Below are 144,179 nucleotides of genomic sequence, written 5' to 3'. Positions count from 1 at the left end.
ATCTACTGGAGGATTGAAGACTGGAAGAAAGGACTCCTTTTCCAGGCCAATGGAGGAATCTATGCAAAGGAAATATTTCGACATCTGGTGGCTGAACACCGTATCAATGGATGGAGGGGGCTCTTGAATTGCAGAGGTAGCCATTACAAGGTTGCCCTTCCGGAGAATTTGTCCGACAGTCTAGAGTTTTCACAGCATGAAGATTTTCAAGCATCACCAGCCATGAGTGAAAATTTGAACAAATATTAATAAGATGCTGAACTAGGATTCATAGATTCCAAGGCCCGAAGGAAGCACCGTGATCATCTAGTTTGACCACCTGTATTGCACAGGCCAGCAAACTTCCCAAAAATAATTCCTACAGGAGATCTTTCAGAAAAAGAACTAATCTTAATTTTAAAATGGTCAGTGATGGAGAATGCATCACAACACTTGGCAAACTGTTCCAATGGTTAATTATGCTCACCGTTAAAAAATTATACCTTATTTCCAGTCTGAATTTGTCTAGCTGCAACTTTCAGCCATTGGATTGTATTATATCTTTCTCTGTCAGACTGAATAGCCCATTATTAAATATTTGTTCCTCATGTAGATAGACTGTACAGACTCTAATGGATGGTAATCAATCACCGTTTAACCTTCTCTTTATGAAGCTAACTAGATTGCGCTCCGTGAGTCCATCACTATAAGGCAGGTTTTCTAATCCTTTAATCATCCTCATAGCTCTTTTTGAACCCTCTCCAGTTTATCAACATCCTTCTTGAATTGTGGGCACCAGGGTGCAGAGGACTGGTATCTGTGGAACCAACCACCCAGGACGGCATGGACATCCCAGATAGCATGATGTGACCAGACAGGGGCACAGGAAACCAAATGTAGACATCCCCAAATAGCTTTTTTGCTTACCACAGCTACTGGGATTTATAATCCAGACAGCCCTGGACACTGCAACGTTGCAACTCAAAACAGCCTTCCTTCATGACACAGTTAAAAATACAGCAATACTTGAAAACATTCATTACAGATTTAGCCTCATTTATAGCTAGCAAATCATCCAAGAACTCATCTTCATTTCCTTCAAACTTATTAAGTTCTCACAGAGTTGTTTCCCCAGCTCGGCCCCTCATGGCTGGGCTTGGCAGCTCTGCTTTGGTTTCCCCAAAACAATCTTCAGCCAACTCTGGCTGTCAAGGTGACTCGGCCCTTCAGCCATGCCACTTTAAAGACTTCAACCTGTGCAAGGGCAACAGAGTCCCTTAGACCAAATCCAATAGACGTACTGAACAAAAGAATCTTCAATCCATCTGCGTTCAGCATTGAGCCCCATTCGTCACAGGCAGGCTCCCAGCTACAACAGCCCGTCTTCCCCCTTAGCAACCAGCTCCATGGCTTTCCTCTAATCTATCACACAGGTGAGGCCTACTCTCCAGCAGGCCACAGTCCTTCTATAACCCCTGGATGGAGCCCCTCACAGGAGCAATTTATCTACTCTCCTTTACCAACAGGCCTCAACTGCTGGGCTTTCTTCTTCTTAAATCCAACACCCAGCACAGGTGTAATAGGTTGGGGCTAACTGAGCAAATGCCTACTCTTTAATCCCTGCCTGTCTGCTGTGGGATTTGTCTCCTCTACATAAGTACTCATAAGTGTTCACCAGATACAGTACTGTCAGCCTCAAGCATTCAACAATCATAAACCAGGTCCCCAAGCGCCCTCAAATTATGTAATTGTCATAAAAAAATACACGAGAGGTTAACAAGAATAAATCTAGGCTCTTTTTATTTACCTTCCGGTGCAGGAAGCTTTAGGGAACATGTTTCTGAGCTTTTCTTTGCAATCTTGAGGGCTAGGGTGTTTTTTTAAAATGAAAGCTGAGATTCTAATGTAGTCACCTGCCTGCAGGAGCTGGGGTTTTGTAAAAGCACCAAATATCACAAGGCTTGGGGGGGAAAAAAAATCACAAGAGTTGGATGGACAATTTTCAAACCACATGTTTCCAGACTTTTTGCTTTGGCTAGTCTGTATGTGGTTGGTCAAATATATCACATGGTATTATTTCGGCTTCCAGGGCTGGCCTTACCATGAGGCAAACTGAGGCGATCGCCTCAGGTGCCAGACTGTGGGGGGGTGCAACTAGGACCCACAGTGTCAAAAATTGTGTCTGCTGCTGGTGCATCTGTATTCTCTCTGCTCTAGATGCACAGAGGTGGTGGAGCGCTGTGCTGGAGGAAGGAGGGCACAAGAGACATAACAGGCAGGCAGGAGAAAAGGTGAGGGGGAATAACAGAAAGCAGCTGGAGCTGCCGGGAGAGAGAGGAGGAGGAGCCTCTTATGTACGTCTCCAGCAACCCCAGGAGCCTGGACTGATTAACCCCAGCTTCTCAGGGAGCTTCCTGTTTCCTGCTGCTTCCCTGAACCCATTGGAGCAGAACAGGCAGTCAGCTGAAGTAGTAGGAACCAGTTAGGCCCTTAAGACGCAGATACCTTCCCTCACTCAGGCCCTGCTACCAGCCTGCTTATTTGTCCCCTTCAACTGAGTGTTGAGAGCCACTATAGCTGGCACAGAACAGCAGTCATGAGTGAAAGAAGAAAACGCCCCTCTGGGGCAGCATTTAGAAAAAGCAAGCAACCAAAGGAAGCTTTTCTATCTAAGCAGGAAGGAGCTCTCCTGAGATACAGAGACACAAATGTTCCAGCCCCAGTGAGGATGTGAGTGGTGAGAAGATGCCTGATTTTCCGGTTAGTCAGAGTGCAGGTGACCTGGCAGCTACTGCAGCGGCCGTATCTCCATCTCAAATGGATGTAACCATGCATATTCCTGAAGAAAAGTGTAGATCAGAGAAGAGTGTGGTGGAGTCGCAAGAAACAGCTGCTGCTGAGCTTAGTTCCTTAAGTCTAGATGATCCAGGACTGTGGACCCACTTGAGCAGTAGTAGCCTGATGGGCTTCCTTGTACTGCATGGGCCACAGCAAGTGAAAAACTTCACGTTCCCCAAAGACAATGAAAATAGAAGTTTCCATCCAACCCATTACTGGTATGAAATCCCCAATGGTGGCAAAGTGGAGAGGCCATGGCTTACGTACTCAAAAACCCAGAACGCTGCATATTGTTTTTGTTGCAAACTCTTCCAGTCTAATGTTCCAAACACATTGGGTTCTACAGGAACAAAGGACTGGAAAAATGTGGCTAGAAATCTGGCATGCCATGAGAAGGCAGCAAATCACCAGAGAGCATTCCATAGGTGGAAAGAGTGTGAGATGAGGCTAAGGTTAAAGGCCACTATAGATGATCAGCATCAAGAGAAGATTGCATCAGTCTCTCTTTACTAGCAAAATGTTCTGAAAAGGCTCATTGCCATTGTAAGAATGCTTGCTACCCAAAACCTAGCACTGCATGGCACTTCAGATCAGCTGTATGTGCCAAAAAAAGGAAACTTCCTTAAAATTGTGGAGCTGATGGCGGAGTTTGGTGCTGTACTCCAGGAGCATCTAAGAAGAGTCACCACCCAAGAAATGTACACACACCATTACCTTGGAAAAAACAATTCAAAATGAGATTGTACAGTTACTGGCAACAAAAGTCAAACAGAAGACTGTGGCAGATCTGAAGTCAGCAAGATATTATTCTGTTATTCTGGACTGCACTTCTGACATCAGCCATACGGAACAAATGACTTTAATGGTGCGTTTTGTAAAAACAACAGAACCTAGTGAAAATGTCCCTGCAGTGGTGACTGTCAGGGAGCATTTTCTAGAATGTATTGATATTGATGATACTACAGGAGCTGGTATAACAAATGTGCTTTTTAAAAAGCTGGAAGATATGGGAATTGCGATAGCTGACATGAGAGGTCAGCGCTACGATAAAGGTGCCAACATGAGAGGAAAGAACAGAGGAGTGCAGACTAAGATCCGAGAGTTAAACCCTCGAGCGTTTTTTGTCCCATCCAGTTCTCATTCATTGAACTTGGTGGTCAGTGATGCAGCATCAGCTTCTAGTGAGGCTGCTGAATTTTTTAATGTAATTCAAAGCATCGATGTATTTTTCTCTGCATCTACTCATTGATGGCAAATTTTGAAGCAACATTTGGGAATATCCTCTCTGACACTGAAACCACTGAGTGCCACATGATGGGAAAGTCGAGTGGAGGCAATAAAGCCTATCAAACACCAAATTGGGAAGATAGATGATGCCATAGTTGCCATTAAGGAGGGTAATGCTATGACAGGAACTGTTTGTGGGAGAATAGTGGCAGAGGGAAATGGAATCACCAGAAACATACATAACTTCAAATTTCTGTGTGGCTTAGTGTTTTGGCATGACATACTATTTGAAATAAATGTTGTAAGCAAGAGACTCCAAGGTGTTGACCTTGATATATCTGGAGCAATGGAACAAGTGGACAAAGCAAAGTCATACCTACAGTCTTACCGGTCAGATGAGGGATTTCAAAATGTTCTGAAAAGTGCACAGAAGTTGGCAGAGGAACTTCATACTGAAGCTATTTTCCCACCCATTCAAGAAGACAAGAGTCACTGAAGAAGACAGCTGGCTTGTTGTAGGCTGCCTGACTGATGGGAAGAGTCAGCAGACCAGCTGTTAACCCCAGGAGCAGCAGCTTTCAACAGCTGCTCAGAGCATCTGCGCATGACTGCAATAGTTTCTGTGTCCGCTTGTTCACAGCCTTGCTCCTGCCTTTGACCCGGCCCTGCCTTGTCTCACTGTGGGTAACCCATCCCAGTCCACACCCTCAGCTCCGATTCCTGACTTTGGCTCTGATCCCTGGCCTCTGACCCTGGGCTCTGAGTCCTGACCACTAACTCCTACTCTAGCCACTAGGCAGTACTGCCCACATCCCAGTCACTGACAGTAAGTGGGTGTATAGCAGAGCTGGGAGAAAATTTCTGGTCCAGGATGTTTTTTCCAGTGAAAAATGCAGATTCGGCAACTTCAAAACATTTTGCAAATTCGTACGGATTTCACCAATTTGTTTCTTTACAAAGACAAATGCAAAACCCCCAAAGTTCTGATAAAATAAAAATGCTTCATTTCAACGTTTGGGGGGGAGGACGTTTTGATCCTTCGGCTTGAGATGACTTTTCATTTCAAAATGTCTTTGAATTTTATTTGTAAAACATTCAGGAACATTTTAAAATGGGCCAAATCAGAATGAAATGTTTTGCTTTTGTTGAAATAAAATGTTTTTCTTTGACCCAAAACAAAATGCTTCACAACTTTTCATTTTCGGTCTGACGCAAAACAATTTGGGTTTTTTTTTAAATTGCCAATGAAATGAAAAATCCATTGGTCTCTCAGCTACAGTGCATAACCCTGATTTGTGATCCGTGCCTGGACCCTGGGACATAGCAATGTAAGGGAAACTCTGACTTCTTTGCAAATCTATCCCTATGAATGGAAAGTGCTATGAGAAGCTGTTTCGGGCAGGCAACATCCTTTACTCTGTGTTTGTACAACACTTCATACAATAAGGCCCTGACCCACTGGCCTTTAGGAGCTACCACCATAGAAATGTTAAATAAAAATAACAACAACTGTGAAATTTGGCAGAAATTCTCCATTTTGACCAGATGCTGTCCCTATGCTCCCTGGCAAACACGGACCTAAATCCCTCCTGACCTGTGTGGTTTTGTGTGAATCCAGCAAAATAAGGCAGAACGCACCAGACGACCTTTCAAAGGCAGTGAGTCTTTGCCACTCTAACTTGCTAGCAACCCTGCTTTTCTTTTGCTTTTTCAAACTCCTGCCAAGTCATATAAAAGTGGATGAGCACGATTCTTTCCCCTTCCTAGCAACCTAATGCCAGCACAATTGAGTTTATTATTGTAACTTAACCCTCTCTTGCAAAGTGTATTTAAGGGCCTGGCTTTGAATGAACCAGAATTGACCCTACTTTGCTACAAATTTTGCTGCTCTTTATTTAACTGGCGTTGCTTGTTACACAGCGGCAGCCATTGGATGTTAAGAGTTCTCTGACAGGAAAAACCTGGGAGCAAAGGGTGGCTAAAGATAAAAGCCTCAGTAGTGCCAGAATAGCAGGCATTATCCTGAAGTTTTAAAATTTCATCTGTTTGCAGCAGATCAGGGGGATTTTTTTCTTTACAGGAGCTCCGTGTCATTCAATGAAATTAATTTCACAGGACATGGTGGCCAATGGGTTAAGGCTCTTTGAGTGTTTTGGCTGGAGTTTCTATCCTGCAGCCACTTTTACTGGTTGATGGAGAAACAAAATTGTTTCCTTGGCCACACCCCTAATATCCCAGGAATGCCTTTTGATTGGCTCTTCTTTGGTCTTCTTGACTAAAACAGGAAAAAGCCACACCAGATAAAAAACAGTTCATAGCCTAGCCCAAGGGAAACTTACTGGGGAGTCCTTTCTAAAGTCATTGCAAACCCATGGACCTGACAAGGCGGTGTCAGGAGTTCAAATTCAATTAAGTCTGACAAGGCCCATGCCCAACTGGTCATTATTATTATTATTTGTATAAACAATAACACCTAAGAGCCCTACTCATGGACCAAGGAGCTAGGTGCTGTACAAATATGAAACAAAAAAGACATCTTGTCTAGTAAACAGCCACAAAGTCTGAACTGTGTCTGGTGATGAGCCCATAATTCATACTAATCAAAAATTTCCAGACAAAACTTTTTTTTCCCCATTACGGAATGTCATTTTTGTCAAAATCAAAAATTTTCTGCAAGACAAATGCCAGTTTTGATGAAGTTTTTCAGTTTATCAAAGCGGCCATTCACAATTGAAACGTTTCATTTTGCTGCAGCCAAAATATTCCATTTCGAATGGACATTTCAACTTAAAATGACATTTTAACTCAAAAGAAAATATTTAGTTTCAAATCCACATTTGCAAACAACATGTCTAAGTTGATCACCAGAGTACCTGAGCGCTTTAATAATTAAAGAAGGTTTTCTGATCTTTTCTGATATTCGCCATACATGAGACATCCCAAACTCTCATATACAATAGATTATCTAGTACCGTTTATGGCAAAAAAATTTGGGGGGGATGAAGGGGAGGGTAGCAACATAGCACTAGTGCAATAGGAGACAAACTGTCTCACACATGTGATGATTTGGCAGCAAGCCTAATACACTAAAATCAGTCCCTTTAGCAATCCAGCACAGTTCTGCTTGGTTAGTGAAAATCTCTCGGGGAGGGGAAAAAACAAACAAATGCCATTTCCATTCAGATTAGAAACAACTGTAAATAGTTATCACTCTGGTTATACCACTTCAATCTGGAAGCCAGGACAAACTGATCAACTTTCTAACTGTCTTAATCTTTGTCCAGCCCCAAAACTTTCCACTTGCGTCTGTTCCATGATTTGTGCCCTTTAGCGGGTATGCCAAATTTTTCTTTTACTCCATCACTCTGTACCTTAGATATAAACCTCAAGTGCGGAATGCTTTCCAGTTCTTGCGGAAGATTTATCAGGAAACCATATGGCAACCCCTCTGTCTTCTTCGGCTGGTGGTGACAGCCTCCAGGTTCTCAGCATGCTACTGAGAGTTGGCATTCATTTCCCACAGCCATCTTTACCATCCTCACACCAGTCGAGCTATGTTTCAGGAGTGGATTTCCCTCCCTCCCCGCCCCCCTTCAGCTGTTGCAAAGCTGGCTTAATCATCATTCCAGGTCCACAGAACAAACAAATGCCCTATTGCATCCCCCACTTGTTCTGTGACTTTATTTGCATTTTGTATGCTCCTCTTCTTTACAGCCCTAAGGTGTCTGGGCTCTGGAGTGGTGGTAGCAAACTGAAACTCTGAGCTGGGCTTGCTCATTTGGCTTTGCAGCTAGAACTCTGCAAGCATTTCCCTGTCTTTTCAGTTCCCAACCAAGCCGAGGGTTGGCCACTGCATAGCTTCATTGCTCTGCCATTGCCTTGGTTTTCAAAAGTGACCAGCAATTAGGAAAAAGAAAAGGAGGACTTGTGGCACCTTAGAGACTAACAAATTTATTTGAGCATAAGCTTTCGTGAACTACAGCTCACTTCATTGGATGCATTCAATTAGAGTGCTTCTGTTTTTAGGAACTCAATTTGAGCCACCATACAGGGGCCTGAGTTTCAGAGGCTAGGTGCTCAATCTTTGAGGGAAAATGGATCCCCTTTAAAGTGTGCCAAATTTGGGTCCCCCAAATCACTAGCCACTCTTTAAAAGTTAGGCCATATAGCTGAGATATAGTGTGTGGTGTGTTGAGTTCATTGACCAGTATTGTCTCCTTGTCTGTATGTTATCATTTGTCTGCTACTTAGATGGTAAGCTCTTTGAGGCAGAGATTGTCTTTATTTTTCTGTGTCTGTACAGCACCTACCACAATGGCCTATGCCTAGCACAATGGTCCATGCTCTTTGGCGCTATGGTAATACAATGAATAATAAATAATAGTAATAAAATAATAATAAACAGAAGGATATACAGAAATATACATAGCCAAACTCAGATGACAGATTCATAATTCAACCTTAGCAAAAGTACTCCAGTGATAGACTCTTTGGTCACTGATTGCAAGAGTGGTGCACATCAAGTCAGGGAAAAGAAATGATACCACTCGGCCACTCAAAACAGCTCCAGTTTAGACTGTCCAACACTCATAACCAGTGGCTCTCAAATAAGCCACTGGCGGAGACATTTACAGAAATGTATTCATGGAATACTCACTGTGCCAGTGAATTCACTCAAGAAAATCATAGTCTGAGAAGAAAACACACTGTGAAATTCATCAAATAAACTATTCACCACAAGTTGTGTCCCCAGATCTAATCTCAGCCCTGAAAAGAGAGGTGAGCGAATGGGATTTCAGAACTAACATCTCAATCATCATGTCCGTTTAATCCTGAATTTTTCCAGTGAGACTGATAACAAGGGTGGCAATCATGCCAAACGCGGCAGTGTATTTTTTAATATAGACACACTTCCACTAGGGGTGGGGTTCACAAAAAGCATTTGCTGAATTCAATGGGAGTTAGGTGCTAAATGCCTTTGCGAAAGCCACCCCAGGAATAAATGCACCAAACTCTACTTCACATTGACCGTCAAACAGCCATGAGACGGGAGCAACTTTCTTTCAGTGCCAAAAGAGGTCCCTGATCCAATAAAGACGTACATAAGTAGTCCCATTAACTTCACTACTCACATGGTTAGAATTTAGCACATGACTAAGGGATTGCAGGAAGGTGAAAGGCTCCATACATCACTATTACTCAACTGGGGACTGGACAGCTCAGTCAAGACTATTAATGTTGCCCTGATGATTTTCCCTCTGTCTGCTTCCTGTCGCTCAGCCTCAAGAGCATCAACCTTTTAATTCACCACTTGCCCATGAAAAGAGCTGCAAAACCATTTGTGCTAGATAAAATGCTTTGGATTGTTTGATACGATATCGCTGTGGTTCCAATTATGTTTCCTTGCTTTTATCTTCTTTGTATAATCTACTCAACCCTCCCACTAATTAGATCCTTATTTGCCCTTTGCCCCCCTAAAAAACTGTTTATCCTTTGCATTGTTCCTTACAGCTCTGCTAAGCTAGATTGGCTTCTGTTATCTTTACTTTTTAAATATATGTTTGGAGTTTATTGGCCCAGACGCTCATTAAAGCTCTCCAACTATTCATTACAGACCTGCAATTTTCCATAGTAAATTTTCGAGACAATCAACTCCGATCAGCATTATCTTTATCATTCCACATTCTTTCAAAGGGGTCTTTTAAAAAAAGGCCCAATTATTCAGATTATTACCTTTCCTACATAACATCTCCTTAGAATCAGCTCATATCTGATGATATTCTGATGGCTAGACCTCCAGATGTTTTACTTTATTTATCATACTTGGCTCGCTTTCTAGGACTAAGTCCAGAACGGCCTCTGATCTAAATGATTGCTTAACAAATTCTGTAAGGGAGGGGGATTTGATATTAACTCAAGGGGGAAAAAGTGTATCTATGATGATTTCTGTAACTGCTATTGTATTCTTTATCTATGGAACCAAAGCTTACCTGGACCAATAATCAGCCTTTAAAACACAATAAGGATTTTAATAAAAGAGTTTTGAAAGAGATACAAACCTTCGTGCTTCAGGGCATAAGCCGTCCTCTAACTAACAAGGGTTAGGAAGAGAATTTCCATAATTGTCAGCTACAGGATTTCTTACCCTTCTTCTGAAGCAGCCGGTTCTGGCCACTGTCAGAGATATTGGATTGGATAGAGGACAAGTCTTGCTCCAGGATGGCAATTCCTATATTCCTTTTAAAAAAAATGTCCAATGAATTTGTAATGAGCCATGGCAATCTGCCAACAGATTCTCTAAGGTGCCACGGGTACTCCTTTTCTTTTTGCGAATACAGACTAACACGGCTACTACTCTGAAACAGATTCTATGTTTGTCAGGTTGGAGAATAGAATTTAGGTCTTTGGTACTAAAAGGACAAGCTTCTACCACTTGAGCTAAAGAAGAACTTTTAGAGGAAAAGGAAACAGAGGTTCAATGAAGTGAAAGCCAACAGTAGGCAGGAAAAATTGACCCATGAGGGTTGTGACACTCCCCAGGGATACCCAGGACTGGGAGGCCCCTCACTACCAGTTGTTTTTAGAGAGAGGAACCCTGAGCATCCAGCTCCTGTTCTACTGAATGTTCAGATTCGCTGCTTCCAAAGAAGCAGTTGCCTCAGCTTACCCGTTCCACCTCTGCTCACCACTCTGCATAACACCCAGCACTGGTGTCTAATGAAATCAAGTATTCATTTATTTAACAAAGCACAGAGATTCAAGTGATAGCATGGAGAAGTGCTGGAAACAAATGGTTACAGATCAAACAAAATCATAACACGCATTCTAGAGCTTGGACTGAATTAAGGAGATACTCTCGTGGCTTGTAGAATATTCTTCACCCAAAAACTTTACAGCCAGACTGGCTGTGAGCCTCTTTTCATGAAACAAACATGCTGTCAGCTTTTTTCCCAGGTGAAGGAGCCCACGTGTCTCTTTACTCCTCTAAATATACCAGTCTCATCCTTCATCTTCATTCATGAACCAGACACTCCCTGCTGATTGGTTTTTCCTGTAGATTTCTCTCTTGTACATTTCATAATCTTTCAGCTGGTATCTGGCTCAGGGTGCAACTCATTGTGAGCCATACAATGCACAATACTCACATGGCCAGACATAGAGATAAGCATCTGCTACCTCCTACTTGATGGAAGCATATCCAGAGTATAGATTCATAGATACTAAGGTCAGAAGGGACCATTCTGATCATCTAGTCCGACCTCCTGCACAGCGCAGGCCACAGAATCTCACCCACCCACTCCTATGAAAAACCTCACCCATGTCTGAGCTATCGAAGTCCTTAAATCATAGTTTAAAAACTTCAAGGAGCAGAGAAGCCTCCCTCAAGTCACCCATGCCCCATGCTACAGAGGAAGGCGAAAAACCTCCAGGACCTCTCCAATCTGCCCTGGAGGAAAATTCCTTCCCGACCCCAAATATGGCGATCAGCTAAACCCTGAGCATATGGGCAAGATTCACCAGCCACATACTGCAGAAAATTCTTTCCTGGGTAACTCAGATCCCATCCATCTAATATACCATCTCAGGGGATTTGACCTATTTACCCTGAATATTTAAAGATCAATTACTTACCAAAATCCCATTATCCCATCATACCATCTCCTCCATAAACTTATCAAGTAGAATCTTAAAACCAGATAGATCTTTTGCCCCCACTGCTTCCCTTGGAAGGCTATTCCAAAACTTCACTCCTCTGATGGTTAAAAACCTTCGTCTGATTTCAAGTCTAAACTTCCTGGTGGCCAGTTTATACCCATTTGTTCTTGTGTCCACATTGGTGCTGAGCTGAAATAATTCCTCTCCCTCTCCTGTATTTATCCCTCTGATATATTTATAGAGAGCAATCATATCTCCCCTCAACCTTCTTTTAGTTAGGCTAAACAAGCCAAGCTCCTTAAGTCTCCTTTCATAAGGCAAGTTTTCCATTCCTCGGATCATCCTAGTAGCCCTTCTCTGCACCTGCTCCAGCTTGAATTCATCCTTTTTAAACATTTTTAAAGTATGTCACCTCCTGGTGTGTCTCCTGCCTTAACTTCCAGACCTTAAGAACATAACTGTCCCTATAGATACATAACTCCTTAAATATTGTCTGTATTTACATTTTGTGGTGATTATGACAACCAGTGGGCTACTGCCTCATGGTAGAGAACTCACATGCCACCTTTTGGTGAATATTATGCTCATATCTGACCCAGGGGATCCTGGTAAAACCCTACGCACTCCATGTGCCCTCTGCCAGTTAATACCAAAAGGTCTCTGGGTCACAAGGATGTATTCGGTCAATTTATAATAATAGAATCATAGAATTGTAGGACTGAAAGGTTCCTCATGAGGTCATCTTGTCCAGTCCCCTGCATTCAAGGCAGGACTAAGTATTATCTAGACCATCCCTGACAGGTGTTTGCCCAACCTGCTCTTAAGAACCTCCAATGATGGAGATTCCACAGTCTCCCTAGGCAATTTATTCCAGTGCTTAACCACCCTGACAGTTGGGAAGTTTGTCCTCATGTCCAACCTAAACAACCCTTGCTGCAATTCAAGCCCATTGGTTCTTGTCCTATTCTCAGAGGTTAACAAGAACAATTTACCTCGCTTCTCCTTGTAACAACCTTGGGCCATCTTGATTATCACTACAAAAGTTTTTTTCTCTTGCTGATAATAGCTCATCTTAATTAATTAGCCTCTTACTCCACCTTTTCATGTTCTCTGTATGTATGCGTATATATATATATTCTTACTATATGTTCCATTCTATGCATTCGATGAAGTGGGCTGTAGCCCACAAAAGCTTATGCTCAAATAAATTTGTTAGTCTCTAAGGTGCCACAAGTACTCCTGTTCTTTTTATGTACTTAAAAACTGTTATGTCCCCTCTCAGTCTTCTCTTTTCCAGATCAAACAAATCCATTTTTTTTTCAAATCTTCCCTCATAGGACATGTTCTCTAGACTTCAGTCATTTTCAACCAAAGATCATAATGTATTTTGTTCCCTTAGGGAACACTCACAGTATAAAATCAGCTGTCTTAATGGCTATCCGGCTTTCTCCTTGTCTATTTTCCCACCTTCAATTCCTGCCTGATTGACATAGCCAGCGGACTCATGATCTGTAGAGCTGATATAATCTGCAAGCTGGGACTCCAAAACAGGCCAGGGGAGCTGTAATTAGGCAAGGATTCATCTGAAAGACAGCACAGTGCACCCCTCACACCATACTGGATTTGGAGAAAAGAATATAACATACAGAACCACCCACATCAGAGAAATCCCAGAGGCTGCAGGGACTGAAGGTCTCTCCCTGAAAAATACTGAGCAGGGCTGGCTATACTTTGGCCCCAATCCAGCAAAGCACTTGACCCCATGCTTCACTTTAAGCAGATGGACAGTCCCATTGACTTCCACACCTGCGGAGCCTGAACTCCGGAGACCAGCAGCACTGCTCGGAGGGTTGACCCTTGCCCCCGGAACGCTGATCAGCTGGGAAACGGGCAGAAAGGAGGGAGGCAGAGAAAGGACCGTGCAGGCCGCCTGAGAGGACACATACCACCGCAGGGACCCAGCACCAGGCCCCTGATCAGCAACCGAGGAGCTGGTGTGGAGCGGGGCACTGGGACTTCTCATTCACAGATAAAGCAGTTGAAGTGATCTGTGGTGAATTCCTGCCTCCTCGAGACTCTCCACCCCCAGGGAAACTAACTACCAGCCAGGGGACCCCCCTGCCACACATGCTTTGCTGGACCGGGGCCTTAGTTTGTGATGCCTGCTGAGACTGGCAACATGGGGTAGCGTGGCTCAGAAGAGGGTCACCCATGGGGTTGAAGAGTCTGGTGTGTTCAGATGGGGTTGAGCAATTGTCTCTCGGCTGTGCTCTCTTGCAGCCAATGAGTTTAATTCAGGAAGGGCTGCTGCTATTTTACTGGACATCTGTTTGTGAGGGTGCAGGGGGGTATCCATTTCACTGCACCGTGAGCCCTCTACTAAGATGGTGCTCTCATGCTAGCCCTACATGACTTAAGCAAATGGAAAGTTTTACAACGTCATGCATTGAACATCGGATCCTGTCCCACCCTCATCCCCGACAGTCAGGGCACTGTTTGCCGAAAGTAGCGTTCATTTTCAGACCAGGATCTTTGGAAAAGGTTCTACGGGGGAAAGCAAAGTGCACTGATATGCTAATCCACTATCCTGCTTCTGGCAGTAGCCAATACCTGATGCTTCAGTGGAAAGCAGAAAGGCAGCATTATACAGCTAACCAACTGTGTAATCACCCACATGATTGCTTGTGCGTGTGTGTGTGTGTGTGTGTGTGTGTGTGTGTGTGTGAGAGAGAGAGAGAGCTATCCCTTCCTGATGCTTGCAGGTAAGCCCTGAAGCCTGATGCCTGTTTACACTAAACACAGCTCCTGAAGTTAGCCAGCCCTTTTAAAAAACCTCTCTCTCCACTATTTGACTCCATGACCTCCTTCAGCAGGGAGTTCCACAGATCGACAATACACTCGCAGAAGGGGAGTGGGGTGGGGAGATGCACAGAGTAGAACTGATCTGAATTTTTCAAATGTCCAAGACATTTCAAAATTCAAAATTTATATATTCAAAATAAAAATTGGGGGAAATTTTGATGACTACCCCCCCTCCCATTTTTCAACTGGCTACTCCCTTTCCCAACCTTATCACCATTGTTCACTAATATGATTCTTTATTATATTGTTATTGCTAAGAGTTGTACACGTATAACGTGTACAACTCTATCGCACTGTCCTGCTTAATTCTTTGCCAAAGCACAGGCTTGAGGTTTGTCTTTTCAGGCCTTTTCAGAAAGGATTACAGCGAGTTAAACCTCAGGGCTGTTATATGTACAACCCTGCTAAATAGGGGTCAATAATTCCAAATCAGCTGTAAAGAGAGAGTACCAGACAGTTTCTTAGGCCACGTCTACGGTACAAAATTAAGTCAACCAAACTTACATCAGCATACAGCTGCCGCAGTACTTATATCACATGTCTACTCTTTGTGTCAGTGGTGCGTGTCATCACCAGGCTCACTTGTATCATCGAATTATAGAATCGTAGGACTGGAAGGGACTTTGAGAGGTCATCTTGTCCAGTCCCCTGCACTCATGACTAAGTATTATTTAGACCGTCAGTTCTCAAACTGTGGGTTGGAACCCCAAGATAGGTTGCAATCCTGTTTTAATGATCTCGACATGGCTGGCTTAGACTTGCTGGGGCCAGGGGCTGAGGCAAGAGCCCAAGCCCCACTGTCTAGGGCCGAAGCCTGAGGACTTCAGCCTTGGGCAGTGGGGCTGAGATTACAGGCCCCCTGCCTGCGGCTGAAGCCCTTTGGTTTTGCCCCCCCCCACCTGAGCTGGCAAGGATCGGGTGGGATCAGGCTTCTTCCCCCCACCACCCTCCTGGGGTCGTGTAGTAATTTTTGTTGTCACAAGGGGGTAATGGTGCAATGAAGTTTGAGAACCCCTGATCTAGACCATCCCTGACAGGTGTTTGTCTATCCTGCTCTTAAAAATCTCCAATGATGGCAATTCCACAACCTCCCTGGACAATTCATCGATTGTACGATCCATGTGGGGCATTGTGGGACGGCCCCTGAAAGCCGGTAACAGTCAACATCAGCGACACCGTGTCTACACTGACGCTGCATTGACCTAACTACATCGATGTTGACGCTACACCGCTCTACGCCCTCAGAGATGATTTCTCAGTTCTCCAAGTGTGGCCTTAATATGGATTGTGTGTCACCTGGACTCCTCTGACCTTGAGACGAATGGCAGCATCTCAGTATCCCTCCAAAACCCTGTCAGCAAACAGTCATTGGAGGGCAGGGGTCTCCCCAGCTAGGAGCATTCCAGCCCCGGCGTTAATAGCTGACTGATCCTCTGGTGCTGTATCCAAGGAGCGACAAGTATCGGGACTCCTTAAATCCTCCGAGACAGCTTCAGCAACAGCTAGTGAGCATGTCCAGTAACTGCCGTACCCTAGATCTAGAGATCTGTGGGCCCTTCTAGCTGAATTGTCCTGCCCTGCCCCCTGCACATGGGCAGAGACAGAGTACCTAACTAAAATCCATCCATCCTCCCCACTGCTTCTCTCCCGTTCTTTGGAAGAAAGAAGAAAAAAAGAATCAAATGCTGCAGAATAACGCATGTGGGTTACATCAGACTGGTCAAAAGCTCTCTTGCGTATTAGCCTTTTCCTGCTGGAATGAGATTTTTATGGTCTGACGTACAGTGCCAGCGATGGAAGGTGCCAAATCTGCTGGAGCTGAGGAGTTATTCTCAGGAAGAGGAAAAACCCAAACTAGCTATTTGAGCCCTGGCCCTATAAAAAAAAAATACAAACCCATCTGGCTGCTTCCCCACTGCCACCTTTATAAGGGGGACCCTGAGAAAGGGTATTGGAATCCAGGGGATTTAATCAATCTTGAGAATAAGGAGCAGATATGTCAGCATCATTGATCAGGAGCATCTGGTGGGAAATTAGGGAGCATTCCATAAGGAACAGCTGGCTGCCCTTAGCCTCCAAAACGACTAAGGTTGGCACGGTGACTACACCACAGCCGTGCCATTTTCACAGCTCTCGGACACTAGTGCCACATGCTGTTGCTCTCACATCACTTCCCCATTTGGTTCACACACGGCTGGTATCCACCTGTCAGTTAAACATTTTCCATATGGCAGTCACACACCCACGAGGATCTGTGGGGCTGGGAACGCGTGACTAAGACCATTTCCAAATACAGCAGCAACTTGCTGTACATGATCTGGGATCCGTAAGGGGAGGACTTTACAAACGAACACTGTAATGCCAACTCTATATCGGGATCCGTTGCCCCTGGAATGCAGCCTACTCTGGGGTGAAGCCCAGCAGGTGTTTATCAGCACAAAGGATCACTCCCCAATAACACTTACACCATATACTTGTCAGTTATGCTGTTCTCATATCAGTCGTCCCATCTCTATGCGCATCACAGCACAGTAGCAAAGGGCCCCGATGGCAGTGCAGAAACCCATCTCTTCCCAGCCTAGTTTTGGCAGCCAGATCTGATCCACAATATCCCCGCTCCCCTGATCACAGATGGCTCACCTCTTAAAGAATACTAATTCCACGGTCATGCCCAGGGGGAGGCTGAGTCTGTGACCTCCAAACCAAGAGCCTCCTGTGTTTGCAGCTAAGCCCCGGGGCTGATCAAAGTTCTAAGGATTTCCCTAATTAAAACTAGCAACGAACTCCTCAAAATAGATATGATTCTACATTGGACATGGTCCCAGTTTTGATATTGACCTTCCGGTCACGCCGTCTCTTTTCCTTTGAGTGGTAATCACTGGCTAGCAACCTTTGGCATGCAAAGCAGCAGGCTTATAATAAAGCTGCTAATGAGCAGACCAATAATTTCTGAAACTGGAAATGCTTGGACAGGAGTCACTTCAACGGATGGCATTTCAGTGCCATTGCCTGACTGGCTAGATCTGTTCTCGCCATGAAAGTCACTGGGTTGCATGAGGCGCTACATTGTTGGTCACATCCTGCCAGCTGCTAAGAAGAATAATGTGGAGCCCTTTCTGTCCAGGGATCTCATTACAAAAAGGGGTTGAATGTTAGCACCAGCATTTTTTCCAGTTCGAGAAAATGAGTCACGGAAATGTGGATGACTTATCCAGGCTCACGCAGTGTGTCCATTGCAGTGCTGGACTTAGAATCTAGACCCTCTAACCCACAAATGCACGGTCCTAGCTACCAAAGCATAGAATCCTTCAATCTTCTTTATAAATAAGAGGGGAGAGAGCTGGGGCAGAAGGGAATATCACTGATATTTCCTTCCTTTAATTGCACCAACCAAACAGCATCTGGAGACACTTGAAATGGGGGAAAAGATGCTCCCAACTCCTGTAGTCAAAAGGCCTCAGATTGAGGCTTATGGGAAATTCTAAGATGAATGGCATGCAGAGAGGTGATTCAAGCCATGTGGCTGTCTAACAGAGAAGGCATGAATCCCCTAGGAATGCCTTGTACATAACAGCTATACCAGTTGTCCCTGCATCACCCACCAAAAGAACCAGAGCCCAGATCTAATCTCAGCTATACTGGGTATAAATCCAATGTGACTCTGCTGACAACAACAGAATTATCCCGGTGAGATTGAGATCAGAATTTGGCCCAGAGGCCTACAGTTTCCACCCTCACTCCTGCTCCATTTTGAATGTATACTTAGCAATACCTTGCCTTATTGCACCTTGACCCATCAGCTCTGCCTAGCTGGTCAGGAATTTCCTAGGACATACCCTTTGCTCCCATAATTATTGCCTAAAATTGCAACAATGTAATTTATGTTTCCAGGAAAATAATTGGCCCAGTGTATGTGTGTTTGAAAATGAGGGTATAATTGTTTGTTTTCAGTATAGTAGGGCCTAGATGCCACAACAGATTGGGTGCAGCCCCAAAGAGCTTAAAAACGAACCAAAGAATGGGTGTGAAGCAGAACAGAACAGCCAAGTGGCTGGGTCAGTGGCAGAGCTAGGACTGGAATCCAGATCTCCTGAGTTCCAGCATGACACCACTAGCCCACACAGCTTCCCCACTAATGTCTGATTTCTGGTTCTCTGCTTTCTGATGGCAGCCAGGGGTTCTCCTGCTCCCCTCCCCCCCACCCCGCCCACCCCGTTTCAATCCTGGTTTTAATACTTCATACATTGCTAGCATAATACCAAGTAAAAATCAACCGGCCACCATCTGAATACCACATTGTAAAAGAAATTGGCGAGCATGAAACCTGAACACCTTTTGGTCCACATTTTGTCTTCAGGTTCACACATGCCGCTCTCACTTGATTTTCCCAAAGATGCACTTCCCCGCAAGGTCCAAATTCAGCCCCTGGACTTCCTGAGCAGGTCACGGCACATGACCAAGGACCGATGCTGGCTTCTGATTTGTTCAGGCCTTGCGTGACTTTTGTCTGACTTTTTGTCTGTGTCTACACTGCTGTTGGAAGAAGCCATCTACACCTGAGCCTAGCTGGACCAAAGCTACCATGAGTAACAAAAGCAGTGAAGACCCAGTGGCATCAGGGATTAGCTGTCCCCTCATGCTGCATTCACACCTCCCACTGATTGAGTAGATGTACCCGGTGTGTAACCAAGTTAATGATCAAAGTTGTGGCAAAACCTCCAGGTACCTGGGTTGGCTCTATTAATAGGAAGACAAAGGGAAGAAAAAAAGATACGTCAGCACAGATGATCTAGCTGTAGGTATAAAATAGATAGAGTGAGAGAAAACAAAAAGAAAACCCACTCTCCGTTCTTCCTTTGGTCTTTAATATTACAGCTTGCAGGATCCTTGTAAGGCAAATGCCAAAATAATTGTTCTTAATGGGGACCATAGGTGACAGCAAAGACTCCTCTCATCTTCAAGCTTTCACAGGGCTTGACCCAAGGTTGTCCATTGATTTTTAGTGAGTTTCCGATCAGAGCATGGAGCTCACATGGACTTTAATGGCTGACCCATATGTACAACACACACAGGGATGGGCAGTATTCTCATCAGGACTTAACCTACTGTCCCTATTCCTGCTGGCATAGGAGGGCACTTGCTACAGTGAAGAGTTGTGATTACTCTGTCCAACGTCCTTTCATTGTTTTGGTCTCTTCTGAGAGATTTTTGATTTATTTCTGCAAGCCCTGGGATGCCCTCTTTTAATTCCCCTTTCATTTCATTGCATTGTGTAGCTTCTCAGTTGACAGAGCTGGAGTTTGCTTTCTCCACAGAACAAGTCCAATGGGGTGACAGAATCTTCTCCCACCCCTCTCGACCAGCATGCCTGCATCTTGACCTGGAGAGACCATTAACTATTTTCCTACAGAGAGAGAGCAGTTCATTTTGCTACTGATCATTCTATCCTTGGCCTCTCTGCTGACAAAGGGGATCAATTAGTGCCAGTGGATTTTGATGACATGGCGACCTGTCTAGTACTAACTGCTTTGAGACCACCATTTCACGTCACGTAGGTCAGGCCCTGATAAATTGGATACATCCAAAACTTCTAACCAGCCCATCAACCTGTGTTCCAGAAACGGGACGTGATTATGTCTTTCTGGCTATAGGCATATATGCATAAATTGTGTGAAGCATAGGGAAAGGGCAGGAGGCCAAATAAGAAATAAGGGTCAGATTAGAGTTAGTCACAGCCAGTTCTTGAGGGCTGGTCCTTAAATCCCATTTTTACAGGGCACATGGGACCAAATGGGATGAACGCAGAGATTTTGCATCACTCTTTCCATTAGATATGATGACACTGCTAGGCCCGTGGTCTGTTCCATGTAAAGTGATCGGAGAACGCTGTAAATTATTGACTTGCATTTCTTCGGCTTGTACTTTGCACACTGCTGTGCTGGGCTGCATTTGGGAATTGCAGTAATAGGAAAGATATGTGGGGTTTGGAGCTGGGCTTGAGAACGTCATAGCAGAGGTGATGTGCACTGAGCCCATCCCATTTGCTCTCTCAAATGCTTCTATTTCTCCTTCCAGCTCTCTCCAATCAAAAGCTCTCCATGCCCTGTTTCAGCACGCACAGACATTGCACTCTCCAGCAGCCCCAGTTTGAAATGCACACCTCATCTTCCGGACCTGCTGCGCAAAGCCATCCTGCTTCAACTCTCCCACTACTCACAACTTCATGACATTCAGAGCACACCCTGTTCCTCCTTGGCTTTGTAGGTTTTTCAGGAATCAATTCCAGATTCATAAAGAGTTCATGAAAAAATGCATAGAAGTAATGTTTGAAAAGATCAGTCGGGTCATCACGAAATCTGGTGAAAAGAAAAGAAACTACTCCATTTCCTCCGTCTTTCACCCTGTTGGTTTGGTCTGCGTCATTTCATCTCCATGCCAAATGCAGTGTCAGGTGTTGGAAAGGTTGCCCCTTGCAGCAATAGACCATTGGTAGATAGATGGTTCAAAGAATTGGTACTTGCCTACAAAGCCTTTCATCTCTACATCAGTGGTTTGAGTCCAGCTCAGATCCATCGGTGTCAAAAATCTTCAAACACATGATGGCCCCTTTGTGGCCTTCATAGAATGAGCTAGGGCGTCCTAGTCCCAGTGGATAAGTAGCCACATCACATGGCATATCTTCACTACATACTAAGCCTGGAGTCTGACTCAGATTTGAGTCCAAGCCCCATTTCTGTCCACACACAAATCAGTCTGACTCAGGATCTAGGACCATGCTAGTTGGTTGGTCAGAGCCTGATTCAGATCCTCACCAACATAATTTGGTCCAATAAAAGACATTGCCTCACGCACTTTGTTTCTGTATGATCCAAACCCTGTCATTTTGCAGTGTGGATGCAGTTCTAGCTGTGGATCCAAGCCAGAAGGTCTGCATAGTGCAGCATGAGCATGTTGGCATGGCTGTGAGAGCTGGGTCCAGGCATTGTAAAGCCAGGTTTATAATGCAGTGTGGACAGTCTAACATGGGTTTGGAAACACCGAGTCCACAAGTGTGGATCCCACAGACTTGGGTTTACAATGTAGTGTAGACATACTGACAGAAACCAATAGGATCTAAGTGCCCCCCTTATTGGGATCCCAGACAAACAAACCCATGGCAGAGGGAACCCAGCAGAATACACTTTTCCCTCAGCCCCAGAGGTCGTCCTGCCACATCAGGGCAAACTGCAGAAGACCTCTCCTTGATGATATTTATGCCACATCCAAGTGTTTAAAGACTCAGTCTAGCATTGTAGAACAGGTCACAAAGCTCCCAAACATCCCACAGGCACTATAGGGGGTTACAGACAGGGAAGCAAGAACACAGAGTGTTGCTGTCACTCGAGGTCCTGGAGTGCCATTGCCTCAGGCTTAGATTAACGCATGATCATTTCGCTTCTTTGTGATCTAGTCCGGGAGCCTCTTGTTGCTCAGGCTGGAGACGAACCAGAGGCTGACATGGAAAAAAGACGCCTTCCCTGTGAGCTGTCGGCTGGAACGTCCAAGGGTTTGCTGGACCTGCAAAGAGTGGAGCAATTCAAGGGACGTCGCCCCCATGCGCACAATCAATCGGGGGAACGCATTTCAAATGCCTCCTCCTTCTAATGTTCCTTGCCATTGTTGGGCAAAAGTGGCAATGAAGACCCAACTCTGATGACCTAACAGCTCAATTTAACTCATTCAAGTCCACAGGCTGGATACTGTTCATTGCAATGCCCTGAGGACATCACCTGCAGATTCCTGACCAGAGCTGTGGGAAAAACAAAGGCAAGGATGCCCTCAATAATTCATGCCAAATTTTACACTGAGCCCAGTGCCTGCTGGGGTGGGACTTAGGAAGTTCAATGTGAATAAATACCCCAGCAGCGCTGCTAGGATCCCCGATAACATAGCACTCGGTATGTTGCTTTCCAGTGTCAGTGCACTGGTCCTGGGACATATGGTTGACATCTAAGACACCGCTCAAAAGCACAAAAGTTCTGCTCTCACTTACACACTGCTGTAAATCATGGACAACTCCACTGACACCAGTGGCGTTATGCCAGTGTAAACTGGTGTTGATGGGAACGGAATCAGGCATGGAGGCGGAAAGGAAGGTCTACTCTTCCTCAGGACACCCCAATGTATGGCTCACCCAGCCTTCACCTTTCTTACATACACTCCTAAAGAAATGCTGGTATATCTTTTCTGGAAGGTGATAGGAACTGAAATCACCTGATAAATGGGCCATTTAGTCCAGGGGCCAGTCTCTTGCTAAGGGATAAAAATGGATATTTCAGTGCAGTGCAGTGCTTCCGAATGCAGCCAACCATGCAATAAGCAGGCCGGATCATGTCTTGTTATTATTATTATTTATTACAGCTGGTCAGACATTTTCTGAGGGAAGGCTTTGCGGTCAGAAAACGCTGATTTGATGGAATTGAAACTATCAACGGAAACCAGGCATGCAGGCAGGGTGGCTGGCTGCCAGCCCACCTGGCTTCCCGAGCTGCTAGCCTCCCCTGTGGCCCCCCGGTGAGCTACCAAGCTCTCCAGCTGCCCAGCTCCCTGCCTGGCTGACTGGCCAGCCTTCACACTGGCCAGGAAGCCGCTTCCATGCTTCCCAAACAAAATATTTTGGAATTTCTGTCCCGTGAAAAATGTTGAGATTTTTTTTGTTTAATGTTTTGTCCCGATTCCGGATGAGGGATTTTGTTTGTTTAAAACTCTTCATTTTGTGGAGGGTGGAAATTCCATTTGCCAGCCAGCTGTATATTATTGATATTCCTTAGCAGCTAGAGGACCCATCCAAGATCAGGGCCCTCTGTGGAAAGCGCTACATGGCCATCTAGAAAGATGCAGCCATGTGTCCAGGAGCTTACACTCCTAAGAGACACATTATTCTTCCCATTTTACAGATGGGGAATTAAGGCACAGAGAGATTAAGGGACGTGTCCAATATCACTCTGGGCATCCATGGCAGAGCTAGCCACTGAACCCAGGTCAGCCGAGTGCTGGTCCAGAGCCTTAAACTCCCGAGCCAAGCTTTTTCTTTTACGTTTGCTGCTCCACGGCTACACAGCAGACAGAACAGCTATAAAGTCTCTTCCAAAGGGCCATGCACAATCGCAGCTCCTGCTCTCGAGGGAGAGTGACGCTTGCTCCTTCCTGCACGACCAGGACTACACACCACCCCAAAAGTGGTAGGGAAAGCCCCACCACTACACACACACACACACACACACACACACACACAGCTCAGAAAAACGCACTGATCTAAAGAACACAACAGCCCATGCATGCCCACCTGTGCACTGGGAAGGGGCCGAGCCATTTCGTTACTATATAGGATGGCGCGCTGATAAAGGAAACATGAACCCTGTCAGTCTAGACACACTTCCGCCTCCTAAGCAACGCGCTGAGTCAGAGCCCTCCAGCAGGGCCTCCCTGCCAACCAAGGTGGCTTCAACAGCTTGGCGTCTCGCACTTTCCCACCCTCCTTCCCCCCCCCCCCCGCCACGACCCGATTCCCCTTTCTCCCCTGCCTCCCACTTAAGCCTGGCTTGAACCACAGCCAACGCTGTGTTTGATGGGTGAAATGTCAGAGGATTAACTTCTCCCTGACTCGGCGGGGCCGACAAGCAAACAGGAATTCTCACAAGACGGCAGCAGCTTCTCTTCTTATCCTTCCCAGACTCTCAGGAACGAGGCCTAGCAACGTCCGCCTCCGGAGCCTGCAGCCTGGGGAGCTCTGGGCTTAGTGAGGCTATTCGGCTGCCTTCATGGAAACAAGTGGGGTATTTTCCTATCCCTTCCCTTAATTCAGTCAGCAAACATTCCCCACACAAAAACCCCAGGCTGGGAAGAATGGCCGTATGCACCATCCTGCATTTGCCAAATGGATTAGTTACTAAATTGCTGACTCCCTCAAATGCTGAAGGGCTTCTGGGTCTTATGTCTTGGGAGGGATGTTTTTTAATTTTCATTTTCCCCCCTTGTGAGCCCTCAGATCCTGTTCCTAAATCCGTCTTGCCTTTTTTTCATTAGCAAAGTAATGGGCCGAAAAATGACTTTGGGAACCAAGATCTTAACCTTTAAGGATCCTAATGCCGCATTACAACGCATAATCCTGCATTCCACAGCATGTTAAAAACATAAAAGGCTAGCTCGAAGAGCAAAGATCACCCGTTGTGCAGAATTTACACTCGCCGAAGGAAACAGAGATCATTTGAAGGGTGGGAGGGTGAGGACAAAACAGAGCTGGGTCGGGCCATCTAAGTATGGGACATTTCTAAAGAGCGGAGCGTTGGGTCCAGAGTGGCATACTGAAATTATCACTCCCGTACACGTACATACCCAAACTACTTCCTCCCCAAACCACTTTGCCACCAGGCATATACAGCCTGTGTGGGGTCAGTGCTACCAATCCCATCACCACGAGCAGGGTTCTTTGGCACAGAGCCACTGTAGCCTGTTGGCATCACAGAGGACTGAAGATGCATTGCAATAAGTAGAACCATCCCTTTGTTCATGTTACCTAGCTGGCGAGCCCCCAGGGCCATCTCAAACAGTATCAGGATCTATTGCAGCTGTAGGACACATTGACTCTGCCTTGTAATCTCACCACTTGAATATTTCTTTCCCTGCATATTGGTGAGGACATCAGAGTCTCCGATTTCATGCAAGTGTGATACACGTATTTGAGCAATAAAGTCATCAGAATGATACAAGGCTTACTTAAAGATATTGCTATGCATCCAGCACACAATGGAAGGGTGGGAGCTGCGAAGGAAGGGGAGTTTGGCAAGGGAAAAGCTAAGTAGTAAATAAAGCTTTTGTCACAAAGAGGAGAAGAAAAAAAATCCAGGTTTGAAAGCAACCTTATCTGAACATTGATTCTGCAAAATCACAGGGCACCAGAATCAATGTTCAGATAAGGTTGCTTTCAAACCCTCTACAATGCAAGACAGTGGAGAATCAGGCCAAAGAGTGTCCAGGATCTAGATTCCTAGAGAGCTGGTTGGAAATTTTCAGATGGAACATTTTATCAAAGCTTCTGGTGGAAACATGCCAATTTTGATGACAATTCATTTCAGAAAAGAAAGGGGCGGGGGGGAGGAAAAGTCACAACATTGTGTTTTGACATTACCAAACTGGAATGTTTTGATTTTTCATTATGAAACCCCTTGCTGTTTTGCAATTGCTTTGCAAATTTTTAAAAAATGTCAATATTGATTTTGATTTTTTTATCCAAATGAAATAGTTCAGTTCAGTCAATTTATTTTTTCCAGAAATGTCACTTCACGGGAAATTTTGAAATTCTTTATTTTCATTCTGATTCAGATCGAAGCAAATTTCAAAATTGCAGAATTTCCCATAAAATGGAAATTCCAGTTCCCATGCAGCTCTAGATGCCTGTCTATCGACGCACCTTCCTACCATAAATATATAGTCCCCATTCCAGTAGCATCTGAGTGCCTGTTGCCTGCATTGATTCAAATCAGATATATTATGAGCTTTACCCATTGCTATCAAATGCCTCTGTATTCATATTTCTGTGTCTCTTTCACTTAACTGCTTTCAGTGGACAGCAACCTCCCTTTGTTTGAATGAAAGGGGCCAGATTGTTTATGTACACCTGTTTTAAAGCAGCATAACTCCAGACACCTAACTGGAGTTAGTCCTAATTTACACCAGTGTAAGTGAGAAGGGAACAAGGTCTAGCTAGGACAAAACCGAAGCTATCTCCCTAATGCACTGACCAGGGTTTTGATTTTGCAAAGCCAAAACCAGAAGGCAGTTCAGATCCAGGTTCCCTTCTAAACTAAACATTCCAGTCCAGGTGCTGGGTTCTGTTCCAAAGCAAACACTGAATTCACCAAAGTTCAAATACAAGATTTTAGTTTTGTTGAACTCAGTTCCACCTCAGATACCAAATCCTCAGCTGGTGTAAATCGCTGATTTACACTGGCTGGGGATCTTGCACCATTACCTTCATTGGAGTTACTTTGATTTATGCCAGCTGGGAATTTGGTCCTACATGTGCCTCCTGCAATAGATATGCAGCATGGGAAAGTGTGTTAGCGATGCCTTAAAGTGCTTTTCAAAATATCCACAATAGCAAGGAGCGGGTACCATGTGGGAGAAGATCATTGCTTTGCTAATGAATGGCGTGCAACAAGCACTGCGGGCAAGCTTTCTGAATGGAACCTGACCCTAGCCCTGGAGGGAGTCAAACCACAATGGTTTGTGGGGGAATGGGAAGGGGTGCCACACGTGAAGACCGGGGGTGTATTTAGAAAGAAAAGTGTGGGGAGTGGGTTTGAGATTCCTCCCTTGGAAAATGGTGCAATACCAAGAGCAAATATCCTGCATTTTAGAAGATTTTAAAAACATTGCAGATAAAGGTTTATGCCCAAAATGAAAGCAACTACCTCAATGGTCTTTATTCCAAACTCTCTTCACTAGGAAAACTTGCCAGTGTAGTAGGACTGGGTAATTTTAAATGGCCAATACAGTCATAGAGTTTAAAGCCAGAAGGGACCACAGGATCATCTTGGGTGACCTCCTCTATATCACAGGTCACCAGCACCATCCAACCACCCCTACATCAACAGCCAGAATTAGACCCAGCACACACCAAGCCCAGCCACACCACAAGGATTATTTGATTGTACTTGGCAACAGCTAGGAACCCCCAGACAAGGATCTCCATGCGTGCTAGATGCTGTATGGCCAAGTAACAAAGACTGTCAGTGCCCTGGAGAGCTCTCAATCGACATGTCAGACAGGACACAACACATGAGTGACAGATGTGGGGGAGGAGGAGGTAACAATAACATGAACAGAAATTGGCTAAAAAACCACAACCCACGTGTAGCTGATCAGACACCTCTAGAAGCAGGGGACCAAATGTGTTCAGATGCTAAGATGTAAAAACCTAGAGAGAGAGATTGCCATGGCGCTGCATAGGTAGGATTAAGTTGAAGCAGATTCTGAACTGCAGCGTACAATCTCTTTCAAGACGGTGTATATGTCTCTATGTACACATCATATACATATCGATAAATATCAATAGAGATATATACACACACACACACACACACACACAAAATGCAAAACCGAAGCAGGATTCTCCCTTCCCATGCACACAGAGACAGGTCTCCCTTGCTAACTTCCTATTCATAACCTTGGCTGCCCATTTAAATCTCCACACTGCAATTCCCCCTTGTCCTGCACAATCTCTTCCACTAGTGTATATATAAAAATCAAACATGCTACATACATAAAGGCCAGACCCATCCCATATGCTACAGTCCCAAGCCCATAAAATTCTCTCTGTCCCACATGGGATGTGCTGCTACAGCTGGTCAGGAAATGGTTTTCCCGTCCTATGAAAAAAATGGAGATTTCCAGAAAATTCCCATTTTGTATCAAGACAAAACTGAGACCTTTTAACATTTTTTGCCAAAAGTGCGAAAGCCCCACCCCAGACTAGCCAATAGCTGGGTGCTATGGGACTCACCTAGCATGTAGGAGACCCAGGTTCAAGTCCCTATTGCAAGAAGAAAGATTTGAATCAGGGTCTTCTGCAATCCCCTCCCCACATGAGCATCCTAATGAGAAGACTATTCTGGGGTCTCCCTGGGAAGAAATTTCATCCTGGACATGAGGGACCATCCCAACATTTGTTTGACCATCCCAAGATTTGTTGAAATGAACTCTTCTGCAAAAGGTTTCAACAAATTGGCATTTTCCGATCCAAAAAAAAAAATCTCATAAAAAATTCCCCACTAGCTCCGTTCCCAACCCTGCAGGGTAAATTCCTCGGCCTGCCATTGAGTTCTTGCTTCAAACACACTCCCTTTCTCCAGGAAAGGTGCAATGTTAAAGTTGTATAGACTTGTATGGGGCATGCAGGTCATACCATCTGCAGAGACTATTGTCAGGGTGTCTTCTACCCCTTAATAGGTACGAGCACAACTGAGAATAGCACAACCCGCACGAGCAGTTACCTTTGTGATCCACAGGTGCACTCTAGTCTGGAAGACATGCGTTTATTTACACATCATTTACTACTCTGCCACCTACAGTCTGCCTCACCCTTCCCGGTCTGTGGTCTAGTCACCTGGATATTGTATTTTGCTTAGTTTCCCCATTCAAAAGAGATTGATATGACCCTAGACCTAACATTTTCCCTCCTTCCTAAGTAGGCAGCCCATCTCGCTAAATGGCTTTCACAACATGGTGGAGCATGAACCATTCTAGGAGCAGGAATGGACCAGAATTCTACTCTTTGTGCATTGGCTTGGTTCTATGGAACTGAACCAAAATAAGATGGCTGAGAGAAAACCCTGCCTGGATTTGTTGATTTATTGATTGTGTCGCTATTTTATTTTTGTTACATGGGAGGGATGAGAAAATAAACAAGTGGGACTGTGCTGGGAATTAAAGGCACTACACGATCATTGAAAGGGTAAAATTAGATCTTCCTCCATAGCCCATTGGTTTCCTGCCCTGTGCTTTGCCCCCACTACATGGAGGGGGAAAGCCGGGCTCCAATGAAGTTAATCGGAGTTTTGATTTGACTTTAGTGCAGCCAGAATTTGACCCTCAATACATTTCCCTAGTCAGCCCATCAAGACACTGTGCTGTCTTCAAGGGGTGTGAGAGATTGCTGGACCCAGACTAGAAGGAAACTAGTCTGTAAAAGGAAGCTTACTGGAACTCCTCTGAGGGTGAGGTTTTATCTGTATTCAGTTTTCTTACTGTATTAGACATAGACTTGCGTGTTCTATTTTATTTTGCTTGGTAATTCACTTTGTTCTGTCCGTTACTACAGTACAGACCCATTTACACGTGAATCCGCTTAACGCGCAGTAGCTCCAGACTCCCAGTGCTACCTATTTAACACGCGAGACTCATTAACACGTGGTACAGGAACTTGCTATGTAGCGATACAGATTTGCTCACTAACTCGCTGACATAGAAATGAACAGGAAGTGCAGAGCAGAAATGTGTTGTACATCTTTACCGATATTGGTAAAGACTTATCATGCACGCTTAGTCATTGTCACGCTAGAGAGAGAGATAATATATAGTAGTTATATCATAATATATATACACTACATGAGAATATTTTAACCATAGTCCTAATATAATGGCAGAGGGCAATTGTCAACTTTTCTACACTGTAGAAAATAAGCTAGCTGCAATAGATGTAGTAAATAGTGGAGAAACCCAGGCCAAAGTTTCAAAAGGTATTGGGATTGCCAAATCTACTCCCTGCGGATGGCTAAAAACCGAATCTAAAATGAACAGCTTTGTTCAAAATATTGATTCTGCCACAGGGTGTAAGCGAAAACATGTGCGCTATTCAGGAAAACCCACAATAGACAAAGCCATGGACACGGGGTTTGCTCAGGAAAGGCTGAAAGGAATGCCGCTCAGTGGGCCAATGTTTCAAGCCCAAGCAACAAAATTTGGAAATGTAATGGGGGATGAATCATTCCAAGCCTGCAAGGGGTTTATGAGTTGTTTTTAAAAGCATCATGGCATAGAGCAGGTATCGATTTCTGGAGAAAGCCGATCAGCTGATGAATCTGCCGCGAACGCGTTTCCCGCTGAGTTAAAATCTATTTTACAAAATGAAGACTATCACAAAGAACAACTTTATAATGGTGATGAAACAACTTCATTTGCAAAACTGCTACCTGCTAAGACTTTAGCTTTTAATTACGAGACACAGATAACAGATGGATTTAAAAAGATAAAAGATCTTGTGACTGTTCTTTTTTGTAGTAATAAGATGGGCAGCCATAAGCTTACCCCTCTTCTTGTTGGCCACTTTCATAACTCTCGCTGCTTTAATCATCTCAGTAGAGCCAAACTGCCAGTACTATACGCTAACAGCAAAACTGCTTGAATGACGAGATGCATTTTCAACAACTGGTTCCAGAACAGCTTTGTTCCAGCTGTTCGTAAGCATCTGCAGTTGAAAAAACTCAAAGCCAAAGCACTTTTGCTACTTGACAATTGTCAAACCCATTCTCCAGCCGAATCACTGGTATCGAGTGATGGAAAAATTCGAGTGCTATACCTACCATTCAACACAACATCAAAAATTCAACCTTTAGACCAGGGCATTATTCAGAATTTTTAAAACTATTATCAATGGGAGATGATTTCAGCAATCGTGTCATGCACGTCTTCAGGCATTTCTGAATTTCTGAAACAGTTAAACATGAAGAAAATTATTTATTTAGTTAAAAAAGCTTGGGACAGAGTAAAACAAAAGTCCATTGAAAACTGCTGGATGAAGGCTCTCAGTGATGCCTTTTCTGTCCAAGACGGCTCAGACTTGGAAAACTCCATCAGTGGCCCCTGATTCAGAGGCAGGCTTTGAAGGATTTTCGGAAGAAGACATCCTACAAACACGCACACAGACAAAAGCGGATAAAGGTAAACTTCTCTTTCAAATGATAAAATATTTTAGTTTGGATACGTCACTGGAAATAATTACTGAGTGGCTGGAGATGGATGAAGATTGCCTGACTTCAGAATTTCTGTCCGAGGAAGAAATATTAACAGGCTGCGAGGCTATGTCAGACCGCAAAAGTGATGGCGAGGTTGTCATTCAGAAGGTCAAAATTTCGCCACAGAAGCCCTTAGTGCTGTAGAAACTGTTGTAAGATTTATGGAGGAGTAAAATGCAGAAAATATCAAAATCATTCATCTGCGGCAAATGACAGACTTCATAAGAAAGAAAAAATGCAAGCCAGAAAGAGCAGAAAAAACCTGTGTTTTTTTCTAAGTGAATCATAGACATTTTTTCAGCATGGTCCTCTTAACCGGAGGTCCGTTAACACACGGTCATGACGGCTTGACTCCCGACAGCCGCACGTAAACGGGTCTGTACTGTACTTGGAACCACTTAAACCCTACTTTCTGTATTTAATATAATCACTTTTTACTTATTAATTAACCCAAAGCATGTATTAATACCTGGGGCGGGGCAAACAGCTGTGCATGTCTCTCTATCAGTATTATAGAAGGCGAACAATTTATGAGTTTACCCTGCATAAGCTTTATAAAGGGTTGCATGGATTTATTTGGGGTTTGGACCCCACTGGGACTTGGGAATCTGAGTGTTGGAGACAGGAACACTTCTTACTCTGCTTTCAGATAAGCCTACAGCTGTTAGAGGATATGATTCAGACCTGGGTCTGGGTTTGCAGCAGGTTAGCGGGTCTGGCTCCAGCCAGGCAGGGCACTGAAGTCCCAAGTTGGGAGGGCAGGGAAAGCAGGGGCAGAAGTAGTCTTGGCACGTCAGTTGGCAGCCCCAAAGGGGTTTCTGTGATCCAACCCATCAGAAACAGCCCAGCAGCAAAGTAAAAAAATGCCCAAAACACATTCTTAACACCTAAAAAGATTGGGAGCAGGACCTCAATGTGATTTACTAGCAGGTGCAAGGCACAAAGAACTACCTCTTTTTCCTTTCCAATGACCAATAATTCATTGGATTCATCTGCTGTCAGATCTTACTATTTCATATATCAGATGGCCAGCTAATTTATTATCTGCAGCCATGCACCCATCACACAGGCCTCTTAAAAAACAACAACCCACACAAGAGTAAAAAAACCTGCCAACAACTGATAGCAAAGAGATAATCCCGAGATTAATCACTGACAACCCCCATGATTTAAAGGCCTTCGGAAACACCTTCCCCTATCAGTCATCTGGGTGCTAAGAGTCAAGATAATTTTCGGGGTAGCTCCACTGACTTCTGTACAGTTACCTTACACCCCAGGGCTGAGTTTGGTTTAAGACATGCCCTGCCCAAATTCTGCCCAAAGGCTTTCTGTAAAGGGATAAGCCATAATGACAGGTTTCAGGGGATTCCAGCACACCAGGGATGTGGTTGATGGGCCGATACATCCCAGTAACCAAGTGGGGCTGTGCTGACAGAGTTCTGTGAGAACTGATTGAGCACCCTGAGGGCAGTGTATCAGTTCTGGACCCACCTTCTACTGGCCTTCCTCTCTTCTGTCTGGCCTGGGATGGGGCGAAAGAATGCCGTACATGGAATCGTAGGCCTTGTGACCGGGTCTCCAGTAAGGCAGCTCCACAGAGGTGCCCGGATCTGCTTATTGAAGTCAGTGGGGACATCTCCATTGACTTCTGTGGACATTGGCTCAAGCTCTAAAAGATCCTGCACCAAAAGTTCCCAGACTTTGGCCTCCAAGAACCTGCACCTGCAGACTGTTCACTGGAGCACTACAGCTGTTCTCAGCTGGCAAGAGGGCACATGGGGGAGAGGGGTAGTTAAACAACCATCCCAAAAGCAAGAGCAGGGCCTGCCAATTGGAAAGGGAACTGAGCTAGTTAAAGCCAGGTTTGGACTTGATCCCTGGTCTCTAAAGTAGCCAGAACCCTGGCCTTTCTCAGAATATTTCATCACATCAGATCCTGAATTATCATGTCTAGTCAGAGGCACTTGGAAATTATAAGAAGCAACAAAACCAGGTTATCCACATTTTATTCCCACCCCCAAACCTCTTAAAAGATTCTAGTTTGGCTTGGATTGAAGGTGAAGGTCCAAACCAGTCACTAATTAACATGGGGTTGTCTGGTTTTCTGGTATTTATGCGCCATAAAAATTAATAAGGGATTTCTTTGGGCAAATAAATGGTGAGTTGGAAGGTGCCACTTTTGGTCTTTGTGTTTTTTTCCGTTGCATCATAACCTCTCAGTGAGGTTTCCTCACAATTCTGAGTCAGTTTCATTCCAAGAGCCTATACTGGCTTCCCAAAGCCTGTTCTTAGAATTGGGAATGCTGACAATCTCAGGTATCGTCATGCAGCCACTCTGGGGAAAAGTTAATTCTTTCATGTTGACCTCAATGGGCATTAGTATCCCAATTTTACAGAAGCGGGGAAGGGAGGCACAGGTTTTCCAAAGTGGCCTGTCATTTTGAGTGCCTCCATTTTTTTCTGGGTACCCAAACTGAGACAGCTACAGTCCAGTTTTCAGAAATGCCAACCGCCCACAGAACCCATATTGAAGTCAATGGGTGCTCAGTTCCTCTCAAAACCAGGCCCAGGGGGGTTTAAAGATGGGCACCCAACAATGGGACCATGACAAAATTGAGAGCTCTCTCGAAAAAACTGGCCGTATGTGATTTACTTAAGGTCAAACAGCCAGTCAGTGATAGAATCAGGGATCTAACCTAGATCCCCTGACTCCCAGCCCTGTGCTTTAGCACTAATCTGTACTAAGCCTATGCCAACTGCTGGGGTTTTGATTCCGTTCCCTTACAGCTATTTTACATTTCCATCTGTAATATCCAGCAGCCTTCATCAGAAAACCACCATTAGGTCAATTTTGAGCGTATGGAGTACGACATACTTCAAGTATACTCAGAATTCAGAGAGAGGTAAGATTCAGAACATCATGAAGAACATCACTGACACTACTCCAGATCTCCTGGTGGAGTAAATAAATGGTCAGCATAGCTCTGTTGATGTCAATGGAGTGACACCAGTTTACATCAGCCAATCCTCTCTGAGTTGCTTCCCCCCCCCACACACCTAGTCATGAACCATTCTCCCTAATGAATCCCTTTCCTCTAATAATGTAGCATTGAGAAAGAACTCCTGTTGGATAGAACATTTCTACAGAGCTAGTTCTTCTTTGTGGCCTGAGGAGATCTGCAGGTGTCTGGCATGGGATGAAAGCAGGCAACTAACAATGCTGTTTTATTCCTGACACTAGTCCTGATATTTCACTGGGCTGAAGTATGTCAGTGATGCATGAGCCAAACCTTAAATTATATATGTAATACACAACATTGGGACCGATGTAATGGATTAAAAGGACACGATTATTATGATTATCTCGACTGTAGTGCCAGCACTATTGAGTCATGTTCAACCAAGGAAGTATCATGGAGACAAAATTTACTTCTTTGTATACTCGAGGAGGGGAAGGAGGAAGACAAATGACTCCAATTTGAAGGATGAAGACCAGCCAGGCAAATTTTGCTTCTTTGAATGATCCACTTTCTGAAGCGGCAACCACAAAATACAATGTTTAATCCATTAAAAGGGCCAGTCTCCAAGATTCAAAATCTGGATTTTGTCAACGCACCAGACCGCAACTCGCTGGGTGGGCTCTGGCTGGCTAGGTGATACTCTTGCATTTGGTTCCTTCAGGAAAGATCAGGGTGTCACTAGCTTTACGTCTGGTTATCCAAAAACCTTCACTGATAGATTGTCATCATGAGCACGATGGGACAACATATCATCATCTTAGAGTAAGTCAGATCAAATGTCTCCTGGTCAAAGAGGGACAGGATGGTCTTGTGGCTAAAGCAAAAGCCCTAGGAGAAAAGAAATCTGGATTCTCTATCCCTGGCTCTGTCAGAGTTTTCCTGTTTTACCTTAGGTACTTCCCTCAGAGCCTACCATGGTTCTTAGTGGGAGGAAAGTGGGGAGAGATTCACCATTTTGCTCACTGTAGCTGCCGGGTGGTGCGTGCTTTTGCAAATCTGGCCAAAGAGGTACTAAGCACCTCTTGAGAGTGGATAAGTGCCCTCAAATAGCACTGGAGTCAACTGGAATAGAGGGTGCTCAGCACCTTTCAGGATCAAGCCCTGGCTTCTCCATGCCTCGGCTTGCCCCATCCATAAAATGGGGAGGATAATACAAGCATCACCAGACGGTTCAGAGGGGTCATTCATTCCTGAGCAGATCCTGGCCTGGAAGATGCGAGGAAAGGTCAAAATACTAAGAGACTAATAGATGTAGCATGAGAAGCAGGACACAGAACCAGAGTTACATCACTCTGGTAGCACAGAGGGGCCATGGAGAAATCATGGCAGCCCAAAGGAGAGTTCCTCTGGAATAGGAGCTATGTAAGGTCAGTGGATAGTTTCCTGCAGCCCCAGGGTAGGAAGCATGTTTGGGGTGGAGTTGGGGCCAGGAGATGGAGTGGTCATAACCCTGAGCTCTGCACAGCCCACTGATAGGTGTCAAGAGACTGCCATAAGTTATTAGGGCAGGTCTATAAAAGCATGGATAGTGTGGTGAAAGTGGATAAGGAAGTGTTATTTACCCCTTCACATAACACAAGAACTGGGAGGGGGGTCACTCAATGAAATGAAGAAGCAGCAGGTTTAAAACAAACTTAAGGCAGTACATCTTCACAACATGCACCGTAACCTGTGGCACTTGCTGTCAGGGGAGGCCAAAAGTACAAATGGGTTCAAAAAACAAATTAGATGAGTTCCAAGAGAATAGGCCCATCAATGGCTACTAGCCAGGATGGTCAGCAATGCAACCCCATGCTCTGGGTGTCCCTACACCTCCAAACGCCAGAAGCATCTGGCACAGGCCACTGTCAGAGACAGGATACTGGGCTACATGAACCACTGGTCTGACCCAGTCTGGCCATTATGGCCTCATGAACTACTCTAGTATTTTACTCTGGGAGCCATACCAAGCAGGAAGAATCCATGTAGCACAAAGATAGCTTAAAGTCACCCCCCCCATTCCCATCTATCCCGGATCTTGGACAGAGTCTAGTCCATATCCTACTGAGGTTATGATTAAATGGGAGAGCTGTGTTCTTATGGGATGGCTTTTAGGATCACAACTACAGCTGGACAGGAAAGCAAGGTTAGTATATTTGGCAGGACAAAAAATTATAAAATAAATGAGCTTTTTCATGTTTGACATTTGCTGTGAAATTTTCCATTTTTCAGCATAAAACTTCATTTTGTTTTGGTCGGAGAGGGAGAGAGGGGAATTTCCCTCATTTTCCTCCCCACTGGAAAAAAATTGGGGTAGCAGGAACTAAATATAGTCGGGGAAAGGATCTGGGGGGTCCACCCTGACTTTGTCTGCCTGCCCCTAGCCCGGCCCTAACACCTCCCCGATTTCGGACACAGTGCCATGGACAGCCATGCCAAATGGTTAGAGCAGGAGTCGGTAATCACTAATCAGACCCCAGGGTCATAGCCAGAGCCGGAGGCCAGATGCCAGAGCCAAGGGTCAGAACTGAAGTCAGGAATTGGAGCCAAGGGACAGAGGCAGATTACCTAGAACAGGGGCTCTTAAACTGGGGGTCGGGACCCCTCAAAGGATCGCAAGTTTATTACATGGGGGGGGGTCACGAGCTGTTAGCCTCCATCCCAAACTCCGCTTTGCCTCCAGCATTTATAATAGTGTTAAATATATAAAAAAGTGTTTTTAATTTATTAGGGGGGGGTCGCACTCAGAGGCTTGCTATGTGAAAGGGGTCACCAGTACAAAAGTTTGAGGAAAAACTGACCTAGAAGGAGGCAAGGCAAGGCCCAGGGCAGGAATAGGCCTTGGGGCGAAGCATGAACAGGGCTGGAGCAGGACTGGGAACAAACAGGAGATATCACCGCCAGGGCCGGATTTCCAATTTGGCACAGAAGACACGTGCCATGGGGCGCCAGTATTCTAAGGGTGCCTAAAAGTTAAAAGTGGGTTAAAAGTTAAAAAGTTCATATTTAGGCCAGTGGTTCTCAGCATGCGGGCTGCATGCAGCCCAATAAGCACACAGCTGCAGGTGGCCCAGCCGCATGCTAAAAAAAATTCAAAGTCTCGCCGCTCCCAGATCCCAGCAAGGGGTGGAATTGGCTGAGGGGGAAACTGCCCCACACATTCCTGCTGGAGCACTCCTGCCAGCAGGAAAGGCGGAGCAGCTCCCTGTGGCAGGGGAAGAGCTCAGAAGAAGTCCAACGCTGGGGGTCTTGCCGGCAAGTGGGTCCTGAGGGAGCCTGGCCTGGGCAAGCCCCACTCCTGCTCCAGCCTGGCTGATCACACCTCTTCCAAGGGGCCAGAGCGATCACCGACTGGCCGCCAGCTCAGCCCGGTGGACATGAGCACCTCCCAGCGGGGCCGGTGAGTGCGGCCGGGGGGGGGGGGGGGGGCAGGGCACGGCCCGGGAGAGTGGGTCTCTGGGGGGAGTTGTGAGGGGCCTCTGGGCAGTCAGGGGGTGGGGGTGCTGGGAAGTGGGGGAGGTCTGCGTGTGTTGGGGCGCTGGGCAGTTCTGGTGGTGGGTCTGTGTAGGGGGTGCTGGGCAGTAGGGAGTCTGCGGGTGGAGGGGCGCTGAAGATGCTGTGCCTAAGGGTACGTAAGGCGTAAATCCGGCCCTGATCACAGCCCAGGGCAAAGGCTTCAACCAAACTGCTGCTACTGCTGGGCTACAGAGCTGGTCAGCCAATCAGGCCCTGTGGGCAATCAGGCAGCCTACTATGGGCCAGCTGCACTCATGAGGTTGTCCAGAGACTGGTGCTGCTGCAGGCAGACACCTGGTCCTTCCAGGCATGCCGCTACACTGGGGGACTCCTGTGAAGGTGGAGCACAGTCAACCAAAGCAATTCTGCTGCTGGGGCTATGCCCCAGAGGCCCTAGCAGTTGCCCGGTAGTTCCTCTGCATCAGTGGCACAAAGAGACCCTGGGACAGCCATTAAGTGGGCCCAAGGAGGGCTGGAAATAGCCCTTCATTTACCAGAACCAGGTAGGGTTGCCAGGTGTCCGGTTTTCGGTGCAGCAGCTCCGGTCGGCGGTGCAGCAGGGACCCAGGGCTCAGACAGGCTCTCTGCCTGCCCTAGCTCCAAGCAGCTCCTGGAAGGGGCCACCGGGTCCCTGCAGCCCCTAGGTGGCCAGGGAGGCTCTACGCATTGCTCATGCCCCGAGTGCTGGCTCCGCAGCTCCCATTGGCTGGGAACCGCAATCAATGGATGCTGTGGGGGCAACGCCTGCAGATGCGAGGGCAGCACGTGGAGCCTCACTGGCCACCCATGTGCCTAGGGGACGCAGGGATCTGGTGGCCACTTCCTGGGAGCTGGGGTAAGCGCTGCTGGGACCCCGCGCCCCCTCCCACAGCCCAAACCCCTGCCCCAGCTCTGAGCCCCCTTCTGCACCTCAAGCCCCTCATCCCCAGCCCCCATCAAAGATCCTGCACCCCCAGCTGGAGCCCTCACCCCCTCAAACCCAACCCCTCTGCCCCAGCCCTGAGCCCCCTCCTTCACCCCAAACTCCTCATCCCTGGCCCCACCCCAGAGCCTACACCCCCAGCCAAAGCCCTCACCCCCTTACACCCTAATCTCCCACCCCAGCCCAGAGCCCTCTTCCACGCCCTAAAACTTTCATTTCTGGCCCTACCTGGAGCCTGCATCCCCAGCCCGGAGCCCTTTCCCAAACCCCTCACCCCAGAGCCCAACCAGAGCCCGCACCACAACCCCCTGCCCCAGCCTGGTGAAAGTGAATGAGGGTGTGGGAGAGCAAGTAACAGAGGGAGAGGGGGATGGAGCCAGGAGGGGTGGGGCCAAAGAGAAGAGGCGGGGCCTCAGGGCAGGGCAGGAGCATTCGGTTTTGTGTGATTAAAAACTTGGCAACTTTAGAACCAGCCTGTGCACTGGCCCCCTGCTACAAGGGCACAGAGAACAACTGGAAAGGGGAAAATAATGAGGTTTTGAGGAAGTGTCATAGATAGGGATGTAGGGTTTTTTGTTTGTTTGTTTAAAAAAAAAATAAAAAGTTAATCTGAGCTAAGGAGGAGTGTTTCAAATGTGTACTGTTTCCTGAGTAAAATAAAGACAAAACCATAAAATATGAAAAATGAAAAGTCCTTATCTTGACATGAAAATATTATTCAGAATCTCTACAGATTGTTTTGCTAATTTCCAGAATGAATGATCAAATAGCAAGGGAGCCTTCTTTGGCTGCCAATATTTTTAATAGGCATCTTAGTCAATGTTAGTACAGCTGCCCTTTCAAATCAACTCTTGTGATGACTCATGCTTGGATTCAGAGGTTTCCCAAGGTTTATCTGCTCTCTTAATGCTCTTTGGTGGACGAGTCTTTGTGTCCCATAGCAGGAGAGTGCCATCCAAAACACACAGCCCCTCTGGGTAATAAAAAGGACACACACAATGAAAGGAGGTGAGGATGAGCTGTTCTCCAAGAGCTCTATATTTACACAGAACACTCGGAATCCAACACTTCTCCAGTCACTGCTCCAGCCTTACTCATGGCTAGTTCACATCACCTGTTTCCCCTCTGAGTCGACATTTCCAAGAACTCTGGCTTCCTGACATGCCCTCGGAAAACTAAGAAAGTGAAGTCTTTGGAGTTACAAGAAAATACAGCTGATTGCAGAGCACTGGGGAAAGTGTCAACAGCCAAGGCAAACAAAGGAGAGAAGGGAAAAACCTGAATATACAAAAGACATGAGCCTGGTGAAAGACAGCAACAAACAAAACAATTCATGTTATTTTAGGAGCCTAATTTTTCTTTTATTCTACTTTATCTTCGTCATACTGGCCTGATGCTTCATGGCATTCAGTGGACCGGCAGGATTCGGTAGCAGGGCAGGGGAGAAGGAAAAGCAATAAAATAAAGGATGCAGCCTTCCGCTGAAAACATGATCCTAGGCCCAAAGGTAACGTGGGAAAGGCTTTGTTTAACTCAGTGATGTTGTTCCTCCTTCCAGACCAGTCTGGAGCCTCTGAAAAAGGGAAGCAATCTCAATCCAGTTTTGGAATCTCCAGTAGCTTGAAATATCTCCAAGTCTATTAAACCCTGAAACCAAAATAAGCATTTTGTCCTCCTTTCATGGAATCATATCAAAGACCTCTTAGGTCAACAACTTGTCTATTTGCCTGCCAATGTCAGATTGTGCTCCAGAGTATATTCTCCAGGTCTTTGTCAAACCAACTATTAAATGTGTTAAACAATGGGAAGTTCTGCCACTTTCCTGGAAAGTCTATTTCAAAATCTTTTTCTTAAGTCCTTATCAAATACGCACCATAAATTAAAGAGAAAGTGGGTGAGGTAATATCTTTTATCTGATGAACTCTCTAATATTTTGGGACTTTGACACTGCTAAAACTACACTGCATAGCCATAAATTAAAGGCACGAATAAGTACCGATGTAATATCCAGCTAAGAATTAGCCTTTTGTTTTTGCATTGCTCCAGGGACTTAAGCTACTCAACTATTGATATATTAGGAAATGTGTTTCATAGGAGAGAATGCCTGTAGTGCCACTGAAGGATGCCTTTTTAATAAAAAGGTATTGTCCATTTTAATTGGTGAGGTTAATGGGAATCTTTTCTGCTGACTTCAATAGGCTTTTGATCAGGCCCCGGGTAGGTGGATATCAACACAGAGACACATGTGCTCTGTGTTCACCATCTTATCAATGAAACATACATATGTCTGTTTCTAGAACATGTCCTCCCCGGCCTATGTGCCGGATACTACCATTGAGAACACATTCACTCTGCAATCTCATTGGTTCCCATCTTACGTGAAGGGCCCATTGCACATCCTTTGCAGGCTAAGCTTTCTGGTATTGATTAATAAGTATTCTGCATATAGTAGTTGCTTGCACTGTCAGCTGTTTAGTATTGATTTATAATTGGTCTTCAAGGAAAAACTGGGCATTTCCATGTCTGCCAGATGCCAATGAAAATAAAGCTCACGTTAGCAATCAGTTTTTTTTTCTGGTGCTAAGGATGGGTGTGGTGGGGGGAGGGGGACGGGAGATTTGTGCTCTGTTCACAGAAATACTGATCCTCAGTTACCTAACCACAGTCCATACCAAGGATGAATACGGTGGGCTCCTAGCAAAGGATCGAGAAATTGAGGGGAAGGCTAGCTCAATGAAATACAAACATGAAAACAAGGCCGACGTTAGACTTTCCAGCATTCTGAAAGGGAAGGTTCTTTCCACAGTCAGGGAGAAAAAAACAGATTTACTAAACAGTGTGACATAAGTTGTTTGCACAGCATTTGATGACGACTACTTTATTACCTACACTACCTCCGTGTTAGCCCCCAGAGCCTTTTCCAGAGGGCTTGGGAAGAATGCATACAGTATGGAAAAGAAATAAAAGCAGTGTGAGGCTGGATGGCACAGCTGGGTGAAAGGAAAAAACCACCAGAAGCAACCTTGTTGTATGTAAATACTGAGCAGTGGGGGAAGAAATATGGTTCTTTCCCTTGACACTGAGTGTCATTTGCCCACTGGGTATAATTGAGACTGAGGTGGGGCAACTAAAGCTCTGCTCCTCATTACTAAGATGTGCATGATTGCTGGCACAGCATGGTACTCCCATGAATGCCCATCTGTTTGCATAAAAGACCTATTTGCAAAAAAAAAAAAAAAAGGGCCATCGTTAACATGGCAGAAGGAGGGAGCCTCTGGGATGCTTTTTACCTATTCCTCTCTATTCGGCTTTGCTGAGGCCTCATCTGGAGTACTGTGTCCAGTTTTGGGCCCCACACTACAAAAAGGATGTGGAAAAATTGGAAAAAGTCCAGCGGAGGGCAACAAAATGAGTAGGGGGCTGGAGCAAGAGGAGAGGCTGAGGGAACTGGAATTATTTAGTCTGCAGAAGAGAAGAATGAGGAGGGATTTGATAGCTGCTTTCAACTACCTGAAAGGGGGCTCCAAAGAGGATGTATCTAGACTGTTCTCAGTGGTACTAGATGACAGAACAAGGAGTAATGGTCTCAAGTTGCAATAGGGGAGGTCTAGGTTGGATATTCGGAAACACTATTTCACTAGGAGGATGGTAGAGCATTGGGTTACCTAGGGAGGTTGTCAAATCTCCTTCCTTAGAGGTTTTTAAGGCCTGGCTTGACAAAGCCCTGGCTGGGATGATTTAGTTGGGGATTGGTCCTGCTTTGAGCAGGGGGTTGGACTAGACAACCTCCTGAGGTCCCTTCCAACCCTGATATTCTATGATTCTATGATTTCAAATCAAGGCTAGGATAAGGCATAGACACTAGAGGGTTAAGGCTGAGCTCCTGCAGTCAAGTGAGATCAGAATCGCCATGTTAATTACAAAATGACAACAAATAGGTTACATTTTCAAAAGTCTGATTTTCAATGTCATTTAGGCATTTAAGTCACTTGGGCTTTTGAAAATTTTACCCTCTGTTCCTAACACTCATAGAAGCAAAGGAAAATTTGAATACACTGACCTAAGTGTAACTGATGCCTGCCTGAGTTTGCAAAGAGCCTGAACCTATAACTCCAAGAGGTGTGAACTGCCCTATATATCTTAAATCTGAAACCTGCCGCCTCACCAAGAATGGATGGGGACACAGCATGGATGGTAGGATGAGGGGGAGGGATGGATGGGTTGTGTCTAAGTCCCCAGTTGCCTTAATTTTACTCTGTTTCAAAGAATTCAACAAAGTATTCCAATAAAAATTTCTCACTGTCTTTTAATGAAATACAGTGTTCAGCTGGAGGGGGATGAATGGGGGGAAGGTATGGATTTCCCTGCCCTGAGATTCCTCTCCCTTTAGGGATACTGCTAAACCACCCACCCAGCAATGACTTATCATCCCTTGCTCATCAAGGATGAAATGCATCCCCCCTGCAGGTGGTCTGCCCAAGGTCCAGACACTACTTCCCAGATAAGCTCACAAAATATAGATCTTCGGCACAGGACTGAGTTTGCCCACAAATCCTGCGCACCTTGAACAAAGATGGCAATAAACCATTAGCAATACTAGCACTGACTGAAAATCAGAATGTTGGTCCCGGGGGTGGGGCTAGGGGGAAATCCCTAGACTTCAAGATTTGGTTTTGTTCCAAAATTGGATAAAAAGTCAAAATATCAGAACTGATTATTTCAACCATTTATATTGTAATGTTTCAAATTTTATGTTCTATTACATAACAAATATCAAAATGATGAAGTCAGAATGAAAGGGTATCTTCAAAACAAAACATTTCAATGAAATCTGTCCGTTCCCACCAAATGCTTTGATTTCCTTCTAATCAGCATTTTCCAGAAGAAAATTGTCATGGTGGAACATTTTCAGCACTCGCTATTGAATATGGACTGGTACATGAGCCCCCTATCCTGTTCTGCAACATTGAAGAACTTCATAGGCAAGACCAACCAACATTCACAGCCAGACCAGGCAGAGCCACAGCATGGTCCAGTGGATAGGAAAATGGACTGGAGATCAGGAGAACTAGGTTCTGCTTCCAGCTCCACCATTGACCTTGGGCAAATCACCTCACCATTCAGTGCCTCTGTTTTCATTGTCTAGTTACGTTGAAAGCTCTTAGAAGAAGGGACTGTCTCTCACTATATGTGCCTACGATACCTAGCAGAACAGAGCCTGGATCTTGGCTGGGGCCTGTAGATGCTAATAATAAATAGCTGTAGTTAGAAGATATAAAGAAGAGAGCCGTGCATTAGCATCTAAGTAACTTTAATCACTAAGACCAGATATGTACACACAGAGCAGCCCAATCGGATTCTGTGTCATATTATACCTGAAATGAAATACCAGCACTCTCTTATAACCACCTGTGCCATGCGTGTGGGTAAAAGGTTCTAAACACCCTGCCTCTACCACTCTGATCAAATTGATCAAACAGGCCCATCACTAAAACAACAAAAGCAACACTGGGATTTGGATGGAGACAGTCTAATTGCAGCTATTCATTATTAGTTTTATTCTAAGCAGCATCTACAGGCCCCAACCAAGACTCTCATATTTGATATTTTTCTGAAAGCCGCAGCTCCTGAAACACAAGTGATTACTTGAGAATCTCAGTGTTTTTATTTTTTTTTCCTAAGTACGTTTCTAGCCCTCATGGTTCAAAATGATTGGAATTTCAGTTTTGTGGGAAGTTTTGTGGAAATCTATACAATTTTTTAAAAAATCGGCATTTTCTGATGGAAAACTGTTTTGATGATCATTTTCTGCCCACTTTTACTCATGGTTGCAGAGAAAAGCATGAAAACATGCTCCCTAGTGTAACCTGATTCTCATGGGTGACTTTAATTTTCCTGATATCTGCTGGGAGAGCAATACAGCGGTGCATAGACAATCCAGGAAGTTTTTGGAAAGCGTAGGGGACAATTTCCTGGTGCAAGTGCTAGGGGAGCCAACTAGGGGGAGCGCTTTTCTTGACCTGCTGCTCACAAACCGGGTAGAATTAGTGGGGGAAGCAAAAGTGGATGGGAATCTGGGAGGCAGTGACCATGAGTTGGTTGAGTTCAGGATCCTGACGCAGGGAAGAAAGGTAAGCAGCAGGATACGGACCCTGGACTTCAGGAAAGCAGACTTTGACTCCCTCAGGGAACAGATGGCCAGGATCCCCTGGGGGACTAACATGAAAGGGAAGGGAGTCCAGGAGAGCTGGCTGTATTTCAAGGAATCCCTGTTGAGGTTACAGGGACAAACCATCCCGATGAGTCGAAAGAATAGTAAATATGGCAGGCGACCAGCTTGGCTTAATGGTGAAATCCTAGCGGATCTTAAACATAAAAAAGAAGCTTACAAGAAGTGGAAGCTTGGACATATGACCAGGGAAGAGTATAAAAATATTGCTCGGGCATGTAGGAAAGATATCAGGAGGGCCAAATCGCACCTGGAGCTGCAGCTAGCAAGAGATGTCAAGAGTAACAAGAAGGGTTTCTTCAGGTATGTTGGCAACAAGAAGAAAGCCAAGGAAAGTGTGGGCCCCTTACTGAATGAGGGAGGCAAGCTAGTGACAGAGGATGTGGAAAAAGCTAATGTACTCAATGCTTTTTTTGCCTCTGTTTTCACTAACAAGGTCAGCTCCCAGACTGCTGTGCTGGGCAACACAAAATGGGGAAGAGATGGCCAGCCCTCTGTAGAGATAGAGGTGGTTAGGGACTATTTAGAAAAGCTGGACGTGCACAAGTCCATGGGGCCGGACGAATTGCATCCGAGAGTGCTGAAGGAATTGGCGGCTGTGATTGCAGAGCCCTTGGCCATTATCTTTGAAAACTCGTGGCGAACGGGGGAAGTCCCGGATGACTGGAAAAAGGCTAATGTAGTGCCCATCTTTAAAAAAGGGAAGAAGGAGGATCCTGGGAACTACAGGCCGGTCAGCCTCACCTCAGTCCCTGGAAAAATCATGGAGCAGGTCCTCAAAGAATCAATCCTGAAGCACTTAGAGGAGAGGAAAGTGATCAGGAACAGTCAGCATGGATTCACCAAGGGAAGGTCATGCCTGACTAATCTAATCGCCTTTTATGATGAGATTACTGGTTCTGTGGATGAAGGGAAAGCAGTGGATGTATTGTTTCTTGACTTTAGCAAAGCTTTTGACACGGTCTCCCACAGCATTCTTGTCAGCAAGTTAAGGAAGTATGGGCTGGATGAATGCACTATAAGGTGGGTAGAAAGCTGGCTAGATTGTCGGGCTCAACGGGTAGTGATCAATGGCTCCATGTCTAGTTGGCAGCCGGTGTCAAGTGGAGTGCCCCAGGGGTCGGTCCTGGGGCCCGTTTTGTTCAATATCTTCATAAATGATCTGGAGGATGGTGTGGATTGCACTCTCAGCAAATTTGCGGATGATACTAAACTGGGAGGAGTGGTAGATACGCTGGAGGGGAGGGATAGGATACAGAAGGACCTAGACAAATTGGAGGATTGGGCCAAAAGAAATCTAATGAGGTTCAATAAGGATAAATGCAGGGTCCTGCACTTAGGATGGAAGAATCCAATGCACCGCTACAGACTAGGGACCGAATGGCTCGGCAGCAGTTCTGCGGAAAAGGACCTAGGGGTGACAGTGGACGAGAAGCTGGATATGAGTCAGCAGTGTGCCCTTGTTGCCAAGAAGGCCAATGGCATTTTGGGTTGTATAAGTAGGGGCATAGCGAGCAGATCGAGGGACGTGATCGTTCCCCTCTATTCGACACTGGTGAGGCCTCATCTGGAGTACTGTGTCCAGTTTTGGGCCCCACACTACAGGAAGGATGTGGATAAATTGGAAAGAGTACAACGAAGGGCAACGAAAATGATTAGGGGTCTAGAGCACATGACTTATGAGGAGAGGCTGAGGGAGCTGGGATTGTTTAGTCTGCAGAAGAGAAGAATGAGGGGGGATTTGATAGCTGCTTTCAACTACCTGAAAGGGGGTTTCAAAGAGGATGGCTCTAGACTGTTCTCAATGGTAGCAGATGACAGAACGAGGAGTAATGGTCTCAAGTTGCAATGGGGGAGGTTTAGATTGGATATTAGGAAAAACTTTTTCACTAAGAGGGTGGTGAAACACTGGAATGCGTTACCTAGGGAGGTGGTAGAATCTCCTTCCTTAGAGGTTTTTAAGGTCAGGCTTGACAAAGCCCTAGCTGGGATGATTTAACTGGGACTTGGTCCTGCTTTGAGCAGGGGGTTGGACTAGATGACCTTCTGGGGTCCCTTCCAACCCTGATATTCTATGATTCTATGATTCTATGAACTTATAGGCTCAGAAATCATGAGGCAAATAAAAAGAACCCAACAGAAATGGGATATTAGACTAACTGGATCCCTGCTCTGATCCATTTTGGTATTTCCTGTATTCCCATGAGGCATGAGATGGAAAGAACCCAGCCTGATAAGCAGACGTGTTTGCAAAGCTGGCAGTGAAGAGAACACAGCTAAGCTCTTCAGGACAGGCATTGTCCTTTTGAGATGTGTTTGCATAGCGCCTAATTCCATGTGCTCCTGATCTCAACCCCTAGGCACAGCTGCAATGCAAAATATAAACACCAATGAGCACATGCGATCTGGAACCGCTGAGACACAAAGCAAACAGAGACGCAGACAGTTACTTTCCAGACTAAACCCACCCTTCAGAGTTTTGAAACGGCGGAGTTGCCTTTTTGGTAGCTCTTCCCACCCAGAGCATCTGTGAGCTGGACGAGAGTTGAACAAAAGTCTTTGAACCAATATAAATATTAAATATCACTAAATAAAACAAAAGGGAAGCCATTGAATCTTGCTGCAAGGGGGAAAAACAGGGAGGGGATTCTTTCGATGAGAGGTGAAAACAAGAGCACACGGGGTGACGTCCAGTTTAAAATAATACCAACACATCAAGTTGCATTCGTTATAGGAGAATGGAGTCTGTGCCTACAGCTCATCCAGCAGAGTATAATCTGGGCTGGGAGAAACAGTTTGGATAAGTAACGATGAAAACGGTTGTCCCCATGCTGGAACCAGACCAAACCAACCATTAGAAATGAATGTCCTAAGAGTGAAGCACTCTCAGGAACACCCTTGCTACAGAAATATTTGTTGCAAGCATTTCTGTGCTGACAGTGAAAGAAGCACACCCATAGATGGCCCCAAAAGGAGGTGGGCTTCACCCAGAAGGAAAAGGCCCTTGTCTGAGGAAGTTTGGGGTGGGGAGTGCATTTGTTCTTCCTGAAGGGGGGCGGTGGAGGAGAAAGCCAGACTCTTTTCTACATCAACACCAGCAGCAGGAGAGGAGCTATCAGGAGTGTCACCAATGCTCCTGAATCTCAGTATTTAGTGTTTTTCTTAAAGGGCAATTGTTGAAATCAGGACTTTGTATGAGAATCCCCCCCTTTTTTTTTATATATAAAAGTAAATGTCTAGCCCTTGCCGTTGCAAAGAAAAGCTTAAAAACATGAAGCGAGAGCAACCCAATGGTCAGAGATCAAATAAAGAGAGCCCCATTTTTTTTTTAATTTTTAAATCTCATGATTGTTAAACCAATCTCATGATCTATGATGGGATCTGACTCTCAATCTTTTACTGCTTCAGGCTGGCACCTCTGTACCCTTTTCCAGTAACAAACAGATGCTGTTCTGTTGTTTACTGAGCTTGGGCCCGTGTCGTTATTTGGAGGACCACTGCCTGCTTGTGATGATCCATCAATGAGGAGAACATGAAGAGGCACAATAATATTCGACACTACCCTGGCCACCTTCAGAAGCAACTCCAAGCCCAGGCCTTCCCAACTGATGCAAAATGTTGCTCTCCTACTTACTGGTAAAGTTGCAGGTATTAGAGCTCTCTTATTGATACTCCAAGAGTTGTATCATGTGCCTAGTTACAACAGTGATGGGCGTAAAACCATTATTTGCAATAACAAATTAAGTAAATAAAGAACAATGAATAATTATACCCTAGCTGCAGGAAGCCTTTTCATCCCTATTAAATTTATCTGAACTCCAAACTCGGGCGTTATTTTCTTTTCATTAACACAGCCTCAGCTTACCTTACCTGAGCTTGGCATGAAACCTATCAAGTGCACAAAATAAACAGTAATAAATAATAATAATAAAATAATAATAATAAATAATAATGTGGCTTTAGCTTTCCCTCCCCCCGACAGTCTGCCTTTGAAGTACCGGTGGATTATTTGGTTTCCAAGAAAAGGTTCACACCTCAGCTGAACAAAATGGTTTGAAAACAAGACCAACCCTGACTTTTTTTTTTTTCTAAGATTTTTTCTTAACAACAAGAAGAAAATGATTCTGCTGGTTGCTCACAGGCAAGGGTCACTTCAGTGCGGCTGTTTGACAGTCCCTATAATTAACTTCTCAGAGTCAGATACATGGATTTTGCAATAATCTGAGGACATAGCGCACTGGCCCTTTAAAAGGCAACCATGTCCTTCTCCTATAGCGCCATCTAGTGGTGGAGAGGAAGGATACACTTGGGGTTTAGGCACTGAATCGGGTCTCAGGAGATATCGGGGTTCAGTTTCTAGCTCTGCCACTCCCCCTTTGTGCCTCAGTTTCTCATCTGTAATATGGGGATAAAAATCCTTCCTTCGTCTGTTGTGTCTCCTTAGACTGTAAACTCTCTGGGGCAGAGACTGTCTCTTGCTAGGTTTCTGTATTACACCTAGCACTGATCTCAGCTAGTACCTCTAGGAGCTATCATGATAATAGTAATGGAGAGGGATCAGAGAGTGTTGTGAGACAGCAGGGAGGGTCTGGAGCTGGCTGCCCCTTCTGTGTGCTTCTTCTGTCTAGCCCGAGACCCTCCTGACCTCCAAAGACTATGAGAAAGTCTTCTTAGGCAGTGGTTGGACCCGATGACACGTTCCATACTCGAAATTCAGGAGACTAATAATTGGATGGCCAAGGAACCTGATAAATGACAACGTTAATGGGAGTCTTTCTACAGACTTCTATAGAAATTGAATCAGGCCCAGTGTTTATCTTATTTGTTTATCTTATAACTTCTTGCAAGTTGGTAGAACAAAATGGACCCTGGTGTCCAATTTGTGTTTTTCTCAGTGGGGTGAGCTAGGGTAAGAATTGCAGAATCGTAGAGCAGGAAGGGACCTTGAGAAGTCATCAAATCCAGCCCCCTATGCTGAGGCAGGACCAAGTAAACTTACACCATCCCTGACAGGTGTTTGTCCAACTTGGTTTTAAACGCTTCCAATAATGGAGACTCCATAACTTCCCATGGAAGCCTATTCCAAAGAGCTTAACTACCTTGATAGTTAGAAAGTTTTTCCTAATATCTAACCTACATCTCCCTTGCTACAGATTAAGCCCATTACTTCTTGTCCTACCTTCCATAGACATAGAAAACAATTGATCACGGTCCTCTTTATAACAGTCCTTACAATATTGGAAGACTGTTGGGTGCTCCTCCATCTGTCTTCTTTTCTTAAGACTAAACATGCCCAGTTTTTTCAATCTTTTCACAGAATATTAGGCTTGGAAGGGACCTCAGGAGGTCATCTAGTCCAACCCCCTGTTCAAAGCAGGACCAATCCCCAACTAAATCATCTCAGCCAGGGCTTTGTCAAGCCTGACCTTGAAAACTTCTAAGGAAGGAGATTCCACCACCTCCCTAGGTAACACATTCCAGTGCTTCACCACCCTCCTAGTGAAAAAGGTTTTCCTAATATCCAACCTAAACCTCCCTCACTGCAACTTGAGACCATTACTTCTCATTCTGTCATCTGCTACCACTGAGAACAGTCTAGATCCATCCTCTTTGGAACCCTTCAGGTAGTTGAAAGCAGCTGTCAAGTCCCCCCTCATTCTTCTCTTCTGCAGACTAAGTAATCCCAGTTCCCTCAGCCTCTCCTCATATGTCATGTGCTCCAGTCCCCTAATCATTTTTGTTGCCCTCCGATGGACTCTTTCCAATTTTTCCACATCCTTCTTGTAATGTGGGGCCCAAAACCGGACACAGTACTCCAGATGAGGCCTCACCAATGTCAAATTGAGGGGAATGATCACGTCCCTCGATCTGCTGGCATTGCCCCTACTTATACAGCCCAAAATGCCATTAGCATTCTTGGCAACCAGGGCACACTGTTGACTCATATCCAGCTTCTCATCCACTGTAACCCCTAGGTCCTTTTCTGCAGAACTGCTGCCTAGCCATTTGGTCTATAGTCTGTAGCAGGTCTCATAGGTCAGGTTTTCCAAACCTTTTATCTTTTTTTGGGGGGGGGGGCACGCAGCTCTCCTCTGGATTCTTCCAATTTTTCCACTTCCTTCCTAAATTGTGGTTCCCAGAACTGGACACACTACTCCAGCTAGGGCTCATAGTCCAAACAGACAAGAGAAACCAAGGAAGTGTTACCATCCCATTATACAGATAGGGATCTGTAATTTTTAAATTTAAAAAAAATGGACCAGCTTCACAGCTGCTGAAAAAGCAAGGAGAAAATGTTATGAAAAATTCTCTCCATTTTTTTCTGGATATAAAAATATGAGCAAAAAATCTGACCAGCTCTGGTAGCTAGCTAGCTAGCTAATTAAGATGGGCACAAACCTAAACTCCAAATCCCATGGATTTTTACATAAAGCTACTTACAAATACCAGCACTGACATTCGTGGTTGCTGTAAATGCTCTCATAAAGATATGTTCAACTCTATTAAGGGTACTTGCCTCACCTACCAAACACCAGCATAGATCTCATTCCAAACATTCAAAACCAATTCACTCTGGAGTAGAGTGTACCTGTAGGAGAAGCTTCGAGTCCGGAGGAGGGAAATCTTTGGCGGAAGCTCCATGCACAGCAAGCCTGAGACCTAGTTCCAAAACATTCTGATGCAGCTCTAGAAGGAAAAAAAAACCAACCACCTGCAAAAAACCTCACCCCTGCCAACTTATGCAGGAGGTTCCAACCCATCAGAATTCCATAAACGGCCCAAGCACATATTAACAAAAAAGCCAGATCGTGTGTGCCTGGAATTTGTTGGCAAACACAGGTCAGAAATGCAGATGTTGTCTTAATCTAACCTCCACCCACCAGTAATGTAGTGCCAGTTTGCCGCTGACTGTCCCCCACCCACTGGGGGAATCGAGAGATGACAATGCAAACACTGCATTTTACCCAACATTTGCCCCTCTTGCTGTGGGGGAAAAAAATCATGCAAAGGGCGTTTCCAACCAAAAGGGAGTCATCAACCCCCAACTCCAGAACCAGCTGAAATGCTTGCAAAGATGCAATGTGGAGCCGGCACTAACCAATAGAATCTCAGGCACCATAAGCTGTGGTCTTGTCACTTCTTACACGCCAAGCAGCATTTGTCTTGATGTCTGCTAGGAGGGGAACCCTGCCAGGAAGAGCCTGTTATCTTTCCTCCGATATTTAGATTGTAAGCTCTTTGGGGCAGGTACTGTGTTTTTGTTATAGGTATGAACAGCACCTAGGACAATGGGGCCTCAACCTCTCACTGGGGCCTCTTAGCATCACCACAAAACAACTACTACTAATAAAACACACGGCCCTTCAAGAAGTGATGGAGATTCAACAGGAGATACCATGCTGGGGCACTGCCTCAGAGCAAAGTGTGCTATCTTTTGGGGATGAGATGGAAAACTGAAGCAGGCAGTCATCCAGGATCTGGAGGGCAGGAGGCAGTTTCAGGTGGTGGGAGGCAAGGCACTGAAAACAGGTGTCTAGGCTATTAGACAGGGAATCTTTCCAGGACACCACACATACCAGAATGGAGCCACCATGAGTTAGTCAAATTTTTTCCATCAGTGGGAAGTTTGGTTTTCAACTAAATGGCATTTTTCAAGTACAGAGTCTGTTTTTGCAGAAAATTTTGATTTTTCAGAAAAATTATGAACACCTGAAAGCCAAAATATTTTAATTAAGATATGTCATCATGGTGCCTCAAGGGAGCTTTAGTTCAAGTGTCTCATGTCCCCATTCTCCTCTATGGTCTGGGCTCCCCAGTCAAACTTCATCTCCCATGATGAAGGGACTGCCATGGTGCACCAAGATGGACAGTGTGGTGCATCATGGAAGATGTAGTCATGGGAGATGTAGGGAGCACAGTCTGTAGAGGAGAATAGGAGCATTAGGCACACAAACTACAATTCCCATGAGGTACCACAGCTCATATCTAAATGGAAAGAGTTTGGTTTTAAATTTTTCATTAAAAAAAAAATCTAAATTATCCATAGGGAAAAAAACTTCATTTTCCAGTCAGCTCTGGGAGCTAGCATGGCCATCAGATCCATTCTGATACGATTACCATCCCCAGGCCTTTTCTCCTGCCAAATCTTTACAAAACTTGAGGAAATTCTGAAACTTGAGAAATTAAATATTTAGTTTCCATTCTTGCAGCCTCAAGCCATAAGTGGAAGTGGAATTAAAAAGTTTCTTCCTTCACATGACTAAAAACTCAGCTCTCCCCCACACTAGGTGCTTCCCCGGTATTATCAAATGGCATTGCAATTTAAACCCACAACAACACTAACTAAAAGCCCCCTTGGAACTCACAAGATCAGTACCATGTAAGCACTGTTGAAGCCATATCAGTCTTGGGATATTAGAGAGACAAGGTGGGTAAGGTAATATCTTTTATTGGACCAACTTCTGTTTAACTCTGTAAGCTCGAAAGCTGGTCTCTCTCATGAACAGAAGTCAGTCCAATAAAAGATATTACCTCACCCACCTTCTCTCTCTCTCTCTCTCTCTCTCTCTCAGATCAGTATCAAGTATAACTGTTCACTCTCTTTCCTTTCCCATATTCTCTACATCCAGCATTCCCATTTAGCCCAATGGCCACATTAGCACTGCTTCCTGGGCCACCCAATTCCAATCAATCCACCCTCATCTTCCAAACCAAACCAGGTGCTATAAAGAGGCCATGCAATGTCATCCCAAAGTCAAACAACTTGGACATTTCTTCCCTGTCAATATTGTGCTATTTAGGTTGCATGGAAGGACTTTTCTTCTAAGTCTGTAAACCACTCCCACTTCCCCAATGACAATAAATAAGGATAGTAATAAAGCTTTGAAATCAAAGGAGAGAAGAATCACAAGGTTTCCAAATCAAGTTTGAAGACTCCAGAGCTGACCTTTCCCCACCCCACCCCCCATTTTCCTTCTGAGCTTCATCTGTCAGAACTCCCAGCACAGCTCTACAATTCTGCTGGCAGTGACATGGCTTGGAAGAGAAGGGTCCTGTTTTAATTAGACTAGCCCTCGTGTGCTTCTCTTTTAAGTAGCGGGAGCAGTGAGGGACAGTTCACAACACATGTTCCTGTAATTTACACCTCAGAAGATAACACTGACCAGGGAAGCTGACAAGACAACAACCTAAAAAAGTTGCCAGAGCAGAAACATCATTCTCCTGCTTTGTCAAAAGTCCTCAGGAAGGGAACAGAAGTTTGGGAGATGATTAAAGATTGGAAGAACATGGTCTAGTGAACAAGGCCTCAGCAGACCCGGGCTCCAATTCTGTGTCTGCTCCTGCCCTTTTACGTGACCTTGGGCAAGTCTGTGCCTCTGTCTTCTCTATTTAGATTGCAGCCTCGGCAGGAGAGGGACTTTTGCTCCTAGCTCCCAGCACCATGGGGCCTTGATCATGTTTGGAGCTCTAGGTGCTACTGTATAGAAATAATTAATAATAATAATAGAGGTTGAGAGACTTGCCTGAACTCAGATCTGGACCTGGAACTGCACTCACGCACCATCCAATGCCCATGGAGGTCTCTCCGTTGACTTCAGTGGCTGTTGGATCATGCCCTGGGCTTTAGATTCTTATAGTGAAAGTTGCCATCCACAAAAATCAGATCAGATCCTGCTGTGGGTTCCACAAACCCCCACCCCAAGCCTGTGGCTGTTGAGATCTGGTGTGCGTGGGCTAGGGAGAAAGTTGCTGTAGACTAGAGAAAGAAACCCTGTAGCCAGGATAAGACGACACCGCCCCATTCTGTACTCTTTGAGCTGGGCGCCCAGTCAACAGCCGCCTCTCTTCAGTTGTCCAGCTCTGAAGGCAGCACAGAAGTGAGGGTGGCAATACCACAACCCCCCCTAAAATAACCTCATGACCCCCAGGTAAATTCCTTTTGGGTCAGGACCCCCAATTATAGAAACGCTGGTCCCGCCATAAAAATCTGTATAGTATAGGGGAAAAGCAAACAAAAGACCAGATTTCACAGTCCATGATGCGTTTTCCATGAGCATGAATTTGGTAGGGCCCTATCAATGAATAATTAGCAACGCTGATTCCACCAGACTAATCAGGTCCTCCAATGGCACTGTGCATTCTGACGGAGTTCTGTTAATCAAGGCCTTGTTGTTTTCAATATTTAGTGAGAGTTGCATGTTGATTTTTTTTTTAAATCAGTATATGTACCTGTGTGGTGGAGGGATGGGCATAAACTACTACAGACAGAAATAGAGAGAGATCAAATCAGTTTGAGAACCCCTAGAGAGCTGCACAGGTAAGAGTGCATGACGCACCAATGCCAGGTCATTGCATTTTAAGTGTCACGTCCCAGTTATACTGGGCTCCACTTGTTCTCAGCAGATCTGCCACCCCACAGGTTAGAGCTCAATGAGGCCTAAGGGAGATGGGCTGAGCCTTTGGTTTTAATTATTTTATTTTGAGGGAGAGAGAGGGAGACTCTCTCATTCTGTGTTTTTTTTTTTTAAATCCCAAATTTTTACAATATGTGTTCTAGCTTCGCCTCCTTCCGCTGCTGGAACAGCTGTCAAAACGTGGCTGGATGCGAGGCTACTGCGGCTTTACGACTCACATTAGCAGCTCTTTAAGGGTCTGGCAGAGACAGGCTGTGAGGTTTTAGCCTGCAATTTCTCATTCCCCAACTGGCAGGAAGTGTAATGTAAGGTCAGAAGGGAAGCACCAAAGGTATGTGGCAGGTCTGGCGGGAGGCAGCCCGGAGCTAGCCCCATGGGGTCTCCAGCTTGAATCAGACCGCCTATACCCTTCCCTTCTCGAGGCTGGCCAAACACCCTCCAGCCATAGCTTCTGCTCCAGTTCCTCAGGGCCTTGTCACAGCTCACTCCCTGCCTTCACTTTACCTCCCCTCCCCTGCTGTCTCCTCTGTGCCACAATGCTCTGTTCATTTCTGTTTCTGTGCTCTCTCCCATGCCATGCCCATGCCCAGATTAGCCACCTTGCCCTCAACAATCACTGCTTCCAGTCAGCCTCCTTCCAGTGCCAACCTCCCACCACACACACACCCTGGCATGTCCCACAGTCCATAACTCCAGTGCCTAGCCCCTGAAATAAACAGAACCCAAGAGGGTCTAACAGGATGCATGCATAATGAGCAGTGAAGCTCATGACCTTCCCATGGAATCCACCCCGCATTTGGCATCAGCCTTCACTGTGCCAAGCCTAACTCGGGGCTGGTGCAGACAATGGAAAAGCCCCAGTGTAATGGCATCAATGTCTGCTCTGCAGGGCCACCAAGCACCGGGAGCCAATGGAGTAAGCAGGGAGCTTCCTTTTCCTTCCTAGGCCCCCTGCATGGAGCCTGGCAGTGGATAGGGAAGGGAGAAGAGGGGCTTGGGGCAGAAATGCAACACCCTCCTTTCATGTTCATGGTCCACTGGCATGTGATGTGGTCTCTGGTTGCTCTCAGGGCCTCCATGACATCTCCTGTGACCCAGTCCCCGGCCCTTCTTGCTCAGTAAAGGGGAGACAAGAACATCTGAGGCCCTTCACTAACCAGGACTGTCCACATCTCCTTTGATGAGAAGAATCTACCACCCATCCTAAAACATGCACCAGCTCCACCAATACCAGAGAAACCATTGCTCAATCCAAGAGCTCCCAGAATCCACCACCTGCAGTCTGGCCTCCCTTTACTAAGCCAGCAAAGCACAACCTCTTCAATGCCACCTGTCAGCTGCCAGTGTCCTGGATCCCTCTGTCAGGCTTCAGAGCATGGTACAGAGACAACGCGTGTTGCTCCAGTGGGTGATCTCCTGTTCACTGATGAGTCAAGTGCAAGCCTTGCTGGACCTCTGCAGTATTCCATACCCCTGAGCCACAGGTACGGCTATCCATCATGCAGAAAGCTGCATAATAGAAACACCCTGAAATGGCTCAAGTCCTTCCTCTCAGACTGAGCCCAGAATGGTCATTATGTGCAACTGTCTTCCACCTCCAGAGCTCATCTCTTGCATGGTATTCATATCTATATGAAGCCACTGGGAGAGCTGGTCAGGTTGAAGAACCAGCAAAGACAACACCCCACTCTACATCCGATGTAAAACAGAGCCATCTCCTAGCTCTCAATGCCTAGCTGAGATCAACATCTGTATGCAAGACAGCTGGCTGCAGCTGGATCCAGGCAGGACTGATGCTGGCAGGAAGAGGAAAGTGTTTCCAAGGATTTGCCATCTCTTCATTGGGGACATCTGCCCCCAGATTACTAACTCAGTCCACAGTCTTGGGGAGTCTTCCTTGCAATCTCAAATCCTACTGGATACCCACAGTCATGGTGGCCAAAAAAAACCCCAAACCCACTTTCATCTTTGACTAGCCAGATGGCTACCCCCTCCAGCTGTCAGACTCCAACCTGGCTACCATAATCCATTCACGTGACCTCCAGGCTACACTACTGCAACTCATTATATCCACATGCCCTGGAAAACAATGCAGCTGGTGGACCACACAGCAAGTCCTTCTGCTGGATAACAAAGGTCACCATGAGCCTATCCACCCAGGGCTCTGGTCTCTACCCTGCTCTCCTCGAACTAGAGTCCAGTTCGAGGTCTCAGTCTAGATATTCAAAACCCTCCATGAAACTGACTGGAGCCATTTGAGTAATAGCCTCTCGCTCCGCAACCCTGGCCTCAGACAATAGCTACATGCCGCCAAAACCACAAAACAGTCAATTAGCAAGGGAGTACAAGACACAGAGCTTTCACCAGAGCCTGATCTAGACTACAGGACTCCCTGGCACGTGAAACAAGAACGACTGTGGACCTAAACCACCTTCAGAATGAAAGGCAAGAACCTCAATTCAGCCTGGCTTTCCCCTCAATAAACGGTCCTCACGCATGCAGGCAGACACACAAACATGCCCGCTCCTGCACAAACTGGAAACATCCAAGCTAATCCAACTATTTCTCCTGCAGCTAGGGAAGGGAGAAAGCGAGAAGGAAATTATGATTTCTATTTTTAAATGCTTGGCAGGTGCACAGGGCCTACCGTGATGGAGGGAAACAGAAGATAACAACTGTCCAGGATTCCTTACACACTACCAGCCAGAGCTTAGAAGTTAGGAAGTCTTATCTCAATGCTGTTGCTGTTTCTGTCTGCGAAGGAGGTGCGGGGAAAGACGGTTGGGCCCTTTAGAGACTACAGTGACGAGTAACCTAGAAATACCAGACATACATAGAGCTTCACTTAGTTTAATCCACTGCTGGTGCAGCCCTTATGGTCCCCAAAACTGGATAGCGTCAGTTCTGCCTTAGAGCGTAGAGTGCAAGACTCAACGGGGAGGCAAGCAGAAAAACCTTGACAGCCACCCCTAGGGCATTCTGCCTCTCACTACACACTGGCTGTGGATTTGTGTGCTGTCCAGTTTTGTATCTGCTAATTAAAAAAAAAAAATATCCTAGAGTCTGGTGACTTCTGTGGAATACAGTGAGGTTTTTCAGGCTGGAAGAAGCAGGCTCACCTGTTGAGCCATAGGTACACTGCACCAATGGAGCAGGTCAGTGCACAGACATGTTTCCATGGGAGTGGTTTGTAATGCGAGGGATTTGCTCCTAGCCTGAGGTTTGTCCTAGGCTAGCCCTTCACTGCAAACATTTTCCACACCCAGACGCTTCACTCATGAACAGAAACCAAAATGATATGGACAAGGCTCATAGACTAAGGCCAGAAGGGATCATCATCATGATCTAATCTAATTTGTTAGACTCTAAGGTGCCACAAGTACTCCTTTTCTTTTTGCAAATACAGACTAACACGGCTGCTACTCTGAAAAAATGATCTAATCTGACTTCCTGCATGTCAGAGGCTACAGCACCTCACCTCACCTCCCCCCCCCCACTCCTGTGATAGACCCCTAACCTCTGGCTGAGTTAGAGTGACAGAATCCACCATTTGCACTAGTTTGAGTCTGGCAAGCGACCCGTGCCTCATGCTGCAGAGGAAGGTGAAAGATGTATGGCTCGTTCAGACAACATTGGCTTCTCCCAATAAACCCTTTCCCCAGCCGTAGGGAGGAAGAAACAGGCTGTCACAGCGCTTCCTACATCCTGCTCACCCACAGATCTTTTGATGGGAGTTGTGCTATTGATTGCTGCGGTGAAGTATAGCAATTCTTAGGACCTCTCTCTCTAGCAGGACATGGGAGCTTGTGAGAATGCCTTGCAGTACAAGCTTTGCCTAGTCCTTTTTTTTTTTTTTTTTTTTTTTAAAAAAAAAAAGACATCTCAAGCCACTGGGCTTTCACCATTTCCCTTGGGAGACTTTGCCACACACCCCTGCAGCCCACTGTGCCCCCTGCATGAGTGCTAAAGGCCCCCACTCTTGCAAAGGTGACCTATGAGAGTTTTGGGTATTTGCATGCCACTAGTGCTTAATTTGTGCCAGGGCTGAGCACCAGCAACTCGAGGCTTGGCGGTTCATAGCCCCAGCACCTCTAGGCTTGGTGCATCAGTAAGGCTGCGAGTGTCACGGAAGTCACGGATTCAGTGACTTCTGCTGAGGCCCATATGGCTGGCTCCGGGGCTGCCCGATCAGCTCAGGCAGCTGCTGGGCCAGTCGCACCGGCTGGTGCCGGGGTAGTCTCGGGACACCACCCTCAACCCCCCACCCCCCAGCAGCAGGAGGAGTTTAGGTTTGGGAGGGGGCTCAGGGCAGTGCTTACCTTGGGGTGGCTCCCCCCAGAAGTGGCAACGTGTGCCTCCCTCAGCGCCTAGCTCCATGCGCTGCCTCTGCCCACAGGCGCCATCCCTGCAGCTCCCATTGGCCACGGTTCCTGGTCAATGGGAGCTGCAGAATTGGCAGTGGGCAGAGTTAAGAGCTTAGGGAGGGACATGTCACCGCTTCCGAGAAGCCAGGTCAGGGACCTGCCAGCTCTTCCAACTCTCCTCCCTCCCCCCACCCCCAAGCACTGCAGGGGTCCCAGGCTCCAAACACCTGCAGTGCTCCCCAGCCCGCCACCACCCCCCAAGCATTCACGGCACCCTCCCTTCCCAGGCTGACCCCCTCAGCACCCGTGGTCCCCCCATGAGCACCCACAGCATTCCCAAGATTTAGTCACGGGTATATAGTACAAGTCATGGACAGGTCACCGGGCCATGAATTTTTGTTTTGCCTGGTGACCTGTCCATGACTTACTAAAAATACCAGTGACTAAAACGTAGCCTTATGCATCAGTTATGAAAGTTTAAAGAAAAATGGCTTAAAGCACCAGCACCTCTTTCATTACAAATTAAGCCCTCCATGCCACAGATCTGAAAGGAAATGGCATTTGGAGAAAAGTCCTGGGAGAGACTACTTGAATTCTTTTTAAAAGCGCTTCTCAAAATTTAGTGTCGTGTCCACATGCCTTCCGAGTTTCTTTGCATTGTAGACATGACATACCTTAAGACTCTAGTTAGACACCTGCAGGCAGCCTGTGTCAGTTGATTCAGGCGTGGGCTACAAGACTAAAATCGGGGTGCAGATGTTCAGGTTGAAGGCAGAGCTGGAGCTCTGGGGCCCCATGAGAGAGGAGCCTGGCCTCTAACCCAAACCTGAAAATCTACACTACAATTTGACAGTCCTGTAGCCCAGTGGTTCTCAGGTCTTCCAGGGTGTATATCAGCTTATCTAGATATTTGCCTAGTTTTACAACAGGCTACACAAAAAGCACTAGCAAAGTGAGTACAAACTAAACTTTCATACAGACAATGACTTGTTTATACTTCTCTATATACTCATAAATGAAAGTACAATATTCCAATTGATTTATTTTATAACTATATGGTAAAAATTAGAAAGGAAGCAATTTTTCAGTAATCGTGTGTTGGGACACTTTTGTATTTTATGTCCGATTTTGTAAGCAAGTAGGTGAGGTAAAACTTGGGGGTAAGTAAGACAAAATCAGACTCCTGAAAGGGGGACTGTAGTCTGGAAAGGTTTCTGAGTAGCAGCAGTGTTAGTCTGTATTCGCAAAAAGAAAAGGAGTACTTGTGGCACCTTAGAGATTAACAAATTTATTTAAACATAAGCTTTCGTGAGCTACAGCTCACTTCATCGGATGCAACTGGAAAGGTTGAGTGCCACTGCTGTAGCCCAAGTGTTGCAAGCCCAAGTCAACTGACATGGGCCAACCACAGGTGTCTAACTGCAGTGTAGAAACCTCCCTATTGTTTAGGGCCTGCACTGGCAACCCTGAAGAACTTCTAGGGCTTTTAATAGTCCCACAGTTAGTACAGCACTGAAGTGCATACAGTACAGTATCAGTGTAGAGGAAAAGATGGCCCAGTGGTTAAGCCACTTGCGTAGTATTTGTGAGTTACATTCATTGCTCTGCCACAGACTTCCTGGGTGAGTTTGGGAAAGTCACTTACCTGCTGCACCTCATCTGTAGGATGAGGAGACTAGCACTGCCCTCCTGCACAGGAGTGTTGTCAGCATACATGCTATAAATATTGAGGTGTTCAGCTGCTATGGGAATGGGAGCCATACGACGTACCTTAGATAGGTATCAGAACTAGCAAATCACAAGACCTCAATCTTTGGGCATTAGGTAGGGATGCTATACCACCAAAAACTAATATTTAATCTCCATTTTAACATCCCATAGCAACCAGTTCACAGGGTGCCATTCCTCCAGTTCGTATTGTGCTGGGAAATACCATGAACACAGTCATTCTTTGTGCACCTGAGTCTCAGATCTATTAAAGTTTGAGATCCTCCTCTTGAAGGCCTAAATCCCATTGGGGTAGAACATTCAGAAGTTGGTATTTAGTGCCAGGCTAGTAAGGCTAGCTTTAGAAGTCTGGTTGAGGAATCCCACGAACAGACAAATGTGTTATGAAAAAGGGTCATCAACCAGCAGATAATCTGCAAACACAGCAGCAGCAGAATGAGTTACAAGTTCTTTTCCTAGCATTAATGGGATCAGCTTTTCAAGTCCCTCTCCATTCGGTCTGTCTTAAAGCAGTTCCCCAGAAGCTCTGCAGCTAATCAAATCCTTTTGCGTGCCATCTAGCCACCTAGTTTTGGTTCTTCCAACCCTTCTCTTAAAAACTTAGAAGGGGAGGGTAACACCCCGTTTCCAATATATTCTTCCAATCTCCTTTTCACATGCCCAAACCATCTAACCCAAGTTCCCTCAGGTTCTACCTGGGTACCTCCTTCAATGTTTCCCCTAATTCATTCATTGCAAACATTTTCATTTTCACTCTATCCAAGAGCTGCTCTCATCTTCCTGCAAGTTATCAGTGAATCCATAGACACACTCATTTCTGCTGACTTTTATGCCATGTGTTTCAAGTATGCACCTCCATCTCTTTAAATAAAATGAGCGGGATTGTTGTGCATTAATTCACTTGGCTTAGAAGGATTTAGGGCAAAACAAAGGCAAATACTAGAGGGAACCATCTCAGGTGCGGGCTTGGTTGGGAGTATCTGCCTGTACAAGCCTTTGCTATATTTTAACTTTTGGTAAGATGCCAAGACACAGGAGATAAACAGAAGTCCAAGCAGATGTTCAAAGCTATCATCATCCAAGGGTCCAGTCCTGCACAACCTTAACTCGCACACGTTCGTTCAAACGGGTGGGAGTACAGGGTTAAGCCTTAATAGCCCCTTATGTCTTCTGATGTGCTAGAGGAGGGGCATCCAGCCTGTGGTCCTTGAAGTTATAAATTGTTGCTTTTGAGGGCTACTGTATTTTTAAAAAGCTCAGATTTACACACTGAAATGTTTGGCTCAGCCCCATCGTTCCAGAGAGGGAGTAGGGCCTCCTAAACTCCATCCCACCTCTCCATCCCCAGGGGCAGCTCTGATATGTGGTGTTCCCAGCTCATAACTACGGCCCCTTCCTTGATGCGGCTTTTCAACAGCTCCCCCTCATGCCCACCCATTGCATGGCAAGGGCAGCCTGAAATGAGTGGGAAACAGTACAGAAGCTACCCCAAAGGATGGGTTGTGGCCACTTGACCTCTTTTGAAAGGATCAGACACCACTGCCCTAGAGGAGTTTGTATCAGACACCAGCCAGCACAGGCGAAGAAAGGGGAACAGACGTCATTATAATTTAAAATACATTTATTGTTTCATTTGTTCTGGCTTTTGTTATACAAAGATGTTAAATAACTTAAATACATTCTCAACAGTCACTCAGAATCAGATTTATACCTACAAGCTGTACATATGAGGTAGAGAAAAATAACTTAGGCTCCCATAAGACATTAAAAACCCCAAAGAAAATACTAATCCTTCATATGTTAGTGTTCAGTCCCCCATCTCCACTGCAAAAGGAAATGCTATTCTCAAGTGCACAAAACAAATCCTAGACTCCACATTCAGACCTCACAGGGAACTGTAGCAAAATGGAAAGGGAGGGTCACGTGCAGAGTATGAAAAGGCTAGTTTGGGTTGGGTTCATTTAAAAAAAAAAAAAAAAAACTGGCAAGGCTGGGATAACAGGCAACCCAGCTTCCTGTTCATACCTCTTTGCAAATTGTGTTAAGTGCATTTCTCCAACTCCTTAGAGACTAAGTGCTTCTACACTCGTTATTGAATGGAGGCCAGCCCAGCATAACCCCTACAAATACAGCATGCGCAATGGGAGGGCGGGTTGTGGTAAGAAAGTGACTTTTCAAAGCTTGGCTCTCAGAAAACATTGAGCCGTGTGCATTTGAATACAAAGGATGTGAGGGGATCCAATTGAATTGCATTTCCATGTATTTCATTAAACTTCGGTTTTCCACTTAGAATGATCCCTTTAAAGTAAGAGCTAGCATAAAATAGCACCCAAGTGAAGGTGCTGTCTGCATTTCTGTTCTACTCTTTCCTACAAGCTTTGGAGCTATAGAACTTCCCATCAAAGATACTCTTTCTGCTTTAACCTTTAGCATTAGGCTGAGAAGTGACTGGAGGTTCAAGTGTTCTGTATTATGAACCCGTTTTCCCTCTAGGGGGGCTGGTCCAATTCTAGCCCCACATTGCACTCTAAATCTAGTCACCAATTCAGCAATCTGGTAACTTGCAGGGAAGCAAATTACTGTCTCAGCCCAGGTCCTCACAGACAGATGTCTACAAGCTCGATCCTGCAAGGCGCTGAGCATCTTCCACCTCACACAGACATCAATAGGAGAGGAAGGCACTCAGCACCTCACAGGTGAAGCCCATTTTACAAAGCCACCCACAATGCATAACCCAAGGACTGAACAGGTGAAGGAGACTAGAGATTTTCTGTATTAACTATGTAGCTGCTGGAGATGAACAGGCAGGGAAAGAAGCTAGCAATAGCATTGCCCGGCTGCAGCTGTTCTGTGGGCTACAGAAAGGCCTCAACTCTCCTGGGAGTATTTCACGAGCATTAATAGTGTTTGCAAATTACCGTTCTCCTTTAAATGCTCCCTTCCAAGCAGTGACCCTTTAGAAATGTTTTCCCTCATCAAGCTTGTACTCTGATACTTGGCAAAAAAAAAGGTGGAGAAATGGCAAATGCCCATGGCAAAAGTGGAGCAAATGAAAGAGCAAGTTTGCAGGCCCCCACCCTCCTGGTATTTCCTTACAGGAAGGAGTGTAGATGGCCGGCTGAGGACATGACAGGTGTTAAGTCTCCCTCATCCCCTTCACGTTCCTTTCCAAAGTAGCCAGCTACAGCAAGTCATGGCTTTTGACAACAGGTCCCCAACTCTATCCTTTACCTCCAAGGAGGCCTGCCACGCATCCTTAGCTGCAGTGGACAATTCCAGCCTCACATTCGCATGCAGCAACTATTGAACTGAAGTCAGCGAGAGCTGTGTATGATGAAGGCCAGAATTGGGTCCTGCATGTTTAAAGCCTTCCATGTGTTCATTCCTCCCCTCTCACTCCCCATGGCTTTCCCAATAGCTACCTCTGCAGCTTCAACTGAAAAAAATCATTGGCAAAAGCCTCATTTATTTCAGGGACAGTGGTATTGGCCCTGGATTCATTATATTCCACCCAACACAGAGCAGATCTTAGAAGTTCAGTTGACAAATTTTAGGTATGGGCATCTTTACTGTAAACTTCTGCTTCCCTCCACCTCTGATCAGAAATTCTTATTTCAGTTTGAGGGAAGGAACAGATGGACAAACATGATAGTCACCTTAAGGTAAATACTACTCAGTTTGCCAAGGTAAGGCCTCTGAAGTTGGAAGAGAATAGTACTGTAACATTTAGGATTGGTTTTGCACTTCTTCACATCCAATATATGGAAGTCAGCTGCAGAGTTCAGAAGCTTGTTAAAGAGATGATGGGTGCAACAATTATTCGTGTGGGATTTATTATTTTTAATAGAAAAATCTAAATATAAAACGAATGTTTTAGCTTGCCTGGTTTACAAAAAATATTTTTATATTTCTGACATCGCTAAACGTACTGCTCAAAAAATATTTTTCCATCTGCTAACTTCTTTATTACAATAAAATTATATAAATAATGGTTGCACCCTCCCACTACCTTCCAAGTCTTGCTGGATCAGATAAGGAGAACCAGCCCGTAAACACTGGGAGGGGGAGGGGACAGCAGAAAGCTCCCCATACACACCCTGCTATCCCTCTCCAGTTATATCTCCTGCAAGAGTCAATTTTAGAAAGAAAAAAAGCTTAAGCTTTGCTTTCCTTGTAAAATGGCACCATGACAGAGACAGGATCCAATTCCACTCTCATACCAGCTTTATATAATGAGTAATTGCAATGGAGTTACACTGGCATAAGTGACAGCAAAACCAGCCCTTATGGAAAAGTAGAACTTAATACGGATGAAACCAATAGATGTTTTTAGAACAACCTCCAGATGCTTATCTTTAGGTCTTATACAGGGTTTATTGAGCTACCAGCAGGGATATAAATTCTCTGGTAAGTTCCATAAGATCATTTTAAAAAACCTACAGAGAAGAGTTAGGGAACTATTAAAATTCTCTTTAGAGTTCAGAGGCATTTCTGTAAAGACACTACTGGATCCATCTTAAGTTCTATAGGACCTTCCCATAAGGGAGAGACCCAATTTTCCCCCCAATCCATTTTCCAAAAATAAGGCAAACATTGGAAAACCCTGGGATTTAAAAAACAAAAACCAAGTGTGTATGTTATACCTCCTTAGGTCAAAAAGGCAAATTCTGATTTCAGGGTGTTAGTATATTTTATACACTGCCTATACATTTAATGCATGTGCCTCGCTACTATTTTAGTTATTTATAATTTTGCTTAACCACAGGAGAATAAACCTTACTATTTACAATATATAACAGGAAAGTAATATATCCAAATTAACATAAATACAATTTGTTTTTAAATACTTACAGAAAGCATCCAGGCTTCAGTGCGTGAATTATAATACACAGAAGAGCTCTTTCACTCAGTAGTTCATTCACTCTGCCTTTTACCTCTCTGTGATCGTTTAGTTTGCCTTATTGCCCCAGCCTCTTTCTCCATTGTCAAACACATTGCTTGGAAATATACACCATGTGCAAGCTACCCTATTTGATGTGTCCCATCCACAACCCCCAAACTCAGTGTCAATGCCACACCCTCTCCATGCATATATAGGGCTTCATTGTTCTCTGGCATTGACAAAAGTGTGGCGTTACCCCGACAGGTCAATGCATACGGATACACAGGTTAAAAGGGTTGGGGAAGAGAATCAGGACCCATAGTTACAAAAAACTAAATGAAATCCAGCATGTAATTGTCCTGCTGAGAGTAGAGAGGGGTCTGGACCCAGCCGCTGAGATCTAAAATTCCTCAGGTTTGGGGTATGTTTGGATCTGGGTTTAAGCCTCTTTTGGGGAAAAAAGGTGATATGGAAATATTACTGCAATGAGTTTGTGTCAGAGAGAGATTGGACATAATACCACATTGAAACCACAAGGTCCTTCTGAAAGGCTTTACAATAAATAAAATGTTCGTTCAATATTTATATATATATATATATAATTATGCATATATATCCACACTGACTAATATGTTTCTGTTCAGTCTATTTAAAAAAAAAAACAAACCACCAGGTAAACTGCTTGTGTGCGACTTTCAAACTGGCACATCTGGCAGAAGTCACGGAATCCTCCTTATACCTCGCATTCAATGAGTCGATGTGCATTTGCCATACAGAGTCACCAGAAAGGACAGGTGGTGCCCCAGAACTACCCACCACCCTACCCATTGCATCCAGTCTCCAGAAGTATACAAAAAAAAAAAAAAAAAAAGCTAGTATATTTCGCTTTGCAGGATCGTAAAGCTACTTTTAAAAGGGGAAAAAAAAAAAAAAAACCCCACCTTCCCTCCTGCACTGTTCCCCACCCCACCGCTCACCCACCCAGAAGAAAAGTATGCCAACAGGCCAGGCTGGACTGTAGTTATCTGTTGATTAGGAAAAGATCCCCTCCCAGTAGATGCACATGAACAGCTTAAATATTAGTGGCTACTATTTGAGAAGACGCTCCAATGATAGTCCCTCTTGGAAGGTCATATGGCTCTTGTTACACAACCATCTACTTTTCCTTGAAAGCCAAGAGAAAAAAAAATTTAGCCAGTCAGCCTTCCTCCCTTGAAAACTAGATATGGGTTATAAAACTAGTGACAATCACTACTACTAGACAATCAAAGACTGCTACCAAAAAAAACAAACAAAAAAATGCCTTCCACTCTCCAGTGTTTCCTTAGAAAGCTTCGTTAAGGCATTTACCAGCCACTTCTGATCCCAGCAGTGTTATATGACTGAAGAACATTGCCACATCAAGTACTAGGTTGTAAATATCCTCTTTAAAAAAAAAAAAAAAAAAAAAAAAAAAAAGATGGTTGTCATCTAGTTCACAGCATTGGAGCTCTCTGCCATTGCATTTGGCTTTTGTTTCTTTGTCCACCATTGGGTAGAACCATATGTTCACTAGGCATTTGGAATCCCATGGTTTGTTACCTTTAAAAATATGGTTCTCAATCTAGTGGTTAAAAAAAAGCTTAAAGTCATGGGGTCTTACATATAGCTTGTGCCATGTTCTAGAATAAATGGAATGCTGACTAGTAAAATAAAATCTTCTCCAAAAGGTCCAATCCAGTCCAGAATGGCTGCTATACAATGCGAGCATCAAGTCAGCCTTGCCTTCTGAGATGCAACGGAATTGATATGGTCATAAGCCGACTATCAAAAAAAAAGTTCCAATTCAGCCTAGATAAAGGCTGAAGAGTCCTCATTTGGGATTTTGAAGCAGCTGCCACAGGGCGAGTCTAATCAACAAGCAGTGAAAGAGAAATTAACCCTATACAAAATGAAAAGTGAAAGGTCTTCTAGTGGTTTTATTTTTTCAATTAAGACAGTTATAGTGCTAAAGAACCTGCATCTGAAGAACATGTGAAGAGGACTAGTGTCTGATCAGGCTGAAGAGGGTGGGTGTGTCATAGAATTCTTCCCAAACTTTTTGTTGTCTGCAACATGGCGAGCTGGAGGGACCCCAACATTTCTGAAGCTATGTTCACTGATCAAAAAAAAAAAAAAAAAACCACCAAAACACACTGATATGGAGCCAGAGTTAAGATTGATAAAGATCTACCCTCAAAAGTGGGTCTGAGCTTTGTATGCTAGATCTGCAAAAATTCCACTAGAGAAACAATTGGTACTCTCTATGCTTTACCCACACCCAGCCCACCCCCTATCTTTAGAAAGGCACTACTACCTTGACCACAATGTTTCAAGGCAAAAAGATCCTAAGTCAGTTTCTCTCGTTCATTTGCTTGGCTGTCTGAACAGTCAGGTAGATGTCCAGGAGTTTTGTGGAGGACTGGTGAAATAATCAAAACCTCAAGATAAGTGAGTGATCAAGCTGATGGGTTCATGGACAGCTTTGGTGAGGGTCTACTGGTACCTAACCCCAATATGACAGGCGCTTATTTCCACATGGTTGGACCTCATGGTTAAAATTCAGTCTACAGAAAAAGCCAAAAAACAAAAAACAGCAACACAGCTGGGTCACCTGTACCCTACAAAGTGCTTATGTCTCAACATAGCTTTCAGATCCTAGAACTTCAGTCAAACCCTGTTTGTCTCCATGTGTAGTTCTCATAGATCATAATCTCCCACCACAGAGGATATCCATTAGGCAGAGCATGCATTAGTCTTTGCAGGTATAAACTTCTTCTCTTTGAGTACACTGCTTGCACTCTACGTAGCAGCACCAGCGAACCTGGCACTGGCACGGCCGCGTGACCACCCTGCTCTGTGTGTTGTGACCTCGGCCACAGCAAATGCTCTCACAGTTCTTGTCCTTGTAACATTTCCTTCCTGAAGTCCCAGGTGAATACCTGCTCATCAGACAGAAACTGGGGGAATCGTCAATATAGACGAGATCTGTAGTCCTTGGGATTTGATCGCTGTGACCAGGGGTGGATTTCTTGGGTGGCGAGATGTCCCCTTCCCCCGTGGCCTCGTTGGTGGTGCTGCCCACTTTAAGGGATGTCTCATATTTCTGCTTCAGCTGCTTGCCGATCTCATGGAACGGAGAGAGCTGCCGCCAACAAGTTCGGACAGTGCAGGATCCGGACACACCATGGCACTTACAAGTAGTCTCCACGCCAGCTTTGATAACCTGCAAATAGAAGAATGCAGTCAAAGGGAAAGTCAGTCACTTATGGGAGCACGAAAAATGTAACCACAGAGCAAACAGACAGACAGTCTACAGGCTACCCTGTGAAACCATGAAATCATGGCAATTCAAGAGTGATCTCCTGGCTGGATCAGGAAACTGGGGGCATACAGTTCTTTTCCTGGTTCTGTCACACTGATTTTAAGACAAGTCATTTAACTCTTCTGTATCTCAGTTTCCCTGGCCTCCCAGGGGAGTTGCAATGCTTGGCTAGTTAATATCTGAACTGGTTAGAGATCCTGCAGTACTAACCTGGAGTTTCTCGTTACCCATTATATTTGCACAGGTAGATTTTTGAAGCTGGGATGAATCAGAAGTTGTATATTACAGTGGGATCATTCTTGTGTTCATGAATAAATACAATATTCACCTTGCTTATCATTGTTATTATTTGCCCTTCCATGGTAAGTTACCAAAAGTATTTCATTTGGGTAGGTTAAATGTAATCCTTTGTTACAAGTCCTAGATTCATACCTCTAGTAGCCCTCTGTTGGGTTCTAGAGTTCAGTCTTTCTACAGTGGTGGTCCATAGACCACCAGTGGTTTGCACAACACTTGCTGGTCACATTGTGCAGGCCTTTCCTCCATTTCCAGTAACTACATTGCAATTAAAGACAGCTAAACACTTCCCCCATCTAATCACAGGCGGATAAGCAATCATGACTAGAGGGGGAGCACCCACAGGAGTGGAGGGCTACACTTCGAAAAAGTTTGAGCCTGTAGTGCCAATTTCAGATGCGTCACCTACAGTAATTTTAGTGCGTCGATGCCCACAGAGAGAGAGAGAGAGAGCGCGCGCGCACACACACACACGGATGCTAGATTCCAAATTGGCAGCATGTGGGAACACCAGAGAAGCAGCTCACTAAGTTTCAGACCATACTACACGCTGTCCTACAGGTAGGCATGAGGTTCTGGAAGGATTTAAGACCTAATGAAGTGTCCTGTTCTCAGGTTGAGCATACCAAGAACGAGCTACTGTGTTTTGAAGCAGGGTGAGAGAGGAAGCAGGAGAAAGCTACTGTAAAAATCTGTAGCCCTTTAGAACCTCACAGCTGTCATTACGCTCTGCTCAAAACTTCATGACTGGGATTCCAGCTCTGCTACAACCTTCCTGCTCCAGAAGGCATAGGGTCCCCATCACATGAGAGCACAGAACCCTGCATTAGCAGGGTAGCACCTATGGAAACACAGCTGAGCAGTTCAGACTCCAGCGAGCAGATGCCAATAGCATACGGACACCAGCCAGTTGAGTACGTCAACAGGACACCTTTGCATACAACCAACGTCTTCAAGGGTTCCCGCCAGTTCATGATCCTATTCTACAGATCGACAGCTCATCCGAAGAGCTGCCAGAACTTACAGCGAGCGGGCATATGTTCTCAGAAAGTATCACTGTTCACTGGCCAAGTGCAGGCTTCATGAACCATGCTGTAATTTGCTATGAAAACCCAGGACGCCCCTTTGTTCTCTCCTCTCCAAAAAGGAGAGGTTTAGATGGGAAAGGATGGAACACATTCACGTATGTTAACACAATGATCTCATTGTGTCAGCTGCAGAGCTGGGCGAATAACTGATTTTTTGGTTCACTGGCAGTTTAAAAAAAAGTTTGCTTCGGGTCAAGCTGAAACCAACATTTTTGGGGAAGGAAGCAAAGGGCTAGATTCACAAGGGAAGTAAGCACCATTAACAAAATGGAGAAGGAGATGTCCCCCACCCCATACCTTAACCACTGGGCTCTTGGGTATTTGCCTGGGATGCAAGACCCAGTTTGAATCCCCACTCTAGTAGGATTCTAGGAGTAAGAACTACAAACTGTTAACCACCGGGATAGGGGGCCATCACCACTTTGTGAACGGCTCCTACAACCCCTTATGAATTTAGTCCAAAAAAGGGGGGGGGGGGGACCAAAAAATTGTTGTGGAAAGGACTAAACCATTTCAATACTTCTGAATCTGCCCCCTTGCCTGAAGCAGTTTTCCAAAATAGACATCAACTGGCAAAATGTTTCGGTCAACTCAAATCAACATTTTTCAGTGAAAAAGTGTTTCACCCAGCCCTAGTCACTGCATGGGATTAATAATTCCCATATTGAATGCTACAGGCAAGGACGAAGTCTTTAAAAACCTAGAACCTTCAAAAGCAATTCTGCATACGTCACTAGGCTATATGTCATTACCTGTGCAGGGTCAGATTCCCTCCTAATTATACGATGTATGGTACTCCAGAGACCTCAATGGCGTTCTCAAAATCCAGTTGGTGTAAGAGGCCCGTGGGGTCCAAGCCTCAGTCTGAGTGATCCAAAATAGAAGGCCTTGCCTTTAATCCAGAAGCCCGCAGCTTCATAAAGACGCATATTAATAGAGACAGCTACTTGTTCTCTAGGCACATTGTAGTCATGTGGAAAGACCCATCATGATGAGCACTTCCATTCCTATCCCATAGGACAGAGAGGCACACTACCGATCTCAGTGGGATGCAGGATGCACAGGGCCTATACCAGGGGTTCTCAGGACAAATTTTTCGGTGACCTCAGAGCATGGCCACCAACTCTGGCTGGTGGCCGATCTTGCCCTTTTTCCTAAAGCATTTAATTAGCTTAGGAAAAAAATCAAATAAATATGCACATTGAAATCATTGTCATTTATTTATTGCTAGCTAGCAAGTCTGTTGTGAAAAGTGAGATTAGCAAAACATACAAGTATCACTTTTCACAACAGACTTACTCAGTCCAGGCAAGCCTGGGACATATTAAACCCTGGGGGAGGGTCAGGGGAGATGGGTGGGGGCGTTAGTGAGACCTGGAGCCTGAAGCCCTGCAGCCAGAACCCAAAGTCCTGCAGCTGGGGCCCATGGATGGAGCCAGAAGCCATATGGCTGGACCCTGCCGCCACACAGCCAGTGCCCAGGGCTGGATCCAGAAGCCAGAGCCTGCTGCCCTCTGCCACCCCTGAGCTGAAGCCCAAAGCCCGAGCCCCACCACCCCTGGGAAGGTGGGGAACTCACTGGCTGCCTGCTCCTCCAGTGTTGTACCCCAGGTAACTCCAGAGGGGGTCTGGGCCCCAACCCCTGCTGGCAGCCCCAGCAACCAACACTAAGGTGGTACATCTGGGGAGGGGGGCACTACTTTGCCCTCCCCACCCACTCCCAATCACAGCCCAGGATGCTGTGGCCGCAAGAAAAGCCCCGGGTGGCTGCATTTGAGAAACACCGGCCTTTACGGTATTTTGCTTCTACTCCACAGTAAAGCCACAGTTTAAGCTCTTCTGGCCCTTCCAGGGGTAGGATGTGACCCAGAGTGCGACGACAAGCGAGGCTGGGAATCAAAGCCCACTAGTTTGCAAAAAGAGTCCATGACGGAGCGGCAGAGCCATGAGCATGCTATGCAGGTTTGCTGAAGACTTCAGCACACCAGTGACTCGGCCTCATGTCATTTTTATTCTCTCATCTCCTGCCTCCCTCCAAGGCATGCTAGTTGGGCAAATCTTGGAGCCTCTTAGAATCATAGAATCTCACAGTTGGAAGGGACCTCAGGAGGTTTAGTCCAACCCCCTGCTCAAAGCAGGACCAATCCCCAATTTTTTTTGGCCCCAGATCCCTAAATGGTCCCCTCAAGGATTGAGCTCCCAACCCTGGGTTTAGCAGGCCAAATGTTCACACCACTGAGCTATCCCTCCCCTCTTTCAGCACTGTATGTTACAGAGCGAGGCTACACAATCTTATGACAAAAAGGTCAGAATCATCATAATTATCCCCATTGTACAGATGGGGAAACTGAGGCAGGAAGGTGAAATTACTTATCCAAGTCACCCAGCAGGCCATTGGCAGAGCCAGGAACCACCCAGGTCTCCTCTGTTGAAGTCCATTACTCTACACAGTAGGTCACAACCCTGGGGAAGGGAAAACCAACCGCTTTTCAAAGAGGCCACAGTTTGCATGATTTCAAGCCCACCCCCCCGCCACACACACACACACACACACACACACACACACACACACACACGAGGGGCAGTTCCACTTGAGTCCTTCAAACTCAAAGCTGGAGGTGGGAAGGAAAAGGATGCTTAGAAGCCCTGAAAATTGAAACCAAAACTGACACCTTTGTACGGGGTCTCGTGTCAGATTCTGCCCTTGTTTAAACCCAGCAACTTCTGTGGGGGGTGCAAGGGTAGCGTTTGGCCTGGAGGCGAGGTTTTTATTTCTTTACTCCAGCGTCCCCAATCTTCCACCATCGCATTCTGTTGCTGCAGAAAGGCTGATGTCAGAGAATGGAGACATCCAAAGCAGAATGTGATTTCTGAGAAGGGCTGGGGGGGGATGGAAAGACCAACAGTATCTATTTCCAAGGTGTACACACACCAGTCAACCTAGGGAGTTCTTCCCTTTACAGCTTTAAATTTGTACATGGGCTGTTCTTACTTACTGCACGTCAAAATAATTCAGAGCTCAGTAGGAACAGGGGTTGGGTAATGGAAGGAATGTGTTTTCATAGGAGATAGGAGGTATGGGAGGGAAGATGGCAAGATGCAGGGAGGCCCAGTGCTGCAGAAAAGGAGGCTGTTGCACAAGTGGCCTGGTTTAATAGAGGCAGCCGGAGGCGGCCGGTACCAGGTGAATGCAAGGAGAGGAGAATAAGAGCCAAGTTCTCAGCTGGAACAAAGCTCCATTGCTCTGACTGGATTTAGATGAGTGGAGGATCTGGTCCAATTTGAAGGCATTTACCAGACTGTCCCAGAGAGACTTACTACTGGAGCCCATCCCCCTTAGAAAGGGCTATGTAACCTACTCCACGCATCCTTCTCCTGCAACTACCTTGGTGTCCTCTTGGTTTTCCCAGCAGCCACTTAATTGGACAGTCGTGGGTAGCCTGTACTTTTCATGGATTGGAATAATTATATTTTTATAGTGCTGGTTCTTCCCCCCCACCCCAGAGGGCAATAAAATGCCAACACCACATTTTCCACTAGAGAGGCTTTGTTTTTACTTTAAGCTGACAAGCTAAAACCATCCCTTAAAATAGCAAAGCAGAACACAGTCTGTTTTATACGCTCCCTCCCGTAAAGGTACCACTGCTGAGCACTCTTCCTTTGGGCCATCTGGCTTTATTCAGTATCTTGAAAATCAACCTTCACGCCCCCCTCCCGCCCATGATGGTGTCCGCCTACGTTATAGCCCCACAACAGCAGATGACTGGCTTAAATCCATTTCCCCGACCAACGGGTTCTTAGTTACTTGGCGGCATGAATCCCAAGAACCACATGCAAATTTGCAATAGGTCATGGACTTGGGAGCTGGGGCCCGGCCCAATCCTGATACTACAGTCATTTTTAGAAAGATGCTTCGCATCGTACGGCCTTAAGCAAACCCCAGCCAATGGTCACACTTCATTCCTGTGACAGCCAAGACCTTCTCAAATGCAATCCAATAATACACAGTAGCATTCAAACAAGTGACGGGTTACAGAGAGCGATGTGTTACTGCTTACAGTGCTCAGCTGGGCCAGCTTGGTCAGAAGCTGTTACACGCTATGTGCCAAACTGTCTAGCCAACTCCGCAAGAAATCCCACAACGTTAGACAAGAGCACACAGAACACATTTCAAAACACTAAGAGAGCCCCTATGCTTGCTCTCCTGCAGTCACTTCAAACTGGTTCTCCCCCCGCACCCCACTCCCCCAGTGAAAACTGAAACAAGTTCTTATACCTGACTTCATGCCCAGACCACCAGTGTGCTGGGCAAAGCTGACGAGAGAGGCTTGCATAAGGTCTGTACTGCAGTCACTTCATGCTCCTGGAGCAAACTCCTGAGGCTGCTGGTTCTCCTCCTCACTCCTACAACCCACTCCCTAGTGCTCCGGCAAGCAACCCAGGGCGTGAGATTATCTACCTCTGGCAGCACCCCACTGTTGACTTGGCTGGTGCGTAGGATCCTGTATAATGTGATTGTGCCAGCTGTATTTAGACCCGTTTAAAAGATGCTTGTTCTGACACTCCTGCAGTATCAGACGGGATGGGCAATTTGACCACCTTGGCCCATCTCTCTGCCAGTATGCCAGCAGCACTGGAGGAAACGCAAGGCTCTATGGCACCCCCTAGAGGACAGGCAAGTGCAAAGAATGCAGGCTGCAAGGCTTTATGGGTGCAAACCTTCACTGCCGGGCCCAAGGTGAGAGGAGATTTATTGTGTCTGGCTGAAGTTTTTGTGTTTGATGGAGGTGGGGTCTGTTGGAGAAGGAACATGGCACTTTATGAGCCGTAAGTATTAAAACCACCAGACAAACCTGGCAACATTGTCCTGATCTCCCTGCCAGCCCCATGGTTACCCACAGCCAGGACTACTCAGCCCTGGCGCAGGGTAGAACTGAGCATCAAGTTTCCACTCCCCTATTTTTAACGAGCGCACCAGTTCCTCCATTCCAGAAGGGTGCGTTTACAGTGCTGGTGCATAACAGGGACATAATGAGCTCCCCATAAAAATCTCTTCTTCTGGGGCTCGTGAAGATTCAAGAATCTTACAAGGTGGCTACAGTGAAAATCCTAGTGAGCTTCCTCTCGCAGCCACCCTCCCTCACTGCCAGTAGTCACAATTCAGCTGCTCATGGAAGTCTTCCATGGAAAGCCATGGCTTGGGCGGGGGGGGGGGCGTCTCACCACATCGCAAGAGAGGCAGCCAGGAGAGGGCATCTGCTGGTGGACAGGTCTGTGCGGTGCTGGAGAATGGATTCTGGTGCTAAGGCCCCTGGGACAGAAGTGTAGCTAAAAAGGAGCTGCGGCAGTGCCAGCTCATTCAGGCCGGATACTGTAACTTGACAGGTTTCAGAGTAGCAGCCGTGTTAGTCTGTATTTGCAAAAAGAAAAGGAGTACTTGTGGCACCTTAGAGACTAACAAATTTATTAGAGCATAAGCTTTCGTGAGCTACAGCTTTGTTAGTCTCTAAGGTGCCACAAGTACTCCTTTTCTTTTTGTAACTTGACAGTGGGAGAGGAGAGAAGAGGATGGCACGTGTGGCTTGAATAGGATTTCTGCAGCGTATTAGGTCAGGTTAGCTCACACTTTTAGTTTAGAGAAGGGAGTGTCGATTGGAACACATACTAGCTAGTTGAGCGGAAGCCCATGGGGAGCTGAGTTACCTGCTTTGCCCCCATCTCAGACTTACTCTGATCTTGCTTCTACCACTGGGGTCCTTTTACAATCAGAAATATTTCAGCAGTGACACTAAGGTGATGCAAATTCACACAGCAGGTTGGGGCAGAACCAGGAACAGAAGCCCAGTCGCTCTATGCCCAGGCATTTGCTTGATGCACTCGACCATCCTGCCTTCAACACCACTGGATTTATGAGGGGGGTGGGAGGGGAGGAGAACTTCTTTTAAACAGAGCTTTATTTCTGTCCTCTAAATCAGTGATGGTCACAGCTGGAGTTGGGACACTGGGCAGGCCAGGGCTCTGACGTGGCAAAGCATTCTCGCTCTAGTGCTTGGCTGGCTGGTTCTTGCTCACATGCTCAGGGTCTAACTGATCACCCTATGTGGGATCAGGAAGAAATTCTCTCCCAGGTCAGACTGGAGAGGCCATGGGACTTTTGCCTTCCTCTGCAGCGTGTGGGTGCAGGTCACTTGCCAGGATTATCTGGGTGTCTCTCAATCCCCTTTAAGGATTAACGGGAAGTGGATTACGGTATACCACCACTTCAAGAATTTGGAGCATCTCTGTTGCTCTGGATTAAACAAAGACTGAATGGCTAGCCAACCGCAAAAAGCAGTTTCTCCTCCCTTGCTGTTCACACCTCAACTGCTAGAAGAGGGCCTCATCCTCCCTGATTGAACTAACCTCGTTATCCCCAGCCTGATTCTTGCTTGCATATTTATACCTGCCTCTGGGAATTTCCACTACAACCGACGAAGTGGGTATTCACCCATGAAAGCTTATGCTCCAATACATCTGTTAGTCTATAAGGTACCAAAGGACTCTGTCTCATCTGCTCAGACAGCAGCAAACTGATTAGCCAGCACTGGAGGACCCCACTTCCGCCACACACTCGGGGAAGAGGGATCAGAGCAGAGCACCACTCTGCAATGCAGTGGCATAATCCTTCCACACAAACACCAGCAACTATAGCCTGTGCTTGGTAGCCAGCTAAAGCCCAGTCTTAAAAAAAAAAAAAAAAAAAAAAATCAAATCAAGTTTTGGACACTCTGCAAAAACAAACAATCTCACAGTTTTAGCTGAAACACTGAGCACAGATCCCCATTCGCCCCCCACTGGGCAATCAACCGTTCAATGGTTTTAAGCCAGTTCCTGGAATTGTCTAAACTCAGGAGCTGGACACACAATCATGGGAATTCTTAGACCGTTTTATTCTTTGAGCCCAGCGTGCAGCTCCCTTAACTCAGATCAATAACCTGCTCCTCACACTTTTCCAGGTGTGGATTCAGACATGTGTGCAGAGCAGGGAAAGAAAAATCCAAAAGAGGTATATGCTAACAGAACTTCCCTTTAGATGGTCATTCTAGAAACAATAACTGCATCTGTTTCCCCCCTACCCTCTTTTACATTTAGATTTTTTTTTTTTTTACTATTATTCAATTTAATGATATTTAGAAGAATGTAGCCCAGCTTTAAAGCTGTGTTTTGCAGGGAAAGTTTAGCTTCAAATTCTTCCTGATTTGGTTAACGTTTGTAAGCACTTCGTGAGGGCTAAGTACTTTTCCTGATGGGTTAACTTGGAAAGAATTCCAGTGGCAAGTTCATGGTCAGGCCTTCCTTTTCAGAATTTTTTTTGCAAGTCAAATCTGAACCTGGAAAAATAAAATGTGTGCCTGTATCTTTCTACCTGCAGTTGCCTTGCTAGCTGTTTGATTTGTAGGTATAGGTCAGGTAATTAGCCCTCCAGATGCCAGTATTTTGGCAGGAGCAATTTGCTGGGGATGGAAAAATGCAGGTACAATTTGCAGCCATATGTACCCCTAAAGAATTGCATATGCAACATGCTTGTGTCTCATGGTTTGACTTGTTGAAAGGAGTGATCATTACATATCCTTGCGTGCATTTAGCCTTAGAAGTCCTGCCTGACAGCTCTGGAGATGAAGTCTCCTTGTCTGCTGGGAATAAGGACAGGTAGAAAAAGGAAGGATTGTGCAGCGATCTGGGCTGTGGGAGTCCTAGGTTCAAATCCCTGCTCTATCAGAGGTCCTATGCGACCTTGGATAAGTCACTCTATGCCTCAGTTATCTTACAGATTGGGATATTAGCACTTCTCCCCCTCAAAGCGCATTCTGGTCAGATAGTTTGATACTCCAGTGACTGGGGCCAGGGACAGTACCCCAGAGAGGGACAGGCTAGACTTCCAACTCAAGCCTCATATGGAGAGGTCACCTCCAGGGGCAGGAGAGCTGACCAGCCAGACCATTCAGTCCTAGAGTTCCCTATGGACACCAACCAAATTCCTCTTTTTTGGCAGTTACAGAGGAGCCCAAACACACTCTTGGTGCTGAAAGCCAAAAGCACAGCTATCCCTAGTTACCACCAACTGGGGTCTGAAGTACCCTGTGGGGCTTGAGGGGAAACAGTGACCTGCTGCTAAAGCCACTTCCTCTAGTACAGCAGTCCCCAAACTTTTCATGGTCATGCCCCTGTCCTTACCTCTGATTGTGCACCCCCACTCCAGGAACAGGGCCACAGCTCCTCAGGGGGTGGGGGGGCATGGCACGGACATGGGAAACAGGGCCAAGGCTGAGGCTGTAGATGGGCAGGTCTGGGCCAGGAACTCAGCCATGGCCAGTGGCTGAGGCTGGGGCCAGGCTGGGAGGTGCTCCTGCCCTGATCTCTCCCTGCCCCCAAAGGTTCCTCCATGGCCCCTAAGGGGCATGCCCCACAGTTCGGGAACCAGTGCTCTAGTAGGATTCTCCCTCCCATTCCTGCCCTTACAAACATGAGCTTGGGGAAGAAAAAAAAAACAAACACACCCCACTGATGCAGAGACCTGAAATAAGCTGGAACCATTTATAGCCTTCAGCAGCTGGCTTGGGAATGGGCCTTTAGTAGTTGTACGTAATCTCAGCAGGCCAAAACCCCTCAACTGGCCTTTCAGGTTGCTCCAAAATAAAGTGAGGAAACTTAATTACTGCATGAGGGGGGGAACAACTTCTGATGGATTTATGGTCTCAAGAGACTGGGCAGTGGGAATTCACTGCTTTGCAGTTTTTCTGCCTCTGCTCTACACCCTCATCCTCCCTGGTGGAGCAGGCCTTTGAACGCACCACCCTGCAGAGGCAGCCGACAGTCACCCACGTTCCTGTCCCCTTCAGCTGACTGGGATGAATGGAGAGAGGGCTGGGAACAATGGTCCTTCCTGGGTAGCTGCATCCCCTCTAGTAGTGCCCCTCAGACTGGCAAGGCATGCTTGACCAAACATGCCTCAGGGAAAAGGTCAGGCCTTTGTGGGATTACAGGAATTTAGCAACGCTCCAGAGAGATAGTTACAAAGTCACGTTTAATGATACTTTGCTGAGAAACATGGATGAAATTTAATTAAAACATCACTTACCCAAGGCCGGTGGAACTAATTGAGTGGGCTAACATTCTGACTTTTCATTAATGGGTTACAAAAAAGGGGGTGAAGAGGGTGGTGGAATAGTGTCCAGCCTCGCTTTGTAATATAACAGCCTCTTCCACTTCGCTGCCAGCCATGGAGCTTTACGGCGTTGACTTCTTTCAGCAGGGGGTGGTGGGTGGGGAGAATAGCTGAGTGAGCTCGAGTAGATTTGGCAGAGGAAGGGAAATTGCTTTTTTAATAAGTGGGCTATTCAGAGCTCATGCTTCACAATAAAGAGGATGCTGGAGAGGTCCGAAGTCTAATTACCTCATCCTCACGCCAGACAAGCTTGCCCTTTCATTAGCAATTGAGGTCATATGGGAAGCACTTTGCAAGGCCAAACGGGCATAACCAGCTCAGTAATGATTTCAGTCTTTGAGGGAAGTTACAATCGACACACCAAGGGTGTCAAGAAGTGAAGTCAGAACCTCTACCAAGAGGCAAAATAGGGTTTTTGGTTGTTTTTTTTAAAATGGAAGGGACAGAATAATACCACCACCTAGAAATACATGGCACATTTAATAGCCTTTGTCCATGGAGAAGTTCCTTGGTTGACTGGAAGGAGACTAGCATTCGTTGCCAGCCCAGGAATTTAGCTCAGTTCCCTTCTGCTGTATCAGGGCACCCGTGACACATTCTGCCAGGGTTGGGGAGTAATGTGGGGGGTGAGGGGGGCAATCCATGCTGCTGAGAAATGGGGAGAGACCACCAAAAATTGTGCTGCACCTTTACCAGATTGTTCCAGTGTTGGTCCATGGCGGGGGTGGAGAGAGAGCGCGTGTCTGGGTAGGTCTCTCTCGCAGGCAAGCTATCGGAGGGAGGAGTCTTCTGCCCCCTCCTTCCCCCCAAGCCAACCCAAAGCAGGCTCTGTGGTGCACTGCACGGATGCAGCTGGTCCACACTGGTTTAAACTAAATGGATGCCTTTAAGCCAGGGCAACCCCTAGTGTGGACAGTTGTGGCCCAGCGTTTAGGGCCCTAGCCTGGGACTTGGAGCCTGAAGTTGAATTCCCTGCTCAGCCATAGACTTCCTACGTGACCCTGGGCAAGTCACTGGTTTTCCAATCTGTAAAATGGGGATAACACCTCAGATGAGTGTTGTGAGGGGATAACTACATTAAAGACTGGGAGATGCTCAGATACTACAGTAACTGGGGTCCTCCAGGTACATTAGATATTAAAAGGGAGCTCTACTGCAGCGTCTCAAGTTGGTTTGTGCTAATTCAGATTAAGAATTGCCTATTTTGAAACACACAGGGTAGATTCCTCCATTTAGGTAAAAGTCAAGGCACCAGCTGGTTTTTGAGCAGCCCTCCCGCCACAGCTATCAATTTAGCTTTTGGTGCTAGTCAATGGTTGGAGAAGCTGGAGCACAAAAATTCAGGTTCAGTTTCTTTAGGAAGAGAAAAGGAGATTGCCAAGAAACGTGATCTTTAAACAACTCTTTATTGGCATCCCCCTCCATGAAGGGATCAGGATAGAGAGGCTGCCAAAGCAGAGGGTTCCTGCACTTTCCTTGACATGCACACCTAGCACTCCTTGTTATCCCTGGGAATTAATGCTCAGCTCCATGTACAAGTGACAAGATGGACACAAGGAAAAAACAGGTTACAAGAACACTCCTTATTCTACCTGAAAGAACAGCTACAGCCACACCATACCAATGGGTTTAGCCACCAGGTTTTAGTACAGTTTAGCTCTTATTGTGGCCAAACCAGGGGTAGCATTGCTTCATCAGCCAGAGTGAACAAAGCCAGGTCAAACACAACAGCCTCTTGTCTGCATCTTTAGAGTTATCATTGAATGATGGTGGGGCAAACTATCCTGGCTACATTAAGCTACATGCTGGCAGGACCAAGTATACCTAGACCATCCCTGACAGGTTTGTCCAAACTGTTCTTAAAAATTCTCCATAGACAGGGATTCCACACCCTCCCTTGGAAGCCTATTCCAGAGTTTACAGAACGTTTATCCGAATATCTAATCTAAATCTCCCTTGCTGCAGAAGGTGAGAAGCTTCTCAAAAGCTCTGCAGGGGCATCTTAGTCCTGACAGCAACAGTGTGCAATTCTGCTCCTCCTGAGGGGAAGTGCTCATGCACCCTGGCAGTGGCCATGGTATTATCAAGAGATAGCCAGATGTGATCAAGTCCAGAAGATGGAGGGGAGACTTCCTCTGATTCCACTTCCGACCCAACTCTAGGGAAGCGAATTAACCCAGACCACCCCTTAACTCCCCCAAGCACCAATTTCCACAGGAGCCAGATTGGGTGGCTGGAAGGAGCAGCCTCTCACCTTCATGCCCACAAGGTTGTTGTGAAAGTCCACCCTGGCTCGCAGGTCCTTGTTGGATTTCTTCCCTAGGAACTCCTTGACAAACTTGTTGCTGTACTTGAGGTTGTCACCACAACCGCCCCACTGCCAGGCCTCTCGGTTTTCCAGATCGGGGGCCTCATCGCAGGTGCAGCGCTCCATGCGCCCAGCACTGCAGGCCTTGGCCATGGCGTGGGTGAGCCCGGCTGAGGAAATAGCATAAAGGAAGGCTGTTTCCTTAAAACCTAGGAGAGGAAGAGAAAGGACGGTGTTACTTTGTGGCAGGACCGCCTTGCTGGACACAGTTATCTCCAGTGGACTGGATTGAAGAGATTAAGTCATGCCAAAAGCATTACTCCACACAGGGTAATACGACACAGGGTGAAATATTGGAGAATATGAAAGAACAATCTGTGGCAGAGAAGTGAGGAGGGAAAGGACAGATCAGAACTCAGCCTGCAGCTCTCATCCTACGTGTGGCTAAGGCCTTGTCTACACGAGGAAACTTGCTGGTGTAGCTATTCCAGCAAACCCTCCTAGCGTAGACGCAGTTTATACTGGCATAAAAAGGGCTTCTGCTGGTGTAGCTCACACCAGTTCCCTAAGAAAGAAGCTATGCTGGCAGAGACACTTTTATACTGCTATAAACTATATCTACAGTAGGGCTTATACTGGCAGAGCTATGCCAGTTAAACAAACAAACCACACTCATACCAGCATAAGTATGATGGTTAGAAATTATTAGCATAGACCAGGCCCATGCCTGAGTCAGAGAGGAAGGGAAAGTTTTTTGGGGGGAGGGGTTGCATCTGTGAAGATCCCCAGCCTCCAAAAACCAGCAGAGGAACAAGTCAAAATCATCATTAAGTAATCCACATACAACAAATTTGAGGTCAGCAAGAGCTTCATGATCATGACTTTGTTGCACAGCAGAACCACTTGCAGTTAAATGGTTACAGTGGGGAATATGAACAAGACTTTCTGCTCCAGAAGCACATGAGCTCAAGGAAACAACTAAGTATGTTATTATTCCTTATAAATATCCAAGACGATTGAGCAAAGAGGAGAGCGACCTACACAGTAGCTGGCCCATTACCAAAGGCACTGTCACATTTGAAAAGAAGTCTCTTGTAAAGTGTCTTGTGTGCATGCACACACACCCACACAATGTAGCGACTGTATCCATTTCACAGTTAATTAAACTGAGGCACAGACAGGTTAAGTGACTTGGCTCAAGATTACACAAGGAGCTGATGAAGACAGAAATGGCTCCTAGGTCCCCTGCTATCAAGAAAAAGCTACTGCACGTTTGAGATCAAATCCCAGAATTCTGTTCTGGATCAGACTCAAGAATCCCTATCTTGTGAATCACTCAAGCGAAGGGTGAGACAGTGGCTGATGTCCGTCAGCTAGTCAGTCACCCAAAGACATGCATGGCCACTGCCAGATCCCTTCTAGTAGCGTGAACTTTCAAAGCAGTAGTTTTAGGAGTAAGATTACATGGTGCTGGGCCAGCACCAGTTTTAGCATTGCCAGGGCATTCCCAGATCCATAGATTTCTAGGGACACGGCACTATGTAAGAGCCAGGTTGACAGCAAGGGCCTACGGGAAGTCTGAACTTGGGAGATGCAGGTTCCATTTCCTGTGTGAACTTGGGCATGCCACTTGGCCTCTCTGCCTCGTTCCCCATCTGAACAATGGGGATAACAGCACTGCCCTACATCACTGGGGTGTTGGAGGATAAACAAGAGATTGTGAAACACTTAGAGATCTGCTGATGGAAGGCTGTGTCTAGGAGCTGGGCATTATATTGTCATAGCCCAGTGTGATGGGGTGTTGAGCCCACACCAGCCCTGAAGGGGTTAAGGTGGCCCAGAAGCCTCTGACCGGAGGCCCAGGGATTTATAAACACTAATTGCTGATTAAGCCCAGCTGGGGGAGAAGCTGTAACAGCAGGAGAAAGCTGCAGGGACACCAGTCTGCTGTCAGAGAGACAAGGTGGGAAGGAGGAAGCTGAAGCTGTAGGCCCAAGGAAACAGCAGGAAGGAAGGAAACTGTAGGGGTTGGCTGCTGATTATAGGGTGGGCCTGGGATTCCCCTACCAGCCACTGGGAAGTGGCACAGAACTGCTGGAGGTGCCCTCCATACAGTTGGTCCAGTGAGACGGATATCCTGGAAGTGGGGGCCATGTAGTGACCTAAACAGAGAGCTGAGCTCTGAAGAGAGCACTGAATTATGGGAAGAGACCATCACCACAGTAGAGTGGCCATCAGCAGGGGGCATCATATGGCAAGAACGCTGCTGTGCCATGCCTAGCCAGGAGGAGGTGCTCTTGCGGTGGGAGAACCCCATCACCCCTCATTTATTGCAGGGCACACAGAGCTAAAGATCTCTACACAAGGCCATTCTCACCCCCACCCCACACACGCCCAATAAGAATGCAGAGTGCATGGCACTTACTAAAATCCCCAATTCCACACACTGCCGCATTCATTGGCTGTTTCTTATCTTGGTACCAGGCAGGCTAGACTCTGGATGTGTTACAAAACCCAACATTCAAAGGGCAATGGCTGAAGGTGACTGTCGCCCATACCACAAACATCACATAACCCCATGATTTGGCCCATCTCAAGCAGGTGAACCTCTATTAGAGTTGCAGACTTGCTCCAATCACGGCAGGGGTGCTCAGTTGCTATGAGTGATCCCCTGTCACACAGGAAAGATTGTGCATTACAGAATGGCCACTGACAAATGTAAAAGTCAATGGGAGCATTCAACACTCCAATATTGGTTTGTGGCAACTTTGTCCTGCTAACTTTTGGATGCGAACAGAACAGAGGAGAAACTGGATTTGGCAGAGAGATTGCTAGATTTGTAGGGTGAAGCAGTGTGCTCCACTGGAGGGATTCCAAACTGCTCAAGTGTATGTCATAGGCTCTATATAGCTAGAAGTGGTAATCTTTAGATAGAGGTGAGTGCTTTTGGAGCAAGACACTCGTCTCTGCTGCTGCGAGTGCTATTGTAATGCACACATCTCCTGGGTGTGGTGCTCTGTCCCATCTAGTGGCACTGAGACCACTTAGCCAAGGCTGTCATTAATCTAAGGGCCATGTGGCTTTTTGCTCATGCAGTAGCGACTCCTACACTTCGTTCCAGATTCGATCCCACCTGCTGACGACTGGGGTCTGTCCGCATTACACTATAAAGTACAGAAATGAGAATTTACAACCATGTTGTAAACCTTCTGCCAGGTGGAGCCAGTGGCAACCAGGGCTGGGTTCAATATTTAGGGGTTCCTTTCCATCAATCCAACATAGAACCGGCTCAAGTTCCCACCCAGTAACCTAGGAAAATTATGTACCACCCCGGGCGCCTCTGAGAGGCAATACTTCCCCTCTCACAAGCACGAAATCTGAGTGTAGAAAAGAAACTTAGAAGGAGGGAAGTAACTTGGCATTAAATTGGGAAGCCACCACAAACAGGGTTCATAAACACAAACCATGAGTAAAAGACCCACCCCCGAAGTAGGTTGGGCAGTGCCCTTTTCCCCTCAGGTTCTTAAGTCCAGCAACCCAAAAGACCTTTTCACATGCTCGATCCTTTTCTGCATCCCACTCGCAGTTGCTGCTCTTGGTCAGTGCAGACCCAGAGTTCAGAGGTGCATCTGCAGAGTTCACCTCCCATCCTGGGTGTGTGTGTGGGGGGGGGGGGGGTGTAAAGATGCATCTTACTTGCTCTGCTGGCTGCCCCAGCTGGCCTCTTCTGTTGAGCCCCTCCACCAGTCACCCAGCTGGCTGCTGATTGCACTTCTCCACTGCCACCCTGCTGACCACTCATTCACCAGCTGTCAGTCACCTTCCGCCTCTCTGCTGTGACCTCTGTACATCAGTCTTAGTGATTTTCAGCTCTTTTGCATGCTGGGCAGAAACATTACCTCATCAAGTGATTTCAGCTCTTATTTGTTTTAATTACTCAAAAGAGACTCCTAATGAACTCTATTTAGCGCTATTCATTTTAGGAGAAGAACAGGTTAAGCCAGTCTAGAGAGGACCTCTTGGGAAGTGGGGGAAGACGCAGGGCAGTGCAGCCTCCTGACCAGGACAGCACAACTGCTGTTCCCATCCCCTTTTACTTTCACAGGACTGACATTCAAGCCCCTGCTTAACAAGGTTTTTTTCGACTGAGGGTGCCCCCCCTTCATTTGGGACAGGTTAAGCACAGTCCTGCTTTCCTGTATTCCTACAATAAATTACGACGACATTGGTGGGGTGCTGAAATATCGTTACCATTCAGTACGAAGGTCATTTGTACCCAACACCAGCCAAAGTTGATCCTTTGACACAGTTGTAAATGATGAATATGGAAAAAGAGTTGGAGCAAACTGTATTTACATAAACACACCCACAGTCTCTTCCCCTCCCAGTTAGTTGTCAGGGAAGCATTCCTTTGGACCCTGCTTACACTATAAAGCATGATATTGGAACAGGAGATCAAAAATACATTATGTGGCTAGAGATCCTGAAGGAAACTGCATCAACCATCAATGTGAAACAGCCAGCAACAGATGTGCTAGAAAGGCAACAGGCATTTTTGCATCTGGGTTCTTGGCCTTGTGTATCCAGGGTAGCATTGTATTGACAAGGAGTGCAACAGGCCCCAGATAAAATAGCCCAGGCTCTGAACTGCAGGGGGCATATCAAAACAAGGCCTGAAAATGAATTTGGTGAGAAGGGATCATTTGGCTGGCATGCTGCCATGACAGTGCTTAATGGCAAAACTTCAATGTAAGCTTGCTCCTCTTAGGTCGATATCACAACCAGGCCATAAGGTATAAAAGCTTGTTCTCCACTTCCCTCCTCCATCCTTTGGGACTCAGATTCCCAGTGCCCACCGGCCTGCATATCATCTCTCTCCGGCAGCTCAGCCAGTTCAGTCAAGTTCCTGTGACATTTGGCTCTGGCCAGAATTAGAGCCATCTCTGCAGTGCACTATTTGATTGCACCAAGATATTTTGTAACAAGATAATAGACTAAATCAATGCAGGCATTCTAACCTCAAGTGTCTGGAGAGCCTGCCATCTACGGTGATCCAGTTTCAGCCATTTCCAGATCACTTGCAAGTCTCCAAAAAGGGCATCCAAAAAAGGATAATACATACACTTAAAGGGATTTTTTTTTAAAAATTGTTAAAAAGGAGCACTTATCTGGAAGTTACAACGCATTGATCAGGCACTTTTGGTGACCAAATGCAAGATACAGAGAAGACAGGCAAGTTTCTCTCCTCCTTCAAAAGGTGCAGTAGCTCAAAGAAAGCTGCTCCCCCCCTCCCCCCCCAATATCTCCATGCTGGCACATTTGAGTAACTGCAGATTACTAGATAACACCTTTCCCTTTGCCCCAGGGTAATGGCTTTTGCAATGCTGAGACAGGAACCCAGAACTCCCCTCGTGGAGAAGTGAAAGATTCCACGGGCAGCATATTATGCTACAGGCACAATATCTGCTGGATTTACAGCCTCTGGAGGGCAGAGAACGCCAAAGAAATAAAACATGGAACAATAAGGCAGCAGGCAGACTACTGGAACCTGCAGTGTTGTCATTTGTTATGATAAAGCCATGTTTTTAGGCAGCTAAAATTCAAGCACCTTTAATGTGGTAATGGCTGTCCATCAAGCCAGCTCTCAGCTGGAAGGAACAGGCTGTGGCCTCCAGGTGTCAGTATAAGAAAGAGCTTGTACTCAGTAAGCTCCATTAACCAGGGGTAGTTCTGGCAAGCAGAGATATTTTTAAATGTCTTACAGCTCAGGTTCAGAGACTAGGGTTTCATAGGACTTTCCTTGTTCCACACAGTCAAGGACAGGCTATCAGTTTAGACCCAACACTTCAAGTGATTAAATTTTGTACTACCTGAAGATAGGAAGGAGTGTCTCATGGTTAGAGCAGAGACAGTGCTGTGCCATGCATACGAGAATGACACATGTTGTATGTCCCATGACCAGCCGGACCCGCAGAACAATTCCATCTACTCCCTGAACGAAATGACATCCTCTGCACACAGACTGATTTCACATGTACTGTGTGTGCAAGGCCATTTTGCAAGCAAGTGTACAGTTGCATGCCTGACTCAAAGTGTCACAGCATGCCACTGAGCAAGTGTTTGTGTCAGGACACCTGGGTTCCATTCCCACCTCTCATAGACGGGATGACTGTCCCTTAATGTCTCTTGGGTCTCAATCTGGAAGATGGGTATAGCATTACTCAGCCATCTCAAAGGGGATGCCAAGAGAGTCTAAAGTTAGTTTTTGCCTTTCCAGAGCCCCCCCTTTTCACCCAGGGAATCTCTAAGCACTTTGCCAAAACACCATCTTATTTTCCATTAGGGAAAACAGGAAGTGGGTTTTTGCCTCTTCCAACTAGCTCCACTTGTATGCAGTATTACAGTAAGACTTAGTTCCCTCCCTTCACACAAGGTTAGGTGACTTACAAGACTTGCCACCAATATTCACTCCCGTCTTCCACTCTCCAGAGTGGCTCAGAGACAGTGTAAATTAACCATCCATATCGTCTTCTACCTGGAGCCATTCCAAGCCAGGACAAGTAGGGCTGAATGAAATGAAGCTTTTGCAGCGTTTTCTTTGCACTAGGACCTGGCAAAAGCTGACTCAGCATATCCTCTATGCCCCTTTATTTGTGCTGTGTTTCCCTTTCATAAATTAAATCAGCTCAGCACATCTTGCTCTATGCCTTCATTTTAAGGAGAAGATTCAAAGCATTTTGGTCTGAAAGTGGTGTACTCTTTAGGCACCACTCCAAATTTCGTGGTTTATTAAGAGTGTTTCTTACCTTAAAGAAAAGTCTGGGATGGATTGGGGCAAATTCTACCCTCTGTTAAAAGTCAGGAATTTAGAGACAGAACAGAGGGTAGATAATTTAGCCTAATGAGTCCATCTGTGAAACTCCACTGAAGTCAATTGGCAGCAGGCATGTAGGCGAGTATACTGCTGGAACCATCGTTACCACACCCCACTTTGGGGGTCCACTGTGTTCTAGAGAACAGTGCTCAATCTTTCTAGACTGTTGTACCTCTGTCTGATTTGTCTTAAATACCCACAAGTTTCACCTCACTTCAAAACTACCTGATCACAAAAACAGGCATAAAATTACAAAAAAAAGTCCCAGCAAACTACTACTGAAAAATTGCTAACTTTCTCATTTTTACCATACGATTAATTGGAATGTAAATATTGTACTTACATTTCAGGGTATGGCATAGAGAGCAGTATGAACAAGTCATTGTTCTTATGAAATTTGTTTGTACTGACTTTGCTAGTACTTTTTATTGGCCTAGTTTTACAACAGGCTACATATCTAGAGGAGTTGTACCCCTGGGGGCTTGTAGATCTCTAGAAGACCTCTTCATGTAGAATCATAGAATATCAGGGTTGGAAGGGACCTCAGGAGGTCATCTAGTCCAACCCCCTGCTCAAAGCAGGGCCAATCCCCAACTAAAATCATCCCAGCCAGGGCTTTGTCAAGCCTGACCTTAAAAACTTCTAAGGAAGGAAATTCCACACCTCCCTAGGTAACGCATTCCAGTGTTTCACCACCCTCCTGGTGAAAAAGGTTTTCCCAATATCCAACCTAAACCTCCGCCACTGCAACTTGAGAATATTACTCCTCAGTGGTAGCAGATGACAGAATGAGAACAGTCTAGATGCATCCTCTTTGGAACCCCCTTTCAGGTAGTTGAAAGCAGCTATCAAATCCTCTGTCATTCTTCTCTTCTGCAGGCTAAACAATCCCAGTTCCCTCAGCTGCTCCTCACAAGTCATGTGTTCCAGTCCCCTAATCATTTTTGTTGCCCTCCACTGGATGTCTTCCAATTTTTCCACATCCTTGTACTGTGTCCAGTTTTGGGCCCCACACTACTCCAGATGAGGCCTCACTAATGTCAAATAGAGGGGAATGATAGTGTCCCTCGATCTGCTGGCAATGCCCCTACTTATACATCCCAAAATGCTATTGGCCTTCTTGGCAACAATGGCACACTTGACTCATATCCAGCTTCTTGTCCACTGTAACCCCTAGGTCTTTTTCTGCAGAACTGCCGCCCAGCCATTCGGTCCTTAGTCTATAGCGGTGCATGGGATTCTTCTGTCCCAAGTACAGGACTCTGCACTTGCCTTTGTTGAACCTCAGGATTTCTTTTGGCACAATCCTCTAATTTGTCTAGGTCCCTCTGTATCCTATCCCTACCCTCCAGCATCTCTCTCTCCTCCCAGTTTAGTGTAATCTGCAAACTTGCTGAGGGTGCAATCCACACCATCCTCCAGATCATTAAAGACGATATTGAACAAAACCGGCCCGAGGATTAACCCTTGGGCACTCCATTTGATACTGGCTGCCAACTAGACATGGAGCCATTGATCACTGCCCATTGAGCCCGACAATCTAGTGAGTCTTTCTATCCACTTTATGTACCCTGGTTGAGAACTACTGCTCTAGAAAGCAGAGCAAGTCCCCCACTGGTCCCCCCCTCACTTACCTCTCTTCAGCAGACTGGCTCTGTAGCGCCCCTCAAGGGTGCAGTTCCACCGTTCGAAGCGGAACTGGTACTGGCACTCCAGGGCGCTCATGCTGATGGCCTCCACGAGGGTCTCTGCCACCCCTGGATCCCGCCTGCACATCCTGCGCTGCTTCTTCTCCAGCTTCAGGCGGTCGCACACTTTGTAATGGGCCTTGACGGCAGCTTCCTCCATTTCTGAAGTCAGAGGGAGGATGGTCAGAGGTTCATTCCCAGTCAGCCTGTGAAGAGACCAGGGCACAGGGTTGGGGAGGGGAAAAAGAGAAAGGAATAGTCAGAAAACAGCTACCATGCTCAAACTACATTCTAGCATCTCCAGCTGGTGCCAGCCACTGGCTGGAGACCCTGCCTCACGGAGTCGGGGGTGAAAAGGAGAGAGAGATACACAGCACATGTACTGCATTATGGCTCTGCAATCATTGGGTTCTATGCAATGAACCCCCCTGCTCTCATAACTTACCCAGCTTCAGGCCTAGGTTCAGATTATGCCACCAAGAGACTTTAGTTTTCAGGTTTGTTCCTCTAAGTTAAGTGATTTGGGAGCTCGGGGAGTGAGGGGGGAAAATAGGTGTCCCATCCCCTTCTTCAAGCACAAGGTCCTTGACTCGTACAATGTGCAACAAAAGAAGCCAGCATACTGTTCCTGGTGTCGAGTGACTGGCTGCTGGATGCTGGCCAGGCTGGCACCGGCCCCAGGGAGTAAAGAAGCTGCAGGAACATCTGCTGGAAGCATGAGCTGTTTGTTGGCTTTTCTAACAGTAGCCAGCTCTCCTGGCTCTGCCCTCTTCCGGCCAGGTGCCAGTGCAGTCAGTCAATGGGAATCACTATACAGGGTTTTGAGGGACCTGAAGATGCATTTCCCCTAGCCAAAAAGAATTGCTAAAGCCAGAATTAAAAAGCTTGCTGGAACGTTTCAGCCCTGCACAGACACACAGAGCGAGTGCAGGGCTGGCTGTTCACCTTCACTGAAGCATACTCTGTTGGTTTCAGAACTTGCACAGACCCCTAACAGGGCCCAAAATGGGGGGAAGGCAGCAAAGACAGGGCAGGAAGAAAGGGGGGGGGAGAAAATGGACCACTGAGTTAAAAATAAGGTTCTAGAACCTTAAAAAGTTATACTTGTTTTAACTTTTAGGAGGAATTCCATGTTAAACATAGGGATTCTCCCTACCAAGCAGGCAATCAATCCCCACCCTAGCTGGAACTCCAAGATATTTAACAGATTTGTATTCCAAGTCCTGATCCGAGCCCCCACGCCCAGCTGAGTTGACTGAAACATTAAAAGTCACTTCATAGAAGTCAACGTTTTCTGTGGGATTAAAAAAAATGGACCCATTTTGTTTCTCCAAAATGGTTTTACTGATTTTGTTTATGGTTCTCCCCCACCTCTTGGCCACTTTTGAAGTATCTGGGTTTTTTTTTTTTTTTAAAATGACTGAGGAAAAAAGGGGACAAAAAGAAATAAGGGGGAAGGCACTGATAAGTGAAAAAAAAAATCAAGTGAACAATTGAGTGAAAGTATTCCAAAAACGGTTTTCAAAAAAAGTAATTTTTAAACCTTTGTAAATGGGATGCAGATACAACACATGCTCAGGGCCCTTTACTTACCAAGGAAAAGGGGCATCCAACCTAACTGAGGCAGGGCTACTTCACATGAACACTTGAACATGCAATATTTAAGTGCTGCAACAAATTCTATGGGCCATTCACCATGTGTACCCATCAGCACACTTGCCTGAACGGTTTGTTCCTTGACATTTCTACAGCTAGCTACTTAGGAGGCACATGCAAATCTAAGAGAAAAGAAAAATATGGGCGTGAGGGCATATTTTCTAAATCAAGTCAGCCTCCATTTACTCATCTACTTGATCTGGAACCACTCAGTGCAATATTCCAGAAGATGTACACCCTCAGGATTGTGCAGCAGTTGGATATGACAGAGGTGAGGGGGACATACATCTACATGGACACTATGGCTAAAATTTTGTACAGTGACTGGGCACTGGAAAACTGAGGCAACAAAAATCACCAAATTGACACCTTAAAAAGGAACAGATTTTCAGAGTGCAGGTGCTCAGCATCTTCTGAAAGTAAGGCCCATTCGAGGTGCCTAGTTGAAGGGGGACGGACACACATTCACACAGCGCTCCTGAAATTAGTCACTTTTCAAAAAGCTCAGACTTTAAAGACAGTACTGAGATAGCAACACTCCAAAACCCTCAGTCAGTTCAGGCCTTTAGCAGCTGCTTGGGATTAGTGTCTGGAAAGCCAGAGAAATTGTAAATTATCGAAGCATTAAATGGATCAGTGGTAACCCGACTTTTGACTGCTCTGTGCAAAAAGTCTATGCAGGATGCTTCCAGGATTGACCATGGGGGCTTGTGGTTGATAGCCAAGGTGATAGGACAACTCTAGTTTATAGGTTTCCACCATGCCACCGGTTCCTGCTCACCCCCTTAATAAAATTTTACAAAAAGGTGCCCGAAAGACATCTCTGAAGATGAAAACTGTCCACCATGGAAGTATAACAACTCATTAGCTCAGAGTCCTGACTGGAAGGACCAGCTCTAGTGAGTAGGGGGGAAAAAAAAATTGTTCTTCAAGTCCACTCTTTGGATTTCAGCCTGCTTGCTGGCCCTTCTCTTTGCTCAGTAGCCTAGGCTTTGGCATCACTTCCTCCATATCCTTCAGAAGGAACTTCTGACCTTAAAAGTTTGTCTACACTACAGGGGCTTTAGCAGCCCTGTAGCTATAACCCTGCAGCATACATGCTTTTTTCTAGAACTGGAGTAACTCCACCTTCTTAAGCAATGGTAGCTAGGTCAAGGGAAGCTAAGTCTACACCTGGGTTAAGCTGGACAGAGCCACAGGGTTCTGGGGGTATAGATTTTTCTCCACATTCCTGAATGCCATAGCTACGCCAACTTAAAATGTAAGTGATGACCACGCTGAAGCTTCAGAAAAAGATTCCCATTTTGTTCAGTTCAGTGAGAAAAGACCCATCCAATGAGCATGATAAACAAGTAATGGACATTTATCACCCAACCCAGCTTCATGGCTTTTTTGTTTAGGTCTGCTTGAGGCCATAGCAAGAGAACAAGTTATAAGAAGGTGTCTCATGACCAAAGCAAGTTTACAGGGTCAGTAGCAGTTGCTGCTACTTGGCCAACAAAGGCCTGTCCCATTCAGAAAAAAACAAACCAAGAAATGAGGCGGCGGGGGGGGAGGGGGGGGAAGAACACAAGTAAAATGAAGTGTGCCTCTCCTAGCTGTTAAGCAGAACCCTTCTTCCAGGCGAAGAACTCCTGTGGAACAAACGATGCAAAATAATATGCATCTGTGGCATGAAATTTATGCCCATTCCAGCAGGGGGTGCCACCCTAGCAGTATCAGGACTTTACCGTGACAATTCCAAGGGCTGAGGTGGCATTTTCAAAAAAGAGTGCCAACACACACACAAAAACACACACAGTGCCAGGGAGTGTCAGTGCCGGTGCCTGAAATGCTGGCTTAGGGCTGCCACGGCATGGAACCCTTATAATCCATCTAGTCCTTTTATGCAACCTAGGCTGAGTGAGGTCTTGTGAGGCCATGGTGTCCAAGTCAGATGCCCTCTTGGCTCTGCACAGAGGCTGATCTGTTCCTGCCAAGGAGTCCGGGGCTCTGTAGGGATGAAGGAAGTTCACGTATGCTCCCCCTGTGAAAAAAATCCTCAGCTTTGGTGATGAAACTGCCACCTAGGAGGCTACATGTGATGGTGTTATTTTGACTTGAGGGGGAAATGCCCATCCACTAAGTCCGGGATTGAGCCTGACTGCTTATCAATCAGGTGGCTCTAAGAAAATTACTTTTGGTCCCTAAGAGGGAGAGTGGGCCAGGCACTGGACTGTGAGTCGGAGACCTGGGTTCTATTCCACACTGCCTGCTGTGACACGGAGCAAGACATTTCGCCCTACTGTGCCCCATCCCACCCTTTGCCGGTCTTGTCTTTTTAGACAAGACTCTTACTGTGCATCTCTCTCCCCCCAGCCCAATGGGGCCCTGATCTTGGATGGGGCCTCTGGACACTACAGATAATTTCAGCAAAAAGTCTAGGGTGCATTTGACAGTAGAGGTGTTCCTTGAGCAATCCCAGCTCCCCCCATGAGGTGGTTATTGTTGGTAGGAACAGTTTCCAATACTGACTGTGGATTTATATTAGTCATGTTTCACCATTCAGTCTGCATCTTACTGCAAAATGCAGTGCTTAGTGGGGAATTATTAAAACTAGTATCTTCTCTTTTTAAAGAAATGCTGGCATTATACCTGCTTTCAATATTGCAATAAGCTGTTGGCAAGTGGTACTACCCTGGATGCTCAGTTGTGCCCAGCCCTACAATGCTAAAAGGTTTCCCCTCTAATATCAAATTGCAGTGATCCATGCTCTAATATTCAGAGAGAGCACGAGCGCGCGCATGCAGGGCTGGATCTTGAAACATCCAGCTTACTATAGCGTGTGCCACACAGACAGCGACTAAGTCCCTAGGCAGCTACATATTTGTGGCAATATGGATTTACCTGAACTTCTAGATAGATGCTACTCCCCAGTGAGCCCTGGTTTTAGACAGGCTCTAAGCTAAAGCTTTAATTCCCTGCCTAGCAAGATGATTTTTTGGTGATCAGTCTGAGCGGGACGAGAGAGGCAGAAGCCAGTGAGTCCACTCCCAGTTTTATATAAAAATCAGGAGTTGCCTGAGCCACATCACTGCAAGAAAATTGCTCTGCTATAGCTGCCTGGAATGCCAGGGCTGGTGAAATCCAGCAGTCCACTCTCCACTTCCAAAGGATTTCTCCATGGCAAATCTGTATAACACCCCCCTCCCCCAGTTGATAGCTTCCCTTTTTACTTGACTACTTTGCCTGCAGTTCTACTGCCTATGCCAGCCCCTCGTCCTTCTGACCTTCTCCTTTCCTCCAAAAATGCTTTGAGAGGCAACTCTGTTGTATCCAGTATGAGTGTATGTCATAGCCCAATGACTCCACAGAGCACACAACATAGCCCAATGACTCAAGTGAAGAAAGCCAGACACTAGTTCAGACTGGACCATGTAGAACAGGTCTGATGTCTTTTCCTTCCAGCTTTCCAAATTGGAATTTTCCCCTCCTCCCCATAAAACTTTCTACTATGTAGAAGGGGGTATGATGTGGGTCCAAGTTAGGAAACACTAAACAGTTTAATGGGTCCAATTTCACAGACTTCAATGGAGATTAATCTGAACATCTCTTTGATGCCCGTTCTAGTCTTCGAAGGCCAGTAATTCATGAAGCATTCACCACACTTGTTTTCACTGGTCCAGTGCTTACAGAAAATACTACGTCAGTGAATTGTAACTGGCTATTTAGTTGTCTGTAAGAGAAATCCAACATATAGTTCTGTTGTAGACCTCGGGGGGGGGGTCTGAGTCATGGGGAACCTCCCTTAAGTTATTTCAGGTTTCCTGAAGTAGCTATCTAGCTAGTATGTTCAATAGATTCCAACTTACAGAACAGGAGATGCTTATACCAGACTTTCTATGCACAAGCCAACTTGATCCAAAAAGCCATCAAGAAGTCCATCATAAAAAAAAGTAAGTAGCAAACTTCCACCATTCTCTGAACTTCAGCACAAAACTGAAATTCCCTCCCCCCCACACACACACACACACACACACACACTTTGGCTACCACAAACAAACAGCCACCTACAACTTACCCCCATGCCACAATAAGATTCCCTCCAAACCTCAACCCAGATTTGTTGGCCTTCTGGGTGTCTCAGTGCAAGTCAAGCACCATGCTCCTCAAGAGCATCCTGTCAGCAGCTCTCTCAGTTATAAATTAAGGGAGAGCTAGGTGGAACGCCCCTACTGATTTCTCCCTGTGTCACACCACCACAGAAGGGGGCATTGCAGGTAGACAGATCCCAGGCCACTTTGGTTTGGGCCTCTGAAACACCTAACACAAACTATCTGGAAACTAAACAGGCAGCTGCATGCACATCATGGAACATCAGTGTCATGCGATAGCAATATACACACAGTTTAATCAGTAAGATACCGAATTCAGAGTCAATTCAGGATAGATAAGTCTCTGGGCCAACTCCATCCTCAATGTCAGTGGCCCCCCTCTGATACTGATGGCCATCATCCCCGGATTCTCAAAATCCCTTCTGGGGGTTGGTTTTTGCAACTTCATTTTCCCTTAGTTATCTTCCTAAGTGCTCCTTTGTTCAGAGGGTCCTCCTTCCTGCATTCTCCATGAGGGGTCCATAGGGCTCCATCCTTGCCCTCCTCTTCTCTCTACTTCCAATCAGGTTATCCTTTTGTGTGCCTTCAGCCATCTTTACATCGAGGCCTGTCAAATTCACCTCTCCCCTGCTGGCCTGTCCACTTCCATGTGATTCCCTCAGTCTTTGCCCTCTCCTCATGGAGGAGCTCTCAGCAACACAAGCTTTAATAGGGCTAAAACTGAGCTCATCCTTATGCTTCCCAAAGTTCCCCCACCCTGCTTTTCTTGCCATCACTACTATCCTCCCAGCTGCCCAGCCCCATGGTTTGATTGTACCCACGGGCTTGTTTACACAGAGACTTGGCATGCAGAGGTACAAGTCTACAGTGCACTAGCTTCCTGGCCACCAAGACATTGTGTGAACCCTGCTTCTGCACACTAAAAGTTTGTAGCAACCTGATGTAGTGCTGTTTCAGACCCTGAATTGCTGCAAGCTAAGTCTCCATACAGACAAGCCCCAATTCTGGCCAATTTTGTTGTCCACACCACTAACTCCGCCAGACCTTCATCCCTCTTCTTCACTACAGCAACCACCTCCTCTCTGCCCTTCCCAGCACCTACCTGGCCCCAGTCAGGTCCATTTGAAGCACTGCTTCAAAGAGTGCCTTGCTGGTCCTTGAGGAAGGGGGATGGGCTAACATAGCCAGACTGAGTTCCTCCACTCACTCCCCACCCCTGCTTCTGACCAAATAAGGACTTGTACACACTATCACTTGTCACTGATGGGGGGAGAATATTCACACCCCTGAGCAACAGAGTTGACACCAGCACCTAGGTCATTTTAGACAGCACTGTCAGAGAGCTTCTTCCACTGACATAACTACCACTGTGCAAAGAGGGGTTTTATTATGCAGACTGAAGAGCTCCCCCCACTGGCATAAAGCATCTAATGTAGGCTAGCCCTGAGCTATTGGTCCTTACCATCAAGGCCTTTCACAACTTAGCTTCACCCCCCCTTATCTACCCTCATGTCTTCCCATGTGCTCTGCTAGTAATGCCTCCACCCACTGTGAACGGAAACCCTGCTGGAACCAGGTCAAAGCTCCTCTTCCCAATTGCTTCTCAAGACCTCTCTCTGCCATGAGGCCTCCAAACAGCCCTGCCTAACAATGTTTTGGGCAGGAGGCCCAGGAGCGATCATTAATTCTCCCAACCTTTTAAAATTAGGAAAGGGAACCTCTTCCAGAGCAGAGCTGCCAATTGACATGGCTAGGAATGAGTTGAATTGGACCAGCTCAGATGGATTCTCACTAAGGATCAGACCCAAATGGTTGTCAAGCCATTTGTTTTTCCTTGTTTATCAAGGCTACACACACACACACACACACACACTATTAAGTGCCTCCTGGAGTGTAAAGCACAAAAATGAGGAAAAATTAGGCCCTCAGCTCCCCCCATGCAAACCACTGAAGTTCATGGCTGGCATATGATGGTGGGTTAATTTAGCCCCTGAAGTGTAGATGCTTCACAGCATGAGCCGATAATGCTGAAATTTTGCCTTGAACTTTGGGAATTCACAACTTGACTCCAGTGAGATGGTGAAGACAGTTGGAAGAGTTCTCATTATGGTGCATTCCTGAGTAGGACCTGTAGTACTCAAATACCATACAGCAAGGCTATTTTTGCCTCCTGCCAACTGGAAGTAAACATTTTAAATTTCCATAAGATTTTTAAATTTCCTCAAAAGAGCTTTACAAATAATGAATTAAGCCTGACAGCACTACTTTCAGGTAGGGCAGTACCACTCTTTTACAGAAGGAAAAGATACAAGCCCATGTATGCAGATACTCAGCATCAGAGCAAGGAACCAAATCCAGGTCAGCTAGTTCCAGTACTCAATCTTAAATCACAAGGCTATGGGCTCATCCACTCGAGAGAGGCTATAGTGGCATAGCTACAGCCCATAGCATAGACAGCTTATGACGACAAAAAGTCGTTTCCCATTGTTGCAGGAAAGCCACCTCGCCAAGCAACAGTAGCTAGGTGATGGAAGCATTATTCCATTGACCTAGCTGTGTCTACACCAAGGGTTAGGTAGACTGATTCCCAAAAGCCACACCCCTCAGCAATGTGTTGATCTAAATTCTAAGTGTAGACTAGGCCCCAAGCCTTCTATTTCTCACAAGAAGCCTTGTTCCAGAAGCTTCCAGGCTGCTGCTCCCCCACCCCAAACCTTTATTTTGACTAACCCTGTGATTTTTGGTTGCAGAGCAGAGATTTACCACATGGCAACATGAGAAATGTGTGCATCTAGACTCCAGCTCAACTGGTCTTTTCAACATTCTCTTGCTTGTAGCATGGCTCATACCAGAGGGTTGACTGGTTCCCTGCCACATGTCAGCTTTGGAACCACTGCTGCATTCTTCAGTTTTTTGTTTGATGATTACAGTCACTCCCTCGTTTGGGATCTTCTGGGTAGCTTGGCACCCCACGCTCCCAGTGACCTAATTCCCCTGGAACAACCCATTTTGTTTGTAAGTGAGTAGGGTTTTGCCCCCCCCTCCCCGCCCCTTCATCCTCTCAGGAATGAGACAACCATCAGCTAGATTTATGAAGGATTTTTACTCAACTTAAAACCTGCTGGTGAACTCTGGTGCCAGTGGAATGCGTGGGCCAGGGAGCTTTCACTCACAAATTTAAGACAGCATTAGCTTCACCCTCCGCAGTTTGTGCCAGGAGTTATTCTCGCCTCAGCCTTTTCCCTCAGCTGCATTGGCTGGACAGCTTCGTGGATAACCCCCTCTCCACCCTCCTGGAGAATTCTTAGCAACCCAGAACTGTTAATTATTCTACTGACTACTTTTTTTGGCTTAATGTTATTCCTTCTGGCATGGATCCCACTAGATCGTAAGCAAAGTGTAGCTGTGGAGTGTTGGTACAGGGAGGCATAAGAAGAAAGTAGTGGAAGGAGAAGCAATAGGCTGAGGGAGGGGGGAGTTTAACCCCTTCAGTGCCTCACTGTTGGGGACAGAGGCTCCAGAATTAGCTACAGCAGAAGCTAGGACATCTCCCATCCCTACTGGTCTGCTGAAGACAGCAGCTAAGAGACAGCTACAAGTTTGACAGTTCAAGAAAAAAAAAAAAAAAAAAAAAAAAAAAAAAAAACACAGACATCCCCTCCTCCCACCTTTGAGTCAGCAAGAGAAAGCAAGGCTGATGTGAGGGTTGTGACCAGAAATCTTATACACAAGAATGGGTAGTCATCACAGCAACAGCGTACAGCCATGGGCTATGTTATCTGTTGGCATAAGCCAGTGCTGCTCCATTGACAAATAGAATTACATCAATATTGTCCACTAGAGATTTAGCCCCAAGAGCTTTCTATGCTTAGTAGTTTCATGTGTAAAATAAAAGGCACTCAAAATTCCAATTCTTCTCCAAAGTGGCTACAAAGGAGATGAGCAAGGGTATAAGGTCCTTTAAAGAGAGGTGCCAAAATCCAACTGCCACCCTATCCAGGTCTGCACCCGGCACCTCTGGCCCACTCTTGTGAAATGGAGGGTATTGATACACAAGGCACAATGGAATGCCACAAGCTTGCCCAAAGCTGTGTGGACTTTGCAGGGCTAAGGAGGAGATTCGCTGTTTATAAACAGTGAGTTATTGACTTACAGATGTTATGATTTCCTTCTTTCTCGGTGTGATGAGAGGCTTGGGAGTCAGAAGACCTAGATTCTCTTTCTAACCTTTACTACTAATTCATTGGGTGACCTCAGATAAGCCACCTCATCTGTAAATGAGTCATCCCCACTTTAGTCACCTACCAAGGTGCTAGGTGTTGTCTATGGTTATTTTCACGTGGCCCTCCTGTTAATAAGCAATATTAGAGCACATCCAAAGGGTTTTTGGTTATTAGGACCCTGCTGCTACTGAGACATTAGTTTCTAGGGGAGTCACTTCTACTTGGATTACAGAATCCACTGGATTTAGGAATTAGAATGGTGACAGTTCAGCTCTTTCCAAAAAGATCTCTATGCAAAAGAATAAATGGACACAAATCTGACATCAGGAATCATAACATTCAAAAACTGGTAGGAGGAGAACACTTCAACCTCTATGGCCACTCAGTAAAAGATTTAAGGGTGGCAATTTTGCAACAGAAAAGCTTCAAAAACAGACTCCAATGAAAAACTGCTGAGCTTTTGAATTAATATGCAAACTAGATACCATTAACTTGGGTTTGAATAGAGACTAGGAGTGGCTGGGTCATTACACATATTGAATACGTTTCCCTAAATTAAAGTATCCTCACACCTTTTCAATTGTCTAAATGGGCCATCTTGATCATCACTACAAAAGTTTATTCTTACTATATGTTCCATTCTATGCATCCAATGAAGTGGGCTGTAGCCCATGAAAGCTTCTGCTCAAATAAATTTGTCAGTCTCTAAGGTGCCACAAGTACTCCTGTTCTTTCTAGGAGTCAAGCTAGCCCTCAATTCTTCAGGACATGGGCATTTGTGGCACAGCTCCAATAATCCTCGCAGCATGCCATGTGTTAATGTCAGTCTCGTCTGTCCGCTCCAGTGCCAAAAAACACATCTGACTTTGTAATGAATCATTCATTTGTCTCCCTAACACCTCAGCCAGCCTTTTGTTAAGCCTTGCCTCCCAAATTTAACAGCTCTGTGATGGATGTCATGCAAAGCACTGGCCTCTCCCTTTCCAGGCTCCCCCAATCCTGCATGTCCTAGAAATCCTGCTTTCGTTCAGACGCAGCAAGTTTTCTAGCCCTGGCTCAGCCAACAAAGATTTGCAGAAGGAAGACGCCTTGTGGCAAAAGGCAGTTTCCCTAATTGCCCAGAGATATTAAGTAGTGTGTTTAGTGCACAATAGCTTAAATAAGAAGGATTTAATGGAAGTCTCAAGCTTTGGCTCTTTATGCTTATTTGAGCCTTCCACAAAAGCAAAGTTAGATATAGGAGCTTTCTAAAATAGTACCCCTGGTTTTGGGTGGGCCAGAAATATTTCAAGAACAGCCTCTCTTCTTGTATTTGGCACTTGTGTGCCACAGGTGGAGATAAGACTATAGGGTTTACCCAAACATTTGGGAACCATCAGAAAAGGTTTTAGCCTTAGAGCTGTGCACAGCTGAGCAGAAGGTGCATTAGTTCCCATCCCAGCTCCTCCAAACAGTTCACCCATCCCCATTTTACAGTCCACAGTGATCAGATCGTAGAGCATTTGGATGGTTGGGCAGTTTGACACATCATCTGCTCTATTTCGGGAGCAGTTTACAGCTCTGCAATTCCCCTGCTGCACAGCAGCGATAGCTATTTCACTCAGCCACTGGCTTTAGTGTCATATTATCCTGGAGGCAGATTTAAAAACTGAACAGGTGAAAAAACAAACCTATGGGGCACTGGATGCATGAATGGGGATTATGCCTCTGGGATGGTATAGGCTTTTCTTACTGAACTGGAGAAGGGAATGAGTTACAAGTGCTGTGGCTGGTTCTATCCTTAGTGAGTTAGGAGAGGAGGCAATTAAGATACTCATTCAAGGGAGACTGGTGTATTTACATGCTTTTGAAGTGAAAAAGTGGAATTGTAATTAACAAGTGATATGCACCCTACTGTTTCTGGGCAAGTGCTGTGCAAGCAAAGCCCAGCTAGTCAATGGAGCTACAGATTTATACCAACTGAAGACCTGGCCCACTGCTCTAAGAGATTCCCTCGTTAGGAGGCAGAGATTTCTTGGAGCCAGTCCTGGATTGTGGAATGAACTCACTCAGGAACTAAGGGCCACTGCAGCCCTCCCCACTTTTGGCTCCAAGCTCTAACAAAAAAGTGTGGCATTACACTAAAAACCCTATCAAGGCACCACTTCAGTGCACACAATCCTCCCCATAGGAAGATAAAGAGAGAAAGTATGAACTCTGATAGACTAGAGAGAAGGTGGGTGATGAGATCTTTTATTGAAGAACTTCTATTGGTTAAAGACATGCTTTTGAGCTATATAGAGCTGAAGCTATATAGAGCTCCATCAAAAGAGTCTTTTACCAACAGAAGTTGGTCCAATAAAGAAAAAAATTCTCACCCACCTTGTTTATTGAGCATCCTGGGACCAACACAGCCATACTGCAAACAAAAAACAAACAGTGTGATAAGATATTCACCACAGTTCTTAATCTACTACTAGAAGGTGCTCACCTCCTCTGGTCATGAGGATGGTGTAATAACGATATACAAATCCATTGGCAGCCTTCTGGAGAAGTAGCCGGGGAGTCAATATAAGCCAGGGAGACGAGCAATGGATAAGTGACTCTTGAACTGCCCTGTGGTTTAACTTTTGGTGTTGATACCTTGTGGGTTGGAGGAGGAAAGCAAGTGCTTTGTGTTGCATGCAGTCTTCCTTCCAAGTGATGGATGGAGTTCAGCAGCTACTCAGAGGGCATCCTGGCTACTGCTCCCAATCCTAAATAGCAGCAAAACGTAGGACAATGACATCCCCCGCCTCCCCCAGAGTGTGATGAACTGAACAGAAAGAACCACATGTGCAGCTTTAGCAGGGATCACCTGTGTAGAAGGGCAGTGATGTTTGTATAGATATATTGATTGAGCTAGAGAAACATGGATTGCCATGGGATTGTGTGTACTCATAGGATCATGGCAACTAGAGTGAGACCAAATCAGATCCAGACCTCAGCTTATGGCTGTGCAAGACTCAACAAACAGATGGATGCACGACAACACCAAGACCCTGATTCAGCCAAGGTGCTTGAGCACATGCCCAGCTTCATGGATGCCAGTAGCTCCACCGACTTGACCGAGTTCCATGTCTAGAAGGCAAAAGGGAGGCAAAAATTTGCTGAGGCCCCTCCACCAAGTCCATGGTAAGCCTTAGTAGAGAAGAGGGGAGTCCTCCTGACCCCTGGCTGTCACCACAAGAAACCACTCCTGCCCTTCTTCCCTGAGGAGGATAGTGAAAGTAAGGAATGTGGTTGAAGTGTCGATATTTCCTGTGCAACCTTGGGCATGTCACCTAGAGTAAGATTTTCAAGAGAAGGTGAGCGCTTGCAGCTGGGCTGGTCATGGACTTCAATGGGAGCTGCAGTGCTTAGTAGGTTTGGGGTGGGTGGGGGTGGAAGAGAAGGAAATAGAAGAAAAAAAATCAGGTTGATCTGTGCATCATTCCCAGACACCACCTGTAAAATAGGGATAACACTCCCTTTCCTACCTTTTGTCTCAGATCTAAGAAGAGAGACCTCTTTGGGGGCAGGGGCTGTGGCTTACTTGGCATGTTTGTACAAAGAGCCCCAGTTTCAACTGGGGCTTGAGAGTGGAATGAACAAATTGATGCTGATGAGTCTCTCCACTCTTAGTTGTGCAGTGCTTTACACAGAGTAGTCAAAATTTTAAAAAAAAAAAAAAAGATCTATTATCCAAAAATCACACAGACTGGTGTATTGAGAAGCATTTCCTCCCTGTATTGATTATGTATCCAATGTATTAAGTTAACCTCCACCCCCAAAAAAAGAATCAACCGAGTGTTAAACATAAATTCCAATCAGATTAGGGAAACTTTAAGAAGATCTTAACAAGTGGACATTTACATAATTAGCTTGCTACTTGTAAATTCCTTCAGTGGTGCCAATGGCAGATTTTCACCACCTAAAATAGCCCAAAGCTGTTGATTCAGGAATGGTTGACATCCCAAATTAGATCAACCCAAATACAGAGGCCACAAGGTGGTTGTTACATCAAGATTATGAATTGAATGGGCTGTGTGTCAACTGGAAGGGGTGAGACTGCAGAAGAGAAAGCCCTATCACAATGTTACCCATGGTCTACGCCAGCACAGGATTGTTCCTTATAGTGGTCTGAAACCAATTTACAATATGGTTCTTCGGCCACTTATCTTACAGAGGTTCTACCCTAAAGAAACCAGCTTCCCCCTCCCCCAAGAAAAAAAGCCAGCAACATGAATTGTGGGAATCCATGTTTCTCTCAGTCACTTTGCAAGAATCTGCCCCTGCAGTCGCCAGCCCCATGAATGCACCAAGTTGGGTCCCTTCCATCACACCTCCATCTAGGAGGTGCTCAGCAGGCCAAACTAGGCCTCTGGCTACACCATGTTACCTCATTGCCTTAAAAGTCATGCCTTCCAGGACACCTGTGCAGACACATCTTGGGCCCACAGGTCACACTATTATCATTGAAAGATCAAAAACCAAAACACTTGGCACATATTGCATATAGAATTTTGATTTAGAAATCCAGGAGACTCTGCAAACACATGAAGCCACACAATGCCATTTCTACAGAGACATTTCAGAAACTGCCTTTTAAAATTATATATATAATATCCATTCCAATAGCTTTCTTGAGAAGTGCCCTCAATCCCATGAAGGGCTTCTATTTTAGTTTTAAGCCCTGGGGAAACAAACCTAGAATATTCTTAAACACTTCCCCCTGCCCCCCCCCCCATTTAGAAGGTGGGCCAAAAAGCTACTAGGATTTCAAGGAGTGGCCATGTCAAGGGGGGGGATTTATACCGGGCGTCAGATTCTGAACCTCAGTACAGGTGTGAAACTCCCAGTGAAGTCATTGGAGGTGTACACACTCTAGCATTTGGCCCATTGTCAACAAGCCAAGGAGACCTCCTGAGCTAGTTAATCCAATCTTCTGCATAAAATGAGAACTCTCCTCCTTCCTGAGCCTGACCAGGGCATCATTGCCGATAAGATGTTTGTAGAGACTAACTGGGGACTAGTTATACAAGCATGAGTTTCTACTGCTTCAGCAAATGGTTCTACAGCTCAAGAGATGGTAGCAAACATAAGTTTGTGGCTCTGCTGCTAGATGGAGACAAGGAACTAAACTGGATTGGTGTGGGTTACAGTGGATGCCATTTCTCCAATACCCAGCTCTACAACAGATACTCTGTACAGCTAGAGTAGTCCAGGCAGCTACTGTAATCCGATATGGCATTTCACTTGTCTTCTGAATTGGTCACTGCTATGTGCTGTCGGACAGCTACCAACATTCCCCTTCCTTTCAGTTGTGTGGAAGGTAGAATTTCCCCATCCCTTCCCTAAACTAGTAAGGGACAAATGACAAGGAATCTGGGAAGGCTGGAGACAGTGGCAGGAATTCAGATTAAATTCTACCATGCATCTAGGGACATAAATTCAAACAATAGAGGGAGAAACCTGGAAAGCTGTGATGCCAGTAAGTTAGAAGCCATAACAAATTGAAAGCAGTGAAACAATCCCCCTCCTAAAAAGAAATCTATCCTCCTGCATGGACCAGGATGACAAGACCTGGAACATAGCATTCAGTTCATCACCAGAAAAAAAAAAAAAAAAAAAAAGCTAGAATGTTCAGAGGAAAGAGGCCAAGGGGCTGGAGATCTGCAGGGAAGGCTGAACTATATGTACAGCTGGCTAATTGATGAGTTAGGAGGGTTCTGCTAGCATAATGGCAGAGAAAGGGTGTAAATACAGATTGAGGGAGAAATTTAGAAATTGGACAAATTTTAGCTAAACAAAATCCAGGCAGAGGATACTGAGAGTTTATAAAAAGGCCAAGGAAGTGGTGGAAGCTTCATTGTCTTAAGACAAACTGCTACGAAATAGTGCACCTATTTAAGTCAAAAAGTTGATGCTCCACAGTTAAGTTTCATTACAATGCTCTTTTAGCACCAAGAGCCTCTCCTCTGACTCTATCCATCACTAGTCATCTGTCTTATACTTTCCAGTCCAACTGGAGTTCAGTGAATCAGCCCTATCTGTTTCTCCTTCCTGAAGTAGTTCTTGGAATTGCTCGGCTCTTCCAAGGAAGATAAATCAGGTGCCTCTTACATGGAGGCTAAGAAGTCCAACATTCTTTACCCTGCTCCCCAAGCTAGAGAGTTAAGCTGCAAGTCTTACCACCTCAAAGCACTGTACTTGTAACCCACCCTTGCAATCACAGATCAAGCACAGCAGCACGTCAACCAATCACTTTGCCCGTTTGCTATCTGCCAGAGTGATGTTGGTTTTCCAGGGACCATCAGAGCAGAAGCTTACTGCTGTTGGATTACCATTCATACATCTGCTGAATGAATGGCAAGTCTATACAAATCTATTCCCCCCCCCCCCCACCATCAGTTAATTCAAGCACAAAACAAAAAAATAGCCCCTTAGAATAGTAAGTTCCCTCCCCACTACAATTTTTCAGGTGAAGGATATCCAAGTTTTAGTGTTGCCACCTTCAACAATAGATCTGCAATTCTGTTCTCATTTGCATGGATGAGAAGTGGGAGCAATTTCACTGAACTAACATGGGTTTAAAAAGAAGGAGAATCAGGCCACTTAACTCTAGAAATGAAAGGAGCCATCTATTATAGCTTCTGAGTTAAGCAAGAACATTAGCCAAGTTGGAATTTTCCTCCCATTTAAAGAAACTAAATAAAGTTACTACATTTCCAGAGTATTTCAAATGATAAAACTGAAGGGTATAGCTTGAAATACAAGTTCCACCTAAATTTGCACATACTTCAGAAGAGCTACACCACAAAACCAGAAAAAAAAAAAAAAAGTCTTGCATGTGATTCAGCTGAATTGTGTGTAAACACTCAGGGTTTCCTATAACACAATATCTAATGCAGATGGGTTATGTAAACAAAGCAAACTTAGCCACTGAGTACAAGGCAGGGGCAGTCAATTTTTTCCTTCAAGGTCCAAATTTCTTGGTCAAGGTATAGTGAAGGTCCAGACTCCAGAGAAAAACCAATTCATAATAAATACAAATATTTTGGGGTCTGTTCAAAAACATCTGGCAGTCGGGATTTGGCTCACTGTCTGCCATTGACTACCCCAGTCTAAGGAGACACTATACCAGGAAACTTGCAATAGGGTATGGACATGACCATTTAGACATAAAAGATAAACAAAGACTATAGTGAGATCATCTTGCAGCCTGCAAACAAACTGCTTTTTGGACCAAAACTGCCTTTTGGACGTAGTTTGCTACTCTTACTGGGTAAAGGTCTCATATCTGGTGCAGGCCAGCATAGTTCAGGAGGAAGGTGCCAGTACTTTTTGCCTTTATATGAAGCATCAAGAGCAACACTTTCATCAATTGCACAATAAATAGGTGTGCATGCACGGGGGGGGCACCTTCCCACCTTGGGAGAAACCATTTTAATTGGTTTAAATTAAATGTGAAGAGGGGAAAATATAAAGATGTCTAGTCAATACCTGCTGACCAGAAGTAACTCAGCAGTTAAAAAAAAAAAAAAAAAGTCTAGTAGTTAGGGGACTCACTTGGGATGCGAGACACCCAGGTTTGAGTCCCTGCTCTGCCAGATTCAGACCAGAGACTCTGAACCTGGGTGTCTCGCATCCTGGGCAAGTGGGAGATGGAGACCAAGTGGGAGATGACTGACCTGTGGGAGATGGAGACCAAGCCCTGCAGCCTTTTTCCTCCAAAGGGTCATAATTTTGTCCCAATATGGGAAAAAATTCTCACCAAAAGTTTCTCTGCTCAGCTCTGCCATTGACACAGATCATTAGAAGGTCCCTGCTGAAGCTAAGTAGGGTTTAAAAAAGTTTTCATTGCATGATAATTGGGAAAGCCAGAGTTTGTGGTGCAGGTTAATTAACCTACTTCCAAGGTTTTCCTAAGGGGGCAGAGGTGGGAGGTGCTGCTTTATCAAGTTATTCAGGGGTTGCTTGTTTTTAGAAGCCTTAAGATATGTTTCTTCTTTAATTCTATATGTCCCAACATTTTTAGTGGGTGGGAGAAAGGTGGACTCTATTGAGGACAAATTCTTATAATTCCTGATGTCAGTCTAGCTTGGTATGTCCCACTGAGAATTCAAAACAGCTATGAAAGGGCCCTGTGCAACCAGGAAACACACTAATCTGCAGCCTGCATGTTTGTCAGCCAAAAAAACAGTAGGATTTACACACTGGTTGCCAATTAATTCCACTGTTCTGAATTGACATCAAGGAACTGTTACAGGACCTTCACCTAAGTAAGCCTCCGGGGGGGGGGGGGGGGGGGGGCAAGAGAGAGGTAAATAGTAGAAAATAAGTTGTGTTATTGAAACTGAGGGTAGGGTGACACTTTAGTCAACCTGACTCTTGAGTGAAGACCAGGCCTTAATCTGCGTCACTCAGGGGTGTAGAAAAATCTACACCCTTGAGAGGTGTAGTTAAGCAGACCGAACCTCTGGTGTAAACAGAGCTAGGCTGATGGAAAGATCCCTCTGTCAACCTAGCCACTCTCTCTCTCTGGGGCGGTGGATTCTCTACAACAGTGGAAGAGCCTCTCCCATTGGCATTGTGAAGGTCTACACTGAAGTAGTAAATTGGCACAGCTGCAGCATTTCAAGTGTAGACAAGCCCTAAAAAGGCAGAAGGTTTAATATTCAGTGGTTTTGCCATTATCCATTTAAATTGCAGAATCTGAAAGTCCCACTCCAGAATCCTTTCTGGAGGAAAGCTGTTGCTGCCATAAGCTTGTCTTCAGAAGGCTCAGCAGTTGTAGATCTTACTACCTTGTTATTCAGTGTTGTCTTATTCCAGTGCATGACAAAAGGATGAGGGTCACATCCTCTGGAGAGCAAACCAAGTCAGTCATCAGGCTGTCCCCCCTCACCATGTCTCCCAAGGTGGGAGAGGTCAAGAGCCTGGGATGAAAGGACCTGAATCAGGTCAGGCTCAAGTTCTCATGGTCAGGCTTTCCACACTCACTAAACCATCTGCACATCATTACAGAGTCCCCACTTGAACTTTGTTGATCCCAGCCTGCTCCTTTCTTGCAAAAAGCAGGTCATTTTGCAGCTGGAGTTAAGGTCAGTAGTGGGACAACAGGGCATATCCAATGAAGAAAGAAGCCACAGTTTAGTTAGTATTCCCAGTCAGATTACAGCTTCATCTCCAAGTACAAGCATCTCTCTCCCTTCACCTTCACTGCAAGTATAGTGTCCAAAAAAGGAATCCAGACTGCTATCTACATAGATGCTAGGTGAATCACTCAATCTTACCACTCCAACCCAACAAAGATTGTATTCCACTTTGTTTCCTCCACCCCACCCCACATGCCATAGTCAAGCTATTTCATAGTAGTCCCTATGGAGCTGGGTTGGTGACAGGTGTTAAAAGTGGCAAGGAGGTGCAGGGCGGGGGGGCGGGGGGGTCAGGAAGAGTGATTGGCACTTTGCTACCCACTAGAGGTCTCTGGAGTTAGGGGGAGAAATAAAGTCTTATTCCAGCTACACTCAGGAGGGAACCTCAAGATCAGACCATTTCTGTGCATGCACATCCCAAGGGGTTGTAAGAGTCAGCTGCTGCCTCCAGCGGTAATGTCAGGAAGACAGGAAATAGAGTTCTTAAAGATTTGTGTTAGCTTAGAGTGAAGTTTGAGCACAAATTCCCAGTGACAAGGTTTTACTTCTAGTGCAAGTAGGACTGGTGGGTCTGTTCTGCTAGGTAAAGAAAAAAGAAAGCTCCTGCTCTAAAAGAGAGATTCCACCCTTTTGTAAGGAAGGATCCCAAGACACTGAGGGTACATTACATTGCAACAGAAAACCCACAGCACCAAGTCTCAGACTAGAGCCCAGGCTGTGGTGCTGAGAACAGCAGTGAAACTACCAAAACAGCAGGTTGTTTTGGTCCTTTGTAACCATGATCCATGTGAGGTGCCTGGAGCCCAGAAAGCAACTCCTCTCTCCCAGTGCTCTTGTACCAACTTCAGTTTCACCACCTCATTGGCTTTAGTAGTGTTCAGACAGTGATGCACCTCCTGCCATGTAATACATCACTGTTGCATGGTAATGCAACCAGAGACCACAGCTTGCTAGCTAGCAGCTATTGGAGTGTGTCAGCCTGCAGAATGTAAGGGGACTGTTGCCCCCTTACTCACATTCATAGAATCATAGAATATCAGGGTTGGAAGGGACCCCAGAAGGTCATCTAGTCCAACCCCCTGCTCAAAGCAGGACCAAGTCCCAGTTAAATCATCCCAGCTAGGGCTTTGTCAAGCCTGACCTTAAAAACCTCTAAGGAAGGAGATTCTACCACCTCCCTAGGTAACGCATTCCAGTGTTTCACCACCCTCTTAGTGAAAAAGTTTTTCCTAATATCCAATCTAAACCTCCCCCATTGCAACTTGAGACCATTACTCCTCGTTCTGTCATCTGCTACCATTGAGAACAGTCTAGAGCCATCCTCTTTGAAACCCCCTTTCAGGTAGTTGAAAGCAGCTATCAAATCCCCCCTCATTCTTCTCTTCTGCAGACTAAACAATCCCAGCTCCCTCAGCCTCTCCTCATAAGTCATGTGCTCTAGACCCCTAATCATTTTTGTTGCCCTTCGCTGTACTCTTTCCAATTTATCCACATCCTTCTTGTAGTGTGGGGCCCAAAACTGGACACAGTACTCCAGATGAGGCCTCACCAGTGTCGAATAGAGGGGAACGATCACGTCCCTCGATCTGCTCGCTATGCCCCTACTTATACATCCCAAAATGCCATTGGCCTTCTTGGCAACAAGGGCACACTGCTGACTCATATCCAGCTTCTCGTCCACTGTCACCCCTAGGTCCTTTTCCGCAGAACTGCTGCCGAGCCATTCGGTCCCTAGTCTGTAGCGGTGCATTGGATTCTTCCATCCTAAGTGCAGGACCCTGCACTTATCCTTATTGAACCTCATTAGATTTCTTTTGGCCCAATCCTCCAATTTGTCTAGGTCCTTCTGTATCCTATCCCTCCCCTCCAGCGTATCTACCACTCCTCCCAGTTTAGTATCATCCGCAAATTTGCTGAGAGTGCAATCCACACCATCCTCCAGATCATTTATGAAGATATTGAACAAAACGGGCCCCAGGACCGACCCCTGGGGCACTCCACTTGACACCGGCTGCCAACTAGACATGGAGCCATTGATCACTACCCGTTGAGCCTGACAATCTAGCCAGCTTTCTACCCACCTTATAGTGCATTCATCCAGCCCATACTTCCTTAACTTGCTGACAAGAATGCTGTGGGAGACCGTGTCAAAAGCTTTGCTAAAGTCAAGAAACAATACATCCACTGCTTTCCCTTCATCCACAGAACCAGTAATCTCATCATAAAAGGCGATTAGATTAGTCAGGCATGACCTTCCCTTGGTGAATCCATGCTGACTGTTCCTGATCACTTTCCTCTCCTCTAAGTGCTTCAGGATTGATTCTTTGAGGACCTGCTCCATGATTTTTCCAGGGACTGAGGTGAGGCTGACCGGCCTGTAGTTCCCAGGATCCTCCTTCTTCCCTTTTTTAAAGATGGGCACTACATTAGCCTTTTTCCAGTCATCCGGGACTTCCCCCGTTCGCCACGAGTTTTCAAAGATAATGGCCACATTCAGTGGGGGTGTTTTAGTTGCTAGCTCCTAGTACTAAAAAGGGGGAAGATGCCATGGGGAATCAGGACCCTGAGACAGACAGCCCCCAGGAACAATGGGGAGAGGCCAATGCTCCAGGTCAGCCTGAATGGCAGGGTGGGCAGGCTGGCTAATCAGGAAGTCAGGAGGCCAGGGAGGTCCTGTCCTCTGTGTGAGCTGGAATTGCCTGGGTCAGAGAGTGGGGCCAAGCTAAGGAGAAAGCAGGGGTGCAAGCTGAGCTAGGGAACAGAGCTGTGCCAGATCCAGAGAGAGCAGACCCTGTCCTGGGAGCAGAGCTGCAGCAACCAGAGGCAGAGGGGCCAAAGAAACAGCCCAGGGAGCTGGAGGCAGAGCTAGCAGCAGCTGCTGTGCTGAAATGGAGTGGTGGAGCTGGGGCAGTCCAGAGCTGGGTGCGGTGAGCAGCTGGGGAGAGCGAGGGGTACCCTGAGCAGCGGGCCCAGCACAGAGAGACACCTCAGCCAAGAGGCTCTGCAGGCCAGGCTTGGATCGTAACCCCGACAGGGTGGGGGGGCGACACTGGGAAGAAGGGTCCTACCACTTAGAGCCTGAGAGCGTGAGGCCACCACCAGAGCAAGTGTCCAGCCCACAGCATCCCTACAGCACAGCCAGGGCCGGAGAAGAAGGCCTGGGACTTACAAGGAGCAGACTGAACTGCCCTGACATTCCAGAGACACTGTTTGTGATGTTCCCTGCCACCGAGCGGGGTGATGTGTTTCCTTTAATTTTTCCTTATTCTTTTTAAAATTTGTTGAATAGCTTGCATTTGCTTTAACTTGTATGTAATGGTCAGAGAAGTGCCCAGTGCAGAGAGAGTACCCTGGAGTGGGGACATCCTAGCCCCTGTCCCAGGTGACCATAGTAGGATGGGGGGGTCAAGCCCCCCAGGAACCCTGGGCCCAGCTTTGTTGGGGTTATGAGGACTCTGCCAGACAGGAGAGTGGAAGGGGAGTCTGCACGGGCAGGGAGGCCACTGGGTAAAAGAAGTGGGAGTGAGGACTCAGATCCTTTCACTAGCCCACTTCACTGGGTAGTGCAGAAGCCAGGAAAGTTCCCTACAATAGCGGGACTATTCCCCTGCTTACAAGAAGACAGCCTTTCACCATCTCTAGTGGGAGCAGGCAGACATCAGCTTGCGCGTGCTTAAGCAGTTAACTAGCGTGCCACTCAGCTCAACCCCATGCCATAAATTCAGGAGTCAGCCACAAAGGTTCTGTACACCATCACTCCTGTCTTGCACAGGAGACACTGGTGCTTAAGGTGTCCCCATATTGCTCCACTGCTCTGCTTCAGCTCTGGCAGGGCCATCTCCAGACACAAATGGGTCAGTTTTCTCCCTGCTATGCAAGAAGTAGCAATTGAAATGTCTGCCTCTCCCTTCATAAGCTCTAGAGTATTGTCAGGAGGGAACTGGAGGCTGACTGCACAGGAGCAGCAGCCTGGAGATGCCTACCTGGGAGCTGGTTGCTAAGACTGGACAACTTGGGAGCTGGGAATGGAAGGCCAAGCAGCAGTCTGTTGCTGGCAAGGAGCATCAATCTTTGCCCTGGGTTTCTGCCTGTTGCGGTGGCCAGTAGGCAGGGGATCCATGTAAATCTAACCACATGGGACAGATTAGAAGCCTTGAGTGCTGTGGTGTTCAAAAGTTTCTCTTTGACCGAGAAGCTGGTCCAGTAAGAGATTACCACACCCACCTTGTGTCTCGTATGCTAGGACCAACACAGCTACAACAATGCTGCAAAATGAACATTTATGGTACTATTGTTTATAGTAACTGAAGAGCTTCAGAAGCTTTGAACACAATCAACAAAACAAAAAAACAAAAAACAGTCACCCAGGCAACTATGTATGAACATGACCATGTTTACCCACCCATTTCTGTACTGACGAGTCCCACCAAGGAATTTCAACCTCTGAAGCCAAAAGCTTAAGTCACGCTATGCACATGGTCAAGAAAGTTGACAAAATTACAAGAACTTCAATAGCAAGAGGTTGGCCAGAATCAGAACAATTCTCAAAGCCTGAATAAAGAGACTGCCCACAATGTAACCTCATCCACCCCCATCCGTGAATAAGCAACACCTCAATGGTGGTCATGTAGCAGATTCCTCAAAAGATTAGAGTCATTACATGGTGATCTTTGCAAAGCAGAGGCAATTCATAGCTCCAGGAGAGGGTAACAGTGGAATGTTTGACTTACTTGTTCAAGGTCTGTTACAGTCTCTCTGGCATGTCATGCCCACAGCAGGCTCTTTAGAAAGATGAAAAGTTTGAGTGAAGCAAACTGTAGGTTTGTTCCCAGAAAGAGCCTGTGAAATGGCCAACTGCTCCTATGAGCACCCAAATGGTCCACATATTTCTTAAATACTGCTGAACTAAGTACAGGAATTGAGATAGGAGGGAAGAGATGGGAAATTGGAAGGTGACAGAACTACTGGTGAAATAAACCTTAGTTCTGGCTAGGGTGACCTTATTTCTCCATGCTGAATATGGGATACCTGGTAAAATTACTCATATTAAGCAAGTTCAACAGCAAAAAATCAGAACTATGCAGTACAAACATTCAAACTAACATTAAGTTGACTGAGCCAGTGTTAAGAAATACTGTGTAGTTGGATTCATTTTATTTACCTTCTTATCTTTCAGGCTTTAGGGTTTGCATAGGGAAGAGGACACACACCAGGGGTGACTGATTGACCTGACCCGACCCTCCCCTCCCTGCCTGGTGCTTTCTGCCCTCCATGCCTGACTAGGCCCCTGGAACAGACTTGCCTCTCCTGGTACCACATCTTCCCAAGGCAACATGTGCAGGGCTTGGGGAGGGGGGGCACATACCCTCCTCCCCAGATTTCTGCCAGGGTTCACACCAGAATGTGACCAGAAGCAGCCTTTCAGCACTGTGTGGGAGGGAAGGGACAGGACCTGCTTCCAGCTGCAGGGGAGGGATGACCTGGCCAGTGCCTTTGCAGAGCTCATCTCTTCTTGCCTCCGCCAGTCACCCCCTCACTCTGCTCCCTATGGCTGGAAGCGGCTTGTCCCTTCCTGCCTGCATAAGTGTCAAAAGGCAGCTAACAACTCCAGGCTGCTGCTGGCCACAGACATACCCCAACAGCTGCCTCTTGTGCCCTGGCTACAGTGTGGGCAGGAAGGGATTAAGCCTTAAGGATGCATTGTGCACCAGGGCCAAGGAACTGGACTGCAGGGGCTACAGTGAATCCAGCCAGAGAGATGGCTCAGCAGGGAGGGTGCCTAGGGGACAGGACCCGGGGGGGGAGGAGGAAGAAGGGCACAAACTGACTGGAAATAGCTTCCCCCTACCACCACCCCCAGAGCATAGCCCCAGCCAGAGGCAGTGCAGGGGAAGGAAGGAGCCTGCCGGGCAGGCTGTTTGTGAGCTGAGTGCTCCCAACAGGGGCTGGTTCTCTGCAGTGTGCTGGGAGCAGGATGCACCCTGTGGGATGTGGGGGGGGGGGGGAATATGGAGGAGCAGTGGGGCTGGGTGGGGGGGGCAAAGGGGCAAAGGAGGGAGAGGACAGTGAGAAGGGGAGCACATAAAGGGCCAGTGTGGGGGCAGGAAAGGCAACATGTAACTGGCTGTTGCCTGGCAGCTGCCTGCCCTTACCAGCCACTGCAGCTCATGCTGTTTGGAAACAGGATGGGGCCCTGCTGGCCAAGAGCCAGCATGAAGCAGGGGCTGTGCTGATGGACCAGCATGGGGAGCGGCTGGCCCTACGTGCTGCATCTTTGTGTCGCCACCAGCCTTGCACGCCTACCCCATCACTGGCCACTGAACCCCTGCCCACGCCCACCGGTGGGTGGGCAACTAGTGAGCAGGGATCTGGCCACCAGCAGGATCTACCAGTACTGATGGGGGGAGGAGAAAAGCAGAATATAGGACAATTTCCCCTTTTTAAAGAAAAAAAGAAGGGAGTCAGGACACCTGCAGGAGGGCTTAAATTTGGGACCATCCCTTTAAAGAAACCACACACACACACACACACACACACCCACCACATCTGGTCACCCTAATTCTGGCAGGATGAAGGAGCAGTAGCAATAGTAATGAGGACTGCAGACATTTCAGTCACAGATTTTAACACTTTGTTTCTCAACTGCTTTGCTGCCACCTACCCATTGAACATCGAAACAAGGCAGAGTGCTACTGAATAACCTCACTAGCTGTTCTGGGAACAGCCCACCTGCAAGGAATTTTGCATGATTTAACGAAAAAACCCCACCACAAACACACACCCAAACTGAAGTTTATTAGTAGCCTAGATGGCATGACAGGACTTTATGACTGTGGTCTTTCTTGCCTTTGTACAAGGCAAAAGAGAAACACTGGCTACTTTGACAACCTTGAAGTGGACACCAGGAATATCACTAACAGCATGACCCTTCTGGCCAAAGCCAGCAACCAGAACTTCAGTAGTTTCCTCAATGAAGTTCAAGCAACCGTCATTAGGTTTGCAATCAGTCATTAGGAACGAAGGCTGTTAGTTTCTTGCTGTTCTTGATCAGCTGGACTCTGACACATTTCCTGATGGCTGAATTGGGCTGCTTAGCCTTTACACCAACTTTTTCAAAAAAAATTCCCTTTGCATGGGAAGCTCCTCCAAAGGGGTTGGATTTCAGGGCAGTACCCAAGTGGGCCTTCTTGTATTGCTTGTTGTGCCATTTCTGATCCCATCGGTGGCGATGAAGCTTACTAGCTGTACGAAGCCCACTGCACTTACCCATTGTTTTGCTGGGCAGGCTGTTTTACCCAGGCAGCTGTCTCTAGAGCACAGGAGAGGTGGGTGGCTGGATTTTTCAGTAAGATCCCATCTTTTGCAATGACAGACAGACAACTAAGCCTCCATATGAAGAGGGCTGCTCGGAAAACCTCAGTCTTTCATTCTTGCCCCTCACATTGCAGCCATCATCTTAGGGGACATGGTTTGTCTCTTGAGACTTTAGACCTGCATCTCAAAAGATGCTTCTGAATTTAAACCCCTGCCAAGATTAGGAAGAGAAAAGTCTCCCACATCATCATGTGCCAACACCTCTCCCAGATTGAGAGGAGTTCAGGTTCCCATAGGCACTGTTCCATGAGAATGGTTTACCTTTTTATTTTGGGGGGGGTGTTAATACTGGAGGTTGGTTTTGGGACAGTTGAAATTTAAGTTAGACCCCAGAAAAGTGGACATTAACTTGCTCCATGCCTGATAGTAAGATTTAAGGAGGGCTGGGAGAGAATCCTGAAAGATTGAGGAATGAAGTCCCATTCCTTCACTCCAGCTGTCTGAAGCAAAGAGCCAGAGTAAACCACAACAAGGGCTAACCACAAGTGAGGAGGGTTCCTTTTCATGGTATTGCCACTTGCACTTTATTTGGGATACCTGGCTCATGAGGGGCCTGGTGTGGTTATTGGAGCTGCTCACTGTACTCCAGTGGGTTAAAGCAGCAGAGAAGGGGGACACTGTCCTGCTGCCCTGGATTTAAGTGAAGAAGCAAGTAGCATGGCCAAAAGGATGCATGCAGGATTGTGGGGTGGGGTGGGGTGGGGAAGAAAAAACCACACACCACAAGAATGTAATAGCATGGGAATGCAAGAGGAGACTGAACACCTCCAAAAACCTATACCATACCCCCAGTTAATTTTTAGGCACTGCTTTGGTATGGGGACATTTAACTCATTAGGCATCATGTTTGTAGAAAGATTTCCTAGCCGAACGAATCTGACGACATTATCCACATCTAGGAGGTGTGTGAACGGTGGGTGGGGGGGAGGGGAGTTGGAAGAGAGGAAATCTACTGAACTTGCAGTAGGCAGATCACTTTGCCTGTAATGGTTTTACACAAGTCTGCTTGGGGGTTGGGAACTGCATGGGAGCTTATTTCACTACTGCTTTAGTCTCTCCTCCATGCAGGACACATTTGCAATGCAGCCTTCAGTAGGTCATTCCCCTCAATGAGGGTAGCAGTAGTTCTATATGACAACTCCCTCCCCACAAAAATCTTACTGGGTTACAGGCTCCAGCAAATGGAAACTACTTGTCACTTGCAGAGTACATGTTATTCTCCACCCCACAGGCCAGTCATTTGGATGCTAGATTTGTGCTGGCTGGTTTTCTTTCAGAGAAATTCCCCATCTCTTTTGTCCCTTGTGCCTGACTTGTCTACCAATCCTCAAGCTGAGGACTGGTCCAAATTTCAGAGACTGCCTGCTGCTTTTGTAGGATTGCAGTTTCCACCTACAGCCTTTAAAATGAAACTAGGTTCAAGCCTTTGACAAAACTAGACCTAAGCTGTTTGTGATGGACCTGGAAGAATTCAGCCCTGCACATGTCCAGTAAATAAGGAATGCTCTAGAAACACATTGGGCATTACTGCCTAGCAGTAGAGGCAAGATGAACAAGATATTGAATCTTTATGGCCACCAAAAGTGCTTTTGAAGTCCCAGCTCTACAGAATTGGGAAATACTGCCCAGATGGACCTAAACGGCAAAATCCAATTTAGACCACCACCAAGTTAGTAAAACTCTGTGCCAGAAAACCGGTTATGTAAAGCCTCTTGCTGGTCATTGTGGCCCTTCTGGTTCCAGGTGGAATTTGCCAAGTACAGTAGTATGAAACTGGAAGGTAACAAAACTAGGGTTTTTGTTTTGCTTCTAGAGTGTGTTTTTGAGCCCTTCTCATTTTGATCTGAGCTAGTTCTTCCACTACTAATAATCCACATGGCTGCTGTTTGATCTACATATTACCACTCAAGCCCAGTGTTTTTATCTGGTAGATATTCAGGGAAAGAAGGAGTACATCTGTGTGTTCATGCTAGTTAAAGTTTCCTGTGTGGTTCAGCCCATTGTGCCTACAGGTATGTTTATTTCACTACTTTAGCAAACCAGCAGACTTTTTAATGGAACTGTTGATATTTTTCCTGGCTGGAATTCCTGGCTGGGCTAGGCAGTGTACAACTAAAGTTCATTCCTAGCTACAGTCTGAAATTATTATTCTCCTCATGGGACTGAAGAGAATTGAAGGTTTCCATTGCATTGGTCAGATTTCTTCATTCTCCATCCTTCAAATTTAAGATATCTAAATAAAGGAGCTCAGGCAGTGGACAGTAGCTCTTGCCTAAGCCAAGGCTCGTTTTAGCACCAGGCACACTGGACATTCATCTCCATCATTGCAGCCATATGTTGTGCTGCAAGTAGTGTAACAGGGTCAGGCCAGATGGCTACAGGAGAGTAATAGAAGGCAGATATATTAGCCCCAGGTTAAGTAGGTCCCTTTTCCCTGGGTAAGGTAACAGGGAAGGTTCCAGAACAATCAGGAACCTTCTGGAGGCAATTAAGAGGCTGATTAGAACACCTGTAGCCAATCAAGAAGCTGTTAGAATCAATTAAGGCAGGCTAATCAAGGCACCAGGATTTTAAAAGGAGCTCACTTCAGTTTGTGGTGTGCAAGTATAAGGAGCTGAGAGAGAGAGAGAGAGAAAAAGAAAAAGAAAATGCATACTGTTGGAGGACAGAGGAATACAAGCATTATCAGGACCTTCTTCCTGGTGTCTATGGGGAGGATAAAGTTGGTGTGGGAAGAAGGCCATGGGGAAGTAGCCCAGGGAGTTGTAGCTGTCTCACAGCTGTTCCAGGAGGCGCTCTAGACAGCTGCAATCCACAGGGCCCTGGGCTGGAACCCAGAGTAGAGGGTGGGCCCGGGTTCCCCCCAAAGCCTCCCAACTCCTGGTCAGACACAGGAGGAGTTGACCTGGACTGTGGATTCATGAAAACGGCCAAGCTGAGGGCTGCTGTGAAGCTCCAAGGTGAGCAAATCTGCCAATAAGCGCAAGACCCACCAAGATAGAAGAGGAACTTTGTCACAGTAGGTACATTGATACACCCCAGCAGATTGGCCTTGCATCAAGTCTGATGCTTAGAGCTTAAATACCTTGGACAAGGCTGGGGGAAGATTCCAGCTTTGTTGGCTTAGGCCACATGATCAATAGATCAAATCTTTTGGTGTTTCTTGGCATTCCTTTGGTGCTGCAATGGGAACAGTAGCTCCAGGCTGCAAGCAGCAGGCTTGTTTTGCAGGGCAAAGAGAGAGGGTACTATGACCAGCAAGACATTTATATTCCAGTAGCACTCAGAGGTCTCAATGAAAATCAGACCCCTATGCAAGGTGCATTAGATATGCATAATAGGAGTTCCTGATCCAGAGAGCTTAAAATCTTCAATACACAAGAGATTAAGTAACTTGCCAGAGGTCACACAAACTGTGGCAGAGCCAGGAACTAAACCCAGATCCTCAAGAGTCCCAATGCAGGGTCTTAAATGAGAAGGACAGTCAGAGGTCTAATCTCACTTGGTTTCAGGGAAGGCAAGTTTAGATCAGTCAATTGACTGAGTACAACCCACCAGCAACGGTCCCATAAAAAGACCAACAGGGCATGCATATATCTTTGGGGTCTTAGAGTGTCACTTGGTCAAACAGCAGGAGGGCTCAAGCAGTCCGATTGCTAAATACTGCCTTGCACCAGCGGTCATTTTTGTCCTCCACAAAGGCAGTAACAGGCTGAGACAATGCTGTCCTACAGAAAAAGAAGTGTAGGATTTGTTCTTGCTGCAGGAGGCTGTTTTTGCTCTAGCCTGCAGTGCATTCATGCCATGCCAAGCAGTGCTTAGACCCACTGGAAGCCTGATCTGTGGTTATTGGTCTTGGAATTCTTTACTGATTTGGGGGGAGGGGCACTTCAAAGCAAATTCTACCCCTGCTCCCCTCCTAGACTTCTGGAGGAGTTAGGCATTTGACTGCTCCTCATTCTATAGCCACATACTATTGTGAGGTGCTTCACTGAAGGTCCAGGCCACAAGAGAGGCATCTGGCCAGGAATGTAGAAGATTGCTGGGGATTTAACTAGCCAGCCCATGTGGCTTAAGGTCTTCAGAAGGAGTTTGAGGCTTCAAAGCTATCATTTAGCTCCATGTCACCTCCTCCTGATTCAGCCCCATTCCTCAGACTTCAGTGCAAGCTTTACTACACATTGGCAATCCATATGCCTGAGAACAAAAGCATGCCAGAGATGGGGACTCCAGTCTAGTTGCTCTTCATGTACCCGAGTGTGCCCTCTTGTGGCAGAATGAGGGCAGCTGACTGGATCCAGTATGCCCAATCCCCAGCAGGGGCTCATGCAATGAAATATAATCCCATATTACCACGCACTAAGAAGAGGGCTGCATAGGTAGTAGATAGTCACAACGCACAGTCAGCCTGTGGAACTCCTTGGCCTTCCTAACATCCTCTGGCAAGACCATAACAGGGTTCAACAAAACTAGTTAATTCATAGAGGAATGGTCGATCAATGGCTATTAGCCAGGATGGGCAGGAACAGTGTCCCTAGCCTCTGTTTGCCAGAAGCTGGGAATGGGTGACAGGGGATGGATGATTTGATGATTACCTGTTCTGTTCATTCCCTCTGGCACTGGTCATCAGATGACCTAGTTTTGTTCCCAGCAATGCTTTGGCCCATTTTTGGCCTTGGGTAATTAACTCCAGTGCTTCCCTGTCCCCTCTCTATATTGAGCTTGTCTATTTAGATTGCAAACTTTGGGGTGAATACTCTACTTTGCATTGCAGTCAGGACTGATCACAGCCAAAGCCTCCAGGTGCTACTGTAAATACAAACAGGAATGGCTAACAAAAGCCACAGGGACAGGTGTGTTGTGGATTGTCATTCTGGAACCCATCTGCAGCTCCATGCTTGGAATAAAGATAAGGATAGGCAAGTGATTCAGGAATAAGCTGAACCAGTTCATGACACCGATCAAGAATTTTAATGCTGCATCTTCTTGTCCAGATGCCATCAAGTCCACCATTGGAAATTTTAAATAAAGATTGGATTTTTTCCTAAAGAGATCACTAGTTCATGTAGGACTTCCCTGAATTTACTCCCAGGGCCTGTGCAATGCAGGAGATCAGACCTGTTGTGGTGATCTAGTCTTCAATCTTAAACAACCCCAAACCATCTGAATTTAAGTCCAGAACAGCAAGTCCAGTAGCCTAACATGTGGTGGGGCTTCTTCCAGAAGAAAGCCAAGCAGTAACATCTGGAGAGTCTTGAGCAAGTGCTCTGTGATTGAGCATAAGAGCTCAGTGGTCAGCTCTCCAGACCACACCTATCATCTCAGCCATCCCCATTTCTTCCTCCTGGTCAGCACCCTCCACATGGTGGTGTTTCTGCACTCATTGCAGAGACCAGGCTGATTTCATATACTTGGTGACACCATCGCTGGTCTTGCAGTTGCTCTCACACGTTTAAAGACAAAGTGCTAACCTTGGCTACACCCACAACTCCCATTGACATAAGTGGGAGCTGCATGAGCATATGGTAGATAAGGGCAGAATTTACCCCTCAGAATACCAAGACCCAAAAGTTTCAGGTACCAGTAGGGTTGGTGTGTACACAACAAGAAGCAGTCACTTATGTAGGCATCTGCACAGATTAAGTGCCTACAAAGTCAGTGTTAGATTCCTTTAGAGACACACACTTTGCTTATGCTCTAATAAATTTGTTAGTCTTTAAGGTGCCACAAGTACTCCTTTTCTTTTTACACTTGCTATGTGCATGAGTTTCGAGACCAGTCTGTGCAAGAATGCAAGTTGCAGCCTGCTCCTCTCCCCTAGGTCCGAGAGCCTTGCCTCCACCCAAGCCTGTGGGATGGTACATAACCAGTCAGGAGACTAGATTTCCTCAAAGGCATATGCTCTCTCATTTGGTTCTTCACCCTGGGCAATTTGTAGTACCCTGGACTTGAGGACTAGCTGGGGAGAAGTTAGAAGGATGCAGTTACACTGCACTGACAGACCAACCCACCCAAACCCTTGTTTGGTCCATCTTATGCTCTCCCTAGAAGAGTTTTCACCTCTGTCCTGGCCCACACAGACAGTCTAATGAGATTTTGAATCCTTAGGGCCAACATACAAGACTGACCAGAAGCTGGTGGTGCGAAGCCAGGGAAGAACATGCCAACTTGATGTCATGCTACCCAGGAGCCTGAATGCAACAGCTGCATCTTATACAAGGGATCTCATTGGGCCAAGTTAGTGTGGTGTATTGGGAGGGGTTATGTTGCCTGTGGGCTGTCTGGGATCTGCCTGCAGTTATGAAAGGCATGCACAGAGGGCTGTGGGACTAGAATCAGGTTGGTTAGTTTGATGTGTCTTTAGAGACGTGGCCTTTTATTTGAGCATTAGGATTAGATGTGCCTGAAGGAGAGGCACAACCAGAGAGAGTTTTTAAAAGGGAAGCTTTAAAAAAAAAAAAAAGCACATAAATGCAACACTTGTTTGCATGGAGCACCCACCCCTTCAAGGCATGGCTGAGTAACCAGAAACTGAACTAGAAGGGTTCACAGAGCAGAATCAATACCTTGAATTGCATGTGCAATTAGTCAGAATGTAGTAAAAGTGGTGGAGATCAGAGTATTAAGTTACAGCTGGATTTTTGCAAGATCCTGAAAATTAGGTACAACTTGGACTGTGTGCGCCAAGTCCAGGAGATGATGATGACAACGAAGCACTCTTATGGGCAATAGTATTGTATATGTTCCTACTCCATTTCCTGCTTGGGCATCAGATACCACTTGTTCATTTCAACAAATGCACCATAAGAATGGCCATACTGAGTCAGACAAGGTCCTTCTAGCCCAATATCCAGTCTTTGACAGTGGCTAATGACCAGAACAGGCAAGCAAGTGATCCATCCCCTGTCACCCATTCCCAGCTTCTAGCAAACAGAGGCTAGAGACACCATCCCTGCCCATCCTGGCTAATAGCCATTGATGGACCTATCCTCCATGAGCTTATCTAGTTCTTTTGCACTCAGTTAAAATCTTGGCCTTCACAACATCCTCTGGCAAGGAGTTCCAGAGGTTGACTGTGCTTTGTAAGAGGAAATACTTCCTTTTGTTTGGTTTAAGCCTGCTGCCTATTAATTTCATTGGGTGACCCCTGGTTCTTGTGTTATGACGGTAGGGACCGTCGAATCGTGGAGGTCAACGAATGGCTACGCAGGTGGTGTCGGAGAGAAGGCTTTGGATTCTTTGACCATGGGATGGTGTTCCATGAAGGAGGAGTACTGGGCAGAGACGGGCTCCATCTTACGAAGAGAGGGAAGAACATCTTTGCCAGCAGGCTGGCTAACCTAGTGAGGAGGGCTTTAAACTAGGTTCACCGGGGGAAGGAGACCAAAGCCCTGAGGTAAGTGGGAAAGCGGGATACCGGGAGGAAGCACAGGCAGGAATGTCTGTGAGGGGAGGGCTCCTGCCTCATACTGGGAATGAGGGGCGATCAACAGGTTATCTCAAGTGCTTATATACAAATGCACAAAGCCTTGGAAACAAGCAGGGAGAACTGGAGGTCCTGGTGATGTCAAGGAATTATGACGTGATTGGAATAACAGAGACTTGGTGGGATAACTCACATGACTGGAGTACAGTCATGGATGGTTATAAACTGTTCAGGAAGGACAGGCAGGGCAGAAAAGGTGGGGGAGTAGCACTGTATGTAAGGGAGCAGTATGACTGCTCAGAGCTCCGGTACGAAACTGTGGAAAAACCTGAGTGTCTCTGGATTAAGTTTAGAAGTGTGTGCAACAAGAGTGATGTCATGGTGGGAGTCTGCTATAGACCACCGGACCAGGGGGATGAGGTGGATGAGGCTTTCTTCCGGCAACTCACGGAAGCTACTAGATCGCATGCCCTGATTCTCATGGGTGACTTTAATTTTCCTGATATCTGCTGGGAGAGCAATACAGCGGTGCATAGACAATCCAGGAAGTTTTTGGAAAGCGTAGGGGACAATTTCCTGGTGCAAGTGCTAGGGGAGCCAACTAGGGGGAGCGCTTTTCTTGACCTGCTGCTCACAAACCGGGTAGAATTAGTGGGGGAAGCAAAAGTGGATGGGAATCTGGGAGGCAGTGACCATGAGTTGGTTGAGTTCAGGATCCTGACGCAGGGAAGAAAGGTAAGCAGCAGGATACGGACCCTGGACTTCAGGAAAGCAGACTTTGACTCCCTCAGGGAACAGATGGCCAGGATCCCCTGGGGGACTAACATGAAAGGGAAGGGAGTCCAGGAGAGCTGGCTGTATTTCAAGGAATCCCTGTTGAGGTTACAGGGACAAACCATCCCGATGAGTCGAAAGAATAGTAAATATGGCAAGCGACCAGCTTGGCTTAATGGTGAAATCCTAGCGGATCTTAAACATAAAAAAGAAGCTTACAAGAAGTGGAAGGTTGGGCATATGACCAGGGAAGAGTATAAAAATATTGCTCGGGCATGTAGGAAAGATACCAGGAGGGCCAAATCGCACCTGGAGCTGCAGCTAGCAAGAGATGTCAAGAGTAACAAGAAGGGTTTCTTCAGGTATGTTGGCAACAAGAAGAAAGCCAAGGAAAGTGTGGGCCCCTTACTGAATGAGGGAGGCAAGCTAGTGACAGAGGATGTGGAAAAAGCTAATGTACTCAATGCTTTTTTTGCCTCTGTTTTCACTAACAAGGTCAGCTCCCAGACTGCTGTGCTGGGCATCACAAAATGGGGAAGAGATGGCCAGCCCTCTGGAGAGATAGAGGTGGTTAGGGACTATTTAGAAAAGCTGGACGTGCACAAGTCCATGGGGCCGGACGAATTGCATCCGAGAGTGCTGAGGGAATTGGCGGCTGTGATTGCAGAGCCCTTGGCCATTATCTTTGAAAACTCGTGGCGAACGGGGGAAGTCCCGGATGACTGGAAAAAGGCTAATGTAGTGCCCATCTTTAAAAAAGGGAAGAAGGAGGATCCTGGGAACTACAGGCCGGTCAGCCTCACCTCAGTCCCTGGAAAAATCATGGAGCAGGTCCTCAAAGAATCAATCCTGAAGCACTTAGAGGAGAGGAAAGTGATCAGGAACAGTCAGCATGGATTCACCAAGGGAAGGTCATGCCTGACTAATCTAATCGCCTTTTATGATGAGATTACTGGTTCTGTGGATGAAGGGAAAGCAGTGGATGTATTGTTTCTTGACTTTAGCAAAGCTTTTGACACGGTCTCCCACAGCATTCTTGTCAGCAAGTTAAGGAAGTATGGGCTGGATGAATGCACTATAAGGTGGGTAGAAAGCTGGCTAGATTGTCGGGCTCAACGGGTAGTGATCAATGGCTCCATGTCTAGTTGGCAGCCGGTGTCAAGTGGAGTGCCCCAGGGGTCGGTCCTGGGGCCCGTTTTGTTCAATATCTTCATAAATGATCTGGAGGATGGTGTGGATTGCACTCTCAGCAAATTTGCGGATGATACTAAACTGGGAGGAGTGGTAGATACGCTGGAGGGGAGGGATAGGATACAGAAGGACCTAGACAAATTGGAAGATTGGGCCAAAAGAAATCTAATGAGGTTCAATAAGGATAAGTGCAGGGTCCTGCACTTAGGATGGAAGAATCCAATGCACCGCTACAGACTAGGGACCGAATGGCTCGGCAGCAGTTCTGCGGAAAAGGACCTAGGGGTGACAGTGGACGAGAAGCTGGATATGAGTCAGCAGTGTGCCCTTGTTGCCAAGAAGGCCAATGGCATTTTGGGATGTATAAGTAGGGGCATAGCGAGCAGATCGAGGGACGTGATCGTTCCCCTCTATTCGACACTGGTGAGGCCTCATCTGGAGTACTGTGTCCAGTTTTGGGCCCCACACTACAAGAAGGATGTGGATAAATTGGAAAGAGTACAGCGAAGGGCAACAAAAATGATTAGGGGTCTAGAGCACATGACTTATGAGGAGAGGCTGAGGGAGCTGGGATTGTTTAGTCTGCAGAAGAGAAGAATGAGGGGGGATTTGATAGCTGCTTTCAACTACCTGAAAGGGGGTTTCAAAGAGGATGGCTCTAGACTGTTCTCAATGGTAGCAGATGACAGAACGAGGAGTAATGGTCTCAAGTTGCAATGGGGGAGGTTTAGATTGGATATTAGGAAAAACTTTTTCACTAAGAGGGTGGTGAAACACTGGAATGCGTTACCTAGGGAGGTGGTAGAATCTCCTTCCTTAGAGGTTTTTAAGGTCAGGCTTGACAAAGCCCTGGCTAGGATGATTTAACTGGGACTTGGTCCTGCTTTGAGCAGGGGGTTGGACTAGATGACCTTCTGGGGTCCCTTCCAACCCTGATATTCTATGATTCTAAGTAAACACTTCATTTACTTTCTCCACACCGGTCATGATTTTAGAGACCTCCATCATATCCCTTTTAATTGTCTCTTTTCCAAGATGAAGTCAGTCTTAATCTCCCCTCATATGGTCTCACAGAGCTGAGAAATTTTAAATTCAGGAATCTTATGCAGCTGATTGGCAACAGAAACAGCCATAAATAAGGCACCTCATGAAGATGGAGCTCGAAGTGTCCGACTGGCGCTTACCCTAACGGGCTCCTAAGAATGAATTGGCTCATCTCAAACCTATCCAGGCACAAGTTTACGAACAGCTGAAATCAATGAGAGCCTCTGCTTACGCCAGGTTAGAATGACCAACAGATTAAGGTGGGGATACTGGGGCAGGTGAAATATTTCAGGAATGTCTAAGGTATATGAGCACAAATCCCAGATTCACAAGAGGACTTATGGCTAAAATCATGAAGGCACATTAGAAAGTTTCCCCTTAAAAATTTAACAAAGCCTTCTCCAAGCAGTGAGATTTTCACTAGATCAGAATTAGTGAAATGTTATTCCTTCAAGTGGACTAAAGTACCCAAGTAGTAAACTCATTGGTGCTCCATGGAAGGAGCAAGGATTAAGAGGAAAAGCCACTTAATTCACCTGCTGCCACTGCCAATGAAAGTGCTCCCTCTCAGATATTTTCTAGTCCAGAATGCCAGAACCCCATGGCTTAGGTCCACTTCCCTTGGGAGATGTGCTATAGTACACATTCTACAGTTCTTTGAAGGACACAGGAGACAATGTGGTCATTCTAAGCTCCTGAATGTGCCATTCTTGAAGGCCAATGCACATAGCTTCTCATCCTTCCACAACAGTGGTGGGACAGTTGTTACTTAACCAGCCACTAGGTATAGTGTAACTAAATAACTTCAGTTTTTGAAGCCTTCTGGCACAGTCTCCCCCCAGTTTGAGGAAGCACTTTTGCAGCAGCTACTCATTGTCAAGAGGAGTTTTTATTCCAGGCTTCCCTAGATACTGGTCAGTGATCTTGTAGCTGTGCTGGATGGTTAGGTCAATAAAAAAAAACAAACCAAAACAAAAAAAAACCACACACCCACACAGACCAATGTGACTTTTCTTCCAGTCTCATCCTGTAAGAGCTGGTGAATGAGCAATCTAGACTTCTAATGAAGACTTGTTACTCTTAATATAAAGAAGGTTGACTTGGAATCTGTGTAGTAATACTGTAAGGAACTGTCTCATCATGAAAGGTGATGCAGTATTTGCAATCCAAGTCAGTACAAACTAAGAGCTTTAACACCAGATCTATTCCAGGTTTATACATGCTCATAGAATATCTACTATGTATTTTTGCCTATTTGCAACCCTTGAGAAAGCTCAAGTATATTTAAATTATTCCCCTCACCTCTCAAGTTTTTGTAAAGATAGCTCCCCACCCTTGACTCTTCTGGAAAAAGAAATTAATACTGGAAGCAAAAGCAAAGAGCTACACATGTCAGACAGTTGTTTTGACCGTTTCAAATATGAAGTTCTTTGCAACAGCTATATAAAAAAAGCTACAGATTTTTCCATATGCCAGAGCAATTCCCTTGAGTTTAGCCAATATGTTTATCTATGTAAAGTCATGAAATACTCCGTTCTAGTTACTACTTTGCACTGTGCTGCTACCATAAGGAGTAGAGCTTACTGTGGTAGATTAAAAAAGTCTGAGATTTTAACCAAGATCAGCTTTTCATCCAGCAAAGGTCAGATTCTGGATCTAGATTGCGCTTGGGGACTGCATGAGTATAAAGTCAAATAGTTTATTTTGCCATCTCAGTTTTAGAAGTAAAAAGGAGTTCTGTAACAGAGCTACATTTTGTAAAAACATGACAGCTCATTTTGCAGCATCTTTGACATAAAAAAAGGATGAGAGATACAGAACTAAGTATTTCTGACTAGGTTATCTTGATCTATTTTAGACACTGGAATGGTTCATTAGCACTTGGCTTTTATGACTTTGTGATCTATATTAAACAAAAACATGTAAAGCTATCTAAAGAGATTGGAACTTTTTTGGACTTTGTCATCAGGATGTTCAAGCCAGTCTAGCTCCCACAGACTCCTTTGAAAATCCTGGTCTAAAGAAGAGAAATATGTAGGCCAACACTTTACCCCTTCCAATGAAAATCAAAATTCTGCCTTAAAGGTTTTATCTTCCTACTCCCCAGTCTCCCAAATGAAGGTTTGTTTAAAACAAAGACGGTTGCATTTAAGATATTTAGCTTTTATCCCACAGTCCACTGGCTTGGGTTCCATATGAATTGGACTAGCTCTCCAGCAGTGGGATCTGACAGATCAGAATGAGTAAGTGGACATGTGTATATTGGCTGGTTACAACTAGGGCTACCTAATGCTCAGTATTTGGTAGGGATACAGTCTTCAGAGCACATCACAAAGTCTCTGCCACCATGTGGTCTAAGATGTAGCTTTAGATCACAAGCTTCTAGTTACTATATTGTGCTATAGTGTCTGACCCAGCTGCCCCACTTAGAACCTAAGGGCCATCCACTGATGTGCATTTCTGTAAGGATTTGCTTGCAGATTCAGACAGTGGTATGTGGCATTAGCATGATACTAGCAATAAAGACACCTCAGGCGACAGAGAAGGGTGCTTCTTCAAAACCAGTTCCAAGCCTTTAGATCAGTTTTCAACCCTCCTTGCCCATGTTAAGCATCTGATCTTAATTCTCAACTGATATGGAAAACTTGGATTCCTCCCCCTGTGTTTATACATCATTACTACTATGAGGAGGAGGGAGAGCGAGCACAAATGTGAATGCCTGCTCCCCACATTGGATTTGACTGGTGGGATTCTTTCACTCCATTTAAGAGCCATAGTTAGCTCTGCTGGCTTGTTCCACACTAAATTGGAGCAGCATACAAGGTGATCTATTGAGTCTTTCATGAGACTCATGTTCACTAGGGGTCTCATGCAAAGCACATTCAAGTGACTGGGAGTGTTTCAAGTGACTTTGGATCAGCCTGTAGAAGTCCCAAGGTTGGTTGGTGTCATCTCCATGATGAGCTGACAGCCTCACTTACTGCACCGTGACAATAGCTAAAGATGCCTACACTGAGGGCTGTAGATTTAAAGGCTAAGAGGGACCATTATGATGTGGCACGACAAAGCCCAGAACTTCACCCAGCGATTCCTGCCTCAAGTTCAGTAACTGAATTCACCCCATCCTTTGGGAAGCTACTACAGTGTTAAATTACCCACACTGAAAAGTCTGCACTGTATTTTCAATTTGGCTGGCAGGTGAAGCCATCCATCCATCGGCTCTTATGTCTGTGTCTGCTAGGTTAGAGCATCAAGTTTGAGGAGGTCTTTGCCTGGCGTAGGTACTGTCTGGACTGCTTGACTCATCTTTTAAACCTTCTGATGATTGCAGAAACTTGAGCTCTTAGTCTGGAAAATGCCCCCTACAAACTATGAATCATGTGTGCAACTCTTCCCTGACCCTTTCCCTATTTAGGGTAGATATCAGAACTGCACAGATTGCAGTAGTGGAATCCTCAATGCCATGTATGATGGGATCTCACCTCTTCATGCTTAGTACTCCCCCTAGTTATACAGCCAAGTATTGCAACAGCCCTTTTGGCCAAAGCATTGCACTGGGAGTTTGTGATCAATGCACTTCTACCTCAGTTGCTTTTCAGTCTCACCATCTCTTCAATTACAGGAGAAGGAAACCTATTCTAGAAGTACCTCCAATTTTCCTCCCTTCTGCCCTAAAAGGATATCACTGATGTTGGTTAGCCCAACAGAGCATGCCGTGCTACAAATGTTTTCCTTGAGCTAGCAATGAACCGATGGGAATGGGAGGGGGACAAGCAAATGTTGACATAAGCTAGAGTCTGGCGTGATAGTTCCCCAGTCTGAATGTATCAGGTTTGTCTTTGTTCATTTTAAACCCCTTCTGTTCACAGCCCCACCAACCCACCCTGCAACTTAATTCAATTACCAGCCACTGAATAAGATTTAGGCAGCTTGGTTATGCTGTGATAAAGCATGAGCCCTTTAATTACACACTCATGAGCTTTCTGAATTGGGGTTGTAAGGTGCAAACTGGACTTCCTTTAATTGTGATTAGCAGCTTTCAATAAGCAAGTTAATCATTGACCTGGCCCTCCACCAGGAGACACTTGAAATCTTTAGGACTCTGGTGAAGTTCTGCATAGCCAGTTCCACGAAAGAAAAGAACCTGCCAAGTAGGAAGAGGACAGTTGCACCTAGAAGCCCCAGCCAAGGTTGGGGCCCGGTTGTACTAGGTGTTGTAAGCTAGGTTACCTATTAAGGTGCTGTTCATCAGGGTAAGAGGGAAAACCATTAGCCCTATTTACAGAGGGGGAACTGAGGCAATAAAAAAAATGTGGTAGCTCCAGGAATTGAACCCTGGCCTTCTGAAGTGCAAGGCCATCCTTCCTCTCCCAAGACTATAGGGCAACCTTTCCCAGATCTCCCTTGCACACTGCTGGCAGAGGGAGCAGATAGATCCCAGGAAGTTAAGCACCCACATGTGGATTTGTGCATCTAGGTCTGAAAGCACTGCCCTTCACGCTCTGCTGTGGCAACAGCAAGTCTATTAAGGTCAGATTGCATCAGGTATATGGGCAAGAGCTACCCTCCATGCCTGGGGTGAGAAGGGGCCAGAATTTACTAATGTACACTGCCAAAGAGCCACAGTAATAGATCAGCTCCACCTTCAGGTCACTTTGCAAATGCAGTCCAGTACTCCTGTTAGGTAGGCTAAAGTGTAAATGCTTTCATCTTCATCATCTGCTCCTGTGTATGTGGTTCCCTCTGCAGAAGGGGATTGTTAAAAGCTGCTTCTTGAATTCACCCAGGTCAAGGCCTACAATTTGGAAACTGGAGATCATGGTTTGTTGATCATATCCATAAAAAAAGCCCACACATTCACCTCACTCATTTTAAAGAGGGTGAGGAAACTACTATTCCAGCTCAGGACCAAACCAAATGCTCTCTCACATTTACTCCCATGAAGTATGAGAAGAAAGGCATAGTCTTGAACCGATGTCCCATGTAGTAAAGGGACTAGAAAATCTCTCACCTTTTCCCAGTTCCCTCTTGTACTACTTTTGAGTGTTGTCATTGTTTGGATTCCAAGACCACACATTTGGGTCTGGAGGATTGAGACCTCTGTATGGACCACTGGGACCATTAAAGAGTGCCATAGGAGCGTTAAACAGCATTGAGGGGTGTTAGGCCCACATTCCTGGCCAGATTCCAATTTGGGGAATTACATTCTGCCTATATAAATTCCAGCTGTAGTTTCAACTGGATACAGTATTCCTCACTTGCCATCATAGCTCATTTTTCTAAACAGCTGCTGCGTTTCACTCTGGAGAAAGATAAAATAGCCTATGGTACTTGTCAAAAGTACAGGCCTGAGTGGGTTATATCTAGTCCATAGTCTATACCACAGTTCAAGAACCTGTAGCATAGGCAACACCTTGAGTCTATGCACCACTTTCCCTAGATCACACTACCATCCAATGTCAGCTACAGAAATTCCCTAAATGGAAAGGTAATATTAGGATGTTATTTAGAGTATGTTTACATTGACTTTGGCAACTGGAGACTAAGAAATAGAATCCTTAGTTTTGTTTATTACCCAAGGTGCTATATGGACAGAAGTATGCAAGTGTCCAGACAGTCTCATGACTTCTGTGAGACCACTTGGTAAGAGTGCCAGTATCAGGCAATACCCAAACTAAAAGGGCAAGTGCTTCTTGGCCTGCCAGGACAGAAATGCTTATAGGCCAGTAAGTAGTTCTGAACATTGGAGTGAACTGGGGTGGGGGGGAAGGTCACTCCACATTGCAGATGCAGGAGAAGCACCAAAGGTGGGTGTAGGACATCCCCTGGGATGTTGAAGGAGAATCAGCCTGCATCTGGGGCCAGAGAAGACATTCCTGAGCAGCAAGTGCTTGCAGTGCTGGCCTGTGACCCAGCCAGCCTGCCCTGACCCCAGAGGTAGCTATAGCAATCCATGTGTAAAGAATACTGGGGTCTATCAAGATGGACACCGGTAACACAACTGTTATAGAATGTTATTACCTTGCCTTGTCAAATGTTTGCAGTGGGACAGATCTGACGACAGACTATCTGATCTCAAAACCACACACGCACCAGGGCCTAACAGCCACCTCTGCTTCCTACTCACCTGCAGTAGTGTGGCACACGATTGGCCTTAATGATCCGTCACCCAAGCAGGGCACTGCTAATCTCATCATCTGTTACTTCAGAGGCCAATAATGCAAAGTCCACAGGGATTCCCTAAATGTTATCTTAACATCTGCCCTACAAAGAAAAGAAGAGCAAAATAATCCAAAACTTTTAAGCAACAAGAAAAATGGAGAAGTGATTTTTCTTTTCGCTTTGGGCTGCTCCAAGATACCCCCCTCAACTATCAAAAGATATTTGAGAAAAGTTTGGCACATCCTATGCAGCTGGTCTAAGTGCTTTTAGTATTTTGGAAGCAATCATCTTTAACTACTCATGGAAGAGAAGAAGCCAATCTATAGGAGATGCCTTCATAGGGCATGCACCACTGTTTGTAGTGGTGTTCTGCCTTACAATACCCTTTACCCTAGCAGTTGTGTTGTCCTTTCCTCAAGGTGTCCCAAATCACTGAAAGTCTAGGTTCTTAAGAGAACAAGGCCTGCCTCACGTTAGTGGAGAAAGTCTGTTAGTTCAGTTTGGAAGACTCAAGTACTACAGTGATTGAGGCCAATTAAGAGCCTAGATTGGTCTAGGAGGTCACCCTAAGGGACGAGTACAAGATTGTTTCCTACAGCACGTTCTCTAGACCAGGGGTTCTCACAGCCTCTTTGAGGCCCCCCACAACATGCCATAAAAACTTCATGGCCCACCTGTGCCACAATAACTGGTTTTCTGCATATAGAAGCCAGGGCCAGCATTAGGGGGTAGCAAGCAGGGCAGTTGCCTGGGGCCCCATGTCACAGGGGCCCCCCAGGCAGCTAAGTTTCTCAGGCTTTGGCTTCAGTCCCAGATGAAAGGGCTCAGGACCCCTGCTTCAGACCCATGTGGTGGGACTTCAACTTTCTGCCCTCAACCCCAGAAAGTCTAACACTGGCCCTGCTTGGCAGACCCCCTGAAACCTGCTCACAGCCCCCCAGGAGTCCACAGACCACTGCTCTAGACTTTATGAAGTCACAAGGGAGGAAGATTCCCCCCCCCCCCCGTTCCTTTGGCAGACTCCTTTTCTGTCGTCACAGGTCTTTCAGTCCTATGGTTCTAGGGACACTGGGTAGGGGAGAAAGGGACCTCAAGAGGTCATCTACTCTAGTCCCCTGCTCTCATGGCATGACTAAGTATTATCTAGACCACCCCTGACAGGTGTTCGTCTAACCTCTTCTTAAAAACCTCCTGTGACAGATTCCACAACCTCCCTAAGCAATTTGTTCCAGTACTTCCTCACCCTGATAGTTAGGAAGTTTCCTTAAGTCCAACCAAAACCTTCCTTGCTGCAATTTAAGTCCATTGCTTCTTGTCTATCCTCAGAGGTTAAGAACAATTTTTCACCCATCTCCTTGGAGCAGCCTTTTATGTCCTTGAAAAAGACATCATGTCCCCCCTCAGTCTTCTCTGCTCCAGACTAAAACCCATTTTTCCCCAATCTTTCCTTGGGGGTCATGTTTTCTAGACCTTTAATCATTTTTCTTGTTCTTCTCTGGACTTCCTCCAGTTTGTCCACATCTTTCCTGAAGTGTAGCACCCAAAACTGGACACAATACTCCAGCTGAGACCCTTTCAGCACAGATTAGAGTATTCCATTTAAAGACACTTTAGTACTCTTGGAATAAGCTTGTTAGGCTTCCTTGGGCCACTACCATATATTCTTTCCATCTCTAGTGTCTAAATTCAGACTTGTTTGGGTGCCACACCACCATCACTCCAGGAACAACATTTGTGACCGTCACTTCCAATCTAATATTACACTAAGCACATCAGTTGACAAAAACACCTGCTTCTCCTCCCCCAAGTGGAAGAAGAGACTTAGGATTAAAGGGACAGGAGTCATGAGATCCAAGTTCCAATCTGCTACAGATCGGTAGTCCAACGTCAGGCAAAACAGCTTATGCCTTTTCCTTCTGTTACAGGATAATGTTGACCCGCCTTTGTAAAGCGCTTTGAGTTTCATGGACAGGACACAGTATAACCAGAGGACTACAAACACGGTCCTGTGTGATTCTAGCAATTAAGAGTCTTCTACAATACAGCATGTACACAAAAGCAAGGAACTAAGATCAGGAAAAAATTATATATATTTTCTCCACCACTTTTCAGGTACTCTACAATTCCCAGTGGATCAGTCTCAAGGATCCAGAGAAGAAAATTAAGGAGCCCCCCCCCTCAGGTTGATGGTATGAACACAATAATTCTACATTCTAGAGGGACACTCTTCAGTCTTGCTAGACCATCCTGCTACTTCTGCAGTCTCTCCTTTGCAGGCAAGCTGACACCAGCGTTACTGCCTGCTGACACAATCTCGTTAACTTGTAACCATGCACAATTTCTGTCCCAGTGGCACTAATTACTGAGTAGGCCACCCATTTGGAAACACTGAATTCTTTCCCTGAAACAATTCGTTTGGGTGGAATGCAGGGGAGCGGGGGAAGGGAGAAGAGAGGAAGAGGGGGCATCATCCACAGCTGTCTCGATTCCTTTTCGGACTGCGGAACGGAGCAGCCAAGTTGGGAGCTCCAGGGTGACATCTGTTTAACACGGCCGCCTGCAGTTCACCCCTCTCTGAATGGAGACTTTAAAGAATCGCTGCTGAGATGTTTAATTCTCCTAAGAAAGGCTCCACAAAGAAGTGAAGTCAGTTTTAACAGCCAAGAGGGGCATTGCACTTAGGGGTGGGTGCTGAAGGCCAAGCTAGAGTCACACTAGACATCGTGGTGCTTTAAAAGCAAGTGCTGACAACAAGACGAGGCAGATTCTGCTCTGGTGCAAATCCCAAGTATGCTGAAAGAGGATATATGTTGGTTAATCCGGCATAGCTCTAGGAGCAGAATTTGACTCAATTTCCCTGGAGATTAGGTACTTAGTGCAGTTTTCACTTTAGTCTCGTACCTAAATGAGGAATCTCACAGTAGACCTTTGCAAGGGAGGTGATCAGCTTTCTGACTCGGGCCAAGGGGAGTCACAGCCCATGCTGCCTGGCAGGGGAAAATTGATCACATTCATGTTTTTAAGAGCCACCTAGCGCCCTGTGGGGCATCTTTTCACCCTGATTCTGGCATGTAAAGCAGAAGCCTTTCCATTTGCAACCTTAGGGGTGCCCATACTAAAAAGTGCAGCACACCCAAGTATACCTTCCATGCACACTCTGTAAATCATGTACTGTTGTGGATTAACAAGGACTATGAACCCAGTTATTGAATATTCTTGTGTGTAAGAAGGCTCAGTGAGCATGATCTCTGCTTTAATTCTCTTGAACAATGAAGATATTAGCAGCAGATGCTAATCATTTGCAGGGCTCTAAACAGACAGAAAAGATGCTGCCTTAATTAACATAAGAAAACTTCATTTTGCACAGCAAAATGGGAAGCTCACCTAGCAGGTGGAACAGCCAGCATTTCCTCCCCAACCTACCCTGCAAGATGCTTAAGAATAATCAAGCCTAGTCTGGAAAATTCAAGTAGCAACACAAACAGACCCTCTGCTCAGCAATGCAAGAAATTCCCTGAGACTAAGAAGGGAATCTGGAATTAAGTCAGGTGCAATGTTCACTGTGCCCTTCTCTTGACCCAGGCTATTAGTTTTGAAGTGCCTATAATCTAAACTGACCATTGGAGGCAGGCTTTAGGAAAGGCTACTCCTAACAGCTGCAATAGACTACCTGTTCCACTACAGCATTAGCACAGCATGGTTTAAACATCTCAGAACAATCCTCAGTCAGCACAGAGATTAGAGCTAGACTGCAAATGTTTAGCATAGTCTGATATTTTAGATGCTGCGTGATGTAGTTTGCAGAGGCACAAACTTCAGTGTGCTTGTGGGACTGCAGGACCCTTACCACGAAACCCTCACAAAAGGAGAGGGCCTATCTCACAAAGCTAGCCCAGGAGCAAAAAGTTAAACAGCACGGGTTTGGGAAGGGAGCAGGCAAGCAGCAGTGTTTTGAAAAGTTTGCCAGACCACAGAGCAAGACAATAGATATGTCTTACTGGAAGAAGAAATCTCAGCTCCATTAGGAAACCACTCACTGGGGATTGTGTAGCTCAAGGTGATGGAGTATACAAACCCCAGAGACAGAAGCTAGATTCACTATTAGATTTCACGTTAGTTTACTGGACTGGGTCTCCTGATCTCACTCCATCCTGCTCCCTCTACCCACTGCAAGTTGATCCCATTTCAAAAACAGATTCTTTGAAAGAGACAAGAAATAACCCCACAATGCTTGCCCCAGCCACTGGGGGGATTAACAGAGCATAAAAGACTTAAACTGCCCCGACGGCTTCAGTGTCTAAATTCAAGTTTCTCTGAGACCAGTTGATCTTGCCACTGTGAGGTTTTAGCCCAGTGACTGACATGGGAAGCAAAGCCAGCAGAAATTATAGATAGATCTATTGCTAAAAGGGAAAGCCAGGTCTTCAGGAGGATGCAGAGGTAAAGGAGGAGAAGAAACCAGATGGGGGGGGGGGGGAGGTACTTTTTCCTCCTTACATATGATTAGCTTTAGACCCCAATTCAGCATATTGAAAGCCCCCAACCCCAAAGCAAGCTTTCCCATGAAATATTTAGTTTTCTTTGAGAACAGGATACACCTGCAAGTCTCCGCCTGTCAATCCCCCTCTAACTCCACAGGCTCCATTCATGGGTTGACGGAACCCTCTGCTGGTGCAAGTGTGAAATTGCACGTAAAGCCCCGTCTTCAAACTGGGGGAAGACGCAACAGGTGACAAGCGGGGGTCGACCCATGCTAGCAGCACACCAAATCCACACTGCAGGAGAGGACCAGGAGGCGCCCTGTAGCCAAGGAAAAGGTGTATTCCAGGAGAGCAGTGAAGAAAGGACACTCCAGGAAAAGCCAGGCGCTTGCTGTTACAGCGGACAAAGCTGCATGCAAGAACAGTGAAAGCTGCAAACCTCAAACCAAAACCCCACACTTCATGTCTCACTGTTCTTTACCTGCAAACTAGAAAGGGTTTTTCCAATGCGATTAGCAAGCTCACTGGTCTTTGGCATACACACCAGAGTGCAATTGTCACTATATTTCCTTTGAGAGAGAAAGCTGCGAAATTAGACCCAGAATAGCTGAACCAGACAAATCTGGTGTGTTCAAACCAGAAACAAATACCAATTCAAAAGCTACATTAAAAAACCCACATGAACACTTTCGGAGACTCGAGAGTCTTGAGATACAGGAAGAAAAACTTGTTTTGATTTCCTGCCCCAGAAAGCACAGTTACAGGAGATGCATAATAGCAATGATCCGACACTTTCAATAGAACAGCGAGCCGGGGGGGGGGGGAATTAGATTCAGTTATTTTTCTATAAAAACAGTTTGTAAACATCTGGATTTTGCAAGTGTGTTTTATGCTCATTAACTTGGTGGGGAGAGCTATGATTTCGGGGGAGGGGAAGAGAACAGAGGAGCTTTTATCCCTTAAGGGGGCTTCCCATGATTTACTGCAAGTTTAGACAACTGAACAACAAAATTGCACCTAGCTGAGGGTGCAAATCCCTTCTCCATCCTCTAGGTCCCAAAGCAAATCCCTCCCTCTCACACACACGGAGAGTTTTCCCGGCTACTGCCAATTTCTGGAAGTCACGGTTTTTGTGAAACTAAAGAGTAACTTGATTTCAAAGCTACATGACCCCTAAACAGAATAGCTCTGGAGACAAGAGCAGCTGGATCCCTAGGACAGACCCACCAACGTGCCTTTTGCTATTGTATAAGTCGTGCCCTTAAGTTGCACTGTATGCAGGGAAGGGGGTGGGGGAGGGTGGACCACAAACATAAGAAAAATATCAGCTTGCAGACTACGCTATTACAGGAAAGACAAAATAAGACTCCAGAATCAGCACCATTTATTTATTTATTTTTAAGTAAACCCCACTTCAAAATAATCTCAGCCAGTCTGTCCAGGCTACATGGAGAGATTCAAAGCAGACGCCAAATACAAGAGCCATGAGTACAACTCAGTGCTGTAAATTACTATGGGGGGGGGGGGGGGAATCCCACTTAAACACAAACAAACAGCTCCCAAGCAACAACCTGCAGCTTCTAGACTTCCGGGGATTAATGACAACTTGGAAATGCAAGACAAGCAACGTCCTGCGCCCCGTTTCCAGAGGCTTGACAACGAGCAAGGCTCCCGGAGCCGGGTGACTCCGCCAGAAGCAGCCGATTGCGGGGTGAAGTGGGGAGGAGAGACCGAGTCCGGTTTGTGTCCCTTCCACACCCCAGATTTCTCTCTCTGCTGTTCCGTGCCTAGGCAGACACACTCCGCCGGCTCCCAGGGCCAGCCCCCGGCTCACCCCGGCCAGCTGATGCCAGCTACAAGAACTCGCAGGGTGGATCAGCCACAGTAAAGGGTTAGGGGGAACTGGCTCCCAAACGCCTTCGCATCTCGCCTCACGGGGAAGGCGCCCAGATGTGGGCTAGATCCCTGGCCTCGACCCACCCCAGGCAGTCAGGAAGGGGGGGGGGGGCGCATTGACACAGTCCTTGCGCCAGGCAAGAGCAGGAGCATCCCCGCCCTGGAGGGGCAGAGACAGACACCGTGGCGACCCCCGAGTACGACCGGCACAAGACAAGCCCTTTGCAGCCAGCCCCAGCCTGGTCCAGGGGGCAGTTGTTGCAGAGGGTGCGGGGGACTAGACCATGGAGGGAGGCGCCCCGGCTCACCGGCCCGGGGGAGGAGACGGGAGGGTCCCGGGGTGCCGCTGGGCTGGGGGCGGGGGGGCGCAAGGTGCAGCGGGGGAGCTCACAGGCTATTTGCGAGACGGTGGGTGCAGGGCTGCGAGCGCCAGGGGCACCGAGAGGGTGCAGGGGAGGGGCGGCGGAACGCAGCCTGGGGGACAGGGGGGCGCTGGGCTCACTGAGGTGAGGGTCCAGGTTGGAGCTGCCCGGGGGGAAGCGGGGGTGCAGGGCGCGGGGAAGTGACGGAAGCTACAGGGGGGTGCCGGATGAAGCTGCCCTGGGGGAAGCGGGGGTGCAGGGGGAGCTGCCCTGGGGTGCCGGATGGAGCTGCCCTGGGGGAAGCGGGGATGCAGGGGGAGCTGCCCTGGGGTGCCGGATGGAGCTGCCCTGGGGGAAGCGGGGGTGCAGGGGGAGCTGCCCTGGGGTGCCGGATGGAGCTGCCCTGGGGGAAGCGGGGGTGCAGGGGGAGCTGCCCTGGGGTGCCGGATGGAGCTGCCCTGGGGGAAGCGGGGGTGCCGGAGGAAGCTGCATTGGGGTGCCGGGGGAAGCTGCCCTGGGGGAAGCTGCCTTGGGGTGCCGCGTTGGGGCCGGGGCGCCGGGCGGACCTACCCGAAGTAGGCGGCGGAGGGTCCCGGGGCGCCGCCAAGCAGCACTAGGAGCGCGCAGGAGGAGAGCCATCCCAGAAGGAGGTGTCCATCCAGCATTTTGCTGCAGCGCTAGGGCTGATCATCTCGTTTCCCCGCAGAGCCCGATGAGGCTCCGGCTGCCCGAGCCGCCCTCTTATAGCCGGGGAGGCAGCGAGTGCCCAGCCGGGAGCGGGGCGGGGCCTCGGGGGCCGGCCCCGCCCACAGGCCCCGCCCACACGCCGTGAGGGCTCTGCGGGGAGGGGCGGGGACGACTGAGGAGGGGCGGGGTTAAGGGCTCAGGCTCCGCCCCCAGCAGGGGCAGGCACATGCGACTGTGAGGGGCGGGCTGGGAGCAGCTGCAACAGGGCAGGCGGGAGCTCCCAGGGAAAGAGGCCGGCAGATACAGCGGGCTGGGCGGGAGGGGAGTGATCGAGGCACGGACTGTGTGTGTGTGTGTGTGTGTAAGGGAGAGACTGTGCCTGAGTGTGAGAATCAGTCGTGTGAGCGTGATTGTGCACATGAGCGTGAGAATGAGGAGCATGACTGCGATCGTGCGCGTAAGCGTGAGAATTGTGTGAATGAGCGTGAGAATCAGCTGTGTGAGCATGATTGTGCGCGTGACTGTGAGAATCAGCTGCATGAGCATGATTGTGCGCATGAGAGTGTGGCGTGTGCATATATGCTTGAGTGTGACTGCAGGAGTGAGAGAGACCTGTGAAAGTGTGACTGAGCTTGCATGGTTGTGAGCATGAGCATGTGGAACTTGTGCAGGAGTTTCACTGGGCATGTGTGTCTGTCGTGCCTGACTGAATGGGGTATGTGAGTTTGTGGACATGCGAGTGTATACAGTGTGCATGAACGTGAGTATGAAGTGTGTGAATAAGTGAGAGTCAGAGGAAACGTGCATATGTGAATAAACATGAATGACCAGGAGTTGTAGTGGGTGAGTGTGAATGAGAGACAAAGAATGAACACATGTATGTGAATAGAAAAGGAGTACTTGTGGCACCTTAGAGACTAACAAATTTATTAGAGCATAAGCTTTCGTGAGCTACAGTTCAGTGAGTAGTTAGTCTCTTGTTAGTCTCTAAGGTGCCACAAGTACTCCTTTTCTTTTTGCGAATCCAGACTAACACGGCTGCTACTCTGAAGCATGTATGTGAATGAATGTTTTGGTGTAGTAAGAAGTATAAAGTCCAGGGACATGGGGGTTATACTTCAATGCATTTATTTTCCATGTGTAAAATGCACCTATTGCAACCTCCAGGTGCATATGTTATAAAAACTATCAAAATAAAATAATCATAAAATTGTTAACATATCAATTAAAAAGAAATTCCTTGAGGCCAAAATAGAAAAACCTTTCTGGCATTCCAAACTTTTTTGGGCAGCAAGACCCATTTAACCAGACTAAAATCTTGATCCTATATAGATTCATAGAGTCCAAAGTCAGAAGGGACCATTGTGATCATCTAGTCTGACCTCCTGTATAACACAGGCCAGAGAACTTCCCCAAAACAATCCCTAGAGCAGATCATTTAGAAAAACATCCAAGCTTGATTTAAAAATGGCCAGTGATGGGGAATCTATCACAACCCTAGGTAAATTGTGCCAGTGGATCATTACTTTCACTGTTAAAAATGTACACCTTATTTTCAGTCTGAATTTGTCTATCTTCAACTTCCGGCTACTGGATTGTGTTATATCTTTCTCTGCTAGATTGAAGAGCCCATTATTAAATATTTGTTCCCCTTGTAGATACTAATAGACTATAATCAAGTCACCTCTTAATCTTCTCTTTGTTATGCTAACTAGATTGAGCTCTTGGAGTCTATCACTATAAAGCATGTTTTCTAATCCTTTAATCATTCTTCAGGTCTTCTCTGAACCGTTTCCAATTTATCAACCTCCTTCTTGAACTTCTTGAGCACCAGCACTGGACACAATATTCCAGCAGCAGTCACACCAGTGCCAAATACAGAGGTAAAATAACCTCTCTACTCCTACTTGAGATTCTCCTGTATGTGTATCCCAGGATCACATTAGCTCCTTTGGCCACAGAGTTACACTGAGAACTCATGTTCCACTGATTATCCACCATGAGCCCCAAAACCCCAAATCTTTTTCAGAGCCACTGCTTCCCAGGATAGAGTCCCCCAACCCTGTAAGTATGGACCTCATTCTTTATACCAACATGTAAGCATTTACATTTAGCTGTTTTAGAACACATGTTGTTTGCTTTCTCCCAGTTTATCAAGTGATACCAATCGGACCTAGCCTCTTCATTATTTACTACTCCCCCAATTTTTGCGTCATCTGAAAACTTTACCACTTATGAATTTATGTTTATGAGTGAATGTGAGACAACCTGCACACAAGTATGCGTATATGTGCACAAACTGCTATATAGTAAAGGAGCGGGAAACTTTCTAGGAAATTGTATAGATCTACATTAAATACTTGCTGTGCCAGCTAATGCCCACCTCATATCCAGTAGTGCCAAGCAGTTTAACCAGCCCCTTCACTTCCAGACTGCGGTTTGCAGTATTGTTAACCTGAAAAACAGAAGACAGACAAAACTCCCAAATCCTGAGATTTATCTGTCATGAGATTTCTGAATTGGAACTTCATTGAGAAAAGTTTTGCTTCTTCTCCCATGCCCTGGCAGCATGTATGTTTCCGGTGGGGAGTGAGGGGCTCCCCACACAACTGCTGGCAAGGGGATTTCACTCTGTCCCTTTCCCTCTCCTCTCATGCCTCAGCCACTCTCTGTGGGCA

General features: G+C 46.2%; 1 protein-coding gene and 1 pseudogene across 1 annotated transcript; both read right to left on the bottom strand.

Moving 5' to 3' along the window:
• Positions 1-62,894: 62,894 nt before the first annotated feature.
• On the bottom strand, positions 62,895-141,530 carry WNT9A (Wnt family member 9A). The gene is made up of 4 exons (XM_038391071.2): positions 141,385-141,530; positions 90,920-91,179; positions 82,358-82,620; positions 62,895-69,414 (listed from the first exon to the last, which is right to left on the bottom strand). The coding sequence occupies exons 1-4, from the start codon at positions 141,477-141,479 to the stop codon at positions 68,941-68,943; spliced, it is 1,092 nt and encodes a 363-aa protein (XP_038246999.1). The 5' UTR covers positions 141,480-141,530; the 3' UTR covers positions 62,895-68,940.
• Positions 116,901-117,374, bottom strand: LOC119852145 (annotated as a pseudogene).
• Positions 141,531-144,179: the final 2,649 nt, after the last annotated feature.

This window comes from Dermochelys coriacea, chromosome 2, assembly GCF_009764565.3.
Source record: "Dermochelys coriacea isolate rDerCor1 chromosome 2, rDerCor1.pri.v4, whole genome shotgun sequence".
NCBI classification, from domain to species: Eukaryota; Metazoa; Chordata; order Testudines; family Dermochelyidae; genus Dermochelys; species Dermochelys coriacea.
Note: the sequence above shows the minus strand (reverse complement) of the source record. Positions and strands in the feature narration are given on the sequence as shown.

Excerpts from the sequence above, each read along its gene's own strand:
- WNT9A (XM_038391071.2), bottom strand. The coding sequence starts at position 141,479 with ATGCTGGATGGACACCTCCTTCTGGGATGGCTCTCCTCCTGCGCGCTC. Across the intron at positions 91,180-141,384 it reads CCCTCCGCCGCCTACTTCGG|GCTGACTGGGAATGAACCTC; the intron begins GTAGGTCCGCCC and ends GTCTCTTCACAG. Across the intron at positions 69,415-82,357 it reads ACAACCTTGTGGGCATGAAG|GTTATCAAAGCTGGCGTGGA; the intron begins GTGAGAGGCTGC and ends TTCTATTTGCAG.